General features: G+C 38.9%; 5 protein-coding genes and 7 non-coding genes across 12 annotated transcripts; 8 read left to right on the top strand and 4 right to left on the bottom strand.

The window, feature by feature from the left end:
• Nucleotides 1-21,156: 21,156 nt before the first annotated feature.
• On the bottom strand, nucleotides 21,157-21,321 carry LOC131994492 (U1 spliceosomal RNA). The gene has a single exon (XR_009396782.1). It is a non-coding gene; the product is annotated as a U1 spliceosomal RNA (small nuclear RNA).
• Nucleotides 21,322-23,725: 2,404 nt separating this feature from the next.
• LOC131994495 (U1 spliceosomal RNA) lies at nucleotides 23,726-23,890 on the bottom strand. Its single transcript, XR_009396785.1, has one exon. It is a non-coding gene; the product is annotated as a U1 spliceosomal RNA (small nuclear RNA).
• A 1,412-nt stretch (nucleotides 23,891-25,302) lies between these two features.
• On the bottom strand, nucleotides 25,303-25,467 carry LOC131994498 (U1 spliceosomal RNA). Its single transcript, XR_009396788.1, has one exon. It is a non-coding gene; the product is annotated as a U1 spliceosomal RNA (small nuclear RNA).
• Nucleotides 25,468-29,415: 3,948 nt separating this feature from the next.
• LOC131994493 (U1 spliceosomal RNA) lies at nucleotides 29,416-29,579 on the top strand. Its single transcript, XR_009396783.1, has one exon. It is a non-coding gene; the product is annotated as a U1 spliceosomal RNA (small nuclear RNA).
• A 4,553-nt stretch (nucleotides 29,580-34,132) lies between these two features.
• Nucleotides 34,133-34,297, top strand: LOC131994496 (U1 spliceosomal RNA). The gene has a single exon (XR_009396786.1). It is a non-coding gene; the product is annotated as a U1 spliceosomal RNA (small nuclear RNA).
• Nucleotides 34,298-57,175: 22,878 nt separating this feature from the next.
• LOC131994504 (U1 spliceosomal RNA) lies at nucleotides 57,176-57,340 on the top strand. The gene has a single exon (XR_009396794.1). It is a non-coding gene; the product is annotated as a U1 spliceosomal RNA (small nuclear RNA).
• Nucleotides 57,341-63,401: 6,061 nt separating this feature from the next.
• LOC131994499 (U1 spliceosomal RNA) lies at nucleotides 63,402-63,566 on the bottom strand. The gene has a single exon (XR_009396789.1). It is a non-coding gene; the product is annotated as a U1 spliceosomal RNA (small nuclear RNA).
• A 15,952-nt stretch (nucleotides 63,567-79,518) lies between these two features.
• Nucleotides 79,519-86,539, top strand: LOC106094269 (cuticle protein 8). Its single transcript, XM_013261471.2, has 4 exons — nucleotides 79,519-79,554; nucleotides 79,658-79,746; nucleotides 84,675-84,815; nucleotides 84,891-86,539. The coding sequence occupies exons 2-4, from the start codon at nucleotides 79,741-79,743 to the stop codon at nucleotides 85,170-85,172; spliced, it is 429 nt and encodes a 142-aa protein (XP_013116925.1). The 5' UTR covers nucleotides 79,519-79,554; nucleotides 79,658-79,740; the 3' UTR covers nucleotides 85,173-86,539.
• Nucleotides 86,540-91,446: 4,907 nt separating this feature from the next.
• On the top strand, nucleotides 91,447-98,113 carry LOC106094270 (cuticle protein 8). Its single transcript, XM_013261472.2, has 4 exons — nucleotides 91,447-91,494; nucleotides 91,606-91,668; nucleotides 96,926-97,051; nucleotides 97,110-98,113. Exons 2-4 carry the CDS (start codon nucleotides 91,663-91,665, stop codon nucleotides 97,395-97,397), a joined length of 420 nt encoding a protein of 139 aa, XP_013116926.1. The 5' UTR covers nucleotides 91,447-91,494; nucleotides 91,606-91,662; the 3' UTR covers nucleotides 97,398-98,113.
• A 10,643-nt stretch (nucleotides 98,114-108,756) lies between these two features.
• LOC106094273 (cuticle protein 8-like) lies at nucleotides 108,757-109,460 on the top strand. The gene is made up of 3 exons (XM_013261476.2): nucleotides 108,757-108,810; nucleotides 109,003-109,122; nucleotides 109,203-109,460. Exons 1-3 carry the CDS (start codon nucleotides 108,757-108,759, stop codon nucleotides 109,458-109,460), a joined length of 432 nt encoding a protein of 143 aa, XP_013116930.2.
• A 15,536-nt stretch (nucleotides 109,461-124,996) lies between these two features.
• LOC106094272 (cuticle protein 8) lies at nucleotides 124,997-128,515 on the top strand. Its single transcript, XM_013261475.2, has 3 exons — nucleotides 124,997-125,068; nucleotides 127,814-127,939; nucleotides 128,016-128,515. The coding sequence occupies exons 1-3, from the start codon at nucleotides 125,060-125,062 to the stop codon at nucleotides 128,298-128,300; spliced, it is 420 nt and encodes a 139-aa protein (XP_013116929.1). The 5' UTR covers nucleotides 124,997-125,059; the 3' UTR covers nucleotides 128,301-128,515.
• Nucleotides 128,516-131,512: 2,997 nt separating this feature from the next.
• Nucleotides 131,513-138,715, top strand: LOC106094271 (uncharacterized). The gene is made up of 3 exons (XM_013261473.2): nucleotides 131,513-131,626; nucleotides 137,574-137,718; nucleotides 137,798-138,715. The coding sequence occupies exons 1-3, from the start codon at nucleotides 131,591-131,593 to the stop codon at nucleotides 138,682-138,684; spliced, it is 1,068 nt and encodes a 355-aa protein (XP_013116927.2). The 5' UTR covers nucleotides 131,513-131,590; the 3' UTR covers nucleotides 138,685-138,715.
• The last annotated feature ends 5,464 nt before the right edge of the window (nucleotides 138,716-144,179 follow it).

The raw sequence follows: 144,179 nt of genomic DNA, 5'->3' as shown, positions 1-144,179 counted from the left end.
TTTATTTCATGATAGAATATTGTAATTTTTCCCTTTTATCACTAAAACTTAAATTTAAACTTATACCTAATTCGCTTAAATTGAAATGCAGCAATTCTTCTAGTAATACTCGTCACTTTCATTGCTTGCCGTATTATCTTTAACTGCATCTTCATAGTCTTCCAACTCTTCAGATTCATCATAGTCATCTTCATCGTCATCCCCATCATCATCGTCATAGTCCTTCTTCTTGTCCTTTTCAGTTTTATGAGTGTTATGCTCATATTCCTGTTGTTGATCATCAGTATCCTCATCATCATTATTGGCTACAGTAATTGGTTCTTCGGTTACTTCATATTGAGGCCGATATTCATCGAGGTTATTAAACTGCTGATTAGGAGCATGATAATTTCCGTGCTCTTCATAATTGTAGTTTGGGGAAGGACTTTTTTTATTGCTGTAATCCTGCATAGGGGAGGGAAAAGTCTGAGGATTACTTCCCGTTGGAGAGAAATGTGTTGGCTTATGATAGTTATTGGCTGACTCATAAATATTTGTTGGATTTTGATATCTGTTGTATCCATTGTTGATGCCATGATCCTGATGAGTTATGATGCTGGGAGTATCTTCTTGTAGTTGGCCATGAATTGATGAAATGCCATTTCTAATGACTTCCGCCTGAAAACCATTCAAATCATCAGCGGTGTATTTGACAACGCGTAATGTTCCATCTGGATCTACAGTGCTGTAAGGGCGGAAAATGGAATTTATATTCCGAACCAAAAATTCTTTGAAATATTAGAAAAGTATTATGGTGTTAAAAAAATATCACTAACAACGAGTAAAGAGGTATAAAGTTGGGCTGCGCTGAGTTTTATATTCCTTCCACCATGGAATTCAGTTGTCAACGAAAATCTCTATTTTATATACGGAAACTGAAACGTAACCAGAAGTTACATCAAATCATGGACGGATGTGAACCATACTTTTAGTGGATGTTGAATTTTTAATGAGATCTCATTATGCAAAACTTTAGTAAATAGGCCGAATTGAACACCTACGTCGGTTCAAGTCTTCAACTATAAGCCGTGAAAGCAAGACAATGGAATAGGAAATTCTTAATCTTCTTGTCGACTTCCCCTAATGCCCTACAAATGTTATCACTTACTGTACCTATTCATCATAACACTTATGTGTCCCGTAATGATGCCTTCTTAGTTCTTATCAGCACTCAACAAATTTGTTATTCAAAATAGCAAAAATGTTTGCTATAACAGCAGTTTTTTTCTGCTAAAAATGGCAAAACAGACAAACATTTCTGCTCTTTCAGCAACCATAGGGCTGCTGTATTTGCAAACATTTCAGTCAGCTAAATCAGTAAACAAAATCTGCTGAAGTACAACAAGTAAAAAGGCGTTAAGTTCGGCCGGGCCGAACTTTGGATATCCGCCACCTCGGGTATATATGTAAACCACCTTCAGTCACAATCCGAGACCAAGACCTTAAATCGAGGGATCGGTCTATATGGCAGCAATATCCAAATCTAAACCGATCTTGAAGAGGGATGTCGAAGGCCCTTACAAAACTTACTGTCCGAAATTTCAGCGAAATTTGACAGTAAATGCGCCTTTTATGGGTCCAAAACCTTATATCGAGAGATCCATCTATATGTCAGCCATATCCAATTCTGGACCGATCTGTGCCAAATTGCAGAAAGCCTTCGAAGAGCCTAACGCAACTCACTTTCCCAAATTTCGGCGAAATCGGACAATAAACGCGCCTTTTATGGCCCCAAAACCTTAAATCGAATAATCCGTCTATATGACAGCTATATCCAAATCTGAATCGATCTGGGCCAAATTGAAGAAGGATGTCCGTCTGTCTGTTGAAATCACCCTACAGTCTTTAAAAATAGAGATATTGAGCTGATATTTTGCACAGATTCTTTTTTTGTCCATGAGCAGGTTAAGTTCGAAGATGGGCTATATCGGACTATATCTTGATATAGCTCCCATATAGAGCGATCCGCCGATTTAGGTTCTTAGGCCCATAAAAGCCACATTTATTATTCGATTTTGCTGAAATTTGAGACAGAGAGTTGCGTTAGATCTTTCGATATCCTTCTTCACTTTTGCCCAGATCGGTTCAGATTTGAATATGGCTGTCATATAGACCGATCCGCCGATTTAGGGTCTTAGGCCCATAAATGCCACATTTGTTATCCGATTTTGCTGAAATATGGGACAGTGAGTTGTGTTAAACCCTTCGACATCTTTCTTCAATTTGGCCCAGATCGGTTCAGATTTGGATATAGCTGCCATATAGACCGATCTCTCGATGTAAGGTCTTGCGCCCATAAAAGCCACATTAATTGTCATACGTCGTCAAAATTTGGGACAGTGAGTTAAGTTAAGCCACTCGACATCCTTCTTCAATATAGCACTGATCGGTCCCGATCGGCCACTTTTGATTTTGGGTTGTGTTTTCGGCATAAGGGGGAGGGTCCGTCCCCCGTCCGATATCGAAAAATATCGAATATGCGAAAATATCGAAAAAATCTGTTCTGCCGTTTTTCAGTCTATACGGTACAAGCAAACCGAGTGCCATATATCCGTGGTTGGCTAATGTGCCCATTTTAGGCGTTTTTGTGGGGATAGGGTGATCCCCTATACTTTTGGGGCTAGGGCGGCCCCCCCGGGTACTTGGGCCCAACTTTTGTTATAAAATTCGTACTCTACTCTTGAATACCTTTGAAATTTTGCACAAATACTTTTTATCAGTGTAGGTTTTGATATAGCTGCTATAGAAACCGATCTTGGGTCTTGACTTCTTGAGCCAATAGAGGGCACAATTCTCATCCGATTTGACTGAAATTTTGCATGAGGTGTTTTAATATCACTTCAAACAACTGTGCTGAGTATGATTCAAATCGGTTCATAATCTGGTATAGCTGTCATATAAACCGATCTTGGATCTTGACTTTTTGAGCCTCTAGAGGGCGCAATTCTAATCTGATTTGGAAGAAATTTAGTACAACGGCTTCTCTCATGACCTTCAACATACGTGTCTAATATGGTCTGAATCGATCAATAGCTTGGTACAGCTCCCATATAAACCGATCTCCCGATTTTGCATCTTGAGCCCCTGCAAGGCGCAATTCTTATCCGAATGAACTGAAATATTACACAATGACTTCTACAATGTTCAGCATTCATTTATGGTCCGAATAGGACTATAACTTGATTTAGCTCCAATAGCATAACCGTTCTTATTCAATATTCTTTGTTTGGCTAAAAAGAGATACCGCGCATAGAACTCAACAAATGCGATCCATGGTGGAGGGTATATAAGTTTCGGCCGGGCTGAACTTAGCACGCTCTTACTTGTTATACTCGACGGTGGCCGTCCTGGTTGTAATTGCCCTAATAGCCAAATGTAAAACTTTACTTCGAAGGGATTTCGCTTAGCGGCAAGTTGTTCTAAGTCGGTTATTAAACGGAGGCTTATTTCCCATTCAGTTAAGGCTTGAATCGTATAGCAATCAATGCGGGAAAAATCTCCCCACTGATCTTTAATGCAATGTTCTTTAGCAGCGGTTATAAGCCCTCTGCACTGTACTCTTCAATTTCCTCACACTTTTGTTTTTCACATCTTTTTTAATAGTAATATCAGGTATCTTTTTTCCTATTTCCTTTTCCGCCAACACAAACTTGATCTTGCAAATGTTTGTGAATGAACTCGAAACCGCAATCCATGCGTACCCCAATTGTTACATATTTCCAACTTCCGTTTATGGGCGACTATCAGTTTCTGGTTTTTCATGGATGTTTCGGTTTTTTTTGTGTGTTACCATAACTCCCAACTCACCTATAAACCCCTTTTACAGCGTCGCCGTCACGCATCTCATTGCGATTGTGTAAAATTTGCGCTTGAGCATCTTCCACGCCGTATGCAAATTCATATTCCGGTTTGGCAACATAATCCAAGCGTGCCTCCTCATCGCGACGATTATGATGGGTGCTGGTGCCGTCATTGCCGTTCCCATTGCGTACATGGATGCGATATTCAGGACCGGAGACGGGACCCCTGAAACGGGTGTAGGAATAACCCACAGCATTGCAATGTGGTGGCAATGGCAGCAATATGACACCTAAGACCGTAGCTATTGCCGATGATAAATAGCATAGGCGACGCATGCGCAGTGGATGCGATGAAAAATGAGGCATATTAGCTAGGCTGTCGTCGCTGCCTCCTGCTATTGTTGCTGATCCTCCATCTGTTGCTGCTTGTCGTTTGCCATTGTTAGCCGTTGATGGCTGCGGTGTTATTGGTTGTTTACTTGAGACGATTTTTGCTTTGAATTTTTTAATTAACATTTTTGTATTGCGTATTCAAATTATGTTTTGAAAAGGAAATAAGTTTGCTCTTCTTTGGTTTTGAGCGAAATGCTATATCAATACGATAATAAATGACAACGCGTGATGATGATGGCCTGGGGGCCTATTATAAAACTAAATGAGATTTGTGACACTTCTTGTTTATTTATAAGATTTTTCTTGCCTTACTTTCTTAGCTATGCATTTGAGGAAACCACAATAAATGCCTAGGAAAATTGTTTTGGAAGTGTCTTGTATTTTTTTTTTGTTTCGGGAAAATGATGGTAACCGCATCCCTGATTTGGTTTGTCTTTGTCTCAAAGGCAAAAGTGTAACAGTGATAATTGAAAAACCGTTGCACTTCAATGGTGACCAAATATTCATTCTGTAAGAAAAGAAACAGTGGGACAAATGCTACAGCAAGGGCTCAAAATGCTGCCTTCAATGCTAATCACCCACAAAGCCTAGTTGATGATTATAAGAAAATCATCCCTGAAAGACTTCTGTTATTATATGGATCAGAAAAGAAAAGGTTTCATGGGTTAGGTTAGATAAAGTTTAAGTGGCAGCCTGCCAACCGACTCACTTCCGCCCATTGTCACATCTGTTAATTCACACAAATTCTCAAAGAGAGAAGAACCTAAAGTGGAACTTCTTCTGCACTCTTTCTGGACGTTCTCGCTGCTTCTGCAGAATTCGTTACTCGCAACCTTCAGTCTGTCAGCATGTTTACCGATCAGACAGTGACCTGTCATGACGGAAACAATGCCTGAGATGTGTGTTCTAGCAAGCGATGCCCACCACTATAGAAGACTTTTTCAAGTCTAGATTGGGCCACATATTGGGTTGCCCAAAAAGTAGTTGCAGATTTTTCATATAGTCGGCGTTGACAAATTTTTTCACAGCTTGTGACTCTGTAATTGCATTCTTTCTTCTGTCAGTTATCAGCTGTTACTTTTACCTTGCTTTAGAAAAAAACGTGTAAAAAAAGTATATTTGATTAAAGTTCACTCTAAGTTTTATTAAAAATGCATTTACTTTCTTTTAAAAAATCCGCAATTACTTTTTGGGCAACCATAGTGTGGAATGCTCACAAACCGCACTATGTACCTGAATGAGTAAGGAATGTGTCAGGAAGTTCTTAGTCTCACAAGATCGTCTGTTGCACAGATATATATGTTGCCCTGCATTCAGAACAGGTGAATTTTGAACCCTTCAGACACCTTGACAGTCGAGGGCGTTTTTATACCCAGCACCGTAGGATAGGGGGTATATTCATTTAGTCATTCCGTTGGCAACACATCGAAATATTGGGTATGTGAGTAATTGCGGATTTTTTAAAAGTAAGTAAATGCATTTTTAATAAAACTTAGAATGAACTTTAATCAAATATACTTTTTTTACACTTTTTTCTAAAGCAAGCTAAAAGTAACAGCTGATAACTGACAGAAGAAAGAATGCAATTACAGAGTCACAAGCTGTGAAAAAATTTGTCAACGCCGACTATATGAAAAATCCGCAATTACTTTTTGGGCAACCCAATATCAATTTCCGACCCTACAAAGTATCTGCATTTCGGAACATCGTAAAATTCTATGACGATTTAACGATGTCCGTGTGTCTGTTCGTCTGTCCGTCTATCCATCTGTCCGTCCGTCTGTTGTAATCACTCAACAGCCTTTAGAAATTGAGATATTGAGCTGAAATTTTGCACAGATATGTCTTTTTGATGTACGCTCGTTAAGTTCTTGAAGGGGCCAAATCGGACCATATTTGGATATAGCTGCTATATAGACCGATTTTCCGACAAAGGGTCTTATGCCCATAAAAACTTTATTTTGCATCCGATTTCGCTGAAATTTAAAACAGTGAGTAGGTTAGGGCTTCCCGACAACTAATCAAAATATGGTTCAGATCGAACTATATTTAGATATAGCTACCATATAGACCGATCTGCCGATAAGGGGACTGAAGCCCATAAAAGTTTTATTTATTACCCGATGTCGTTAAAATTTAAAACAGTGGGTTATTTTAAGCCTCTGGACAACTGACCCAAATATGGTTTAGATCGGTCCATATTTAGATATAGCTGCCATATAGACCGATCTGCCGATAAGGGGTCTTATGCCCATAAAAACTTTATTTTTCATCCGATTTCGCTAAAATTTGGAAAAGTGCGTAGTTTTAAGCCTCCCAATATTCGAATCAAATATGGTGCAGATCGGACTATATTTAGATATAGCTTTCATATAGACCGATCTCCAGATAAAGGATCTAAAGTCCATAAAATCTTTATTTTTCATCCGATTTTGCTGAAATTTGAAACAGTGAGTATGTTAAGGCTTCCCGACAACTTACCCAAATATGGTTTAGATCGGTCCATATTTAGATATAGCTACCATATAGACCGATCTCCCCATAAAGGGTCTGAAGACCATAAAAGCATTATTTTTTATCCGATTTCGCTAAAATTTGGAACAGTGGGTAGTTTTAGGCCACCCGCCATCCGACCCAAATATGGTAAAGATCGGACTATATTTTGACATAGCTGCCATATAGACCGATCTCCAGATAAAGGATATGAAGTCCATAAAAGCTTTATTTTTGAAGTTGAAATTTGAAACAATGAGTAGCTCTACGCCACCCAACATTTGGCCCAAATAGGGTTCATACCGGACTATATTTAGATATAACTGCCATATTGATCGATCTGCCGATAAAGGGTTTGAAGCCCATAAAAGCTCTATTTATTATCCGATTTCGTTAAAATTTGAAACAGTGGGTAGTTTTAGGTCTCCCGACGTCCGTCCCGAATATGGTTTGTATCAGACAATATTTAGGTATAGCTTCCATACGGAGCGATCTCCCGATAAAGGGCCTGGAGCCCATAAAATATGGTAAAGATCGGACTGTATTTAGATATAGCTGTCATATAGACCGATATACCAATTTTGTACAACAGTTTCTCCCATGACGTTCAACATACGTGTCAAATATGGTCTGAATCGGTATATAGTCTGAAACATCATCGGTCTATAGCCTGAAAGGGCACAACAGAGATACCGGGCTTTTACTTGTTTTATAATTAGAAGTGCTTTGCGACAGCTAAAAATTGTTCTTATGTTCTCGCCAGGATTCGAACCTTGCGCTACGGTGACCTACTGTAGTGGTACAGTATTTATTATCAAATAGCTGCTCAGGCATTGTGTAATCCATACTGCCTGAAACATAGGGTATTTGCGATCAAGTGTCTGGGTGTCAGCATCATATCTTCAAGCAATCGAAAGGGATAATCATTCTGACCAAATAAATCGGGACTGAAATAAAAACCATTTGTGTGGTAGAGTACGAACCTGGGCTTAGGTGCCTACATAGAACAAATTGCAAATTTTGCCCATGAACATTCCACTAAGGAACAGGGGCAAACTTCTCACATATCAATGAGCGCAGTCCGATTCATGTCTAAGCTCAATGATAAGGGGCCTCCTTTTTATAGCCGAGTCCGAACGGCGTGCCGCAGTGCGACACCTCTTTGGAGAGAAGTTTTACATGGCATAGTACCTCACAAATGTTGCCAGCATTAGGAGGGGTAAACCACCGCTGAAAATTTTTCTGATGGTCTCGCCAGGATTTGGACCCAGGCATTCAGCTTCATACGCGGACATTTTAATCTCATCGCTACGGTGGTGCCTAGAGGGAGCCGGCTAACTTTTAAAAGTCAACGACCGAATATGTGAAATATTAGAAAAATCTATTTTTTTATGATTTTTTTAAGAAAATCCAAATTTTTTGTATGCAAACAAATATTCCGCAAAATGCAAATTTTGTTCAAATGTTTGACGTAAATCAATTTTTTAAAATTTTTTTTTGAAAATGTTGGAAAATTTTGTGATTTGAAATAGTTCCATGAAAAAATTCCTATCGGTTGATTCTAATCATTTGAGTTTTAAAAGTGAATTTTGTTACATTATAAGCTTTACCACATCCCACTGTGCTCTATCAACGTCAATTTTTTCTTCGGCAAAATCGGCAAGCGAAAAAAATCCCATTCAAAATATGGTTATACAAAATGTAGGAAAATTGTGTAAATGATGACATTAACGTTCTTCAACCACAATAACTGACTGCAAAACCACAAAAAAAACACATTAACGCCATTCATTGGTATCATGGTTCCTGTTAATGATCATCAATGAATAACACATTTTGAGCTGTTGGCAGCAAAACCAGTCATTGATTACCACAAGGACTAGCATTGAAAAACTCCCACTCCACTTAGTGTTTTAAATGTCTATTAAATTAAATTTAAATTTTCATTAAAAAAGTGTATGTATATCAGGTATATGACCAAATCCAACCATAGGCTTATTCAAAATAATCTCTTCAAACGCTTGGGTGTTGTTACTGTTGTCATTGTAGTAATTGTATTGATTGCACTCTGCATCGCCCCGCTCTTAAAGATGATAAAATCGTTTGAAAATGATGACGATGTTGATAATGACGACGTTACAGGCCATCGAGATCAAACCCATCCATTATTTGAGGTACTTAACTCAAATCGTTGCTAACAGATGCATGCGAATAAAAATATTCGCATGGACTTACACACCTACACCATCTACTCGTAGAGTGTCTTAATGCAGCTGGCTAAAGTCACTTGCCCGAAACCATGGTAATTTTGTACAGTGGCTAGAAATTCAAATAATTTTTATACCCACCATCGAAGGATGGGGGTATATTCATTTTGCCATTCCGTTTGCAACACATCGAAATATCCATTTCCGATCCCATCTTATATATAACAAGTAAGAGCGTGCTAAATTCGGCCGGGACGAATCTTATATCCCCTCCACCATTGATCATAGATGTCGAGTTCTATGCACAGTATCTCTTTTTAGGCAAACAACGAATATTGAATAAGAGCTGTTATGCTATTGGAGCTATATCAAATTATAGTCCGATTCGGACCATAAATAAATGCTGAACATTGTAGAGGTCGTTGTGTAATATTTCAGTTCATTCAAACAAGAATTGCGCCTTGTAGGGGCTCAAGAAGCAAAATTGGGAGATAGGTTTATATGGGAGCTGTATCAAGCTATTGATCGATTCAGACCATATTAAGATCATGAGAGAAGCCGTTGTACTAAATTTCAGCCAAATCGGATGAGAATTGCGCCCTCTAGAGGCTCAAGAAGTCAAGATCCCATATCGGTTTATATGGCAGCTATATCAGGTTATTTATCGATTTACGCCATACTTAACACAGTTATTGGAAGTCATAATAAAACACCTCATGCAGAATTTCAGCAAAATCGTATGAGAATTGAGCGCTCTATTGGCTCAAGAAGTCAAGATCTAAGATCGGTTTATATGACAGCTATACCAGATTATAAACCGATTTGAATCGTACATGGCATAGTTGTTGGAAGTGATACAAAAACACCACGTGCAAAATTTCAGTCAAATCGGATGAGAATTGCGCCCTCTAGAGGCTCTAGATGTCAAGACCCCAGATCGGTTTATAAAGCAGCTATATAAAAACATGGACCGATTTGGCCCATTTACAAATCCAACCGACCTACACTAATAAGAAGTATTTGTGCAAAATTTCAAGCGGCTAGCTTCACTCCTTCGGAAGTTAGCGTGCTTTCGACAGACAGGCGGACAAACGGACGGACATGGCTAGATCGACATGAAATGTCGCGACCCCCAATACTTTATGGGGTCTTAGACTCATATTTCGAGGTGTTACAAACAGAATGACGAGATTAGTATGTCCCCATCCTATGGTGGACGGTATAAAAATATAGATACTGAGCTGAAACTTTGTACAGATTTTTTTTTACCCATAAGCAGGTTAAGTTCGAAGATGGGCTATATCGGACTATATCTTCATATAGCCCCCATATAGACCGATCCGCTGATTTAGGGTCCTAGGCCCATAAAAGCCACATTTATTATCCGATTTTGCTGAAATGTGGTACGGTGAGTATTTGATAGGTATTTGATAGCCTTCGACATCTTTCTTCAATTTGGCCCAGATCGGTCCAGAATTGGATATAGCTGCCATATAGACCAATCTCCCGATTTAATGTCTTGCGCCCATAAGAGGCGCATTTATTGTTCGATGTCGCCGAAATTTGGGACAGTGATTTGTTTTGGGCCCTTCGACATCCTTCTTCAATTTGGCTCAGGTCGGTCCACATTTGGATATAGCTGCCATGTAGACCGATCTCTCGATTTAGGGTTTTGGGTCCATAAAAAGCACATTTATTGTCCGATGTCGCCGAATTTTGGGACAGTGAGTTAAGTTAAGCCCCTCGACATATTTCAACAATCTGACCTAGATCGAACAAAATATGGATATAGCTGCCATATAGACCGATCTCTCGATTTAAGGGTTTTGAGCACATAAAAGTCGCATTTATTGTTTGATGTCGCCGAAATTTCGGACAGTGAGTTAAGTTAAGCCCCTCGACTTACTTCTGCAATCCGGCCTAGATGGAATAAAATATGGATATAGCTGCCATATAGACCGATCTCTCGATTTAAGGTTTTGGGCCCATAAAAGGCGCATTTATTGTCCGATGTCGCCGAAATTTCGGACAGTGAGTTTAGTTAAGCCCCTCGACATACTTCTGCAATCTGGCCTAGATGAGACAAGATTTGGATATAGCTGTCATATAGACCGATCTCTCGATTTAAGGTTTTGAGCACATAAAAGGCGCGTTTATTGTCCAATGTCGCCGAAATTTGGGAGAGTGATTTGTTTTGGGCCCTTCGGCATACTTCTTCAATTTGGCTCAGGTCGGTCCACATTTGGATATAGCTGCCATATAAACCGATGTCTCGATTTAATGTTTTGGGGCCATGAAAGGCGCACTTATTGTCCGATTTCGCCGAAATTTGGCCCAATTTTTGTTCGAATGGGCTGAGTACAAAGTGCTCCAAGTACGGTGCAAATCGATCTACATCGGTCTATAGTTTCCATATAAACCGATCTCCCGATTTGACTTCTTGAGCCCTGCTATAGCTCTTCTTGAGCCCCCTAATAGCTCCCCTGATATAGCTCCAATACAAACCGATCTCTCACTTCCCCTTATTCGGTTCCTAGAAGCTTTAAGTTTTGCCTTCCCAGTATTCGAACCGGCCGAACTTGACACATTTGTTCTTTGGTAAATGCATTTTTGTAGCGCAGGATGGTCGGTATAAAATTTTCAGAATTTGAAATTCAAAACTTGAATAAGGCCGTTAGATTTTTATTCAAAATACTTTGATTCAAGAAAAACACTGTCCCAACACTTTGAAATTACTTATAGCATTCCCACAAAGTGTGACTCAGAGTTTTTGGCAAGTTGGAAGACACAACAATCGGACATTGTGTCGATCGATGGCTCTATGAAGTTGTAGTCCACACTCAACTATGAAATGTACTTGAATGGGGAGTACTTCAGACATTAATGCTGGTTATTGTTATTGGCGCGATGTCACAGTTCTTGTTGCTCTTCGCTGATATGTGGTTGGTATTGGCCATTGGAGTCCGATGTTTGCCGGCTGCTGCCAGCTAGCAATGTTTGAATATGCATGCAATTGTCTGGTTTTTGCATTGATGCTTTAACCTTTAGCAGGGTCTTGGTAATGTTGTCGGTTGGTACAATTTGTTTGCAAGTTGTTGGGATTTTTCGGCAGTCTATTTGGGGTTGTGGCAAATACTGCCGCCATTAGTTAGGCGTTTTCGGGTCCCAAACATATTGTCGAAGCAATGCCTGTGGTGTGGTTGTTGATGTCCTCCTCTCTTTTGGTTGTTGTATACTTCATTAGATAGGCAGCCGCGGTGTAGCCTGAATGGCTGGTTGGTTGGTCATCTAAGTAGCTGCTAATGCGGAGTGTGATTCACTTGGTGCAACATAAGCGGAGCCCAATATTCATACATATTGTAAAACTTGTCTGGTAAATTTATTACCCATGTTATGCAACAGTAGCATTTTTAGCATTTCATGGGAAAATTTTTATTCAAAATGTCTACATAGATATGTGTAGTGGAGGGATGCCGTCTATAGCCGATGTGTACATTGAAATTATAAAATTAAGATATTAATCCATCTTTTGATTGATCAACCAAAGCCTTGGACGAGGTTTTAAAGACCTAAGACATTCAGTATGGAAAGTGATTCGCTTGGGAAATTTGGTTTTTTTTTCAACTTTTCCTAAGTGTAACAGAAAGGTTTCTTCTGGGTTCGTGCTTTAATAGATAACTCATAGGAAAACCTATTCTGCTTGTAATCAGTTTGCCAAATTTCGTACAAATGGTGAACTAAGTAGCGCCAATGTGGTCGCGCCAGTTGATCGACAGACGGGGGAGAATCCAGAGCTGACAGAATGCTGCTTTACGAACTTTCATTGGTCTTTCGCCTCCTTAGTTTTCAGGTAGTCTAGCTTCTCCAGGGGAAAACAGATTTTGGCAATCGGAAGACACGATCTAAGCAGTATTTACCGGGTTGCTAACACCACCGAGTTTCTAGATAAAAATTGCATGGCAACATTAGGTAAAATCTTCGTGATCTAAAGTTGAGTTGGCTTGTACACATACACTATCGCAAATAATGTGTACGCTACACACAGAGGAATTAGCCTGTTGATATCAGCAAACACTGTCTGCTGATATTAAATAAAAAATGTTTAACTTTTAAGTGAATCCAAATTTATACAAAACAAGCTGACCCGGGCCCGCTCCGCTGCGCCTTCTTTTACTTTATATGGAACAAAAGTTTCCTTAGAACATTTATTTTTTAACAATATAAGTGCCTTTATCTGAATCCCATATGATCTTTATTGGTCTACGAAATTATGTTTGGATGTAAGATGTGCTCTATTCTTAAAAAACTTTATTTCAGCCCGATATTTTCATGATATCTGATTAAGGAGTGTTTTCGGGGGTGAGGTGGTCCCCCAGACACTTGGCCCTGACAAAATATCAGCATCGTGCTCTTCTCTCAAATACCATTTATTTAAACCCCATATTGCCATTGCTTTTAAGAGAAGTTTACAGGATGAGGCGTCCCGCAAACACATGGCCCCAAAATTGTTTATCAAATACCTTTCATTTGAGCCACATATTGGCATTGGTCGAAAAAATTTTAACCTTTGGGGGTGTTTTGGGGAAGGGGTGATGCCTTAAATACATGGTCCTACATTTGGATCAAATTCGTATTCTACTCTTAAATACCTTTATTAGAGCCCCATATTGCTATGGTCAGTAAAAAATTGCTGTTTGTGGGGTATTTTGGGAAAAGGGTAGGACCCCCAGAAAATTGGTCCCGAAAGTGGGTATCAATTCTTGCTCCGCCCCCCAATACCTTTCATTTAAGCTCCACATTGACATGGTCAGTAAATATGCCCGATTTAGGGGTGTTTTGGGGATTGGGGTGGTCCCTCAAACACTAAGCCCGGAAATATATCATAAATATGTCATTTATTTGAATCCCATATTGCCATTGGCCTCAAAATTGGATATCAATTTCGTTTTCTAATCTCATTTAAACTCCTTATTGCAAAAGTCAGCAAATAACTCCGGTTTGGGGTATTGGCCCTAAAAACTATGAATATTTAGTTCCACTCTCTTTAAGACCCAAATTGTCTTGGTGAGAAAATACGTCCTGGGGGTTGTTATGGTTATGAGACGTCCCCTAGACAGTTGGTCGCTAATGTTGATATCAGATACGTGGTCTACTCCCAAATACCTTTAATTTGAGCCCCATATTTCCATAGTCGGCAAACATGGCCGGTTTGGGGGTGTTTTGGGGGATGGGCGGCCACTCAGTGATTTGGCCTTGAAAATATATATCGGAATTGTGTTGTACTCCAAAAACCCTCTTATTTGAGCCTCATATTGCAATAGTCAGTAAATACTTCCTATTTGGGTGGCGTTGTGGGGGTGGGGTGGCCCCATAGACACTTTTCCCGAATATTGATTCGTGCTTTATCCCCAAAGACCTTTCATTTGAGCCCCATATTGCTATGGTCGTAAATTTGTCTCCTTTGGGGGATGTTTTTGGTGAGAGCCGGCCCCCCAAACACTTGGTCCCATATTTGCATATCAGATTCGAATTCTACACTCAAATACCTTTTATTTAAGCCCCATATTCCCATGTTCAGTAAATAAGTCCTGTTTGGGGAAGGGTGGACCCCCAGAAACGTGGTCCCACATTTGGATATTGGATTCGTATTCTGCTCGCAAACACCTTTCATTTGAGTCCCACATTGCCATGGACGGTAAATATGTCCGATTTAGGGGTGTTTTGGGGGTTGGGGTGGTCCCCCTAGCACTTGGTCCGACAATTGGATATCAGATACGTTTTCTTATCCTAAATACCTTTCATTTGAGTCCCATATTGTCGTGATTGGTCGAAATATATGTTTGGTAGGTTTTAGGGTGGGGCGGCCCCCCTAGGTACCCCATCCAAAATTTGGATTTCTAGGTTGCTATACGGGAGTACATAAAATTTCGTTTAAATCTCACCACCCATCTCCGAGATCTGGCGTTTCTGCTCCCCGCTCCCTCTAAAAATCTAAGATGATCTAGACATGTCCGTCCGTCTGTCTGTTGAAATCACGCTACAGTCTTTAAAAATAGTGATATTGAGCTGAAATTTTGCACAGATTCTTTTTTTGTTCATAAACAGGTTAAGTTCGAAGATAGGCTATATCGGACTATATCTTGATATAGCCCCCATATAGACCGATCCGCCGATTTAGGGTCTTAGGCCCATAAAAGCCACATTTATTAACCGATTTTGTTGAAATTCGGGACAGTGAGTTGTGTTAGGCCCTTCAACATCCTTCTTCAATTTGGCTCAGATCGGTCAAGATTTGGATATAGCTGCCATATAAACTTAAAAGACGCATTTATTGTCCGATTTTTCTGAAATTTGGGACAGTGCTTTGTGTTAGGCTCTTCGACATTTTTGTGTAACTTGGCCCTAATCGGTCCAGATTTGGATATAGCTGCCATGTTGACCGATATCTCGATTTAAAGTCTTGGCCCCATAAAAAGCTCATTTATAATCCGATTTCACTGAATTTGATACAGTGACTTATGTTAGGCTTTTCGACATCCGTGTCGTATATGGTTCAGATCGGTTTATTTTTAGATATATTAGCTACTGTACTTATTAGTATTTGGTCCAAATCGGAACATATTTTGATATAACTGATATGCGACATAAGTTATGAAATTTTCACCGAATTTCGATGAAAGGTGGTTTACATATATACCCGAGGTGGTGGGTATCCAAAGTTCGGCCCGGCCGAACTTAACGCCTTTTTACTTGTTGCTGTTCTGACTAATAAATTTCTCTAAGTGATATACACCTAAGTCAGTAATCGGCTTGTTATGCGCTCTAAAAGCTATAAAGTAACCTCTAAAAAGAAAATTTTAAGTTAGGAATTCCGTGCTACTTATAAAATCCTTAATTGTTTTCAATACCACTCCCCTAAGTTGGTTCATGTTTGATATTGTGTCTCCACCCAAGTACCGGTATCTGTTGCCCTACACATGCTATCACTTGCCGCACCGATTTTACATAAGTGTGCTTGTAGTCCTATGTGTCCCGTTATGATACCAATAGCTAAACTGACCTCCTTCTTGCTTCCTTTCCGTAATAGCCTCGTCTTCTCACGATCTGGATCCCCCCATAGGATTTTCGCCGTCCTATCGACCATTTCCCTGTTCAACAAATAATGCATGCACATTCGTCGCCCACTCCCTTAACTCGGACTGCGTCGACCCGAAAGGCTTCGGGTTAACCAAGATTATTGACGGCAGTCCTCTGGCCTTCACCGCCAAATCATCTGCCCTTTCATTTCCCTTTATTCAGTTATGGCCCAAACGATGCGTATATTGCCATCCTCAGAGAAGGTGTTAATCTCCTTCTTACATTGCAAGACTGTTCGTGACCTTACCGTCCTGGTTGTTATTGCCCTTATGGCAATTTTACTGTCGGTAAGGATGTTCACACTCGACCTCCTCGCGTTAGCACCACATCACTTCAAGCATTTCGTGATCGCCCGGATCTCCGTCTGCAGGAACGTATTTTGGTCAGGCTGCCTCAAACAGATCTCAGTCCCTGGGTTCTCAATGTAAACCCCCAGGCCCACTCTGTCCTCTAGCTTTGATCCATCCGTGTAACATGATCTTCTAGATGGCAATACTAGGGTTCCGTCAATCCAAGACTGTGCCGATGGCAGCCTATTTTTGTTAAATTCTGCAAAAAATTTAACTTTGCCGATAGTATCGATGCGAAAAAATAAAATATCGATAGTGCCATCGATATTTTACCAGTTTTAGTGTACGCACCATAGCGAAACAATTAAAAGTGGTCTCATTTCTACAACAACCACAAATCATATGATGCAATCCCCCATTTTGCCATGAAGCTGATCGACGGTTTGTCAACACATAAAAAGAAATTTGTGTGCGTGTGTGCATACGTGGCGTACATGAGCAGAGAATATGAGAGAAAGAAGATGACAACAAAAATCTGACATTTTAATACCGTCAAACCTTGCCGGCTGTTCGCGTGAGACCACCTTGTTAACACTAAGAAAATAATCGCATGGGTTTGGAAAAATTTACATATGAGCTTGTGGGCACATCACTGATCTTAAATGATTCAGTAAATCATGCAGCGTATCATGCACATTTAAACATCATTTATAAGGTGAGTGCCATTTATGGAGATAATCCAATAAAGTTAACCCTCAAGGCAAACCCAACTAGTGTCGGGTCAACTACGCTCTTTCAGATGCAGAAACCTTGGTAGGATTGATACTAAAGTGCAAGAAGTGTTTCCCGTTTCTAATAAGGAAAAAGGTGACAGATCTGTTACCTGTTCATCGGCACTCGATGCACTGTTCCTTACCCTTTATTGGCTTCATGCTGTTGGTTGTGTGTACATAAACTCATTTTTAGCTATGGTTAAAAATTGAAAGTGTATCTCCTTGGCCAGGAATTCGCACAAAGTCCACTATGAAGTGAAACTATTTATTAATGCGATTAAAACGATAGATGCCCTAAAGCCATGTTGAACTTTTACTCCATTCCAGTTACCTATGCACAAAGTAGTCCCGTTCGGCGAAAGGATTGTGCAACACCCACCTAAAAGTGGAAACTTTGAGACAAACTTTGAGACTGCAACGTTTGTCGTGTATATGGTGGCCTATTTCGTTCAGGGGTTTAATAAAATTCAAAAAATTTGTGTTATCAAGATGTGGGCCAAATGACTATTTAAACAAATAATAAAAATTAAATTAGCTGTGGACAAAAATGCAGCCGGCATTAGCTACCATGGTAGATAGATATATATTTTAAAATAAATTGAATTTAAATTAAAGCATTCACGTAGTGAGACCTAGACAGCCCATATGAAAACCAGCAAAGGATACAAAAATTGGCCACACAGACAGCTGGTGGAATAAAAAGCATGAACCAACAGGCAACTGGTGAAATGTAGCAGAAACATTGGTCATACTGTATGTCACATTAAAAGTGAATGGAGCTGTAGCTTTTCATGGGAAAACTGTGGTATTCTATTCCCAACAATAACACAGGCTCCATGTGGCCCACCATCACACGGCTGACTCCGTGGTAGGTGGCATACCTCCAGTTAGAGATAGTGTGTAAGTGGCATGCAATACGAGTATTTCAAAGACCATTTCTTATTTAGGTCTAATACTCCGGGAGGAAAAGCGAACAAACTATGAATTGCTTCAATTACACTTTTTTGTGCAACATTCGGTAGTAAGAGGAGAAACGTACCCTGAGCTTACTGGTGTGCAGTGGGGTTGTTTTTGTTTAAAATTTATTGACCCATATTAAAAAATTACTTTGGCGTAAAATAATTTTTTTTTGAAAAAATATTGGCAGACATTCTCTACCTACAATGCCAGCAAAAGCTCAATGAGGTTTTTGCACAATGGAACAAAAAAGTTATTGTCCTAAGCAAGAAAGTCTTAAGAGGAAAAACTGAAAAATGTTTATCTTAATTTCAAGGATTCGAGTTAATCTTAATATTAAATTTTCCAACTTCTTAAGGAAAAATTCCCTTTGGTGAGAGAAATATTGTTCATATTAAGGATTTTTATTTTAAATGTTAGGTTAATGAATCCTTAACTTGGCGTCTTGTGATTAAAGACAAAAAATCTAAAATGAAGGTCAAGATATCGTTGAAAGTAAGACAATTGACCTTGGGAAAAGAAAACAGTGAACCGTAAAAAAAATTATCTTTATAAAAAATTAGCTGGACTGGGCCCGCTCCGCCGCGCCTTCTTTTACTTTTTATGGAACAAAAATTTCCTTGGAATATTTATTTTCGACAATTGAAAATCTTTTAGTGAAATATCGCTAGACTAACAGTTTAACAATTGAAGTGCCCTTATCTGAATCCCATATGATCTTTATTGGTCCACGAATTTAAGTTTGGATGTAAGGTGTACTTCATTCTTCAAATACTTTATTTCAGCCCGATATTCTCATGATGTCTCATTTTGGGGTGTTTTCGGGGGTGAGGTGGTCCCCCAGACACTTGGCCCTGAAAAAATATCAGCATCGTGCTCTTCTCGCAAACACCATTCATTTATACCCCATATTGCAATTGGTTTAAGGGGAGTTGGGCCAAACACATGTTTGGCCCTTTCATTTGAGCCATATATTGGTGTGGTCGAAAAATGTTTACCTTTTGGGGGGTGGTTTGGGGAAGGGGTGATGCCTACATTTGGATATCAAATTCGTATTCTACTCCCAAATACCTTTATTTGAGCACCATATTGCGATGACCAGTAAAAAATTGCTGTTTGTGGGGTCTTTTGGGAAAGGGGGTAGACCCCCAGAAAATTGGTCCCGAAAATGGGTATCAATTCTTGCTCTACCCCCCAATATCTCATTTAAGCCCCACATTGACATGGTCGGTAAATAAGCCGGATTTAGGGGCCCTGAAAATATATCAGCCATGTGCTCTATTCTCATGTATTTGAACCCCATATTGCCTCAAAATTGGATATCAAATTCATATCTTATCTCAAATACCATTCACTTAAACCCCTTATTGAAAAAGCCAGCACATATGTTCGGTTTGGGGTATAGGCCCTAAAAACTACGAATATCGAGCTCCACAGTCTGGAAGATCCAAATTGTCTTGGTGAGCAAATACCTCCTACTTGGGGGTTCTTATGGTGGTGGGACAAGCCCAGACAGTTGGTCCCTAATGTTGATATCAGATACATGGTCTACTCCCACATACCTTTAATTTGAGCCCCATATTTCCATAGTCGGCAAACATGACCGACTTGGAGGGTGTTTTGGGGGATGGGGCGGCCACTCAGTGACTTGGCTTTGAAAATATATATCAGATTCATGTTCTACTGTAAAACACCTCTTATTTGAGTCTCATATTGCAATGGTCAGCAAATACTTCCTATTTGGGTGGTGTTATGGGTGTGGGGCGGCCCCGTAGACACTTTTTCCGAACATTGATATCAGATTCGCGCTTCACTTCCAAAGTCCTTTCATTTGAGCCCCATATTGATATGGTCGTTAATTTGTGCCTTTTGGGGGAGGTTTTTTGGGAGAGGCGGCCCCCTCTAACACTTGGTTTCACATTTGGATATCAGATTCGTATTCTATACTCAAATACCTTTTATTTAAGTCCCATATTGTCATGGTCAGTAAATAAGTCCTGTTGGGGGGTTGTTTTGGGGAAGGGGTGGACTCCCAGAAACTTGGTCCCACATTTGGATATCAGATACGTATTTTACTCGCAAATACCTTTCATTTAAGTCCCATATTGCCATGGTCGGTAAATATGTCCGATTTAGGGGTGTCTTGGGGGTTGGGGTGGTCCCCCTGACACTTGGTCCGACAATTGGATATCATATACTTTTTCTACTCTTAAAAACCTTTCATTTAAATCCCATATTGTCGTGATTGGTGTATGTATATACATTTGGTAGGTTTTGGGGTGGGGCGCCTCCCCTAGATACCCCATCCTAAATTGGGATACCAAATTTTTGTTTGTTGGTTACTATAAAAAAGCACACAAATTTCCACCATGGATCGCATTTGTCGAGTTCTTTCCCGATATCTCTTTTTACATAAACAAAGGATAAAAGAAAAGAATTGCTTTGTTGGAGACCACAGTAGAAGTACATGTGTAAAATTTCAGCCAAATCGAATTAGAATTGGGCCTTTTAGAGGCTCAAGAAGTAAAATATCGGTTTATAGGCGAGCTGTATCAGGCTAAAGACCGATTCAGAACATATTTGACACGTATGTTGGAGGTCATGGAAGAAGTCGTTGTACCGAATTTCAGCCAAATCGGATAATAATTAGGCCTTCTTGAGGCTCAAGAAGTCAAATCGGTTTATATGGCAGTTATATCAGGTTATAGACCGATTTAAACTATACTTCGCACAGTTGTTGGAAGTCATAGCGAAACAACTCATGCAAAATTTCAGCCAAATCGAATAGGAATTGCGCCCTCTAGTGGGTAAATAAGTCCAGATTCACGATCGGTTTATATGGCAGCTACATCAGATTATGGACCGATTGAAACTATACTTGGCACAGTTGTTGGAAGTCATAGCGAAACACGTCATGCGAAATTTCAGCCAAATCGGATAGGAATTGCGTCCTCTAGAGGCTCAAGAAGTCAAGACCCCAGATCGGTCATAGACGAATATATCGAGAAGTTACAAACAGAATGACGAAATTGGTATACTAATAACTAAATTTCAATGTATTATTCGATTCGGGACGGCGCGAACGCCATTCCCGGCTATCAAAAATTGCACGCACGAGTTATTCACATTAGGAATAATCGCGGAGGTCAACTCAATCGTAAGTGCAATGATCGAGCCTCACTCCGGGGGAACCGCCTTCATGATCACGGTAACCCCTACGCCAGGTAAGTATGCTTTAGTCAGTATAACATGAAAGTCTTATCATCGACTAACCATGAAGTAAATGAGAATAAATGAAAATAAGTGAAGATTAACGAACATTCACTATCGTATTAGAATGAAATGAAAGCGAGACATTTTGGATAAAAAAAGTACTGTTGGTTTTCAATCTTGGTAGTTGTGCGCATGGCAACACATAAACCATAGAGAAAATAGGAAAAATTACGTTGTGTTGTTGTTGTGATGGTGAAAATTGCAACCACCATTTCTCAAATACATAAACACATGAAGATAATATAGGTACGATGCTACAAAAAGGCAAATTGAAAAATTACGGTTTTACATAGGCATAACAAAACCAGTAAGGAAAGGCAAAAGTCGAGCGGAGCCGACTATATTATACCCTACACCAGTAGACGTAATACTTTTAATAGATAGCACTTATATCCAAATTTAGTCAGACTTTAATTTTGCATACTTATTGAAATATCGAATAGAACCTTATACGATTTTCTAACGATGGTACGAAAATTGTGGCATCTACAGCCTTAAAAGTCGAAACGCATAAAAGATATATAGGGGAGTTTTATCTAAACCGGTTTTGATGAAATTTTGCACACGTATTGGGATCTCAATTAAAACATCTCGTGAAAAATTTTGTAGAGATCGGGCCGAATTGTGGCTTCTACATACTTAAAAGGCCATATCGGATGAAAAATATATATGGGAGCTATATGTAAATCTGGACCGATTTGGGGCAAGTTGCAGAAAAATGTCGAAAAGCCTAACACGACTCACTGTCCCAAATTTCGGCGAAATCGGCCAATAAATGCGCCTTTTATGGGCCCAAAGCCATAAATCGAGAGATCGTTCTATATGGCAGCTATATCCAAATCTTGTTCGATCTAGGCCAAATTGCAGAAATATATCGAGGGGCTTAACTTAACTCAGTGTCCCAAATTTTGGAGACATCGGACAATAAATGCGCCTTTTATGGACCCAAAGCCTAAAAGCGAGAGATCGGCAGCTATATCCAAATCTGGACCGATCTGAGTCAAATTGACGGGGGATGTCAAGGGGCCTAACACAACTCACTATCCCAAATTTTGGCAAAATCGGTCAATAAATGCGCCTTTAATATGGCAGCTATATGCAAATCTTGTTCGATCTAGGCCAAATTGCAGAAATATATCGAGGAGCTTAACTTAAATCACTGTCGCAAATTTCGGCGACATCGGACAATAAATGCGCCTTTTATAAGCCTATGACCCTAAATCAGAGAATCGGTCTATATGGCAGCTATATCCAAATCTGGACCGATCTGGGCTAAATTGAAGAAAGGTGGCGACTGGTCAAACCCAACTCATTGTCCCAAATTTCAGCAAAATCGGATAATCAATGTGGCTTTTATATAGGGACAAAAAAAGAATCTTTGCAAAATTTCAGCTCAATATCTCTATTTTGAAAGACTGTAGCGTGATTTCAGACGGACGGTCATGGCTAGAACGTCTAAGATTTTTAAGCTGATCAAGAATATATATACCTTATAGGGTCGGAAATGGATATTTCGATGTGTTGTAAACAGAATGACAAAATGGTGGTGAGTATAAAAATTAAAAATCATTTTGCTTGTTCTAGGTTCGAACTCAGAACCTTTGTATTGTAAATCTTCTGATGTACGCTCTGTGCCTCAAAACTACTAAAATCACTCCCATGTGGTAGAAAATTTTGTCTATAAGTAGAATATGTCAAACACAAACACAAAGGAGAAAATAATGTATTAATCAAACAACAGTAATGTGGTTGAAAGCGTGGAGCGTCTGCTTTGAAAACGGAAGGTTCTTGATCCAATCTTGGCTGCGATGAAGGTAAAGTTTTTTGAATTGAATTACTCATAGAAAATTTGTCTCTTCAAAGAAATTGAGCCTTGAGAACGTTGTGGTGGGGATAGGCGCGAACATGTTTGAGTGTAAGTGGCTATTTTTTAGCAACGTTCAACTAAGATAATATGTCATTATTTTTTGACAACTTGTATGCTAAGGCAAAAGTACCTATTCTTTAACTTTCCTTTCCTAGGACTTTCCTCCTAGGACTTCGCCATGTAAAAGTAATAAGAAACGATGCCTAAAAATAAGTAGTTATTTATTTATGAATGAGCTTACCTTTCTGGTTATTTGGTAATGAGAGTTCTTGCTGAGAGTTGAAATATCAACTTTAGAAGTCTGTATCACAGCTCATCCAGCATAAAACTTCACCAAATGTTTCTAAGTTAAAATCAATAGTAGCCTAGCATATCTCATGAGGAAAACCTTCCATGAAACTAAGCCATGATTTTCTTAAGGAAACATTAGCTAAAAGCTTTCTATTTTAATACCATCCTTTAGTTTAATATTTTGACTGTTCAAATTTATTATACGTTCGGGACGGCGCGTACGCCATTCCCGGCTATCAAAAATTACACGCACGAGTTATTCACATTAGGAATAATCGCGGAGGTCAACTCAATCGTAAGTGCAATGACCGAGCCTCACTCCGGGGGAACCGCCTTCATGATCACGGTAACCCCTACGCCAGGTAAGTATGCTTTTCTCAGCACAACATGAACGTCTTATCATCGACGAACCATGAACTGAATGAGATTAATAGCATATTTGAGCAATTTTACTAAACATTAGCTAACGTTTGAAGAGGACATTTGAAATGAAACATATTGTTGGCTAAATGATGGTGTTTTTTTTTGTCATGCGCACAGCAACCAAAAGGAAAAATAGGAAAATTGACTATGGCCATACGGCTTGACAATTGCAACCACCATTTCTCAGATGCACTTCTACATAGCTGCTGAAGATATCATATGGTGTTACAAAAGATGAAGAAAAAACATATTTTCACACAGGCATTGTTAACAGAAATGGACTAGAAATTCCATAGATATTTTGTATTATGTTTCGTAAAAGCAATAAATGTAAATAAAAAGTTTCGGAGGGGATTTGACATTAATGAGAAAAAGAGCAAAAAGAAAAGAGCGTGCTAAGTTCGGCCGGGCCGAATCTTATATTCCCTCCACCATGGATCGCATTTGTCGAGTTCTATGCGCGGATTCTCTTTTTAGGCAAACAAAGAATATTGAATAAGAACTGTTATGCTAATGGAACAATATCAAGTTATAGTCCGATTCGGGCCATAAATGAATGCTGAACATTGTAGAAGTCATTGTGTAATATTTCACTTCATTCGGATAAGAATTGCGCCTTGTAGGGGCTCAAGAAGCAAAATCGGGAGATATGTTTAAACGCGAGCTGCATCAAGCAAATCAGAAAATATTAGACACGTATGTTGTAGGTCATGAGAGAAGCCGTTGTACAAATTTTCTTACAAATCGGATAAGAATTGCGCTCTCTAGAGGCTCAAGAAATCAATACCCAAGATCGGTTTATATGGCAGCTATATCAAACATGGACCGATTTGGCCCATTTACAATCTCGACCTACACCAATAAGAAGTATGTGTGCAAAATTACAAGCGGCTAGCTCTTCTCCTTCAAAAATTAGCGTGCTTTCGATAGACAGACGGAAGAACATGGCTAGTTCGACTAAAAATGTCATGACGATCAAGAATATATGGGGTCTTAGACGAATATTTCGAGGAGTTACAAACAGAATGACGAAATTAGTATACCCCCATCCTATGGTGGAGGGTATAACAAATATTCTTTGTCTCTCTTCTTTTGTTGAATTTATTTATTCCCTTGCATTACAAGGTCATTTTCCGCAAAGCATGTTCATATTTTCACTATCAATCTTCAGAAGTCTCTTTCAGCATAAATACTTCGTCCCATAAGTTGTATAGTCACAATCGTTCTAGTTAGCCTTACATTTCCTTGAGGAAAAGCTATCTACGAGAAACTGGTGTTTTAGGATATGTTTTTCCTTATAGACATCAGAGTACATCAGTATTATCTTTTAGATTGTTATTGGTCAAATTTATTAATTTGTTCGGGACGGCGCGTACGCCATTCCCGGCTATCAAAAATTGCACGCACGAGTTATTCACATTAGGAATAATCGCGGAGGTCAACTCAATCGTAAGTGCAATGATCGAGCCTCACTCCGGGGGAACCGCCTTCATGATCACGGTAACCCCTACGCCAGGTAAGTATGCTTTTCTCAGCTCATGGCTGACTACATATCCAAAGTCTTTCACAAACGGAACGAGAATTATTGAATAAACAAGGACTGTTTTAGTCTCTAAAAACGTTGTGCAGTTATATTTCAAAGGACTACAAGCATTCTACTGTATCAAAAGTGGATTTTCTATATTCTTAAATACCAATTATGGTAGGTAGAAGAGGGTTGATTAGCCACCAGATAATTCAATCGCAAGTTTATCCCCTTTTGAAAGAACCCCAATTGCTTCCTTTGTATAGTCAGCAGGTAAGAGTGGTGTATAAGAAGGGCATGATGTGTATTAATATGGTTCTTTTGGAAGTAATTTTGAGAAGATAAAGTGAAAATAATAAAACAAGTAAAAAGGGGTTAAGTTCGGCCGGGCCGAACTTTGGATATATGTAAACCATATCAAAATATGTTCCGATTTGGACCAAATACTTATAAGTACAAGTCATTGATCAATTGTGCATAACAATATATTGGCCTTCTAAGTAGCTATACCTAAAATTAAACCGATCTGAACCATATACGACACGGATGTCGAAAAGCCAAACATAAATCACTGTGTCAAATTTCAGTGAAATCGGAAGTGCAGAAGTATGTCAAGGGGCTTAACTTAACCCACTGTCCCAAATTTCGGCGACATCGGACAATAAATGCGCCTTTTATGGACCCAAAGCCGTAAATCAAGATATCGGTCTATATGGCAGCTATATCCAAATATGGACCGATTTGGGCCAAATTTCAGAAAAAAATCGAAAAGCCTAACACAACTCACTGTCCCAAATTTTGCAGAAATCGGACAATAAATTGGCCTTTTATGGCCCCGGACTATATGGCAGCTATATCCAAATCTGGATCGATCTGAACCAAATTAAAGAAGAATGTCGGCGGGCTTTACTTACCTTACAGTACCAAATCTCGGCGACATCGGACAATAAATGCGCCTTTTATGGGCCAAAACCTCAAATCGAGAGAACGGTCTATATGACAGCTATATTCAAATCTGGACCGATCTGGCCCAAATCGAACAAGGATGTCGAAGAGCCTAACACAACTCACTGTCCCAAATTTCAGCAAAATAGGCAAATAAATGCGCCTTTTATGGGCCCAAAACCTCAAGTCGAGAGAACGGCCTATATGGCAGCTATATCCAAATCTGGACCGATATGTGTGATTTTGAAGAAGAACGTCAAGGGGGTTTACTTATCTCACTGTCCTAAATTTTGGCGACATTAGACAATAAATTCGCCTTTTATTGGCCCAAAACCTTAAATCGAGAGATCGGTCTATATGGCAGCTATATCCAAATCTGAACCGATCTGGGCCAAGTAGCAGAAAAATGTCGAAGAACCTAACAGAAAGCACTGTCCCAAATCTAAGCAAAATCGGATAATAAATGTCGCTTTTATGAGCCTAAGACCCTTAATCGGTGGATCGGTCTATATGGCAGCTATACCCAAATCTGAACCGATCTGTGCCAAATTAATGGAGAATGTCGAAGGGCCTAACACAACTCACTGTCCCAAATTTCAACAAAATCGGATAATAAATGTGGCTTTAATGGGCCTTAGACCCTAGTTCGGAGGATCGGTCTATATGGCAGCTATATCCAAATCTATACCGATTTGAGCCACATTGACCCAGTATGTCGAAGGGCCTTACACAACTCACTGTCCCAAATTTCAGCAAAATTGGCTAATAAATGTGGCTTTTATGGGCCAAAACCCCTAAATCGATGGATCGGTCTATATGGCAGCTATATCCAAATCTAGGCCGATCTGCGCCAAATTGACGAAGTATGTCGAGGGGTACAACACAACTCACTGCCGCAATTTTCAGCAAAATCGGATAAAAAATGTCGCTTTTATGGGCCTAAGACCATAAATCTGCGGATCGGCCTTTGGGGGGGCTATATCAAGTTATAGTCCGATATAACCCATCTTCGAACTTAATCTGCTTATGGACAAAAAAAGAATCTGTGCAATATTTCAGCTCCGACTGTCTGTCCGTCCGCCTGTCTGTCCGTCCGCCCGTCTTTCCGTCCGCCCGTCTGTCTGTCCGTCCTCCCGTCTGTCTATCCGTCCGTCTGTTGTAATCACTCCACAGCCTTCAAAAATTGAGATATTGAGCTGAAATTTGGCACAGATACGTCTTTTTAAACGGGCCAAATCGGACCATATTTGGATATAGCTGCTATATAGGCCGATCTGGTGATAAAGGGTCTGAGCCCATAAATCCTTTATTTTTAATCAGATTTCGCTAAAAGTTGAAACAGGGAGTAGTTTTAGGCATCCCTGCTTTGGACCCATGGTTCAGATCGCCCTATATTTCGATATAGCTGCCATATAGACCGATCTGCCGATTAAGGATCTAAAGCCCATAAAAGCTTTCTTTACTGTCCGATTTCGCTGAAAATTGAAACAGGGAGTAATCTTCAACCTCTCGACATTCGACCTAAATTTAGTTCAGATCGGACTATATATGGTTATGGCTGCCATATAGACCTCTCTCCCGATAAAGGGTGTGAAGCCCATAAAAGCTATATTTTTCATCCGATTTTGCTGAAATTTGAAAAAGTGGGTAGAGTAAAGCTTCTCAACAACTGGCCCAAATATGGTTCAAATCGGACTATATTTTGATATAGCTGCCATATAGACCGCTCTGTCGATAAAGGGTCTGAAGCCCATAAAAGGTTTATTTATTACCCGATTTTGCTGAAATTTGAAACAGTGAGTTGTTTTAAGCCTCCCGATAACCAACCTAAATTTGAAGCAGTGAGTTTTGTTGAAGCCTCGCGACTTCGGAGTTAAACATGGTTCAGATTGGACTATATTTAAATGTAGCTACCATATGGACCGATATGCTGATTAAGGGTCTGAAGCCCATGAAAGCTGTATTTATTGCCGGATTTCGTTGAAATTTGAAATAGTGAGCTATTTTAAGCCTCCCAACATCTGACCCAAATATGAATCACATTAGACTATGCAGATATAGCTGTCATATAGACTGAACTTCTAAATTGGGGTCTTAATGCCATAAAAAAGGAGATTTCTTGCCTAATTTTGCTGAAACTGTTTCTTGTATAAAAATTCTAGGGACCTGAGTAAAATATGATTGAGACCAGCCCTTATTTAGACATAACTATGGATATGGTAGTAAAATAGCATGATAATTATATCCTGGGTGGTGGGTATCCAAAGTTCGGTGTTAAGTTCACACCTTTTAACTTGTTTTATTTTATTTTGGTACTACAGTTATCGCAATAGCAATTGAAATGGATTTTTTCAAATGCATCAAAAAACCTCAGATGATTCGGGTCATCCTGAGTTTATGTTGATGGATTTTATGTACTAACAACCACTTGTTACGAAGATGGCCTTCTCTCACTTCCAAGGCATGCAGCCAAACATTTTTAGATTCCCGAAGAGTTTATCAACTGCAAAATAATTCATTTTATAAATTATACGCTCCATGTAATAAATTGTTAGTTTAATTGTTTAACCCCCTCTAATGTCCGTCCATGTTTGTTGATGCTGAATATATTTTCCCTCTATGGGTGTTCATCTCAACATTTAAACTTATGTCTTATAGGTAGTTAACCTTTTTTGTACAACACTTTGTGGTTGCTTTGGCTCGAGGTAGTGTAAATGCGGCATCACAAAACAGGGATGAAGCAATACACTTCAAAATAAAAGTAGGCAATATTCAATACCACATGCTTTCTACTTTCTGCCTGGCTATGCTATGCGCATGACTTTCCTTACCACCACCAAACGTGACCTTAAATTTCATCTGTAACATTAAGGGAAAAAATATGAACAACATGTATTCAAAATATTTCGCTTGGATGCTGAAAGGTTTCATGATGTGTTAATTTTTCTCATTCACCTCATGAATCATAGCGGTTAAGAGGTGAATGATGAGCTGAATAAAACATACTTACCTGGCGTAGGGGTTACCGTGATCATGAAGGCGGTTCCCCCGGAGTGAGGCTCGATCATTGCACTACGATTGAGTTGACCTCCGCGATTATTCCTAATGTGAATAACTCGTGCGTGCAATTTTTGATAGCCGGGAATGGCGTACGCGCCGTCCCGAACAAATTAATAAATTTGACCGATTACAATCTAAAAGATTATACTGATGTACTCTAATGTCTTTAAGGAAAAGCAAGCAATTTGCAGGTAGAGGTCTATGCGATAACACTAGGGCGGCAGTGATTGTGCTATCCAGAGGTTTTAGATCGATCTAACATCTGTATCTACAGCGATGTCAAGAAGCATTGAAGGCTTTAGCTGGTGCGAAAATAAGATCTAAAGTTTTGGGTCGCTGTCGAGAAAAATTATCTTCAGAGAAATCATAATCTGGTCTTAGGCTGGGTTCCCGGACATAAGGATATCATAGTAGATGAGAAGGCGGGCATGCTTGCGAGATCGCGTGCCCTTGCTCTTGTGTCAATAGTGGAACACTATCGAAAATTTTCCATGGAATTAAGGAGCGTTATAAGGATACATGGTTAAATCGCTGGAATTCAACAGCCGAACAAACAAAGCTTCTGTGGGACGAACGCTCGAAATCGAACATAGGCAATGGAAAAGGCACATCTGAGTATGGTTATTTGAATTATAACAGGACATAATAAGTGATGTTAACATAAGTCTTGTATTGACACCAGAAATGATGACATCTGTCGGTGGTGCCAAGAGATCGACGTCTCGGAGGACGTCATTTGTATCTGTATTTACCTGACATTTTGAAGGCAGGTGCATCCGGTATTTGTCTTCCAGAATACACAAAAAAACACCAATTTCGAAGATGTTGATTTGAGTCCTTTAACCATCGACTTTATAGGTTTTAAAATGTATATTTTGATGTGTTGACCAGGGAACAACAAAATGGTCAACTGTTCGTTGGTAGATATAAAACCATATACCACATTCTTGGCTTGTAGAAGATTTGGTTGGTTTGGATCGCGTCTGGTAGGATTTTTCTTAACTTTTGGTAGGAAATAATTTTCTTGAGTGGCAACACTGCTCTCAAATACCTTTCGCTAGAATCCCATATTGTCCAGATTGGCCTTAATGTCAGTTTGGGGGTGTTTTCTGCTTTTACAGCCTTAAAAGACCATATCGGATGAAAGTTATATATGGGAGCTATATATAAATCTAGGAGGCCACCGTAGCGCAGAGGTTAGCATGTCCGCCTATGACGCTGAACGCCTGGGTTCGAATTCTGGCGAGGCCATTAGAAAAAATTGGTTTTCCCCTCCTAATGCTGGCAACATTTGTGAGGTACTATGCCGTGTAAAACTTCTCTCCAAAGAGGTGTCGCACTGCGGCACGCCGATCGGACTCGGCTATAAAAAGGAGGCCCCTTATCATTGAGCTTAAACACGAATCGGAGTGCACTCATTGATATGTGAGAAGTTGGCCCCTGTTCCTTAGTGGAATGTTCATGGGCAAAACTTGCATTTGCATATATAAATCTGGTCCGATTCTGATAAAATTTTGCACACATATTGGGACGTCACAAAAAGCACTTCGTACGAAATTTGGTAAAGATCGGACCAAAATTGTGCCTTCTACAGCTTCAAAACGACATATCGGAAGAAAAATATATATGGGAGCTATATCTAAATCTGAACCAATTTAGATGAAATTTTGCACATGTATTAAGACGTCACACCAAATATCTCATGCTAAATTTGGTAAAGATCGGACCAAAATTGTGGCTCTCACAGCTTCAAAACGACATATCGGAAGAAAAATATATATGGGAGCTATATCTAAATCTGCACCGATTTCAATGAAATTTTGCACACATATTAAGACGTCCAAAAAAATACACTTTGTGTATATTTACACTCTAATACACTCTGCTATTAGAGCGATATCAAGATAAGGTCCGGTTTGGAGCGCAATCAAATTATATGTTGGAGATCTGTGTAAAATTTCAGCCAACTCGAATAAGAATTGCGCCCTTTGGGGGCTCAAGAAGTAAAATAGAGAGATCGATTAATATGGGAGCTGTATCGGGCTATAGACCGATTCAGACCATAATAAACACGTATGTTGATGGTCAAGAGAGGATCCGTCGTACAAAATTTCAGGCAAATCGGATAATAATTGCGACCTCTAGAGGCTCAAGAAGTCAAGATCACAGATCGGTTTATATGGCAGCTATATCAGATTATGAACCGATTTAAACCTTATTTGACACAGTTGTTGAAAGTAAAAATAAAATACGTCATGCAAAATTTCAGCCAAATCGGATAGGAATTGCGCCCTTTAGAAACTCAAGTAGTCAAGTCCCTAGATCTGTTTATATGACAGCTATATCAGTTATGAACTGATTTGAACCATACTTGGCATAGTTGTTGGACATCATAACAAAATACTTCGTGCAAAAATTCATTCAAATCGGATAAAAATTGCGCACACTAGAGGCTCAAGAAGTCAAGACCCAAGATCGGTTTATATGGCAGCTATATCAGGTTATGAACCGATTTGAACTATACTTCGCACACTTGTTGGACATCATAACAAAACACGTCGTGCAAAATTTCATTCCACTCGGATAAGAAATGCGACCTCTAGAGGCTCAAGAAGTCAAGATCCAAGATCGGTTTATATGACAGCTATATCAGGTTATCGACCGATTTGAACCATACTTGGCACAGTTTTTGGATATTGTAACAAAATATGTCGTGCAAAATTTCATTCAAATCGGATAAGAATTGCGCACTCTAGAGGCTCAAGAAGTCAAGACCCAAGATCGGTTTCTATGGCAGCTATATCAAAACATGAACCGATATGGCCCATTTACAATACCAACTGACCTACACTAATAGGAAGTATTTGTTCAAAATTTCAAGCGGCTAGCTTTACTCCTTCGGAAGTTAGCGTGCTTTCGACAAACAGACGGACGGGCAGACGGAAGGACATGGCTAGATCGACATAAAATGTCGCGACGAGCAAGAATATATATACTTTATGGGGTCTCAGACGAATATTTCGAGTAGTTACAAACAGAATGACGAAATTAGTATACCCCCATCCTGTGGTGGAGGGTATTAAAAGGCATTAAGTTCGGCCGAGCCGAACTTTGGATACCCACCACCTCGGGTATATATGTATGTAAACTCCCTGTTGTCACAATCCGGTGAAAATTGGATAACTTGACATTGAGTGGTCCAATATATATAAGTCACTATTCAATATTGTAGAATATATAAACCGATCTGAACCATATTAAGGTTGGATATTGGGAGGCTCAGAACAACTCACTGCTTCAAATTTCAGCGAAATCGGATAAAAAGTAAAGCTTTTATGGTCTTCAGACCCTTTATCGCGAGATCGGTCTATATGGTTGCTATACTTAAATATAGTCCGATTTGATCCATATTTAGGTCAGATATCAGGAGGCTTAAAATAACCCTATGTTTCAAATTTCAGCGAAATCGGGTTATAAATAAAGATTTATGGGCTTCAAACCCTTTATCGACAGATCGGTATATATGGTAGCTATATATGAATATAGTCCAACATCTCCCGACATCTGACACAAATATGGTCCATATTTGGGTCAAATGTCGGGAGGCCTAAAACTACTCACTGTTTCAAATCGGATCGAAGCGAAATCGGATGAAAAATAAAGCATTTATGGGCATTAGACCCTTTACCGAAAAATAGGTGTATATAGCAGCTATATCTAAATATGGTCGGATTTGGCCTGTTCAAGATCTTAACCAGCGTCCATCAAAAAGACGTATCTGTGCCAAATTTCAGCTCAATGTCTCAATTTTTGAAGGCTCTAGAGTGATTACAACAGACGGACGGACAGACGGATAGACGGACGGACAGACGGATAGACGGACGGACAGACGGATAGACGGACGGACAGACACACGGACACCTAAAATGTCCTTAGCGAATATGTAGAAAAATGTCCAGAAGGGGGAAAATTCCTCCTCTTGTTTGGTTATTTTTCTATATTTACTATCAAAATGGCGAGACAAGTGTTTTCTCCTTTTGCTTCTTCTTTCATAATCCCTGCATCTTTTCCTGTTATTTTCGTTAAAGTCGAATTTTGTTCCGCAATGTTATAGATCCAATTTTAAGTTGTTAATACATTTTACTACATAGATATTTATTTACAATTAAATGAATATTTTCGCGGTTTTAGGGCATTTTGCTTGGTCTTCATTTTGTTTCTCTGCTATTTACATATCTTTTCCTTCTTCTGTAAATATCATATCCTTCCAAAGAATGTTTATTCAGATGCATTGCTTATACGCACAGAACATAACTCTATGGATTTTTCCAACGAAATTGTGTTAGACATGTCAAAATAAAAAAAAATCTTGTTTCCCATTTTCCCTTTCGTACCATTATTTACTATCTTTAACAGTCCATGTGCTGGGGTATATGAGAATGTGGTGGTTGATGCCATTGCCAATTTTTCACATTTCCCTTTTGGTGGTTGAGCGCATGACCAAACAACCATCAAGGTTTAGAGCCAATGGTGTTTTCCATTTTCAAAGTCCTCTTTATGGCGATACTAAATGCTTTGTAATCTTCACTTATTTTCATTTATTCTCATTTACTTCATGGTTTGGCGATGTTAAGAGGTTCATGTTGTGCTGACGAAAGCATACTTACCTGGCGTAGGGGTTACCGTGATCATGAAGGCGGTTCCCCCGGAGTGAGGCTCGATCATTGCACTTACGATTGAGTTGACCTCCGCGATTATTCCTAATGTGAATAACTCGTGCGTGAAATTTTTGATAGCCGGGAATGGCGTACGCGCCGTCCCGATTGACAAATTAATTTGAGCAAGAATTAAAATATCACAAGGGCTAGAAATTTAAACTTTTAATGGCCTCAGGAAGTTAAATAGTGAATACCATAATATCTTTACTATATCTTTACTGATTTATGAATTCGCTCAACGGGTTTAGGGTCATTTCAGTTTGGATGTTAGATGTACTCCACTATAAAGAGACTTTATTTAAGCCCTATATTCTCATGGGGATTTTGGGAGTAAGAAGGCTCCCTGGGTGGCGGTTGGGGTGGGTTTAAGGGGGTGATGTGGACCCCCAGAAACGTGGTCCCGTAAGTGGGTATTAATTTCGTCATCAACTCCCAAATACCTTTCATTTGAGTCCAATATTGCCTTGACCCGTAAATATGTAAGTCTGATTTATAGGTGTTTTCGGGTGAGTTGGTCCCCGGACATTTGGCCCTATAAAAAAAAAATCCGCATCGTGCTCTTCTCTCATGTACCATTAATTTTAACCCCATACCTCACATACTTGGCCCCAAAATTGGTTATCATATTCGTTTTCTAATCTCAAACACCTTTCATTTGGTCACTATATTTGTATTCTTGGGGAAGGGGCAGATACATGGTCTCACATTTGGATATCAGATTCGTTTTCCACTCCTCACTACTTTTACTTGAGCCCCATATTAGGATGGTCAATGAATAATTGATGTTTGTGGGGGGAAGTGGTAGACCGTCAGAAAATTGGTCCCGAAAATGACTATCAATTTCATGGTCTACTCGCCAATACTTTTCATTTGAGCCCCACATTGACCTGGTCGGTAAATATGTCCGATTTAGGTGTGTTTTGGGGAGTGGGGTTGTTTCCCAAAAACATAGCCCTGAAAATAAATCAGCATCGTGCTTTACTCTCAATATCATTTTTTTGAACCCCATATAGCCATTGGTCTCAAAGTTGGACATCAAATTCGTTTTCTAGTCTCAAATACCTTTCATTTAAACCCCGTGTTTGGGGGTCAAACTAAGGGTTTTGCCTTTCGAAATAAAAAATCAGAGGGAGAATTAGGTTTAAAATTCAATGCTGTTGTAATGGTTTATTGTGTTTGTTGCTCATTTCATTATTTATAAGTAGTAAATCGAATTCAGTCTTTTGTTGTAGGTAAATTTAGATAGACAATTGTACGTGTAGCATTAAGTAGTTAATTTCTTTTAGGGTGAAGTAGCACAATTTATTCTTAGTTTAAGTAGCGAATTTTACTTTTAGTTTTGGATAGGAAATTTTAACTTTAGCTTTAAGTAGGAAAATTTAATTTTAGAGGGTAAGTAGGTTATTTCACATTTTGATTTTGGGTCTAAGGATATAGGAATTGGTTGATGGTGTGTAGAGTGGCCCGCACTTGTGTTTATTTTTGGTGTCCCGCACTTTGATGGTTTAACCATGTGTTGTGTTGATTTTGGGTCTTCTTGTGGGTTTATGTTGTATCTTAGTGTCTTCTTCACGTCTGAAAATTGAGTTTGTTAATTTTTGTTTCACTGTTTGTAATGTTCTTTTCTTTAACGATTGTTTATATGTATATATGTAAGATCACTTTTTTGCTTTTCACTTCACTTGGGTTCACTTTGAGGGGGAGAGAATACGATGCGCGGGTTTGAGATTTAAAAGCGAGACTGATCTTTTTTTGGTTGTTGCTTGTCACTTGGACCCCGCGAAAACGGTCAACTTTCCAAGCTACAAGCAACAATTCCAGGTAAACAAATATGAAGTCAAGGCGGAATCAGCGATTAAGAACTTACTTCAATGTACCGTTATGCACAGTGGGTCATGTGCATACGTGAACGCATGTCTGCACATGGGTGCACATGACTTCATGTTCAAACGTACTTTGAACATTCTCCCCCTCCAAGTGACGAAGTGACATCTTACCTTTTTAATTTTGGTTTCTTGCCTGTGAGGTGACTGGGCCGACGAACACGTATCCCCAATCTGTCTCCTGGGCGAAGACGGCTCCCAATCCGGGTTGTACAACACCACTCCTCCGGAGGTGGGCGTAGGCATCGGCCCCTACCTCTACATCGATTGGTTCGTTGCCCCTAGGGTCAGCATCTGCCAAAGAAAGGGATCTTAGGCTGCTTGTGGGGTCGGGAATGATGGGATCTGAATAGGGTCGTCGCGGCAAATCCCGGGTCACCACTGCCCGGATGGTATACATGGTCCTCCTCGACGCATGCCTTGACCGAAGTCTTATTGTTGCCAGACGGTGCCCTCTGCGCTCTCTCGTTGGTATCCCCAGGCGAGTTACTGTGGCTGCCGCGATTCGGGTGATGGTCGATGCCTGGCACAAAGGTACCCGTACCCCAGCCCAATCGTCCTGCTCCTCGGGTGCCAATTCCACCATCGCCGTGGGTACAAAAACAGTGGCCCGGCTGTAAGGTATCTCGACCGGGGGAGGGCCTTGGACGATGGGCATCTGGTTGGCTGGTTCGATTGCAAGTTGCCGTGGGTTGGCAATCTCCATTGGGGGCGGGCTGTAGCTGCCGTATGTCTCCCTAAGCTGTGGGGCCCCATGCAGCATTGTGTGATGGCGGTAGTCGCATGTTCGGCAGGCAGTGACCACGGGGCAGTCTGGGGCCAGATGGCTGCGCGCCAGACAGTTCCGACAGTAACTCCGTCTCTCAACTGTCTCGTATCTCTGATACGGTGTCATTTGCCGGAACCGCGGGCATGACCGTATGGCGTGGTCCTCCTGGCAGAGGCCACAGGCATACTGCCAAGATGCGGGGCGATACCTGGGTTCCCGTGGGTCGAAGCGAGGGCGTGTGGGTCTGGCGGGTCGTGGGGACTCTGGGCGAGGTAAATATCCGGCCATTATCTGTAACCAAAATCTCGTGAGTACCGTGTTTTGATGTGATTATGAATTGCTAGGGGTGTCTGAGAATAATTTGACAATCTTAGTTATGGGTCGACTGACTATGCCATTGGAAGTTCGAATATCTACAACTCGAGTGTTCTGATCAACACCGGGGTATGTTTTAAAAACTCGTCCTAACTTCCACTCGGTGGGATATCTCTCATCCCTGATGACAACTAAATCATTGACCTGTATGTTATCTTGCTGATACTTCCATTTGTATCTACGGTGAAGCTCATTTAAGTACTCTGACTTCCACCTCTGACAAAAGTTTTGGGATATAATCTTTAATCTCTTCCACCGATTTGCAAGCGTTATGTCCTCCTCTGAGATGTCGGGTTCTGCCGGGGTCAAAAGGGAAGAGCCTATAAGGAAGTGAGCTGGGGTCAAGGGTGCTAAATCGTTAGGGTCTTCAGAAGCTGGACTAAGGGGTCGTGAATTGAGGCAGGCCTCGATACGTGCCAATATGGTTGACAGTTCTTCGAACGTGAAGTTCATTTTGGGCATAGACTTCTTAAGGTGTATCTTGAATGATTTAACTCCTGCCTCCCACAATCCCCCCATATGGGGAGCTCCTGGAGGAATAAATTTCCACTCTAAATTCTGATGAGCATGTTGCTGAATGGCGCTGCTCTGTAAACTTTTCATAAACTCTTTCTGATCTTTCTTGAGCATTTCTGCTGCGCCTATAAAATTCTTTCCATTGTCGGAATATATCTTTTCTGGGCACCCTCTCCTTCCTATGAAACGAGCTAATGCCGCCAGAAATGATTGAGTCGATAAATCACTTGTTGCTTCTAAGTGGATGGCTTTTGTCGCAAAACAAACAAATATGCAGATATAACCCTTGGTTATTAAACACGCTCGTGCTGTTAAGCTTTTGATTCCGAAGGGTCCTGCAAAATCTACCCCTGTATTCGTAAAGGGTCTGGATAAAGTAGTACGCTCGGGTGGAAGAGATGACATAATTTGGGTCTGAGTCTTTAATCGATATAGGGTACAAACTCTGCAATTGTGTATAACTTTCTTGATCAACTGTTTCAATCTGAATATCCAAAACTCCGTACGGATGAGCCGGGTCATAAGTTGATTGCCTCCGTGCATTGAGACTTTATGAACAAATTCCACTAGAAGGAGTGCAAATCGCGAATCATATGGGATTAAGATTGGATGACGTTCGCTGTACGTCAAAGCTGGCGATTGAACTAAACGACCATTGGATCTAATTACTCCTTTTCTATCTATGAAGGGGTTGAATGGTAAAAGACTACTTCTAGGTGAAAGCCTTTTCTTTTGGGTCAAAGAACTGTATTCCTCAACGAAGTAATGTTTCTGAGTTGCCACTATAAGACGCATCTTTGTGTCTATGAGCTCTGGGCTGGTTATTTCTTGCGATGAAATTTTAAGTGAGGATCTAGTTGAACCTGTGTTACGCCAGAACCTAACTGCGTAAGACAAAACACGATATGCTCTAGCTAAAGACGAAAATCGAGTCAAAGGGTCATCAAAAGTGCCTGTTGCGAATACTTTAACTTGTTTTGCTTCAAGATTAGTGTCTGTATTAACTCGGTCTTGCGGCCACTGATCATGCGGCAATTTGAGCCACTGGGGTCCCGTCCACCATAAATTATGAGATATTAAGTCGTCAGGAGAACAGCCACGACTTGCCACATCTGCAGGATTATATTCTGAGTCAACATGTTTCCAATGCTCACCACCGACGTTCTCTAATATCTCTGAAACCCTGTTACCAACGAAAGCGCTCCATGAGCATGGTGGCTTTTGTAGCCAGGCTAGAACGATTGTAGAGTCGGTCCAGAAATGGGTCGTAAACTTTGATAATCGAAGCTTAGGCACAATGGCATTTGCTAACCTTGACAACATAACTGCACCGCATAATTCTAACCTTGGCAGAGAGATTTTCTTAACTGGGGCTACTCGGGTCTTGGCTGCTAGAAGAAAAGTGTCTACAGTTTTATCGATGTGTTCAACGCGTATATAAATTGTGGCTGCATATGCGCTTTCTGACGCGTCGCAGAATCCATGTATCTCCACAATACTAGCAGGTGTAAACCGAACCCATCTTGGTATCGATACAGTGTCTATAGAATGGCTGCCTCTCACAAAGTTATTCCAGTTCATTTGAGTCACTGGCTTCAACGAGTCATCCCATTCTACCTTATCTAGCCAAACCTGCTGCATGATTAACTTGGCTACAACAATTACTGGCGCTAACCATCCACATGGGTCGAAAAACCTTGCTATCGTTGATAATACTTCTCGCTTGGTGCTCATTTGCTTTTCTTCAACTGTAGGGGCCGTAAAAGTGAAATTATCACCTGATATATTCCAACGAATTCCTAGGGTCTTTGTCGAAGAAGCTTCGGAAATATTTAACCAATCTATTGGAAGAAGCATGTCTTCATTTAAATCCTTTAACAAACGTGTGTCATTTGACGCCCATTTTCTTAGCCTGAAACCAGCTGATTCTAATGCGGAGGCTAATTCTTTCCTAGCTGCTGTAGCTTCTTCTATGGAGTGTCCGCCCGCTAATACATCATCGACATATAAATTTTCTTTAATAATTCTTGATCCTAACGGATGAGAATCTTTCACGTCTTCTGCTAACTGGAGAAGGGTCCTAATCGCTAAAAATGGGGCGCAATTTATGCCGAAGGTAACAGTTAAGAGTTCGTAATCCTCAATTGGGTGGTTTTCTGATTTGCGAAAGAGGATCCTTTGAAATGCTGTTTGATTGGGGTCTACTAAGATCTGACGATACATCTTTGTCACGTCTGCATTGAAGACGTACTTAAAAAATCTCCAGTTCAACACTTGTACGACAAGGTCTTGCTGAAGTATGGGTCCTGTATGTAAGATATCATTAAGACTTTTCTTGTTTGATGTTGGGCTAGATGCGTTAAAAACCACTCTAAGTTTTGTGGTAACCCTATCTGGTTTGATAACTGCATGGTGAGGTAAGTAGTAGTGAGGGGTCTTGTATACGCTGTTTGGGTCTACCTTCCTCATGTGTCCTAATTCCAAATACTCTAATATGGCTGCATCATAATGTGCTTTAATATCTGGGGTCTTAGACAACTTTTTCTCCATTCTATGAAACTGTGCCAATGCGATGTTCCTAGATGAACCGATCTCTGAACAGCTTTTAAAAGGTAAAGTTACGATATATCTCCCCGCCTCATTACGTCGTGTTGTATTTTTGTAATTATTTTCGCAATAAATATCTTCTGCTGACCTCAAAACCTTTTTTGGGGTCTCTTCCACCTCCCAAAAGCGAGTGATTATCTTTTCCAATGATGATGCACTATAAAGTGTGATTTGTCTGTCGGATTTAGGGTCTTCCGTAATGGGTCCTCCTATGATCCACCCAAAAACGGTGTCCTGCGCTAAAAGTGATCCACAGGATTTCATAGTACCGCCTTTTGTGTATATAAGGGGTCCAATATCTAATCCGATTAACATGTCCACGGGTCGACTTTCAAAGAATCGAGGGTCCGCGAGACTAAGGTGTGCAAAATCTCCAAATTGATTTTGCCTTAAATCGTGTGTTGGTAAATGAGAAGGTAGGGTCTTTAAGACTGGTGCCCAAACCTCCAGCTCAAAACTAGGATTTACTCGTGAGCAAAGATTGAAGACGCAAGCTTTTGTCGATGTTTCAGAAACTGCGTCGCTTAAACCTGTGACGTGAATTAAATTCTTAACTGTTGGAAGTTGTAGTTTGTTTCTAATTTTCTCTGAAATGAAAGTTGATTGTGACCCAGGATCGATGATTGCCCTGGCATCATATCTATGTCCTCTAGATTTGATTTGAACTATTGCTGTGAACAAAAGTGTCTCTTTGGGTTGCGGAGTGGGTCTGATTTCCTGAAGTGTCAAAGTCGTTGAACAAGGTGCTTCTAAACAAGGTGTGGACTGTATATTTGGCGATACCGATGGTTGTACTAGGGTGGTTAAAGCGGCAGCACTGGTACTAGGGCGTGCGTATTCGCTAACCGGTTGAGCTAGGGTGGTAGGATCAGTAGCACTGGTGCTAGGTCGTGCTTCCTGTCTACCGGGTTGAACTAAAGTGTTGAGAGCGGCAGCACTTGTGCTGGGTCGTGCTCCGTCTCGTTGGAGTGTGCCTGTTGTAGGGTACTGGGTCTGGTTGCCTTTATGTATCAAACTGTGGTGTCGTTGACTACATTCCCTACAACTAAAACGACTTTTACACTCCCTGACTCCATGATCCGAAGAAAGGCAGTTATAGCAAAGATGACTGGTCTTAACAATGTTTATTCGATCGTTGATCGACCTTTCTAGAAATTGAGGACATTCTCGCAAAGAATGATTGGATTTACAAAGTTGACAAACCGGTTTGTTATTCTGAGCATTATAGTGTGATTGTGTGTTGTTGCTGGGTCTTGAGCCCGTGTTCTTGAAATTGGGATTTACATTTGTTTGAAAACTATTAACTCGCTTTTCCCGCTTATCGTACTCCGATCTGGGTTGATTATATCTCGAATATTGTGGCTTGATATTGCCGACTGATTCTAGGGTCTTGAATTTATGGGTCAAAAATACATCTAGTTGATTCCACGATGGAAGAGACGAACAATCTGCTAGGCTGCTTTCGAATTCTTCTAAAAATATTCTTGGTAGTTTGGTTGACACAAGATAAACTAAGATTGGGTCCCATCCCCCCGTTTCTACTTCAAGGGTCTGTAAAGTTTGGGTACAACTACCTATAGTGCGCTGTAATTTCTGGATTGTTGACGCGCTATCAACGGAAACCGAAGGTAAATTAAAAAGAGCTCGCAATTGCTCATTTACCTGCATGCGTTTATTTTCGTACCTATGAACGAGATTTCTCCACGCTATGTCGAAACCCTCATGGGTCAGTGGAACATTGGAAATTATTTCGCGGGCTTCTCCTGCTGTTTTCTGGGTTAAGTGAAACAACTTCTCGACTTTACTTAATTTTGAATTGTTAATGTAAATTGCTGAAAATAAATCCCTAAAGGTAGGCCATTCGCGATATCCCCCTTTAAAAACATCTGTGTCACAGGGCGGCAATCTTAGAGCTGGTGAAAAATCATTAGTGTCTCGCTGTTGGGTCATCGATATTCTCTCCTGTTTTTCTTGATCTTGTTGCTCGTTAAGGGCCAAAATTTCTCCGTTAAGAGAGCTTAAACACCGTTTATAAGTTTCTAGTGCCTGTTTGTAGCTATTTCGAAGCTTAGTTTTATCTATAGGTGTCTCATCCTTTTCCGGAATGCGATCCCTACAATCTAAGTATGCCTTCTTGATTTGATCCCATAAAGAATTGAGTTCTACCCGCGTGATTTCTAACGAATGTATATTATCATCCGACTTAGCCGCGGAGTAAACGGTCTCAAAATCCACTAAATCATCCACACAGTTTACAAATCTTTCGCGTAAATTCTTATCCATTTTGTAATTGGCTTGTATATGTTTTAAATAGGGTCAAAAAACTATAAAACCAAGGAAAATTTTACAACAAAATGTCCTAAAAAAAAAACTGGTTATTTGTAGAAATCAAATCTATTTCAAAAAAACCTAATGCGAGAAAAAAAAAATGTGTGTCTTGATGATGGGTCAAATATCTAAGGGTCAAACCTGAAACTTTTTACAAAATTCGTAATAAATGTTTTATCTGGGTCACTAGAAAAAAAACAGGTTAATATTTCTGATGATATCGATTATACAATAGCCGCAAAAAATTGTAAGAAAAATTTTCCTTTCAAATCGCAATACACCAGCAATTTAATTCCGCTCGAATTAAAGTTGCAAAAAAAATTTATTTTTCTCCAAAAAAAATTAAACTTTCACTTTTCAAAATTTGGCATACAGAACTAGATGATTCTTTACAATAATACTGCTTTGACTCGTTGGGTCAATTTGCTTTCTGTATAAAAAACAACAAAGGATTGCACAAACAACCACAGTCCTTTCCGACCGTTTCCACTTAAATTTGTGCAATAGAATGAAGTTTTAAAATTTCGAAGACAAATGAGGCCAGCACGCAATATTATTTTCGTTATTTCTCACACAAAAACAATTCTTGATAAAAAAACTTCTTCTTTTCTAAAAGCACTTCGATTTTTCTTAGACACTTTTCCTTTTCTTTATAGAAAATTTCAACAAAAAATCTCGTGGATGTCTGTCCCGAAAATCCTACACACTGCCTTGAAAGTAGGGTCTGCTATATTGGGTCAAATTCACTTGGATCAAATTAATTTGGGTCAAAATTAATTGGGTCAAAATTTATCAGACAACCGAATTAGCGATTCATAATCAGAAAACGATCAAAAACAATATTAAAGTACGCTGGGTAAATGTATGAACTTTTCCTTTTTTGAAAAAAAGGTTATGTATGACGTAATACCCAAGCGCACTTTAATAGAAAACCAAAATGGTACTCACTTTGAAGCTTCTTTTTTGATGTGTGTGTATGTGTGTGTGTGTGTAGGTGGGCGCTTGGCTTGGGTCCAGAATTGTGTGTTGGCGCCTTTTGCAATTTTTGTAGCTTTGTGTCGTTAGAGTCTTGGATTTTGTTGTTTTAGTGTTTTTGATTTGATGAAGTTTTGGGAATTTAACCGTTGTAGCGGGTTTTTCCGTTTTTATCCCAGAGCGTAGATTTTTTGTTTTTGTGTTTTTACACGGAACGCACGAATTTGATTTTGTTGGGGTTTTTTGAAAATGCACAATATTTTATGTGTGATAGAAAAAGAAAGAATTAGTTTGGGATAAAATTTACAAATTTATCGAGCAACCCATAATTCTGTTTTAACACTCTAATTTGTTTTTTAAGTTAAAATACTGAAAAATTTATGATTTTTAGAGAAAAAAAAATTTTTCAAAATATGTAGAAAAAATTAACATAAATTTTGGGTTGGACGATAAATTGTTAAATTTTTCAATTTTTTAGCTCTTTTTTTCCAATTTAACACAAAGAAACTTCTTTAAACAATTTAAAAATTTTTGATTTTTATAATTTTTTTGAAATTCCACTTTTTTCCACTTCTGTTCCACTGTGCGGGTCACTTTACGTTTTTTGGGTCTTTTGCACACTTCTTTTTTGATTTACCACAACTTCTAATGATTTTGGGGTCAATTTTTTGCACATTAAAATTTAATTAATTATTTTTATTTTTACACGGGTCACCCTGTTAATTTAATTAGTTTTTGTTTTATTTGAGTCTTTATGTACTTTAATTGTCACTTTGCAATTTGGTTATTATTTTCTTTTGTTATTTCGTTTTGATCTTCATTTGGTTGGAATATTTTATCAAATTTTCAATAAAATAAATGCCACAACCAAACGAAGAACACTGAGAGCCGCTATATATTTTTTAATTTGTGATTTGTGTATTATTTTGTTTTTAATAAATTGCCAAAACTGATCTTTTATGTGTTTTGATATTTTTGTGTTGGCCGTCCGTCCATACGTGTATGTATGTACGGTTGTGTGTAACCAACCCCTTTTTCGCACTTTTCTCTATTTCATTTGCTTTTAATTGTTGGGTCACTGCACTTTTGTTGTTGCGAATTTTTTTGTGTTTCGGTCACTGGGTCTTTTGAAATGAAAATGAATTATTTTTGGGCACAAAACAGAAAAATTTTTTGATTTTTGGTTTTTTAATTATTTAAAAAAACCACTTATCCGGTTCGAAGGACCAAATGTTTGGGGGTCAAACTAAGGGTTTTGCCTTTCGAAATAAAAAATCAGAGGGAGAATTAGGTTTAAAATTCAATGCTGTTGTAATGGTTTATTGTGTTTGTTGCTCATTTCATTATTTATAAGTAGTAAATCGAATTCAGTCTTTTGTTGTAGGTAAATTTAGATAGACAATTGTACGTGTAGCATTAAGTAGTTAATTTCTTTTAGGGTGAAGTAGCACAATTTATTCTTAGTTTAAGTAGCGAATTTTACTTTTAGTTTTGGATAGGAAATTTTAACTTTAGCTTTAAGTAGGAAAATTTAATTTTAGAGGGTAAGTAGGTTATTTCACATTTTGATTTTGGGTCTAAGGATATAGGAATTGGTTGATGGTGTGTAGAGTGGCCCGCACTTGTGTTTATTTTTGGTGTCCCGCACTTTGATGGTTTAACCATGTGTTGTGTTGATTTTGGGTCTTCTTGTGGGTTTATGTTGTATCTTAGTGTCTTCTTCACGTCTGAAAATTGAGTTTGTTAATTTTTGTTTCACTGTTTGTAATGTTCTTTTCTTTAACGATTGTTTATATGTATATATGTAAGATCACTTTTTTGCTTTTCACTTCACTTGGGTTCACTTTGAGGGGGAGAGAATACGATGCGCGGGTTTGAGATTTAAAAGCGAGACTGATCTTTTTTTGGTTGTTGCTTGTCACTTGGACCCCGCGAAAACGGTCAACTTTCCAAGCTACAAGCAACAATTCCAGGTAAACAAATATGAAGTCAAGGCGGAATCAGCGATTAAGAACTTACTTCAATGTACCGTTATGCACAGTGGGTCATGTGCATACGTGAACGCATGTCTGCACATGGGTGCACATGACTTCATGTTCAAACGTACTTTGAACACCCCGTTATTGCAAAAGTCCTATTTGGGGGTTTTTATGGGGGTGGAACGTCCCCTAGACAGTTGGTCGCGAGTGTTGATATCAGATTCATTTTTGCATAATCGGCAAATATATCCGGAAAATATATATCAGCTTTGTATTCTACTCCAAAGTACCTCTTATTTGAGCCCCATATTGCAATGGTCAGCAAATACTTCCTATTTGGGTGGTGGTTAGCCCCATAGAAACTTTTTCCCGCATATTGATATCAGATTCGTGGAGTACTTACAAAGATCTTTCATTTGACCCTCATATGGCTGTGCTCTTAAATTTGTGCTCCTTTTGGAAAGGGGCGGCCTTCAAAACACTTGGTTCCACATTTGGATATCATATTCGTATTATACACTCAAATACCTTCTATTTGAGCCCCAAATACCTTCTATTTGAGACCCAAATACCTTCGACTTGAGCCCCATACCTTCGACTTGAGCCCTATATCAAATACCTTCTATTTGAGCCCCATATTGCGATGGTCAGTATATAAGTTCTATTTGGGGGTGTTATTAGGGCGGAGGGGCGACCACCCCGATACTTGGTCGCACATTTTGATATCAGATTCGTATTCTACTCGTAAATACCTTTCAGTTGAGTCGTATATTGCCATGGTCGGCAAATATGTATATAGATCTATATATATATTTGGTTGTTTGTAAGGTGGGGCGTCCCCCCTAGGTACACCATCCGAAATTAGGATACCAAATTTTTGTTTTCAGGTTTTCACACCACCCATACCCGAGATCTGACGTTTCTGAAAATTAGGGCAAGGGGGAGGGTCCGCTCCCAGCGGAGTTGTGTTGAGCCCTTCGACATTCTTCCTCAATTTGGCCCAGATCGGTCCCGATTTGGATATAGCTGGCATATAGACCAATCTCTCGATTTAAGGTTTTGCGACCATTAAAGGCGCATTTAGTGCCCGATTTTGCCAAAATTTGGGACAGTGTGTTATGTTACGCCCCTGGCTATACTTCTGCAATATGGCACAGATCGGTCCAGATTTGGATATAGCTGCCATATAAACCGATTTATAGATTTAAGGTTTTGGGCCAATAAAAGGCGCATTTATTGTCCGATGTCGCCAAAATTTAGGACAGTGAGTTGTGTTGGGCCTTTCGAAGTTCTTCTTCAATTTGGCTTAGATCGGTCCAGATTTGGATATAGCTACCATTTAGACCGATCTCTCGATTTTAAGTTTCGGGGCCATAAAAGGTGCATTTATTGTCCGATTTCGCCGAAATTTGGGACAATGGGTTGTGTTAGGCTCTTTGACATTTTTCTGCAACTTAGCTCAAATCGGTGCAGATTTGGATATAGCTGCCATATAGACCGATTTCTAGATTTAAAGTTTTGGGCCAATAAAACGCGCATTTATTATCCGATGTCGCCAAAATTTGGGACAGTGAGTTGTGTTGGGCTTTTGAATGTTTTTCTTCAATTTGGCTTAGATCGGTCCAGATTTGGATATAGCTACCATATAGACTGATCTGCCGATTAAAGGCTTTGTTCCCATAAAAGGCGCATTTATTGTCCGATGTCGCCAAAGTTTGGGACAGTGAGTTGTGTTGGGCCCTTCGATGTTCTTCTTCAATTTGGCTTAGATCGGTCCAGATTAGGATATAGCTGCCATTTAGACCGATCTCTCGATTTTAAGTTTTGGGACCATAAAAGGTGCATTTATTGTCCGATTTCGCCGAAATTTGGGACAATGAGTTGTGTTAGGCTCTTCGACATTTTTCTGCAACTTGGCTCAATTCGAAGCATTTAGGAGTTGCAGTTTTATTTCGCGTGTGCGGCAAAACAATTGTGCAAACACACTCCTAGGAAAAAAGCATTGCCCATTTCTGTTTTAGGAAATGTTAAATAGACGATAAACTTGGTGTAAGCTAAAATGCCCCACAGTGCAATGAGGCCGGCATGGGCATGCATCCTTGCTGCTGGTCGTTAGTTTTTTAACTTCAACACTTGTTGTTACTCGAGGTAAGTGTTGTTGTGATTCATTTTGTTGTCATATTTATTGGCCTAAAATATACCACCAATCCCAAGTAATAACACCAACATATAATTCTCTCCAAAGCATTACTGCACTCGAGGAATAGAAATATGTTAGGGAGTAAAGTGTTGTATTTTTAGTGGGCTTCTTGGTTACATAAGCCTGATTTGGACACACATGTGGTAATGTTAAAAGACTGGTGCCTGCGGGCGTTAAGCATTTTTTGTCTGGCAGCTGAGAGTGATCACATATCGGTTAGTCAGACGAATGATTTTCTGGAAAAAACTCACAGAAATTGTTCCACATTCAGGGAATTAGTAAAAGAGTGAGACCTGTTTAACGATGTCCGTGTGTCTGTTCGTCTGTCTGTCTGACTGTTGTAATCACTATAGAGCCTTCAAAAATTTAAATATTGAGCTAAAATTTGGCACAGATACGTCTTTTTTAAGTACACTAGTTAAATTCTTGAACGGGCCAAATGGGACTATATTTGGATATAGCTGCTATATAGACCGATCTGCCGATAAAGGGTCTAATGTCCATAAAAACTTTATTTTTCATCCGATTTTGTTGAAATTTGAAACAGTGAGTAGGTTAAAGCTTCCCGACATCTGACCCAAGTATGGTTCAGATCGGACTTTATTTAGATATAGCTACCATATAGACCGATCTCTCGATAAAGGGTCTGAAGACCATAAAAAGTTTATTTATTACCCGATTTCGCTGAAATTTGTAACAGTGAATTATTTTAAACCTTCCTACATCTGATCCAAATATGGTTTAGATCGGTCCATATTTAGATATAGCTGCCATATAGACCTATCTCCCGGTAAAGTGTCTGAAGGCCATAAAAGCTTTATTTATTACCCGATTTCGCTGAAATTTGCAACAGTGAGTTATTTTAAGCCTCCCAATATCTCACCTACATATGGTTCAGATCGGACTATATTTAGATATAGTTGTCATATAGACCGATCTACCGATAAAGGGTCTGAAGCCCATAAAAGCTTTATTTTTTGACCGATTTCACTAAAATTTGAAACAGTGAGTTATTTTTGCCTCCTGACACCCAATCTGAATATGGTTCAGATCGGATTATATTTAAATATATCTGCCGATAAGGTTTTTGAAGCCCGTAAAAGCTTTTTTTTACTTGTTTAATTTCTCATTCCTTTTGTCTTGGCTTGATAAAATATAGCTAGCTCTTCTTAGGCATGCGAACATTGTTTTGATTTGTTTAATTTACTACCACCATTGATTCAATCGTTCGCACAACATAAAATATTTACTCGCTTATGAGTATGCCTGATAAATGCAAGTAAATAGACGAATGCCAGTTTTAGTTGAAAAAGCAATCTAGTTTTGCTGTATGTCATGCTAAGGATTAGTACGCAACAAATGCATAATTTATAGAATTGTTGCAACAAACAAACAAACACCAGCATTCAACATTTGCTTATCGTCATCTATAACAGCTGAGTTGATGTTGCATCATAGGCGCATTTAAAATGAAAAACGAAAGACTTAAGACACATACATGATTTAAGAAATATATTTTTTTTTTCACCAAGCCATTTAATTTATACTAAATGCGTATTGCAATGAAAACTTAAAAAACTAAAAAACAAATAACAAACAATAACGAAAACTTAAACTAAAACTAAAACTCCAAAAATCACCAGCTGAGATATTTTGCCCAATTTACACTAAGTCTATGTGTGGAGGAAACATTTTTCATAGCTGTTAGGATTTAAAATACAGGAGAGGGGGTTACTATGCAGCACCATTAACAGCTCTCGTTGTTAAAGTCATTATGAGCAGTACATGGTTTTCATGACAACGGCTGGGTTTTTGTTATTTCTGGTGTACCAAATTAGTTCAAGTAGCCAAACATCATTATTAATATACAATTAGATCTTGTTAAATGTACCATAATCTAGACATCATTTGTACAATAATTATCTGAATTAAAAAGTAAACGTGAATTAATTTGAAGTAAATGTTAATATATGCATGGCCTTTACAAGGTGGCACCAGAACAAAAAGACTTCAATATTATAAAACCTTAAAATAGGCACAACATTTTTTTTATTATTGCCTAAATGTTGAAAGTTAAAACAACTAACAAAATAATTTTGATAACTTAAATGCAGTTTAAAACCAGTAAGGAAGGGCAAAAGGCGGGCGGTGCCGGCCGTATAATACCCTACACCTACCCTTTAAGTACAATGTGGGAGGTATATTCAATTCCGAACCAATTTTGATGGACCTTGGCGAGCAAATATGTTCAAACTACGGTTGACAAATGACAACATTATGGCAAATTACCCAAAATCTGACGAACATATATATGGGAGCTATATCTGATTCCGAACCGATTTCGAGCAAACTTCTCAGATACAATGGCAGTTGTCGAGGAAATTTGTTGGCAAAATGGGTCAATAAATAAGCTTAAACAAGTAAAAGCGTGCTAAGTTCGGCCGGGCCAAATCTTATATACCCTCCACCATAGATCGCATTTGTCGAGTTCTTTTCCCGGCATCTCTTCTTAGGCAAAAAAGGATATAAGAAAAGATTTGCTCTGCTATTCGAGCGATATCAAGATATGGTCCGGTTTGGACCACAATTAAATTACATGTGGGAGACCTGTGTAAAATGTCAGCCAATTCGAATAAGAATTGCGCCCTTTATGGGCTCAAGAAGTAAAATAGAGAGATCAATTTATATGGGAGCTGTATCGGACTATAGACCGATTCAGACCATAATAAACACGTATGTTGAAGGTCATGAGAGAATCCGTCGTACAAAATTTCAGACAAATCGGATAATAATTGCGACCTCTACAGGCTCAAAAAGTCAAGACCCAAGATCTGTTTATATGACAGCTATATCAGGTAATGGACCGATTTGAACCATACTTGGCACAGTTGTTGGATATCATAACAAAACACGTCGTGCGAAATCTCATTCCAATCGTATGAGAATTGCTCTCTAGAGGCTCAATAAGTCAAGACCCAAGATCGGTTTATATGGCAGCTATATCAGGTTATAAACCGATTTGAACCATACTTGGCACAGTTGTTGAATATCATAACAAAATACGTCGTGCGAAATTTCATTCCAATCAGATAAGATTGGCAGCTATATCAGGTAATGGGCCGATTTGAACCATACTTGGCACAGTTGTTGGATATCATAACAAAACAAGTAGTGCCAAAATTCATTCAAATCGGATAAGAATTGCGCCCTCTAGAGGCTCAAGAAGTCAAGACCCAAGATCTGTTTATATGACAGCTATATCAGGTTATGGACCGATTTGAATTATACTTGACACAGTTGTTGGATATCATAACAAAACACGTAGTGCAAAATTTCATTCCAATCGGATAAGAATTGCGACCCAAGATCGGTTTATATGGCAGCTATATCAAAACATGAACCGATATGGCCCATTTACAATACCAACCGACCTACACTAATAAGAAGTATTTGTGCAAAATTTCAAGCGGTTAGCTTTACTCCTTCGGAAGTTTGCGTGCTTTCGACAGACAGACGGACGGACGGACGGACGGACGGACAGACGGACGGACGGACAGACGGACGGACGGACAGACGGACGGACGGACAGACGGACGGACATGGCTAGATCGACATAAAATGTCACGACGATCAAGAATATATATACTTTATGGGGTCTCAGACGAATATTTCGAGTAGTTACAAACAGAATGACGAAATTAGTATACCCACCATCCTATGGTGGAGGGTATAAAAAAGTTAAAATCGTGCGATATACATATATGACAGCTATATCTAAATCTGAACCGATTTCTATAAAATTCATCTACAATGCCGAGAAGCAAGAGAAAATCCTTCATCCCTTATTTCGACAAAATCGATTAACAAATGACCATTTGATTGCAATATTACTGAAAATCGGGCAAGAATATATATATGGGAGCTATGGAGCTAAATCTGAACCGATTTCGGCCAAACTTTATAGACATTGTGGAAGCCGTCGAGGAAAGCATTGTACAAAATTTTGCCAAGATTGGTCAATAAATGCGCTTGCAAAGGGTCTATGGCAATAGAATACGAAGATGTGCTTCACCCGAAAAAGTCCTCAGACAAAGAAATGTTTACCGATGAAGACGTTTCAGTATCGCAGTGAAAACCGGATGAATTCAAATTTCTTAGCGCTCGCCCCGGCCGAACTTAACACGCTCTTAGTTGTTTTTACTAACTTTTTTCGATTTTCTCCCACTGTGCGACCGATTTTCTCCCACAGCTATAAAAAATATTTGTTCTAAATTTCAAGCGCTTAGCTTTGCTCTTCCAAGAGTTGCGAACGGAATAACAAAATTAGTATACCCACATTCGTATAGTGGAGGGCATACAAATTATCCTTTGTATAGGAGCTTTATGTGGGGGCTATATCACTTTATAGAGCGATTCGATTCATACTCAGTACGGCTGTTGGAAGTTAGAACAAAAGTCTTTGTGCCAAGTTTCGGCCAAATCGGATAAAAATTGAGGCTTCTAGGGGCCCAAGAATTCAAATCCAGAAATGGATGTATATGGGGGCCATATCAGTTTATAGACCGATTCGGGCCATACTCAGCAAGGATATTAGAAGTCAGTCCTTGGGTTAAATTTCGGCCAAATAGGAAGAAAATTAAGGCCCTTATGGGCTCCAAAAGGCAAAACTGGAGATCGGTCTATGTGGGGGCTAAATCCAAATCTGAACCGATATGACCCATTTGCAATCCCCAATGACTTACATCAATAAGAAATCTCAATGCAAGCGGATATCTTCATATTATCCTCCGCTATCATGATTTCCACACACGGACGGACGCACGGACTAGATCGATTTAGAATATCAAGACGATTAGGAATATACACTACCAAAATTGAAAATTTTGCCCATGAACATTCCACTAAGGAACAGGGGCAAACTTTTCACATATCAATGAGTGCAGTCCGATTTAAGATTAAGGTCAATGATAAGGGGCCTGCTTTTTATAGCCGAGTCCGAACGGCGTGCTGCAGTGCGACGCCTTAAATCGGAAAGCACTCATTAATGTGTGAGAATTTGCCCCTTCTCGGTTCCCGGTGGTAATGTTCTTCCTTAGGGTAATGTTTTCATTGGGGAGGGATGGCACCGCAGACATTTCGACTCAAATATGGATATCAAATTCGTGCTGCACTTCCAAATCCCTTCAATTTGAGCCCCATATTGCCATGGCCGATAAAAGTGAACCGTTTGAGAAGGATGTTTTGGGGCTGGGGCGGCCACCGGCACTTTTCACTGGAAATAGTTATCAAATTAGTTTTTTTTTCCAACTGAAATGAAGTTCAGTTTAGTGGTTGCTTTAGGGCGTACCCCAAAACACTTGGCTCCAAAATTGGATATTAAATTCGTTTTATTCTCCCAAATACCATTCATTTAAGTTTCATATTGTAACAATGGGTCAAATAACCCATTTGACGTATCTTTAGGAGGAAAAGCGCCACCTAGACTTGAACGCAAAAGTTTATGTCATATTCGTAATCTACTCCCTAATACCTTTCATTTGAGTCTGAAATACCCATGGTCGGCTAATTTGCCCATTTGGGGGTATTTGGGGGGTGGGCGACCTCTCATTACTTGGACCTAATGCTATATGCCATATTTGTAATCTACTGCCTAATTCTTTTCATTTGAGTCCCATAGCGACATGAACTTCGAATATATCTGTTTAGAGGAGTTTTGGAGTTGGGGGGGGCCCGCTAGGTACTTGGGCCCAAATTCTGATACCATATTCGTTTTCTGGTCTCCAATACCTTTCATTTGATACCCTTATTGTGCCCATAGGACAACTTTTGGATATGGGTGGCGTCTTTAGGGTAAGGGAGAGGGTCCGCCCCCACCAAATATCTAAAAATTATATAGCCTATGTTTCCTTCCAGGAAAACGCACACAATCTATGAAAATTTTAAGAAAATCGGTTCAGCCATCATAAAGGGTCTAATGGCGTTTTTGAGAGGTGGCATGACCCCCTATACTTCGGTTTGATTTTGTATGCCGGATTCGAAATCTACTCCCGAATACCTATTATTTGAGCCCCATATTGAAATGAACGTCCAATATGTCGGTTTGGGGGAGTTTTGGGGTTGCGGCGGCCCGATGGGTACTTAGGCTCAAATTTTAATACCATGGGTCTAATAGCATTTTTGAGAGGTGGCATGACCCCCTATACTTCGGTTTGATTTTGTATGCCGGATTCAAAATCTACTCCCGAATACCTATCATTTGAGCCCCATATTGAAATGAACGTCCAATATGTCTGTTTGGGGGAGTTTTGGGGTTGCGGCAGTCCGATGGGTACAGACTCAAATTTTAATTTCATATTCGTATTCTTCTCTCCAATACCTTTCATTTGATACCTATATTGTCCCACTCGGTTCACTTTTGATTTTGGGTTGTGTTTTTCGCATAAGGGGAGGTTCCGTGCCCCTTCCTATACCGAAAAATTATATAGCCTATGTTTCCTTCCAGAGCAACCTACACAATATGCGAAAATTTCGAGAAAATCGGTTCTGCCGTTTTTCAGTCTATACGGAACAAACAAATCGAGTCCCGTATATCCGTAATTGGCTATTGTGCCCATTTTGGGTGTTTTTGTGTGGGTGGGGTGACCCCCTATACTTCGATATGAATTTGTATGTCAAATTCGTTATCTACTCCAGCATACTTTTCATTTGATACCCATATTGTCCTTATCGGTCCACTTTGGATTTTGGGTGGTGTTTTTGTGGTAACGGTGGAGGGTCCGCCCCTTTCCGTTATCCATAAATTATAAAGCCTATTCCTACATCCTGACCATATTCGTAATCTACTCCCGATTGCCTTTCATTTGAGTCCCATACTGTCATGATTGTCAAATAAACCTATTTTAAGGTGTTTTGGGGCTGGGGCGGCCCCCCCCCCCCCCAGGTATTTGGACCCTACTTTTATTATGAAATTCGTACTCTACTCTTGAATACCTTTCATTTGATACCCATATTGTCTCAATCGTTCCACTTTTATTTTTGGGTCCGCCCCCTCCTGATATCAAAAAAATTATATAGCCTATGTTTCCTTGCAGACCAACCTACGCAATTTGTGAAAATTTCAAGGTATTCGGTTCAGCCGTTTTTTGAGTCTATACGGAACAAACACAAATTGAATTTTATATATAAGATGGGGTCGCAGAACAATATATCGAGATGTTACAAACGGAATGACTATAATTATACTCCCATCCCAACCGTTAATGGTAAAAAATGGTTTGTGTCTTTGCTCAACTTTGCTTAGAAACATTTGTTGTTGCTTTGTTTTAGAGTTGTTGCGTTCATGATCATGCTGTGGTCACTTCCACAAAACGTAAATGTCTTGTTTGTGCTATCGGCAATGTGGAGTCAATCTATTTTCGTGCGTTACAGTTTCAAAACATTTGCCTCACCTACAAAATCGTATTGATCTCAATTCAAAACTAAAGCTCAAAAACAAGCCCATAACTAAATAGAAAAAAAAAAATTTTAAAAAAGAAAAAAAAATTAATTAAAATCCACAGAATTGTTATTGGACATAGCATGGTTGTTGGCCGGCATGTTGCACAAAATAATTGTCGCTTACGCATAGCCAGTTTTAGGAGACAACTTTTACAAATTCCAAATCGAAGTGTTACTGGCAAATGGATTTAATAAAAATAAAAACAAATAATGTAAAATATTGTGTATTATGAACAAAGAGACACATTGCTCCTAATATGGTGAGATTTAAATCAAAAGACTTAAGACAAGAACTTCAAAAAAAGAGAACAAACAGCTTAAATTTGAATCTAGACTTTGGAATTTTCTTCTCACACAAAAAAGAATTCTTTTTAATTGGTTAATTTACTTTGGATAATGCAGAGGCCTGCTCTGGATTTCTTTTGTATGTTTGCAGCGGTCAATGGTGTCTCTGTGTATAGACGACTTCCAGTGGCGAATGAATATCCGTTTCACTTGTCTATTGAAATGTCACAACAATCACGTTGCACCATGCATCATGCTGTTCTCTGCTCTGGTTACAGTTCAAAAGTGAAAAATGCCAATCAATAAATTTACGCACATTATAAGGCATATTCGAAATATGGGTCATTTCATAAAGAACGGAACCTAAACCTTGACTTCCATGATACTCTGCGAAACTTCTATTGTTTTGCGGTACGAATTTTCCCATACTCTTTATATACAAAGGAAACATTTTCCACATTGTTAGGCTAAATACTTCCTCTGACAAAGCCAGTGTCGCTCAGTTTGAATATTTTCAATGCCATCTTACAATGGAACTGCTCATAGCACAATTGCGGCCCACGTTCGTAAGTAGATCACTTGGATAAGCAAAAAATGCTTGAAATTTATTATTGGTCGCAACAAACAAAAGATATGGCGATAATGTCTGCTTCACAGTTATCTGGTAATCTCATGTGTGCATGTGTGTGTATGCGTGTGTGTGTGTGCATCGATATATGAGACTTTGCATTCAAATCTCCTGAGAATTGGAACTTTAAACTTTAATTAAACAATCATGAAAATCTAAAACTATAAATTTTAGCAGGGTTTTTTTTTTTGAGCAAAAACCAACACCAACTCCATTCCAACTCCACCATTATTATTCCTTTAGAACAAAATGAGTTTCCAATTAAACGCAAAATAAAGCCAAATGATTTATGAGTTCTTGGCCAAACAAACCTATGCGAAGAATTAACAGAAGTTCATTGGAGAAAAATGATTTATTGAATGATTTTATTGGGAAAATGACTTAAAAACTTGTATGGCATCCACCTATGTACGTGTGATATTGCCACATATACCATATGGTGTGCCCATTGTATCGGGATCATATTTTTTTTTGATTATGGATTACCTTAAGTAAACGCGGATTCAAAACCAACGATCAATCATAATTTATAACATGACAATAGAAGAACTACTGAGAAACCAGAACTACCAAGAAAGTAAAACTCCCAAAGGGCTTTAAAATTCGCCATTAGAGTAACAGCAAAATAACGCATTTTAAGCTGGTATTGAACATTAACCTCAATTAACTACTGTAAGCCATAAAGGAAATGCGTTGTGTACCTACCATGTAGGTAGGTGGTTAGTTTTCGAAAACTACCACCATTACCATCCACCTGGCCCTAACTGCTTCTGCTTTGTTTTCAACAAATCGCAATGAATACCTATGAAAATGTTTTTCTTTGCTAAACTGACTTTCTGTGTGCTACCAAAAAACATTTTCAAGATTGTGTGTTGTTTAACAAATTCTCATTTGATTCATGAATTACTTCTCATAAGAAGTCTGTGTTGTGCTGAGAAAAGCATACTTACCTGGCGTAGGGGTTACCGTGATCATGGAGGCGGTTCCCCCGGTGTGAGGCTCGATCATTGCACTTACGATTGAGTTGACCTCCGCGATTATTCCTAATGTGAATAACTCGTACGTGCAATTTTTGATAGCCGGGAATGGCGTACGCGCCGTCCCGAAACAATAAATAAATTTCAATTAACTAAAGGCCTGGCTATGTTCTCGTAAAACATAGCGTATGATATTATAAATGAAACAATTTTATGAATAAACAGGTAAAAGGGCTTAAAGTTCGGCCGGGCCGAACTTTGGATACCCACCACCTCGGGTATATATGTAAACCACCTTTCGTCAAAATCCAGTGAAAAATGCATACCTTTCGCCCTATAGCAGCTATATCGAACCAAAACCTTAAATCGAGAGATCGGTGGTCTATATGGCAGTTATAACCAAATCTGCACCGATCTGGGCCAAATTGAGAAAGGAGGATGTCGAAGGGCCTAACAAAACTCCCGTCCCAAAATTCAACAAAATAGGATAATAAATGTATCTTTTATGGCCCGTAAAACCTCAAATAGAACGGCAGCTATATCCAAATCTGGACCGATCTGGGCCAAATTGAGAAAGGATGTCGAACACAACTCACTGTCCCAAATTTTGGCAAAATCGGACAAAAAATGCTTTTTTTATGGGCCCAAAACCTTAAATCGAGAGATCGGTCTATATGGCAGCTATATACAAATCTGGACCGATCGGGGCCAAATTGACGATGGATGTCGAAGGGCCTAACACAACTCACTGTCCCAAATTTCAGCAAAATCGGATAATAAATGTGGCTTTTATTGGCCTAAGACCCTAAATCGAGGAATCGGTATATATGGCAGCTATATTCAAATCTGATCCGATCTGAGCCAAATTGAAGAAAAATGTCGAAGGGCCTAATACAACTTACTGTCCCAAATTTCAGCAAAATCGGATAATAAATGTGGCTTTTATTGACCTAAGACCCAAAATCGGAGGATCGGTCTATATGGCAGCTATATTCAAATCTGCACCGATTTGGGCCAAATCGAAGAAGGATGTGGAAGAGCCACGGGCAACGGACAATAAATGCGCCTTTTAAGCCCTCAAATCCTAAAACTGAGAGATTTGTCTATAAGGCAGCTATATCCAAATCTGGACCGATCTGTGCCATATTGCAGAAGTATGTCGAGGGGCTTAACACAACTCACTGTCCCAAGTTTCGGCGACATCGGACAATAAATGCGCCTTCTATGGGGTCAAAACCTTAAATCGAGAGATCGGTCAATATGGCAGCTATAGCCAAATCTGGACCGATCTGGGCCAAATTGACGAAGGATGTCATGTGTATGCGGCTTTTATGGGCCTTAGACCCTAAGTCGGAGGATCGGAATGGATATTTCGATGTGTTGCAAACGGAATGACAAAATGAATGTACCCCCATCCTTCGGTGGTGGGTATCAAAATGAACACATCATTATGGACGTTTTGGATTGGATCGGTTGGTTAGGCTTCCATATTCAGCACTAGCTTGTTTTCTCTGGAACGCCCGTGTACCAAATTTGTTTTGTTTAAAAAATTTTAAGAAAAATATCAACAAAATCGGTCAAAAGAATCGAGGGTCAGGTGTTAATAGGTTGAGATAAAGTTAAACAAATCTTATCTTCGAACTTTGACTTCTGGTGGTTAGTTCTCTACCAAAATTTCAGTATCAGTATCTGCACTTTTGGAGAATTTAGCTTGATAACAGGCAGACAAACAGACTATCAAAAAATGTGGATATGCTTTGTAGGTTTGAAAATTACTTTTTCGATGTGTTGAAAACGAAATCACAATGTACCTCTTCTGCTATATAGCGATGGGTAGCGGTTAGGTTCAATTTGCCTCAAAAGTTCCAAATAAATGAGAACACCTCATTTGACTAAATGTCATCGAGTACATTTTCTGATTTTTCTCAAAAGACCCCCCATATATGTACTCCTTGTTGCTCGCTGGTGTCCATCAAAGTCGCAAAGAATGAAGTTAACTTGTATTCTGAAACAATCAGCACTAAATCATTTGCAACAACACTAAATGTGTGGTGTTCTGCTATTTGGGGGGTTTCATGTTAATTCTTTCGTGAATTGTCACACAAGAAATGACAATAAACAGAACTAAAGCAGACTTCTGTGATCCGCTGAAAACGCTCTATAACAACATCACGAATTGAGATTTCTATGCTACGACTCCGTCTAGCCTGCTGATCTGTCCAGATTTTTTTTTGATTGGTTTGTGCTTTTGTCTGTATGTCACTGAGCTCTTTAACCGATTGTCCCAAAGCGTGTTGATGTCGTTTTTACTTTTCTTTCAAGAGGTGGCTTAGTCCGTCCTCCTGCTGGAGGTTTGAGTATGAACAGCTTGAGCCGCATGAAACATGCCGCTTATGGGTTTTGTTGCCTATTTTCTGAGCTGTCTGTGGGATTCATTGAATGTGGACGAACGACGGTGCAACTACAACGGCGACTTAATAAAATTTATTTTTCAGTCGTTTTTTGTTGCTTTTTTTTTCTTCCTTCGTGGTCTTTCTCGCTGGCTTCCATGAATGAATGAATGAATGTTATGCAATTGTTTGCTTTTGCCTTGTTGTTTTTGTGTCAGTTGTCGTTTTTTGTCGTTGTTGTAACAGAAAATGATTGGAAAATTATGTTTTGTTGTCGTTGTTGTTCTTAGCGTTGCTGTCTGTCTGTCTCAGGGGATTTTTTCCACCGCTTTGTATTGTACGAGTATTTAGGTTACAAATGCCAATGGTGTCGATACTTTTTATGGCCCTGACTGTTCAATTGCCGAGTGAAGTAGTGTGTGTGTGTGTGTGTGTGTGTGTGGGACATGCAAATTAAAAAGGTGCCTCTAATGCTGGTGTTAATTAAAATGCACTTTTCATGGCTGTTGTGTACCTAAAAATGATAAGGCTCTGCTGCATCCTCCTATTAAACAAAAGACTTAAGACACAAACGTTGGCATGTTGCAACAAAGGCGTTATGTTGCAAAAAAAACAAACTATTGCATTATGATCCCCATGAACTTAAAATGTAATTGAAATTTCCTTAAACATAGCCGGTCGCTAATAGAGGGTTATATAAAAACTCCAAAAATAATGTGATAATAGGATGTCGCCAAGTGGGGAGGTAAAATTTTTAAATATAAAACAAATTCGATATGCCATGACTTTTGAATAGCAATAAAATCAGCAAATTTTAGTGAAAATAATGACCTTTTTGCAATTCTTGGGGGAGTTATTGTGGGTGCACCACCACTCCCCCCTCCCCCCACAAAGACCTTTCTACGCTTATATATAAAATTCAATTTGTGTTTGTTTGTTAACATTTTCACAGATTGTGTAGGTTGGTCTGGAAGGACACATAGGCTATATAATTTTTTGATATCGGGAGGGGTGCGGACCCTCCCAATAACCCCAAAAGTACTACCCACAAATATAAGTGGAACGATCGGGACAATATGGGACTCAAATGAAAGGTATTCAGGAGTTGAATAGGAATTTCGCAATAAAAGCTGGGTCCAAGTACATGGGGGACCGCCCCAACCCCAAGACCCCTTAAAATAGGTTTATTTGATGATCATGACAATGTGGGACTTAAATGAAAGGTATTCGCGAGTAGATTACGAATATACTCAGAAAGTAGGAGTAGGCTTTATAATTCTTTGATAATGGAAAGGGACCGATAAGGACAATATGAATATGAAAGTATGCGGGAACTGATAACGAATCTGGCATACAAATTCATGTTGAAGTATAGGGGGTCACCCCAACCCCACAAAAACGCCCAAAATGGCCACATAAGCCAATCTCGAATATATGGGACTCGGTTTGTTTGTTCCGTATACAGTGAAAAACGGCAGAACCGCTCTGGTCTGAAAGGAAACATAGGCTATATAATTTTCGGTATCGGTATCGGAAGGGGGACGGACCCTCCCCTTTATGCCAAAAACACAACCCAAAACCAAAAGTGGACCGATCGGGACAGTATATATATCAAATGAAAGGTATTGGAGAGTAGAATACGAATATGGTATTAATATTTGAGTCTAAGTATCCATCGGGCCGCCGCAACCCCAAATACGCATATTGGACATTCATTTCAATATAGGGCTCAATAAAAGGTATTCGGGAGTAGCTTTCGAATCTGACACACAAAATCGAATCTGACACACCTCCCCTCAAAAACGCCATTAGACCCATTATGACTATATGATACTAGGCTGAACCGATTTTCCTAAAATTTTCATAGATTGTATACGTTTTTCTGGAAGGAAACATTGACCGAAGGTGGTCCGATGGAAACAATAAGGGTATCAAATGAATGGCATTGGAGACCAGAAAACGAATATGGTATTAGCATTTGGGTTCAAGTACCCAGCGGGGCCCCCTTCCTCCCCAACACCAAAACTCCTCTATACAGATATATCCGAAGTTCATGTCAATATGGGACTCAAATGAAAATTAATAGGCAGTAAATTACAAATATGCCATAAAACATTAGGTCCAAGTAATGGGAGGTCGCCCACCCCCAAATACCTCTAAATGAGCATATTAGCCGACCATGGCTATATGGGACTCAAATGAAAGGTATTAGGGAGTAGATTACGTATATGACTTTAAAATTTGCTTTCAAGTCTAAGTGGCGCCTTTCCTCCTATAGATACGTCAAATGGGATATTTGACCAATTATGACAATATGGGACTCTAATGAATGGTATTTGAGAGTAGAAAACGAATTTGATATCCAACTTTGGAGTCAAGTGTTTTGGGGTACGCCCATAAGCACCCCCTAAACTGAATTTCATTTCCGTTGGGAATAAAGAACGAATTTGATATCTTATTTCAGTGCAAAGTGCCGCCCCAAACCCTAAACACCCTCCAAACGGTTTATATTTACCGGCCATGGCAATATGGGGCTCAAATTAAAGCGATTTTGAAGTGCAGCACGAATTTGATATCCATATTTGTGTCGAAATGTCTGAGGGGCCATCCCTTCCCTAATGAGAACATTACCTTAAGGAAGAACTTTACCATCAGGAACCGAGAAGGGGCAAATTCTCACATAACAATGGGGGCTTTCCGATTCAAGTTTAAACTGAGTGATAAGGGACCTTTTTTAGAGCCGAATCCGAACGGCGTCTCGCAGTGCGACACCTCTTTGGAGAAATTTTTCGTAATGACCATTCATGGCATTGAACCTCGCAAATGTCGCCAACATTAAGAGTGGATAAACACCGCTTTGTTCGATGTTCTCGCCAGTGTTGCGCCTTCAGCGTCATAGGCTACAATGGCACGAATTCGATATCCGCATACAGGGCGAAGTGTCCCCACCCTAAATATGGGTTGCCCAAAAAGTAATTGCGGATTTTTCATATAGTCGGCGTTGACAAATTTTTTCACAGCTTGTGACTCTGTAATTGCATTCTTTCTTCTGTAAGTTATCAGCTGTTTCTTTTAGCTTGCTTTAGGAAAAAAGTGTAAAAAAAGTATATTTGATTAAAGTTCATTCTAAGCTTTATTAAAAATGCATTTACTTTCTTTTAAAAAATCCGCAATTACTTTTTGGGCAACCAATAGATATTAGAGAGTTAAATAAGGAGCAGCGGAGCGGGCCCGGTTCGGCTAGTTTTTAAATATAAAACAAATTCGAAATGCCTTACCTCATGTCTTTTGAATAGCAATACAATCAGCAAATTGTATCGAAAACAATGAACTTTTTGCAATTCTGGGGGAAGGGGCTAAAAATTTTCTTGGGGGTGCTTAGCCCACCCCCAGAGACCTTTCTACGCTTAAACCGATCTCTCAATTTTACTTCTTGAGCTCTATATGACGGGATTCTTGTCCGATAGAAAATGAACTTTTCCACAATGGTATCTACTATGGTCTCCAACATCCAAGCCAAGTATGGCCCAAATCGGTTCGTAAGCTGATACAACTCCAATAGCATAGCAATTCTTATTCATTATCCTTTATTTGCCTATAAAGGAGCTACCGGGCAAAAAACTTGTCAAATACGATCCATGGTGGAGTGAACATAAGATTCGGCCTGGCCGAATTTGGCACGCTTTTACTTATTTTAAACTCTTCAAATAAAAGACAATCCAATTACTAAACTAAAATAAATTGCTTAAACCCCTATACTTGCACACAGGCGATGAATTATATTCCAAATTTATTACTCTATTCGGGACGGCGCGTACGCCATTCCCGGCTATCAAAAATTGCACGCACGAGTTATTCACATTAGGAATAATCGCGGAGGTCAACTCAATCGTAAGTGCAATGATCGAGCCTCACTCCGGGGGAACCGCCTTCGTGATCACGGTAACCCCTACGCCAGGTAAGTATGCTTTTCCCAGCACATCATGAACATTTCATTCCAAATTTTCCTTAAGCTGAATGAGAAATGCAAAACGTTGAAAATTTATTTTTAGCACCGAAGCAAAAAAAAGGAGCTAAAAGAGTAGAACTCACAAAGAGTTTGCATAGAATTCAGACGTAGTTTATTATTAGGGTTGATGGTTGTTTTTATGGTCATGCGCTTAGGTAGCTACACTAAGACACAAAGGCAGTTTTCTTCGACCGTTCACCTCAATCTTTATTTATTTGAACATATGTACACACAAAAAAGTGTACATTAACACTAGCGGACTGGCATGCCACGTAGGGGCGGTTTTTTGATAAATATTGATAAATTTGTATTTTTTTCGAAGCATTCCATAGAATATGTGAGAGTTTCTATTGAACATTTGATGTTTTTATACCCTCCACCGTAGGATGCAGGTATACTGTCCGTCCGTCTTTCCGTCCGTCTGTCCGTCCGTCCGTCTGTCCGTCCGTCCGTCTGTCCCCGTCCGTGCGTCTGTCCGTCCGTCCGTCTGTCTGTCGAAAGCACGCTAACTTTCGAAGGAGTAACGCTAGCCGCTTGAAATTTTGCATAAATACTATTAGTGTATTAGTGTAGGTCGGTTGGGATTGCAAATGGGCCATATTGGTCCATGTTTTGATATACCTGCCATATAAACCGATCTTGGGTCTTGACTTCTTCAGTCTCTAGAGGGAGCAATTCTGGTCCGATGTGACTGAAATTTTGAACGACGTGTTTCGGTATCACTTTCAATAACTGTGCCAAATATGGTTCAAATCGGTCCATATTTTGATATAGCTGCCAAATAAACCGATCTTGGGTCTTGACTTCTTGAGCCTCTAGAGTGCGCAATTCTTGTCCGATTTGACTGAAATTTGGAACGACGTGTTTTGTTATGATATCCAACAACTGTGCCAAGTATGGTTCAAATCGGTTCATAACCTGATATAGCTGTCATGTAAACAGATCTGGGGACTTGACTTCTCGAGCTTCTAGAGGGCTCAATTCCTATCCGATTTGGCTGAAATTTTGCATGCCGTATTTTATTCTTACTTTCAACAATTGTGTCAAATAAGGTTCAAATCGGTTCATAACCTGATATAGCTGCCATATAAACCGATCTTGGATCTTGACTTCGTGAGTCTCTAGAGGTCGCAATTATTATCCGATTTGCATGAAATTTTGTACGACGGATCCTCTCAAGACCATCAACATACGTGTTTATTATGGTCTGAATCGGTCCATAGCCCGATACAGCTCCCATATAAATCGATCTCTCTATTTTACTTCTTGAGACCCCAAAGGGCGCAATTCTTATTCGAATTGGCTGACATTTTACACAGGTCTCCAACATATAATATAATTGTGGTCCAAACCGGACCATATCTTGATATCGCTCTAATAGCAGAGCAAATCTTTTCTTATATCCTGTTTTGCGTAAGAGAAGATGCCGGGAAAAGAACTCCACAAATGCGATCCATGGTGGAGGGTATATAAGATTCAGCCTGGCCGAACTTAGCACGCTTTTACTTGTTAAGCATTAATTTTGTCCTTCTAAGGTCATATATTTACCATGAAAGGCAAATACTTACCTGCCAATGTTACTCAATGTTAAAAAGTAAAAACATGGAATTCGGAAATCAGGCCTCAACTTAGGGTTATCCATTCATATTATATTACCAACAATACGAGGTGTTACGAACTCCCCATCCTCTTGTGGAAGATCTGAATTAACTGTATTCTGGCAATTTCAGTTACAAATGGGGCGGAGATGTTTAACTATTTAAAGAGTCGTTTTAATTTTTTATTAGCAATATAAACGACTTAATGTGAGATGATTGGTGAAATAATAGCTAATAGTTGAAAATGATCAAGCATTTACTCGAGACTCAATTTCAAACAAAAGGCGTGTATCTCATATAGTCAGTCATAAAGTCAATCAAATGTGTTGTGGTGGATGCCATCGCTAATGTGTTCGCTTGTAACTGACCGTTAGTTAAGAAAAAAAGATTAAGTTGCAAATTGAAAATTTAATATTGAAATGTTTAAATGATTTATAAACCATTATTTCTCCCAAAGAACAAAGATTTAATGATCACTGTGTTAAGCTGACTCTTTTCTCTCTTAGCTGAACAATTAATAAATGAACTTAATCACTTCTTCCTTCACACATTACTCAAAGGTACCAGTCTATGCAAATGTGCTTATAGGCCAATATATGCTTCCATTCGTGCGTTTATGTCCATAAACATTCAACAGTACCAATGCCATGCCATAGTTGTGGACTTGCATGAGCTTTAAAGATTTTCCATATTAACTGGAATTCTTCTGATTCGGATTTTTTTTTTCAATTGTATTCTCAGTTTTATGTAGTCTGTCTCAGCCGTTTTTGCCGTGTGGCTGCCATGTTTAAACCTTGCAACATTTGTTCATTTGGAGTCATTGACAATGCGATGATTTATACACCTGGAGATGGTGGTGTTATTGTTAACGAGCCACAACGAGCATTTGCACGTGGGCTCCGAAATATCGGCATTAAAATAGGAATAGCCATTAGTATTGGCGACATATGCAGCAATGCAATTGGCAAATTATGTTAAAAAAAGAGATCCGGAAACAATGCCAGACCGTAGAGAAACAAAAAATTACAGTATTTAATTTTAGTCAGATTTAGATCTATTACGGATGCTGACTGAGGTGGGATTTGAACCCGTCTACTACGCAGACGATGTTATAATACTTCTAAGGGCTTAGCATCCGAACGAGCTAAGCAGAAGGGCCGAAAGGGTCTTGCATATGGCATATGAATGGGCAAGACTCAGAGGTCTCAATGTTAACCCAGAGAAGATTGAAATATGCCTGTTCACGAGGAAGACGAAGGTGGGCCAATTTAACGCACCACGTTTCCTCGATAAGACGATTTCTATATCTGACGAGGTCAAATAGGTGTGATCTTGGACAGGAAACTGAATTGGAAGTGTCACATTCAGGAGCATACTGAGAAGGCTCACAAATGTTGGGTACTATGTAGACGGGCCGTAGGCTCAAAATAGGGCCTGAATCCGAGGATAGTCCACTGGCTTTACAGGAGCGTTATAAGACCAATACTTACTTACGCCTCAGTAGTTGGGTGGACTGCTATGGAGAAAAATAGGCAACATCGGGCCCATAAAAGGCTCGATTATTGTCCGATGTCGCCGAAATTTGGGACAGTGTTTTCTGTTAGGTCCTTCGATACTCATGTTCAATTTAGCCCAGATCGGTTCAGATTTCGATATAGCTGTCATATAGACCGATCCTCTAATTTAGGGTCTTAGGCCCATCAAAGCCACATTTATTGCCTGATTTTGTCGAAATTTGAGACAGTAAGTTGTATTAGGCCCTTCGACGTCCTTCTTCCCCTTGGCTCATATCGGCCCAAATTTGGATATAGCTGTCATATAGATGGGTCTCTCGATTTAAGGTCTAGGGCCCATAAAAGGCGCGATTATTGCCCGATGTCGCCGAAATTTGGGACAGTGTTTTCTGTTAGGCTCTTCGATACTCATGTTCAATTTGGCCCAGATCGGTTCAAGGCGGTCTTGCGGCCATAAAAGGCGCATTTATTATCGGATGTCGCCGAAATTTGCAACTGGAAGTTGTGTTAGGCCCTTCGACATACTTCTGCAATATGGCACAGATCGGTTCAGATTTGGACATAGCTGCCATTTAGACCGATCTCTCGATTTAAGGTTTTGGGCCCATAAAAGGCGCATTGATTGTCCGATGTCGCCGAAATTTGGGACAGTGTTTTCTGTTAGGCCCTTCAACACTCATGTCCAATTTGGCCCAGATCGGTCCAGATTTAGACATAGCTGCCATTTAGACCGATCTATCGATTTAAGGTTTTGGGCCTATAAAAGGCGCATTGATTGTCCGATGTCACCGATACAACAGGTTCAGAGAACTTATTGTCTTGGCATAGGCGGAGCGATGAGGACCACGTCCACTAGGGCACTGAAGACTATTCTAGATATCCGACCCATTAACATACAGATTAAGTGTGAGGCAGCCACTGCGGCTATGAGACTTAAGACGATGGGAGAATGGATTGAGGATGGGAGAAGCTTATGCCATCGCGGTATGATCGAGGCGAAGATAGAAAACCAGGAAGAAAGGGAAGAGGTTTCCGATCGGATACCTGAGATGAAACTTGAGGTCGAGTGCGAGCCACTACTGCCAACGGCATAGTCTTGGATTGACGGAACCCTAGTATTGCCATCTGGAAGATCATGTTACAAGGATGGATCAAAGCTAGAGGACAGAGTGGGCCTGGGGGTTTACTTTGAGAACCCTGAGACTGAGATCTGTTTTAGACTGCCTGACCATAATACGGTCCTGCAGTCGGAGATCCGGGCGATCACGGAATATATGAAGTGGTGTGGTGCTAACGCAAGGACGTCGAGTATGAACATCTTTACCGACAGTAAAATTGTCATAAGGGCTATAACAACCAGGACGGTAAGGTCTCGAACACTCTTGCAGTGTAAGAAGGAGAATAACGCCGTCTCTGACGATGGCAAAATCCGCATAGTTTGGGTGCCGGGCCATAAAGGAGTAAGGGGGAATGAAAGGGCAGACGACTTGGCGGTGAAGGCCAGAGGACTGCCGTCAATACACTTGGTTAACCCGAAGCCTTTCGGGTCGATGTAATCCGAGTTAAGGGAGTGGGCGACGAATGCGCATGCAACGTTGTGGAACAGATTTTCTCAGATCGTGAGAAGACGAGGCTATTACTGAAAGGAAGCAAGAAGGAGGTCAGTATATCTATTGGTATCATAACGGGACACATAGGACTACGAGCTCACTTATGAAAAATCGGTGCGACAAGTGATAGCATGTGTAGGGCATGCGGGGAAGATGATGAGACGTTGAAGCATTTCCTTTGTCATTGCCCGGCTTTGGCGTCCAACAGATACCGGTACTTAGGTGGAGACACAATATCAGACATGAACCAACTTAGGGGAGTGGTATTGAAAACAATTAAGGATTTTGTAAGTACCAAGGAATTCCTAACTTAGTGGCATGGGGCGGATTAATATCTGCACCCTATTTTAACTCTACCTAACCTAACCTAATTTTAGTCAAAAACTTTGACAATATGTAATTTGTATACCCTCCACCATAGAATGGGGGTATACTAATTTCGTCATTGTGTTTGTAAAACCTCGAAATATGCGTCTCAGACCCCAGAAAGTATATATTTTCTTGATCGTCGTGACATTTTTAATCGAACTAGCCATGTCGGTCCGTCCGTCCGACTGTCGAAAGCACGCAAACTTTTGAAGGAGTAAAGCTAGCCGCTTGTAATTTTGCACAAATACTTTTTATTGGTGTAGGTCGGTTGGGATTGTAAATGGGCCAAATCGGTCCATGTTTTGAAATAGGTGCCATATAAACCGGTCTTGGGTCTTGACTTCTTGAGCCTCTAGAGGGCGCAATTCTTATCCGATTTGAATAAATTTTTGCACGTATTTTGTTATGATATCCAACAACTCTGCTAAGTATGGTTCAAATCGGTTCATAACCTGATATAGCTGCTATATAAACCGATCCTGGGTTTTGACTTCTTGAGCTTTTAGAAGGCGCAATTCCTATCCGAGTTGGCTGTAATTTTGCACGTGGTGTTTTGGTATCACTTCCAACAACTGTGCGAAATCGGTCTGTGGTCCAAATCGGTCTATATTTTGATATAGCTGCCATTTAAACCGATCTTGGGTCTTGACTTCTTGAGCCTCTAGAGGGCGCAATTCTCATCCAATTTGACTGAAATTTTGCACATAGTGTTTTGATATCACTTCCAACAACTGTGATATGGTTTAAATCGGTCTATAACCTGGTATAGCTGCCATATAAACCCATCTTGGGTCTTGACATCTTGAGCTTGTAGAAAGCGGAATTTTTATCCGATTTGACTGAAATTTTGCACATAGTGTTTTGATATCACTTTCAACAACTGTGCGAAGTATGGTCCAAATCGGTCCATAATCTGATATAGCTGCTATATAAACCGGTCCTGGGTCTTGACTTCTTGAGCTTTTAGAAGGCGCAATACCTATCCGATTTGACTGAAATTTTGCACATAGTGTTTTCATATCATTTCCGACAACTGTGCGAAGTATGGTCCAAATCGGTCCATAACCTGGTATAGCTGCCATGTAAACCAATCCTGGGTCTTGACTTCTTGAGTTTTTAGAAGGAGCAATTCCTATCCGATTTGACTGAAATTTCGCACATAGTGTTTTCATATCACTTCCAACAACTGTGCGAAGTATGGACCAAATCGGTCCATGTTTTGATACAGCTGCCATATAAACCGATCTGGGATCTTGAATTCTTGAGCCTCTAGAGAGCGCAATTCTCATCCGATTTGGCACAGATTTTGTACAACGGCTTCTCCCATGGCCTGCAACATACGAGTGCAATATGGTCTGAATCGATCTATAGCTTGACACAGCTCCCATATAAACCGATCTCCCTATTTTACTTCTTGAGCCCCGAATCGGACTATAACTTCATGTAGCACATCCTCCTCCTTCGTCACTATTCATTATTCTTTGTTTGCCTAAAAAGAGATACTGCGCAAAGAACTCGACAGGTGCGATCCATAGTGGAGGGTATATAAGATTCGGCCCGGCCAAATCTGCTCTAAACACTTGTGATTTCTCAACCTCTTTTTTGGCAAATGCTTTTAAACCTTTCCCCAAGTTCTCCTCCTTTTACCAAATTTGTCATAGTTTTTGCTATCACCTTAGGGGGATCCTATATCAAAGAATTTTACAACACGATCCAATTTCCAAACCATTCATCAAAATTAAAACCACCACAATGATTCACATCTGCATAATATTCACATTTCGAATTGTCTTAACGATACTGCTGACATCAGAGTCGCCGCCACAAAATTAGATTCTCATGTCATAGTCACCTTCTGGTGGCGCATAGGTTTTGTTTGTCTGTCACTCGAACAATTTTAATTTATTTTCTTTATGAATTCACATGAGCGCGAGTGAGCCTGGAACATGTGTACCTTTCCTGGCCATGCATGCCACTGCGCATGTGTGGCGTTATACATATCTGTAATGTACAATGCGGCGTTAAAATATCAATTTCAATTACACATTTTTGTTCCAGCACTCGCACTTTCGGCATTGCGAAATATTCCGAGGAAAGGCACCACAAAAACGGTCTACTTTGAAATATAGACTGATTGGATACATATTTCATCGCAATGCCGAATATGAAGCGTGGCGCTGAATAGCTCTCCCGGCCTCCTTGTCGGTGGGCAATAAGAAAAATGTGGTGCTATTTTGTCATATCAAATCGCTGCAGAAATGTTTTTTGCTTTCCACACAGCGCTAATGTGAATGTGGAGAATGACGTAGTTTAGCTTGGGCCTCCGCTTAGTTTGTTGCATGCCACATATCAATGCAAATGATGAAATATGTTGCATGCTAAATTAGCATTTTGTGTAGCAGATGTAAATGTGCGAGTTGCTGAAACATAGTTTGCACATTTTTAATTGAGTTCATATGCATGAATTTAAATGGCAAAAGGATATAAATCACATGATAGAGGCTCTAAAATTTGGGGCAGTAGGTCAGATTTAAAACACACTCCTCCATGACGAAATTAGTACAACCCCATCCCATGGTAGAGGGTGTCAAAAAACCAAAAACAAGTAAAAGTTTGCTTAGTTCAGCCAGACCCTCCACCATGGATCGCATTTGTCAAGCTCTTTGTCCGGTAACTCTTTATAGGCAAACAAAGGATAACGGATAGGATCGGGAGATTGGGTGGTCAGTCTAAGGACAGCTATATCCAAATATAGTCCGATCTGAACCGCACTTCACTGAAATGAATAGGGGTATACAAGAACTCACTGTGCCAAATATCATCGAAATCGGATGCAAAATGACCAATTTATTGTCTCATGGCTTTAAGTCTGGGGAGTAGTCTATATAGCGTCTATATATAATTAAAATCCGATTTTATGAGGACAGTAGGTCAGGTTTATATACAAAGAATACGAAATCATCAAAAATTTTTTGAAAATTTTTTTATACCCCAGATATCTGCAAAATTATAAATATTCAGCTTTTGGGTATAAATTGGTAAATACCCGGGTATTTACCCAATTAACCGGGTAAATAACTTTTAGGTATTTACCCATCGCCCATCTCTAGCCATGGTTTTAAAGCTTTATCAGGTTATGGACCAATTCAGGCCATACATGGTTTGGATATCTTTAACATCAACATAAGTCGATCTAACCATTTCCGTCCGTCCGTCTGTCTGTCGAGAGCACGCTAACTCTCGAAGAAGTAAGGCTAGCCGCTTGAAATTTTGCACAACAACTTTTAAATAGTGTAGGTCGGTTGGTATTGTAAATGGGGCAAATCGGTCCATGTTTTGATGTAGCTGCCATATAAACCGATCTTGGGTCTTGACTTCTTGAGCCTCTAGAGCGCGCAATTCTCGTCCGATTTAACTAAAATTTTGCACGTGGTGTTTTGGTATCACTTTCAACAACTGTGCAAAGTATGTATCAAATCTAAGACGATCTAGCCATGGCCGTCCGTCTGTCTGTTAAAATCACGCTACAGTATTAAAAATAGAGATATTGAGCAGAAACTTTGCACAGATACTTATTTTATCCATAAGCAGGTTAAGTTCGAAGATGGGTTATATCGGATTATATCTCGATATATCCCCCATATAGACCGATCCGCCGATTTAGGGTCGTAGCCCCATTTACTGACAGATTTTACTGAAATTGGGGACAGTGAGTTGTGTTAGGCCCTTCGAAATTCTGCTTCAATTTGGCTCAGATCGGTCCAGATTTGGATATAGCTGTCACATAGACCGATCTCTCGATTTAAGGTTTTGGGCTCATAAAAGCCACATTTATTATCTGATGTTGCTGAAATTTGGGACAGTGAGTTGTGTTAGGCCCTTCGACATCTTTGTTTAATTTGACTCAGATCGGTCCAGATTTGGATATAGCTGCCATATAAACTGATCCGCCGATTTAGGGTCTTAGGACCATAAAAGCCACATTTATTATCCGTTTTTGCTGAAATTTGGGACAGTGTGTTGTGTTAGGATATTCGACATTTTTCTGCAACTTGGCCCAAATCGGTCCAGATTTGGATATAGCTGCCATATAGACCGATATCTCGATTCAAAGTCTTGGCCCCATAAAAGGCGTATTTATTATACGATTTCACTGAAATTTGACACAGTGACTTATGTTAGGCTTTTCGACATCCTTCTTCAATTTGGCTCAGATCGGTCAAGATTGGGATATAGCTGCCATATAGACCGATCTCTCGATTTAAGGTTATGAGTCCATAAAAAGCGCATTTATTGTCCGATTTTGCCGAAATTTTTGGCAGTGAGTTGTGTTAGGACCTTCGACATCATTCTTTAATTTGGTCTACATCGGTGCAGATTTGAATATAGCTGCCATATAGAGTGATCCGCCGATTTAGGGCCTTAGGCCCATAAAAGGCGCATTTATTATCCTATGTAGCCGAAATTTAGGACAGGGAGTTGTGTTGGGCCATTCGACATTCTTCTCCAATATGGCCGAGATCGGTCCAGATTTGGATATAGCTCCCATATAGACCGATCACTCGATTTAAGGTCTTGGGCCCATAAAACGCGCATTTATTGTCCGATTTCGCCGAAATTTGGGACAGTGATTTGTGTTAAGCCCTTCGATATCCTTCTTCAATTTGGCTCAGATCGGTCAAGATTGGGATATAGCTGCCATATAGACCGATCTCTCGATTTAAGGTTTTGGGGCCATTAAAGGCGCATTTATTGTCCGATTTCGGTGAAATTTGGGACAGTGAGTTAAATTTAGCCCTTTGACATGCTTCTCCAATTTGGCTTAGATCGATAAAGATTTGCATATAGCTGCCATATAGACCGATCTCTCGATTTAAGGTCTTGCGCCAATAAAAGGCGCATTTATTGTCCGATTTCGCTGAAATTTGGGACAGTGAGTTAAATTTAGCCCTTTGATATGCTTCTCCAATTTGGCTTAGATCGATAAAGATTTGCATATAGCTCCTATATAGACCGATCTATCGATTTAAGGTTTTGAGCCCATACAAGGCGCATTTATTATCCGATTTTGCTGAAATTGGGGACAGTGAGTTGTGTAAGGCCCTTCGACATTTTTCTTTAATTTTACTCAGATCGGTCCAGATTTAGATATAGTTCCCATAAAGACCGATCTTTCTATTTAAGGTCTCGGGCCCATAAAACGAGCATTTATTGTCCGATTTCGCCGAAATTTGGAACAGTGAGTTGTGTTGGGCTCTTCGACATTTGTCTGCAACTTGGCCCAAATCGGTCCAGATTTGGATATAGCTGCCATATAGACCGATATAGCAATTTAAAGTCTTGGCCCCATAAAAGGCGCATTTATAATCCGATTTCACTGAAATTTGATACAGTGACTTATGTTAGGCTTTTCGACATCCGTGTCGTATATGATTCAGATCGGTTTATTTTTAGATGTAGCTACTAAAAAGGACAATAGTTTGTTATGCACAATTGTATTGTACAATGACTTGTACTTATTAGTATTTGGTTCCAATCGGAACATATTTCTATGGGGCATAAGGTATGCAGTTTTCACCGGATTTTGATGAAAGGTGGTTTTCTTATATACCCGAGGTTGTGGGTATCCAATGTTCGGCCCGGCCGAACTTAACATCTTTTTCCTTGTTTATTCTATTTTATTTTAGTTCTGTTTTTCATACCCTATATCATTCAACTTGAATTTAGTTCCCATAGAGATATATAAGGACTAGTAATCGAATTTTGAAATATATTTATTTACTTTGAGAACCTCTAACTATTCTGACCATTATAATTGACATAATAAATGGTCTCTGCTCAACTTGATCCAGGCGGCAAGAAAGAAATAAAATGTTCACTCAACATTGGAATGTGTGTGGAACTAAGTGCAAATGATTGCAACAAACGAAGCATGTGTGGCATGACAATGATTTGTAGTTTTCTGTTTCGCAGTTTAATTGCAAGCCACAATGCCACAAAAAGAAACTGGCCATGTGCCAATATTTTTGGCTTTAATTAAATAACCTTTAGCCCTACACATAACAAGCCCTCATTCAGGCGAAACAGACAATGGCCAATGCATGCAAGTCTTTATAGAAGACAGACAGCCATCAGACAGACAGACGAACAGACATGGAGACAGATATTTATCATATCATTTACATTCACTTTAGTCTAATTTATAATACATGCCAAGTGTCAAAAAGTGGTCAAAAAGACTACAAACCAAAAAAGTGCACAAAATAAAGACAACCGTGGCAACAAAAAAAAACCCCTTTGACAAACTAAAAATAAATTTTAACACCAAAAAAAAAAAAAATTTTTTTTTTAAATATAATAACGGCCACAATATCATGTACCTCGGCTCACATGACTTCGGAGAGATATTGTTCGAGTTCGAGACTGTTGTGGCCAAAATGAAAACGAAAGTCATTGAACGCAATGTTCTGTTATAGTCGCCATGGTTGTGGTGCTGGTGCAGGCCAAAAGCTGGAGTGCTGCCGCCGAAGGTGGCTGGCTGGTTGGCGCTGCCAAACAAACGCCGGTTATGCATTACGTCCACGGGTATCACATAATGCCACGGATTAATAGATACCACTGACTATGCCGATGACGATGCCGCTGCTGATACCATTGCAAACACTTTAGACTCCACCTTTAGGCCTCGGTAACCTAATTTCGCTTTTGTCGGTTGTTTGTTTAATTCCAATGCAAAGAGTCACAAACATAAAAACACATAGAGGCAGCAATCATATATTCGCACAATCGGTATTACCGAAAACTTTGTGCAGCTTAGCGGAGAGGGGGTTTTTTTTTGAATTTTTGCCTCCACCTTCAAACTATGCGAAGAGTAAAAACAAAAACGCCTAAACGTAAAATGCATTATGGAACAGGCGCACCTAGCGACACATTGAAAAAGGTTTGTGGACTGTCCCGAGAATAAAGCTACATGGGCTAGTCAAAAAGTCAAGACCCCAGATCGGTTTATATGGCAGCTATATCAGGTTATGAACCGATTTGAACTATTCCTAGCACAGTTGTTGAATGTCATAACGAAACACCTCATGCAAAATTTCAGCTAAATCGGATAATAATTGCGTCCTCTAGTGACTCAAGAAGTCAAGACCCCAGATCGATTTATATGGCAGCTATACCAGGTTATGGACCGATTTGAACTATTATTAACACAGTTGTTGGAAGTCATAGCAAAACACGTCATGCAAAATTTCAGCCAAACCGGATAGGAATTGCGCACTCTAGACGAGCAGAAAGTCAAGACCCCAGAGAGGTTTATATGACAGCTATATCAGGTTATGAACCGATTTCAACCATACTCAAAACAGTTGTTGGAAGTCATAAAAAAACACTTGATGCTACATTTTAGCCAAATTTGGATAAGAATTGTACCCTCTAGCGGCTCAAGAAGTCAAGATCCAAGATCGGTTTATATGGCAGCTATATCAAAACGTGGACCGATATAGCCCATTTACAATCCCAACCGACTTACACTAATAAAAAGTATTTGTGCAAAATTTCAAGCGGCTACCTTTACTCCTTTCAAAGTTAGCGTGCTTTTGACAAACAGACGGACGGACAGACAGACAGACGGACGGACGGACATGGCTAGATCGACTTAAAATGACTTGACGATCAATAATATATGTGCTTTATGGGGTCTCAGACGCATATTTCGAGGTGTTATAAATAGAATGATGAAATTAGTATACCCCCATCCTATGGTGGAGGGTATAGAATGATGCTGTTGTTGTAGCAGTTTATTGTGTTCTATCTTTCGTCTGCTTGATTCTGTTGAATGTCAAGACCCAGGAACTCTGCGACTAAGATGGGGTGCGTCCACAGGGATCTGGGTCTGAGTCGAGTGGGTCTGGCCGGGCCTGTTTAACTGCCTGACGTGTATCGTGCTGTCCCTGGTTACAATTGGGACATACATCTTGCACGTCGGCATCAATCCTAGCTTTGTGGGAATTGAGGCGGCTGCATCTGCCGGAACGTATTTGCGCCAGAACTACTCTGGTTTGCCGGGGGAGGTCGATTTCTTCGGGTGCAATGGGTGGCGGTCGTTCTCCAAGGACTACATTCACCCGGTAGCCAATTAAAGCGTCTGCTACCGTGTCTGCATGAATGTTGTTCAGACCCGCTTGATATGCCGCTTGATCTAGAGGTTCTCTCTTGTAGCGCTGAACCTCACGCTCTAGATCATATAGATCTACCTTAAGGCTTCTGGGCGGTGGATATCTATCCACAAGATTTCTGCGATAACAGCCCAAAAGGTATTGCTTGGACAGCATGTAGTTATGTCTTCGCACTGGTAGGATCTTTGTCTCCTGATGGAGGTGGTCCACATGAGAACTGAGGAGACAGCTCGTCGTATTTCGGAGGGCGGCATTCTGACAGATCTGAATATTATTCCACTGCGTGTCACAAAGTTGACGAGACCACACTGGCGCTAACTTACCACGGACCGGCCAATTGCGTTGTACGTGGTCAACAAGGTTTCTTTGTCTGCACCCCAAGTGACTTGAGGACCTTGTTTCTACTTGTGACTTTATCGCAGATTGCTGTGGCATGTGGGGAGAATGTGTAAGAGCTGTCAAATGTGACGCCAAGTATTTTGGGACACTTGATGGTCGGAATCATTTCTCCATCGACCATCACTGTCAGCTCAGTATTCACCTCACGCGTGGCTGAAGATTTGGTGGCGGATATCTAAAGATTTCTTGCAGCGAAATATGAGACAAGCTCGTTGAGGTAGACGTTAAACCTATCGCAGATGTCATCAATGGGTGGGGGGCCTGATGCCATCGTCGTACAATCGTCCGCATATGATACGATCTCTATGCCGTCTGGAGGGGGTGGAATGGAGGATAGATAGAGGTTAAACAGTGCCGGAGATATCACCCCACCTTGGGGAACTCCCTGTTTCACTCTACGGTGTTTCGACTTTTTATCCCTAAATTCCACAAATGACTGGCGGCCACATAGATAATTCGCGACCCAACGTTTCAAGCCTGGCTGGAGGGACGTGTTGGCGATGTCCTCAAATAATTTGGCATGGCTGACCGTGTCAAATGCCTTTGATAGGTCCAGTGCCACGAGAACCGTCCTATGACATGGCCTGGGCTGATTGAAGCCACGGCAAATGTGTGCGGTGATGGCATCCAAAGCTGTTGTTGTGCTATGCAGTCTCCGATGCTCGGCGAATGGAAATTCTCCTATGAGGCTCGGGAGGAGTAATGCGTCAAGCGTCTGGTGAGAGAAGGGAGATCGGTCTTTACGATCAGTGTGTACAGTGTACATGTACTGAAAGATGCTGAAACAATATTGTGATCGGGTTTACCAAGAGGTTCAGGGTGTGAAGATTAAAAAAGGTCTGGAGTATTATTTTGGTGCCCTTGGACACATGCGATATGTGTGGGTTCGTTCACTAGTTGCGCCAAACCATTATGCGCAGCGAAAAACTCCAGGTATTGGCCCTCAGGAGTCGTATGACTCGAATGGGAAAACCAGGAGGAGTTGTGGACATTGAAATCCCCAGCGATACAACGATAGCGATTTCACTGCCCGGTTAATCCTCCAAAATATTTGTAATGGAATCAGATAGAGCGTCAAAGCCGTTCATGGAAGCCTCCCTTTCTGAGTTTGTACTTCTATATAGAAATTCGAAGTGCAGTACATGTGATCCAATCCCGAATTTAACCCAAAGGCAGTTCAATTCAGGATCCTGTGAGTCCAGGAGTTGTCGTCTTTGGAACACTACATCATTATGTACATATACCACGAGGCCTCTGTACGAAATAAAAAAAGACAGAGAGAGACAGAGGGAAAAGTTTTTACATGGCAAAGTACCTCACAAATGTCGCCAGCCTTAGGAGTGGATAACCATGGCTGAAAAATTTTCTGATGTTCCCACCAGGATTCGAACCCAGGCGTTCAGCGTCATAGGCGGACATGCTAACCTCCGCGCTACGGTGGCCTCCCCATCACTGTTGAATTTCATAGAAATCTTAGGAAATTTTTGTTCGCCTTATGACTTTCTTAGCCCAGCCGTATAGCTGTCCCAGTGCTGTGCGCATTCCTTTGTCCATAACTAATTTTTGGGACAGTCCAAAAATCACATTGCATTTTAGTAACGAAATGTATCATGTAAAAATAATAATAAGTTGGAGCATTCTTATGTGTATGAATTGGCTGCATACTGCGGCTGCTGCTGGTGTTGTGGAGCATGCGTGGTGGTTGCACACTGAGATATTTTTGTTGTTGCTATTTTTAGGCTTATTCGCACATAGTGTGTGCCTGCGTCTAATGGGAGATCTTTTTTCTTGCAGATAGCTTAACTAATATAACTTCATTTGAGTGGTTTGACGATAGAATCGAGTTCTTATTACTTACGTACATATGTACGCTTACAATTTGGTGGCACTTTACTAAGGTAACGTTAACGTGTCGCCGAGTTCAGCGCACATTGGTAAGAGAGTTTTTGGCTCAATTGTTGCTGTGGTGATTCGTTGTGATTTTTTTTGTTTTTTTTTTGTTTGCAGTTGTCTATTTTTCTAAAACATCGATCGTTTGTGTCTGCTTGGGCAGCAGCATGCAGAAAATTAGACTCACTTGAAGGTACCAAGCAGCGCCGGTAGATGCTGTGATGTTAAGTGAATTGCCTGCACCGCACCGCACCGCATCGTACCGCATGAAGTGCATGGTGCAGCCTTCTCTGAATGCTAGATAGATGCTGTGCAAAATGTACAATTGTAACGTATATAAAGAGTTTTGGTCATTTCGAATAGTCATCAGTTCAACGTTTTCTTGCAAACGGTTGGTATCACACTACCAAAAAGTTCTGAATGAAAAGAATTCATTTTTAGTTGAAATTTCAAATTGAAATCGTATTCTTGATCGCATTCTGTTTTGTTTTTAGATCTGTGGTGTTGCGTGAGTGCGTGTCCTTGTTGCTCGATTGTGATTTAAAAAGTAATAAAAACCCCATTTAACAGCCAAAAGATGAAGGTACGCCAATAACTTGGCCAACGAAAAAAAAAAAATTATTATATAAGAACTGTATATGCAGGATATGTGTGATATGTGAAATGTGTGTAGTGAGCCAAAAGCTAAATTTGTTGACTTAAACATATGAGACATTCTTTTAAGTTTTTCCCATGGTGATTAACAAGAATTATATTTACAAAGTTGACAAAAAATGAGTGAGGGGATGAGTGGCAACAAATGCTTCTGCGTACAACTTCCAATTTTTCAAATTGAACATTGCATTATTCCAGCTTATAATACCAATGTAATTTCTGATGCGGATGGCTCTGAATGTTTCATAGACCTCTAGACCTATAAAAACCAAGTCGAGTCACAGTTTTGTTTCTAAAATTGGTTTGAAAGTTTCGCACTCATAATGAAATTTTATGCTGAAATGATTGTGCATCCAAATTTTAAATTAAAAGCAGCCCTCAACTTTTTATTAGCTCATAGGGTACGACATAAATTGGAACAGCTACTTTATATGGAATAAAATATTTCTTGGAAAAATCTTTTAGTGAAATGCCATGTAACGAAAATATTGGGTTGCCCAAAAAGTAATTGCGGATTTTTTAAAAGAAAGTAAATGCATTTTTAATAAAACTTAGAATGAACTTGAATCAAATATACTTTTTTTACACTTTTTTTTCTAAAGCAAGCTAAAAGTAACAGCTGATAACTGACAGAAGAAAGAAAGCAATTACAGAGTCACAAGCTGTGAAAAAATTTGTTAACGCCGACTATATGAAAAATCCGCAATTACTTTTTGGGCAACTCAATAGTATATCGCTTGACAAACAGTTTAACAATATAAGTGCCTTTATCTGAATCGCTGAATTTATTGGACCATGAATTCGCTCGGAGGGTTTAATGTCATTCTAAGGACATTCATTCATTTCTACCCGATATTCTCATGATGTCTGATTTAGGGGTGTTTTTGGGGGTGGGGTGGTTCCCCATACACTTGGCCCTGATATTTGGATATCAAATTGGTATTCTACTCCCAAAAACCTTTATTTGAGCCGCATATTGCGATGGTCAGTAAAAAATTGCTGTTTGTGGCGTATTTTGGGAAAGGGGTGGACCCCCAGAAAATTGGTCCCGAATGTGGGTATCAATTCTTGCTCTCCCCCCCCCCCCCAATTCCTTTCACTAAAGCCCCACATTGACATTGTCGGTAAATATGGCCGATTTAGGGTCCCTGAAAATATATCAGCATCGTGTTCTTGGGTGGGGTGGCCCCATAGACACCTTTTCCCGAATATTGGTCTCAGATTTGTGCTTTACTTCCAAAGACCTTTCATTTGAGCCTCATATTGCAATGATCAGCAAATACTTCCTATTTGGGTGGTGTTATGGGGTTGGGGTGGCCCCATAGACACTTTTCCCCGAATATTGATATCAGATTCGTGCTTTACTTCCAAAGACCTTTCGTTTGAACCCCATATTGCTATGGCCGTAAATTTGTTCCCTTTGGGGTATGTTCTCGGAGATGGGCGGCCCCCCAAACACTTGATCCTACATCTGGTTATCAGATTCGGGTTATACTCTCAAATACCTTTTATCTAAGTCCCATATTGCCATGGTCAGTAAATAAGTCTTGTTTGGGGGTTGTTTTGGAAAAGAGGAGAGCCGCCAGAAATTTTGTCCCAAATTTAAATATCACATTCGTATTTTACTCGCAAATACCTTTCATTTGAGTCCCATATTGCTATGGTTGGTAAATATGTCCGATTTAGGGGTGTTTTGGGGGATGGGGTGGTCCCCCAAACACTTGGTCCGACAATTGGATATCAGATACGTTTTCTAATCTTAAATACCTTTCATTTGAGTCCCATATTGTCGTGATTGGTGTATATATATATTTGGTAGGTTTTGGGGTTGGGGCGGCCCCCTTAGGTATCCTATCCGAAATTGGGATACCAAATTTTTGTTTGTAGGTTACTATATGAGAGCACACAAATTTTCGCTTAAATCACACCACCCATCTTCGAGATCTGGCGTTTCTTAAAATTTGGGTAAGGGGGAGGGTCCGCTCCCCCTTCAGATACCAAGAAATTCAATACCCTTTTTTCATCGTTAAATAAATGCACGTTTCATGGGGCCAAGACCCTAAATGGGGATATCGGTATATGTGACAGCCATATCCAAATATAGTTCGATCTAGACCATAATTCGTACTCCCGTCCTATAAAAACGGACGTTTAGGCTTTTTGGCCAAGTTAGCACTCCAATAAAAGGCCTTTGGTAGTAGAGTTAAATGTTTGCACTAAAAGCTAGGGTGAAGCTGACACGGAAGGGACCTGTGGGTCTCTAAAAATGTTTTATTCTACGTGGTATGTACATATGTTTGAATGAAGATTTATGAGTTTGAATGAAGGTAACAAATACACCAACAAACAATTCAATTAATTTAGATCTGAGAAGGATACATTGCCCAAAAGAAAATAATCCCAAGCAAGCCCATTGGCTTGCACAAAATTGCTATTGTGTGCTCGGCACTGATATGGGCACATTCAAAGCACAAAGGACAGTCAGTACGTTAAGCAGCACGGTCGAATGCAGATGGTAAATCCGTTATATAAGGTCATGTTTTGGGTGAAAATTTCGAAAGTTGGCAATTTTTATACCCACCACCGTAGGATAGGGGTATATTCATTCAGTCTTTCCGTTTGCAACACATCGAAATATCAATATCCGACCCTACAAAGTATATATATTTTGGATCGTCGTAAAATTCTAAGACGATTTAACGATGTCCGTGTGTCTGTTCGTCTGTCTGTCTATCCGTCTGTCCGTCTATCTATCCGTCCGTCTCTTGTAAAACTCTGCAGGCTTCAAAATTGAACTATTCTTGATGCTCGCTGGTTAAGTTCTTGAGCGGGCAAAATCGGACCATATTTGGAAATAGCTGCTGTATAGACCGATTTTCCGAAAAAGGGTCTAATGCCCATAAATGCTTTATTTTTTATCCGATATCACAGAAATTTAAAACAGTGAGTAGTTTTGGCCTTCGAATTTTTGACCCAAATATGGTTCAGATCGGAATATAGTTAGATATAGCTGCTACATAGACCGATTTGCCGATAAAGGGTCTGAAGCATATAAAAGCTTTATTTATTATCCGATTTTGCTCAAACTTGCAGCAGTGGGTTATTTTAAGCCTCCCTATATCTGACCTTAATATGGATCAGATCGGTCCATATTTAGATATATCCGCTATATAGACTGATCTCCCTATAAAGGGTCTGAAGACCATAAAAGCTTTATTTTTTATCCGATTTCGCTAAAATTTGAAACAGTGAGTAGTTTAAGGTCTACTAACACAGGACCCAAATATGGCTCTGATCGGACTATATTTAGATATAGCCGCCATATAGACCGATCTCACGATAAGGGTCTGAAGTCCATAAAAGCTTTATTTTTAAACCTATTTCGCTGAAATTTGGAACAGTAGGTAGATTTAGGCCTCTAATTATCCGACCGAAATATTGTTCTGATCGGACCAGATTTAGATAAAGCTACCATATATACCGATCTGCCGATAAATGGTCTGTAGCCCATAAAAGCCACATTTATTATCCGATTTTGCTGAAATTTTGGACAGTGAGTTGTGTTAGGCCCTTCGAAATCCTTCGTCAATTTGGTCCAGGTTAGTTCAGATATGGATATAGCTGCCATATAGACCGATCCGCCGATTTAGGATCTTAGGCCCATAAAAGCCACATTTATTATCCGATTTTGCTGAAATTTGGGACAGTGAGTTGTGTTAGGCCCTTCGACATCCTTCGTCAATTTGGCCCAGATCGGTTCAGATTTGAATATAGCTGCCATACAGACCGATCCGCCGAATTAGGGTCTTAGGCCCATAAAAACCACATTTATTATCCGATTTTGAGGAAATTTGGGACAGTTAGTTGTGTTAGTCCCTTCGACATCCTAAGTCAATTTGGTCCAGATCGGTCTAGATTTGGATATAGCTACCATATAGACCGATCTCTCGATTTAGGGTCTTGGGCCCTTAAAAAGCGCATTTATTGTCCTATGTCGCTAAAATTTGAGACAGTGGGTTGAGTTAGGCTTTTCGACGTCCTTCTTCAAATTTGGCCCAGATCGGTCCAGATTTGAATATATCGGCCATATAGACCGATCTCTCGATTTAAGGTTTTGGGCCCATAAAAGGCGCATTTATTGTCAGATTTCGCCGAAATTTGGGACAGTGCTTTGTGTTAGGCTCTTCGACATTTTTCTGTAAATCGGTGCAGATTTTGATATAGCTGCCATATAGACCAATTTCTCGATTTAAGGTTTTGCGCCATAAAAGGCGCTTTTATTGTCCTATGTCGCTAAAATTTGAGACAGTGGGTTAAGTAAGGCTCTTCGACATTTTACTGCAACTTGGCCTAAATCGGTGCAGATTTGGATATAGCTGCCATGTAGACCGATATCTCAACTGAAAGCCGCATTTATAATCCGATTTCACTGAAATTTAACACAATGACTTATTTTAGGCTTTTCGACATCCGAGTCGTATATAATTCAGATCGGTTTATTTTTAGATATAGCTACTGTACTTATTAGTATTTGGTCCAAATCGGAACATATTTCGATATAACTGCTATTTGACATAAGGTATGACATTTTCACCGAATTTTGATGAAAGGTGTTTTACATATATACCCGAGGTGATGGATATCCAAAGTTCGGCCCGGCCGAACTTAACGCCTTTTTACTTGTTTTTTAAATAATTTTTTTTTCATCAAAATCGGACAAGGGAATCGAGGGTTAGTCTTAAATGAGTTAAGCATTTTTTCACAATTGTTTCGCTGTACTTAAAATAAAATTATACAAGAAACAAATCTTGCATTTGAGTTTTATAATTTTCTATTTAAACTCTGGCTTTTTTTTAGTACTTCATTGCTATTGCTTTACTGATTGCTGCCGCTCAAGCCATTCCAATTGAATTGGGACACTATGGCCATGGACCTCTGCTACATGCCGCCCCTGTGATTGCACACGCCCCCATTGCTGTACATGCACCTGAGCCAGTGGTATGTGGATGTCAACTAATTTAAGCAGAAGTAATCAACCAAGTAATTTTTTTTTATTGAATTTTGTTTCTTTAGGCCTACCCTAAATACTCGTTCAACTATGGCATCAAGGATCCCCACACTGGTGATATTAAATCTCAAACCGAAGAACGTGATGGTGATGTAGTCAAGGGCCAATACTCGTTGGTTGAAGCTGATGGCTCAGTGCGTACCGTAGACTATACCGCCGATGATCACAATGGCTTCAATGCCGTTGTCCACAAGACCGCACCCAAGATTGTTGCTGCTCCCGTTCATGCCATTCACGCTGCTCCCGTTTATGCACATGCTCCCGCTCCTTTGTTGCACCATTATTAAGGGGCATTGGCAGACGTGATGCCTACAGCAAACTAAGGATAGCGAGATAAGTTGTCAGGGACGAAGGGATAAACACGCCGAAGAAGATGAAGATGAAGATTTTTTCCACAAAAATCATGGTAGCAAGTAATGCGGTTAAGGTTAAGAAACAGAAGGCAAATGATATGATAATGAGCTGGATTACGGTATGGCCTAGAATTTATGAATCCTCTTTTTAAAAGATTTAATATAACAAAAAAGAAAATGAAAGAAAAATATGTATTTAAGTTTTAAGGAATTTTCTCAGCGAGAAAATTATCCGCCCGAAAGATCAAACATCAAGGCAAGCGAATTAGAAAATACACAGGTTTTCTGCGAAAAATCTACATTTTATAAGTTAACAGACAAGAATGAAACAAGCATCTTAGAAAGAACATCCCATTAAGTTAATCATTGCAACTCAAACACTTTTACGCTTTCTCTTTTCACTTTCAAACACCGACTTTGAGATGAAACCAGCCAAAATGGAGGGAGCCACTACGGGCAAAGGAATATGCGGGCATTTGGCCTAACGCCTTGTAGACTTTTTGTTGCCACCGCCGCTGAGTTGACAAAGAAAACCACCGTCTTTATTTTATTGTTCTCAATACTCATAGTCTATCGTTACTTTAATTTTATTTCACTTTTGTAAATAATTTATTTATTATCTCTCATACTATCTAGTGAACTTTGTTGCTTGGTTGGTGGCCCAACAAAATCTTTGCAAGGCATTGAGGCTAAACATTTTAAAATTCCGCATGGAGTAAAGCGAAACAATATTTCGAGACAGTCATTGAAATTTGTTGTGTTTAAGGCTTTGCATAATATTTATGCAGAAGCCGAAAGAATCTCGAAGTGCCATTTTGACAATGAAGAATTATGAAGCGAGTGCTCCTCCAGTTCCTTCCATTTTGTGAACAACTGTGCTGGTCTTAAGAATTACTCTGTGCTTAGCTGCTACTCTCTCTCTCTCTATCTCTCGCCCAGCTAGCTACTGTTGATCTATCATTTTACCTATAGAAATTCTCAAAACTCATTGTAATTTAGAATTTATTTGTATCACTCTGACAAGTTGAACTCAGTCTTAAATGCTTTCTTTAGCTCTCTCCCAACTCGATTTCATCATGTCATCTGTTTTCCTGCTGTAATCTCCTGTGTGATTTTACGCTTCCCTTTCATGGGTCTCTAGTGATCTACCTTTTGACTCTCTTTTTGAACAATTGCTGGTATTTCAATGCATTAGAGAGTCTACTTTAACTCCATTACATGTCTCCTGCTCGCCCCCTATTTATCATTCTCTCATTTTTTTTATGTATGTAAATATTTTTAATGATTAATCTCCACAAATCGTTTGCAACAAAACAAAATGTTAATGTAAATACAAAAAATCGAAAAAAAACATAAAAATAAAAATGAAATGAAAAATTAATGAAAGGTTTGGATTTAATTTTGTAAAAGGTTAAAATAGGTAAGTTGTGTAAAATTTAAGTTGACGATGTTAAAGCTTGAAACGAAAGACTTAAGACACAAACACGGGAGAGGCATATTAACATTTTGACCAATCAGTGTCACTGTTTATACCCCACACCACCACTGTGGTACAGGGTATTAAAGACTTGTGCATTTGTTTGCAACACTAAGAAGGAGAAGAGCTAGACCCATTGATAAGTATACCGATGGGCTCAGAATCACCTTCTGATTCGATTGAGCCGTGTCCGTCTGTCCGTCTGTCCGTCTGTCCGCATGTCCATCTGTGAGTCCATGTATTTTTATAATCAAAGTGCAGGTCGTATTTGTTATACGATTGTCACGAAATTTTGCACAAGTCACTTTTTTGGCCCAAGGACAAGCGCTATTGATTTTGAAAAGAATCGATTCAAATTTAGATATAGCTCCCATATATATCATTCATCCGATATGGACTTTTAAGGCTGTAGAAGCCACAATTTTCGTCGGATCTTTACAAAAATTGGCACTGGGTATTTTATTTGAGGTTTGCAGGTGTATGCAAAATCTCATAAAAATCGGTTCAGATTTAGATATAGCTCCCATATATATCTTTCATCCGATTTCGCATTTTAAGGCTTTAGAGGTCACAGTTTTGGTCCGATTTTTAAAATATTTTGCGCGAGGTGTTTTATTTGATGTCCTAATATGTGTGGAAAATTTCATAAAAATCGGTTCAGATTTAGATATAGCTGCCATATATATCATTCATACGATATGGACTTTTAAGGCTGTAGAAACCACAGTTTTGGTCCAATCTTTAAAATATTTTGCGCGAGGTGTTTTATTTGATGTCCTAATATACGTGGAAAATTTCATCAAAATCGGTTTCGATTAAGATGTAGTTCCCATATATATCTTTCATCCGATATGGACTTTTAAGGCTGTAGAGGCCACAGTTCTGTTCCGATCTTTAAAATATTTTGCGCGAGGTGTTTTATTTGATGTCCTAATATGTGTGGAAAATTTCATGAAAATCGGTCTAGGTTTAGATATAGCTGCCATATATATGTATCGCCCGATTTGCACTTAAATGGCCGTAGTTGCTATAATTTTCAACCGATCTGCACAAAATTTGGCACGAACTGTTTTGTTACTGATCTAAACGTATCTGGCAAATTTCATCAAAATCGGTTCAGATGTAGATATAGCTCCCATATATATCTTTCATCCGATTTGAACTACTAAGGCTGTAGAAGCCACAATTTTTGTTCGATCTTCTCCAAATTTGGCGTGGAGTCATTTTTGTGAAGTTTCAATGTATGTGCAAAATTTAATTGAAATCGGATCAGATTTAAATATAGTTGCCTTATATATTTTGCCACAATTTTGGTCTTTACAAAATTTAGCATGGGGTGTTTTATTTAACATCCTCATATGCGAGCAAAATTTCATAAAAATCGGTTTAGATTTAGATACAGCTCCCATATATAGCGTTCATTCGATTTGGCCTTTCAAGGCTATAGAATCCACAATTTTCGTCCGATTTTGCATGAGATGTTTAAATTGACGTTCCAATACGAGCGCAAAATTTCATAAAAATCGGTGCTAATTTAGATATAGCTCCAATGTGTATATTTCATCCGATATGGACTTTTAAGGCAATAAAATCCACAATTTTGGTCACATCTCAACAATATAGGAGGTGAGATGTTCTATTTCATGTCCCAGTATGTGTCAATAAAATTGGCACAGGTTTCCATATATCTGCCATATAATCTTTTATACGATGTGACCTTTAAAAGATGTGGAAAACGAAATCTTTTGCCATACGGTAGGAAAATCTTTCAAGGTTCTAAAAAGCTATGGCAATTGGTATCCAAATAAAAGTCTGACTAGATTTCGAGATAAGTTTACATATAAAAAGTACTACATACACTAGATGGGGTAGGGTATTATATAGTCGGCACTGCCGAACTTTTGTCTTTTCTTTTTGATTTTACAAACTAAAATGTGAGAATTAATTTATCGAATCTTAAATACCCACCACCTAAGGTATATATGTAAACCACCTTTCGTCAAAATACGGTGAAGAATGCATACCTTATGCCCCATAGTAGCTATATCGAAACATGTTCCGATTTTTGGACCACATACTTATAAATACAAGTCATTGTTCAATTCAATAGCTATATCTAAAAATAAACCGATCTACCATATACGACACGGATATCGAAAAACCTAACATAAGTCACTGTGTCAAATTTCAGTGAAATCGGATCATAAATGCGCCTTTTATGGGGCCAAGACTTTAAATCGAGATAACGGTCTACATGGCATCTATATCCAAATCTGGACCGATTTGGGCCAAATTGAAGAAAAATGTCGAAGAGCCCAACACAATTCACTGCCAAAAATTTCGGCAACATTGGACAATAAATGTGCCTTTTATGGCGCAAACCTTAACATTAAATAAAGAGATGGGTCTTTAAGGCAGCTATATCCAAATCTGAACCGATCATGTCCAAACTGAAAAAATATATCGAAGGGCCTAACACAAATCGGATAATAAATGTGGCTTATATGGGTCTAAGATCCTAAATCGGAGGATCGGTCTATATGGCAGCTATATCCAAATCTATACCGATCTGGGCCAAATTGACGAATGATGTTGAAGGGCCTAACACAACTGTCACACTGTCTCAAATTTGAGCAAAATCGCATGATAAATGTGGCTTTTATGTGCCTAAGACCCTAAATCGGAGGATCGGTCTATATGGCAGCTATATCCAAATCTGGACCAGTCTGGGCCGAATTGAAGATGGATGTAGAAGAGCCTAAGACAACTCACTGTTCCAAATTTCAGCAAAATCGGACTGTTTGCTGATTTAGCCAACCGAAATGTTTGCTGAAACAGCAGTAAGGTCTGCATTCCCATTTTTAGCAGGCAATAACAGCTGTTTTAGCAAACATTTATGCTATGTTGAATGAAAAATTAGGTTGAGTGTAATATAAGAAGATCCAAATTTAGAAATACTTACACACTATCTTGTCAAGAATAGCCCATCTAGCGGTTGTGCTTTGAATTATTAATGACGAACCATTAAGGATCTATGCTAACATCAAGAATCGATTCAACACTTCAAATGCCATCGCAGCAATAAATGTTTCACAATAACATATAAGAAATGAGTATATTGTATAGAATTCATTGTCATTTCAGAGAAATTTTCGCTGTTTTTATACCCTCCACCATATGATGGGGGTATACTAATTTCGTCATTCTGCTTGTAACAACTCGAAATATTCGTCTGAGACCCCATAATGTGTATATATTCTTAATGGTCGTGATATTTTATGTCAATCTAGTCATGTCCGTCCGTATGTCTGTCCGTCCGTCTGTCTGGGCTATATCGGTCCATGTTTTGACATAGTTGCCATATAAACCGATCGTCTGTCTTGACTTCTTGAGACTCTAGAGGGCGCAGTTCTTTTCCGATTGGAATGAAATTTTGCATGACGCGTTTTGTTATGATATCTAACAACTGTGCCAACTATGGTTCAAATCGGTCCATATCCTGATATAGCTGCCATATAAACCGATCTTGGGTCTTGACTTCTTGAGCCACTAATGGGCGCAATTCTAATCCGATTTAGCTGAAATTTTGCACGATGTGTTTTGCTGTGACTTCTAACAACTGTGCTAAATTAGGTTCAAATCGGTTCATAACCTGATATAGCTCCAATATAAACCGATCATGGGTCTTGACTTCTTGAGCCTCTAGAGGGCGCAATTCTTATCGGATTGGAATGAGATTTTGCACGACGTATTTTGTTATGATTTCCAACAACTGTGCAAAGTATGGTTCAAATCGGTTCATAAGCTGATATAGCTGCCATATAAACCGATCTTGGGTCTTGACTTCTTGAGCCTCTAGAGGGCGCAATTGTTGTCCGATTTGCCTGAAATTTTGTACGACGGATCCTCCCATGACCATCAACTTATGTGTTTATTATGGTCTGCATCGGTCTATAGCCTGATACAGCTCTCAGTTTTGCCTAAGAAGAGATGCCGGAAAAAGAACTCCACAAATGCGATCCATGGTGGAGGGTATATAAGATTCGGCCCGGCCGAACTTTGCACGCTTTCACTTGTAGAAACTTTTAAATTTTAAATCAAATTTATACCATGAAGTTATATTTAAGTACCATGTACCATTCAAAGTTTATTAAAATGTACCACTGCTAAGGCTTTTCATTTCAAAGTGAATTTACACTCAACTTGAGAAAAATGTCATTAGTTTTAAAAATGTTTAAAATGTATTTTAAAACTAAAATACTTTATTTCCATTGCATATTTTTTATCAACATTGTAAAATCTTTGCATTTCTGCAGCACTTGCCAAAAAACAAAATATTCCATTAGAAGAAATAAGTTTGTAAATTGTGGCGTGCGATTCCACACAACACTCAAATGCTGCTCAGCTGGCTTGGAGTCGGTCGCCTGTAGAGATGCAAACATGGATGCATTGATATGTAAGCACTGCGATGCATTACACGAGTACATACCCACAGATATGTGAGCATAGAATTTGATAGTCTCTGGCTTCGGTGCCTGATGCTGGGCTTCTGGGGCTGTGTGGGGCTTTTGCATCTTTTGAGCTGTGTCTGCGAAAATGCGCAGTCTGCAGAAATTCAAACACACTTCAAAGGTTTGGGGCAGATTCAGATGCCGCAATTGTTGCCGCCGACGCTGTAAAATCGCAGCAACCGTTGCATTGTGTTTTAAGCAATTGCAACGTATATAAAGAGTTTTGGTCATTGGGAATAGGCATCAGTTTAACATTTTCTTGCAAACGGTTGGTGCCACTGTCAAAAAAATAAAAGAAAACAGATTTAACCACAACAACGTGTTGAAATAAGAAAAAAATAACCAAAAATATAAAAATTTTCTGTTGTGTCATTTACAGATCGCAGTGCGGGTCCTTTTCGTTATATTGTGATACCAAGAGGAATAAAATTACAATATGAAGGTATTACATGAATCTGTAAATACAAAAAACCGTATGAACTGTTTTGATCTGCAAAGAAATAGAGATCCTTTTAAGGAATTTAGTGTTAAAACAAAAAGGACACATATGGAAATATGATAAAAATCTATTTAAAATTGGAAGTTATGTTGGAATTGTGACTAAAGTGTGTTTTATATATTGTGAACTTCAAATCAGAGCATAAACAAAACCAAAGTCCAATGAGAGTTATACCACAACAATGATACTTTTCTTCGGTCTTATCCAGCTACTGAATATAAAACAAGTAGGCGTTAAGTTCGGCCGGGCCGAACTTTGGATACCCACTACCTCGGGTATATATGAAAACCACCTTTTATTAAAATTCGGTGAAAATTGCATACCTTATGTCCAATAGCAGTTATATCGAAATAGGATCCGGTTTAGATCAAATACTAATAAGTACAAGCCATTGTTCAACTGTGTGTAACAAAATATTGGTCTTTATATATGTATATAGCTATAAGCTATAGCTACTTAGCTATATCTAAAAATAAACCGATATGAACCATATACAACATGGATGTCGAAAAGCCTACCATATGTCAATGTGTCAAATTTCAGTTAAATCGAATTATAAATGCGCCTTTTTTTGGGGTCAAGACTTCAAATCGACATATCGGTCTATATGGCAGCTATATGCAAATCTTGATCGATCTAGACCAAGTTGCAGAAATATGTGTAGGGGTTTAACTTAACTGTCTGTCCCAAATTTCGGCAACATCGGACAATAAATGCGTTTTTAACGGCCCCAAAACCTCTAAAACCGAGAGATCGGTCTATATGGCAGCTACATCCAAATCTGGACCGATCTGACTGAAATTGAAGAAGGATGTCGAAGGGCCTAACACAACTCACTGTCCCAAATTTCGGCAACATCGGACAATAAATGCGCTTTTTATGGCCCCAAAACCTAAAACCGAGAGATCGCTCTATATGGCAGCTATATCCAAATCTGAACCGATCTGTGCCATAATGCAGAAGTATGTCAAGGGCCTTAATTTAACGCTCTGTTCCAAATTTCAGCAAAATCGGATATACAATGTGGCTTTTAGGGGCCTAAGACCCTAAATCGGAGGATCGGTCTATATGACAGCTATATCCAAACCTGGACCGATCTGAGCTAAATTGACGAAGGATATTGAAGAACCAAAGACAACTCACTGTTCCAAATTTCAGGAAAATCGGATAATAACTGTGGCTTTTATGGGCCTAAGACCCTAAATCGGAGGATCGGTCTATATGGCAGCTATATCCAAATCTGGACCGATTTGGGCCAAATTGACGAAGAATGTGGAAGGGCCTTACACAACTCATTGTCCCAAATTTCAGCAAAATCGGATAATAACTGTGTCTTTTATGGGCCTAAGACCCAAAATCGGAGGATCGGTCTATATGGCAGCTATATCCAAGCCTGGACCGATCTGAGCCAAATTGACGAAGGATATCGAAGGGCCTAGCACAACTCACTGTCCCAAATATCAGCAAAATCGGATAATAAAAGTATCTTTTATGATTCTAAGACCCTATGTCTGAGGATCGGTCTATATGGTAGCTATATCCAAATCAGGACCGATCTGAGCCAAATTGACAAGGGATATCGAAGGGCCTAACGCAATTCACTGTCTTAAATTTCAGCAAAATCTGATAATAAAGGTGGCTTTTATGGGCCTGAGACCCCAAATCAGCCGATCGGTCTATATGGGTGCTATATCCAGATATATACCGATATAGCCAATCTTCGAACTTAACCTGCTTGTGGACAAAGAACGAATCTGTGCAAAATTTCAGCTCAACATCTCAATTTTTAAAGACTGTAGCGTGATTTCAACAGACAGACGGACATGTCTAGATCTAGATCTAGATCTACTCTCTAGGGTCGGAAATGGACATTTTGATGTGTTGCAAACGGAATGACTAATTTAATATAACCCCATCCTTCGGTGGTTTGGTTTGTTTGTATATTCTTTATAGACTCAGAAACGGCTGAACCTATTTTCTTGAAATTCACAGATGGTGCATAATGATCCCGTGGTGAAAATAGGGTACTACATTTTTTGATATCTGAAGGGGGGCGGACCCTCCCCCTTACCTTAATTTTCAGAAACGCCAGATCTTCGAGATGCGTAGTGCGATTTAAGCAAAATTTTCTGTGCACTCATATAGTACCCTAAAAGTAAAAATTTGGTAGCCAAATTTCGGATGTGGTACCTAGGGGGGCTGCCCCACCCCAAAGCCTACCAAACATATATTTAGAACAGTCACGACAATATTGGACTCAAATGAAAGGTATTTAGGACAAGAAAACGTATTTAATATTCAATTGTCGGACCAAGTGTTTGGGGGACTACCCCAAACCCCATAACACCCCTAAATTGGACATATTTACCGACCATGACAATATGGGACTCAAAAGAAAGGTATTTGCGAGTAGAATATGAATCTTATATCCAAATGTGGGGCCACGTTTCTGGGGGTCTGCCCCTTTGCAAAAACACTCCCCAAAGAAGACTTATTTACTGACCATAAGAATATGGGGCTTAAAAAAAGTTATTTGAGTGCAGAATTCGAATCTGACATCCAAATATGGGACCAAGTATTTTTGTGGGGCCCCCTCCCCCCAAAAAACATCCCCAAAATGGAACAAATTTACGACTATAGCAATATGGGGCTCAAATGAAAAGGTCTTTGGGAGTAAAGCACCAATCTGATATCAATGTTCGGGAAAAGTGTCTATTGGGGCACCCCACCCCCATAACACCACCCAAATAGGAAGTATTTGCTGACTATTGCAATATTAGGCTCAAATAAGAGAGTTTTTAGAGTAGAACACGAATCCGATATATATTTTCAAGGCTAACTCATTGAGTGGCCCCCCAAGCCATACGAGTCTGCTAGTCATTCAATAAACTTTTATAATAGCCATACATACCGATCTCCACATTTCACACTTTGACCATCTGTCTAGTGGAGTTCCTCTTTGATTTGGCTAAATTTGTATGTTGACGTGTGTTGTGACCGTGTTTTGGTGTGAAATCGTAGATACGATCTTACCCCCATTTTCATTTGTTTAAATTACTACTGCAGCTACATTTTTAGCCATATGTATTAAAACAGTATTGTCTATGCCAATTTTTATACCCTCCACCATAGGATGGGGGTATACTAATTTCGTCATTCTGTTTGTAACTACTCGTAATATTCGTCTGAGACCCCATAAAGTATATATATTCTTGATCGTTGCGACATTTTTGGTCGATCAAGCCATGTCCGTCCGTCTGCACGTCCGTCTGTCCGTTCGTCCGTCTGTCTGTCTGTCGAAAGCACGCTAACTTTCGAAGGAGTAAAGCTAGCCGCTTGAAATTTTGCACAAATACTTCTTATTAGTGTAGGTCGGTTGGGATTATAAATGGGCCATATCGGTCCATGTTTTGATATAGCTGCCATATAAACCGATCTTCCGCCTTGACTTCTTGAGTCTCTAGAGTGCGCAATTCTCATCCGATTGGAATGAAATTTTGCACGACGTATTTTGTTAGGATATCCAACAACTGTGCGAAGTATGGTTCAAATCGGTCTGTAACTGATATAGCTGCCATATAAACCGATCTTCGGTCTTGACTTCTTGAGCCTCTAGAGGGCGCAATTCTCATCCGATTGGATTGAATTTTTGCACAACGTATTTTGTTATGATATCCAACATCTTTGCCACGTATGATTCAAATAGGTCCATAACCTGATATAGCTGCCATATAAACCAATCTTGGGTCTTGACTTCTTGAGCCTCTAAAGGGCGCAATTCTCATACGATTGGAATGAATTTTTGCACGGCGTATTTTGTTATGATATCCAACATCTTTGCCACGTATGGTTCAAATCGGTCCATAACCTGATATAGCTGCCATATAAGCCGATCTTGGGTCTTGACTTCTTGAGTCTCTAGAGTGCTCAATTCTCATCCGAATGGACTGAAATTTTGCACGACGTGTTTTGTTAGGATATCCAACAACTATTCCAGGTATGTTTCAAATCGGTCCATGTTTTGATATAGCTGCCATATATACCGATCTTGGGTCTTGACTTCTTGAGCCTCTAGAGTGCACAATTCTTATCCGATTGGAATGAATTGTTGCACGACGTGTTTCTCTATGACTTCCAACAACTGTGCCAAGTATGGTTGAAATCGGTGTATAACCTGATATAGCTGCCATATAAACCAATTCTTATCCGATTGGAATGAATTTTTGCACGACGTGTTTCTCTATGACTTCCAACAACTGTGCTTAGTATAGTTCAAATCGATCCATAACCTGATATAGCTGCCATATACACCGATCTTAGGTCTTGACTTCTTGAGTCTCTAGAAGGCGCAATTCTTAACCGATTGAAATGAATTTTTGCACAAAATATTCTGACATAATATCCAACATCTGTGCCAAGTATGGCTCAAATCGCTTCATAACCTGATATAGCTGTCATATATATTGATCTGGGGACTTGACTTCTTGAGCTTCTAGAAGGCGCAATTCCTATCCGATTTGGCTTCTTCATTTCAACAACTGTGTCAAGTGAAGGTCAAATCGGTTCATAATCTGATATAGCTGCCATATAAACCGATCCGGGGTCTTGACTTCTTGAGCCTCTAGAGTGCGAAATTCTTATCCGATTGGAATGATATTTTGCACGACGTGTTTTGTTATGATATCCAACAACTGTGCTAAGTATTATTTAATTCGGTTCATAACCTGATATAGCTGCCATATAAACCGATCTGGGATCTTGACTTCTTGAGCCTGTAGAGGTCACAATTATTATTCGATTTGCCTGAAATTTATTACGACGGATCCTCTCATGTCCATTAGCATACGTGTTTATTATGGTCTGAATCGGTCTATAGCCTGATACAGCTCTCATATAAATCGATCTCTCTATTTTACTCTTGAGCCCCCAAAGGGGGCAATTCTTATTCGAATTGGCTGACAGATTTTACACAGGTCTCCATCATATAATTTAGTTGTGGTCCAAACTGGACCATATCTTGATATCGCTCTAATAGCAGAGCAAATCTTTTCTTTTATCCTTTTTTTTGCCTAAGAAGAGATTCCGGGAAAAGAACTCGACAAATGCGATCCATGGTGGAGGGTATATAAGATTCGACCCGACCGAATTTAGCACGCTTTTACTTGTTAATAATAATTAATTTTTTTTTCTTTTTCATTAGCTCTTAATTGCCTTTACCATGTTATTGGCTGCAGCTTATGCTTCCCCCATTGAATTAGAACACTATGGTCATGGAGCGATTTATGCACATGCTCCTGTGGCGGTACATGCTCATGCTGAGCCAGTGGTATGTTTTCGATTTCGCATTAAATTTTGATCATTAAATATCTGTACTTCCTATCTAGGCTTATCCCAAATATTCCTTCAATTATGGCATAAAGGATCCTCACACTGGTGACATAAAATCTCAAGCTGAGGAACGCGATGGTGATGTGGTGAAGGGACAATACTCGTTGGTGGAACCCGATGGCTCTGTACGTACGGTCAACTATAGTGCTGATGATCATAGCGGTTTTAATGCTGTTGTCCATAAGACAGCACCAGCTGTGCATGCGGCACCAGTGCATGCCATTCATGCTGCACCTGTGTATGCTCATGCCCCAGCTCCGGCTCATTTGTTGCACCACTACTAAAGGGATAATCGCGAACAATGATTTGTAATATGATGTGACTAATTAGCTTATGTAGTTTTTTTTTATTATTATTATTTTTGTTGAGTACAAGAAACAAGGGCCACAGAAATTGTTGATGGACTGGAATATGGTATGAACTAGTATTGATTTTAATGATAATATTTTTTTATGAAACCCGAATGCATTGCTTATATATATAAAGTTTGTAGGCTTAAGTTCAACCCCATAGGTTTATTTGCACCATTTTTGTTTTTTTAATATTTCATTGTATTTCATTTAAATTAGTGGTAGAATACTTTTTTAATTTTTCTCACTAAAATCTGTCACTTCTAACTGTTTTGGGCTCAGCGAACTGAGTAAATGTAATGTCGCCAAACTTTAACGAATTGATGGTTCATTGGGCCAAATGAGTAGCAAACAACCACCGTCCTAATCTCATTACTTTTCAAACTTAAAGCCTATCTTAACTTTAACCTGTTGTAAATAATTTATGTTTTTCATCTCTATTTTCTGCTATCTAGTGAGCCTAGCTACTCCTTTCAGCAAATGAATCATTTTTAAAAATTCAAAAAACAATACAAAATGATTGGTGTTTCATTATAAAGATCCAGTTTAACATCATTTGGAATTTTGCATAACATTTATGTCAAAAATTTGTAATTTCGTGGTGCCATTTATCCAATCAGCTATGACATCTCTTGCGGTTTTCTGAGCTTAGTCTTTGTTTTGCTTACTAACTCCATTTAATTCTTCTTCTTTCTTTAAACCTTTGTTTCAACATGAGCCGGTCACTGTGCATTATTAAGCTTACTCTTACCAAAAGTTAGCCATAACCTAAACATTTTCCTCTTTATCTGACTGTGAATTTAGTTAATTTTGCATTTATTTTTATAAAATGATTAGAATATTAAGAACTATTTAAGTTTCAATTCTCAAGCCTTCACTATATTTTAAATAATTTTAAAAATATCTTTGTATTATTTTTCTGACTTTTAAAAATGTTTACTCTCTTCCTATCTTCTAACGTTTCCCAGACTTGTTCTGCATTTTTACTATTTTTCCATTTTTTTGTACATATATTAGAAATTATTTTTTAAGCAATTTACAACAAAATATTTTTGTTAAGTTAAATGAGTTATGATGAATTTGTAAAAATCAATAAAATGAATACACAAGATGAAAGCACCGCCTTCAAATGATCAAGTAGCCAAATCAGAAGAATAATTTAACGAATCCCTTGAGAATTCCAACTCATACAAAATTTCCCACAAACATTCCATTACAGAACAGGGGATACTTCTCTCATATCAGTGAGTGCAGTCCGACTATAGTTTAAGCTAATTGATAAGGGGCCTCCTTTTTTATGCCGAGTTCGTATGGCCTGCCGCATGATGCCACCACTTGCTAGAGAAGTTTTAACATGGTAGGATACCTCACAAATGTAAAATAAAAATTTTGCCCATGAACATTCCTCTACGGAACAGGGGCAAAATTATCACATATCAATGAGTGCAGTCCGATTCAAGTTTAAGCTCAATGATAAGGGCTTAAACTCCTCCCTTTTATAGTCGAGTCTGAACGGCGCCTCCCTTTTATAGTCGAGTCCGAACGGCGTGTCGCAGTGTGTCACCTCTTTGAAGAGAAGTTTTAACATGGCAGGATGCCTCACAAATGTAGCCAGCATTAATAAGGGGATAACCACCGGTGAAAATTTCTTCAATGTTCACGCCAACCGAAGTTACAGAAAGTACAATATTTGTGAAAATTTTTGAAATGCTGTAGTCTTATGCAAAGTGGCATGATATACAGGCTGGAGCTGGCATAATATCGATGACACTATCGATATTTTAGTTTTTTGACTGAATATCGATTGATATTTTTCCGACGGATACTACAGCAAAAGTTTTTTTTTTTTTGCAAAATTAAACAAAAACAAGTCAAAAGGCGTTAAGTTTTGGATATTTGGATATCCACCACCTCGGGTATACATGTAAAATCCATTTCGTCAAAATTCGGTGAAAATTCGATAACTCAAACACCCAAATTCGGCACGGACATTGATATCGATACTAGCGATATTTTAATTTTTGGACTGAATATCGATTAATATTTTTCTGATGGATACTATAGCAAAAGTTCATTTTTTTGCAAAATTAAACAAAAACAAGTAAAAGCGTGCTAAGTTCGGCCGGGCCGAATCTTATATACCCTCCACCATGGATCGCATTTGTCGAGTTCTTTTCCCGGCATCACTTCTTAGGCAAAAAAGGATATAAGAAAAGAGTTGCCCTGCTATTAAAACGATATCAAGATATGGTCCGGTTCGGACCACAATTAAATTATATGTTGGAGACCTGTGTAAAATTTCAGTCAATTCGTATAAGAATTGCGCCCATTGGGGCTCACGAAGTAAAATAGAGAGAACGATTTATATGGGATCTGTATCCGGCTATAGACCGATTCAGACCATAATAAACACGTTTGTTGATGGTCATGAGAGGATCCGCCGTACAAAATTTCAGGCATATCGGATAATAACTGCGACCTCTAGGAGTCAAGAAGTCAAGATCCCAGATCGGTTTATATGGCAGCTATATCAGGTTATGAACCGATTTGAACCTTATTTGACACAGTTGTTGAAAGTAAAAATAAAATGCGTCATGCAAAATTTCAGCCAAATCGGATAGGAATTGCGCCCTCTAGAAGCTCAAGAAGTCAAATCCCCAGATCTGTTTATATGACAGCTATATCAGGTTATGAACCGATTTGAACCATACTTGGCACAGTTGTTGGGAATTATAACAAAACACGTCGTGCGAAATTCCATTTCAATCGGATAAGAATTGCGCCCTCTAGAGGCTCAAGAAGTCAAGACCCAAGATCGGTTTATATGGCAGCTATATCAGGTTATGAACCGATTTGAACCATACTTGGCACAGTTGTTGGATATAATAACAAAACACGTCGTGCAAAATTTCATTTCAATCGGATAAGAATTGCGCACTCTAGAGGCTCAAGAAGTCAAGACCCAAGATCGGTTTATATGGCAGCTATATAAGGTTATGGACCGATTTAAACCATACTTGACACAATTGTCGGATATCATAAGAAAACACGTCGTGCAAAATTTCATCCCAATCGGATAAGAATTGCGCACTCTAGAGGCTCAAGAAGTCAAGACCCAAGATCGGTTTATATGGCAGCTATATCAGGTTATGAACCGATTTGAACCATACTTAGCACAGTTGTTGGATATCATAACAAAACACGTCGTGCGTAATTCCATTTCAATCGGATAAGAATTGCGCCCTCTAGAGGCTCAAGAAGTCAAGACCCAAGATCGGTTTATATGGCAGCTATATCAGGTTATGGACCGATTTCAACCATACTTGGCACAGTTGTTGGATATCATAAAAAAACACGCCGTACAAAATTTCATTCGAATCGGATAAGAATTGCGCACTCTAGAGGCTCAAGAAGTCAAGACCCAAGATCGGTTTATATGGCAGCTATATCAAAACATGGACCGATATGGCCCATTTACAATACCAACCGACCTACACTAATAAGAAGTATTTGTGCAAAATTTCAAGCGGCTAGCTTTACTCCTTCGGAAGTTAGCGTGCTTTCGACAGACAGACGGACGGACGGACGGACGGACGGACGGACGGACGGACGGACGGACGGACAGACGGACGGACATGGCTAGATCGACATAAAATGTCACGACGATCAAGAATATATATACTTTATGGGGTCTCAGACGAATATTTCGAGTAGTTACAAACAGAATGACGAAATTAGTATACCCCCCATCTTATGGTGGAGGGTATAACAAATAAAAAGGCATTAAGTTCGGCCGAGCCGAACTTTGGATACTCACCAACTCGGGAATATATGTAAACTCCATTTCATCAGAATCTGGTGAAAATTCGATAACTCAAACACCCAAATTCGGCACGGACATTGAGTGGTCTACAATATAAGTCACAATTCAATTTTGTGGAACAAACTATTGAACTTTTTGGCAGATATATCCAATTATAAACCAATCTGAACCATATTAAGGTCGGATATCATGAGGCTCAGATAAACTCACTGTTTCAAATTTCAGCGAAATCGGGCAATAAATAAAGCTTTTACAGGCTTCAGACCCCTTATCGGTAGATCGGAATGTGAGGCTTAAAACTGCGCACTATTCCAAAATTCAGCGAAATCGGATAAAAAATAAAGCTTTTATGGCCTTCAGACCATTATCGGGAGATGCGTCTTTATGGCAGCTATATCTAAATATAGTTCGATCTGACCCATATTTGGGTAAGTTATCGGGAAGCCCTAAACTACTCACCGTTTCAAATTTCAGCAAAATCGGATGAAAAATAAAGCTTTTATGGGTCACAGACCCTTTATCGGGAGATCGGTCAATATGACAGCTATATCTAAATATAGTCCGATTTGACCCATATTAAAGTCAGATGTCGGGAGGGTTAAAATAATCCACTGTTGCGAATTTCAGCGAAATCGGGTAATAAATAATGCTTTTATGGGCTTCAGACCCTTTATCGGGAGATCGGTCTATATGGTAGCTATATCTAAATGTAGAACCATATATGGGTAGGTTATCGGGAAGCCTTAAACTACTCACCGTTTCAAATTTCAACAAAATCGAATGAAAAATAAAGTTTTTATGGCGCTCTGCCCTTTATCGGCAGATCGGTCTATATGGCATCGATATCTAAATATAAGCCGATCTGAGCCATATTTAGTTTCGAAGTTAAAGGCATGAAAATACTCACTTTTTCAAATTTGAGCGAAATCGGCAAAAAAATAAAGCTTTTATTGGTTTTAGGCCCTTTATCGGCAGATCGGTCTATATGACAGCTATATCTAAATATAGTCCGATCTGAACCATATTTGGGTCAGTTGTTGGGAAGCTTTAAACTACTCACTGTTTCAAATTCAGTGTAATCGGGCAATAAATAAAGCTTTTATGGGCTTTAGACCCTTTAACGGCAGATCGTTCAATATGGCAGCTATATCTAAATATAGTACGATCTGAACCATATTTGGGTCAGATGTCGGAAAGCCTAAAACTACTCACTGTTTCAAATTTCAGCAAAATCGAATGAAAAATAAAGTTTTATGGGCTTCAGACCCTTTATCGGCAGATCGGTCTATATAGCAGTTATATCCAAATATGGTCCGATTTTGCCGTTCAAGAACTTAACCAGCCTGCACCAAAAAGACGCATCTGTGCCAAATTTCAGCTCAATATCTCAACTTTTTAAGGATCTAGAGTGATTACAACAGACGGACGGACAGACACACGAACATCGTTAAATCGTCTTAGAGTTTTACTACGATCCGAAATATATATGCTTCGTAGGGTCAGAAATTGATATTTCGATGTGTTGCAAACGGAATGACAAAATGAATATACCCCAATACTACGGTGGTGGGTATAATAAACCGAACTGGACCATATACGACAAAGATGTCGAAAAGCTTAACAGAATCGGTCTACATGACAGCTATATCCAAATCTGGACCGATTTGGGCCAAGTTGCAGAAAAATTTCGAAGAGCATAAAACAAAGCACTGTCCCAAATTTCAGCGAAGTCGGACAATATTTGAACATTTTGTGGGCCCAAGCCCTTAAATCGAGAAATCGGTCTATATGGCAGCTATCTTCAAATCTGAACCGATCTAAGCCAAATTGAAGAAGGACTTCGAAGAGCCTAACTTAACTCACTGTCCCAAATTTCAACAAAATTCCAAATTTCAACAAACAATAAATGCGCCTTTTATGTTCCCAAAACCTAAAACCGAGAGAACGGTCTATATGGTAGCTATATCCAAATCTTTACCGATCTGTGCCATATTGCAGAAGTATATCAAGGGGCTTAACTTAACTCCTTGTCCCAAATTTCGGCGACATCGGACAATAAAGGCACCTTTTATGGGCCCAAAACCTTAAATCGAGAAATCGGTGTATGTGGCAGCTATAACCAAATCTGGACCCATCAGGGCGTAATTAATAAATGTGGCTTTTATGGCCCTAAGACCCTAAATCGGAGGATCGGTATATATGGGGGCTATATCAAGATATAGTCCGAAAAAAGAATCTTTGCATAATTTCAGCTCAATATCTCTATTTTTAAAGACTGTAATGTGATTTCAACAGACAGACGGACGGACATGGCTAGATCGTCTTAGATTTTTACGCTGATCAAGAATATATGTTCTTTATAGGGTCTGAAATGGATATTTCGATGTGTTGCAAACGGAATGACAAAATGAATATACCCCATCCTTCGGTGGTGGGTTTAATGACAGAGATAACTGTCATCCGCAAATAAGTAGATCGGATTCGATGTCTGACCCAACAGATCGTTGATGAAAATAAGAAAAAGAGAAGGAGAAAGAGAAAGAACAGAGCCTTGGGGTACACCTGCGGTCAATTTATGCTCATTGGATGAGAACCCATCTATAACGACTCGAATAGTGCGATCTCTGAGAAAGCTCGAAATAAATCGAACGAAGCCATTACCGACACCAAATGCGACAAGCTTTGATAGTAGTGCACCGTGCCAGACCCTATTAAATGCCTTGGAGATATCCAGGGCATTTCTCTGACCAAACTGGTGGATTGAGCGACTCCAACGTTTCGACAGAAGTGCCATGAGGTCGCCCGTAGAACGATTTCTGCGGAACCGATACTGTTGGTCGCTTAGAAGGCCATTTGACTCTAAATACCTCACAAGATGGTGATTGACCATGCTCTCATGACATGATGATTAGAGCGGAGCACATCGCAATTGGCCGATAACTCGCAGGGTTGTTTACCTCACCCTTCTTGGGTATTGGCTGAACGTTTGAAACCTTCCAATCCGCCGGGAAGACTCCCGCACGGTAGGCAAGGTTGATAAGGTTGCGTAATGGACAAGCGAGCGTCGAAGAACACCTGCGTTGTCGTCTGATTTAGCCGTTATAGTCTTAACTGGAATAAATGTCCTCATTCCATTTAAAATGATCTTCTTAATCATTTCAGAAATAGCATTTATATCGTCATTTAGAAAACATAGCTTCCAATTAAAATGCTGAAAGAATCCATTGAGCTCAGCCCAACTTTCTTTTTCGTATAAAAATATTGAACGCTTCGGGGTTGGGGAGGAAGCAGTACGAAGAGCAGAATACGAACAAGTAAGAGCGCGCTTAGTTCGCCGGGCCGAATCCCTCCACCATGGATCGCATTTGTCGAATTCTATGCGCGATATCTCTTTTTAGGCAAACAAAGAATATTGAATAGAAACTGTTATGCCATTGGAGCTATATCAAGTTATAGTCCGATTTGGATTTTAAATAAATGCTGAACATTGTTGAAGTCATTGTGTAACATTTCAGTTCATTCGGATAAGAATTGCGCCTTGTAGGGGCTCAAGAAGCAAAATTGGGAGATCGGTTTATATGGGAGCTGTATCAAGCTATTGATCGATTCAAACCGTATTAGACACGTATGTTGAAGGTCATGAGAGAAGCCGTTATACAAAATTTCTTCCAAATCGTATGAGAATAGCGCCCTCTAGATGCTCAAGAAGTCAAGATCCCAGATCGGTTTATATGACAGCTATATCAGGTCATGAACCGATTTGCGCCATACTTAGCACATTTATTGGAAGTCATACCAAAACACTTCACGCAAAATTTCAGCCAAATTGGATAAGAATTGCGTGCTCTATTGGCTCAAGAAGTCAAGATCCCAGATCGGTTTATATGACAGCTATACCAGATCATGAACCAAATCGGATACAGCCAAATCGGATAAAAATTGCGCCCCCTAAATCTGAAGAAGTCAAGACCCCAGATCGGTTTATATGACAGCTATATCAGGTTACAAACTGATGTCAACCATACTTAGCACAGTTGTTGGAAGTGATACCAAAACACTACGTGCAAAATTTCAGCCAAATCGGATGAGAATAGTGCCCTCTAGAGTTTCAAGAAATCAAGACCCAAGATCGGTTTATATGGCAGCTATATCAAAACATGAACCGATTTGGCTCATTTACAATCCCAACCGACTTACACTAATAAAAAGTATTTGTGGAAAATTTGAAGCGGCTAGCTTAACTTCCTTCGAAAGTTGGCGTGCTTTCGACTGACAGGCGGACGGACGAAGAGTCGGACGGACATGGCTAGATCGACTTAAAATGACATGACGATCATGAATATATATACTTTATGGGGTCTTAGTCGAATATTTCGAGGAGTTACAAACAGAATGACGAAATTAGTATACCCCCATTCTATGGTGGAGGGTATAAAAAGATGCTGAAACAATGCAGTGATCGGAGTTACGAAGAGGTGCATACTTCATGCTTTTCAGGGTGTGAAGTTAAAAAAAGGTCAGGATTATTATTTTGGTGCCCTTGGACACATGCGATATGTGTCGGTTAGTTCACTAGTTGCGGCAAACCGTTATGCGCAGCGAGAACTTCAACGTATTGGCCCTCAGGAGTCGTATGACTCGAATGGGAAAGCCAGGACGAGTTATGGACATTGAAATCCTCAGCGACAAGGATTTCACTGTCCTGAAAATCCTCCAAAATATTTGTAATGGAATCAGGAAGGGCGTTCATGGAAGCCTCGATTCCATGTTATTTTATTTTACAAGGTTGCGTGTGGATATTTCGAGGTGTTTCGTCCTATCCTATGGTGGTGAAATATACAAATATGAAACCCTTATTCCTTTTATCAAATTTTCTAGCTTGAGAATCCTTTCGCCTTCAAAAAATGACTTCTTAATCGTTGAAAACGTTTTAACTTTCATTCTTAGGGTTCTTCCAGGTTTGTTAAAATTTTGTCATTCAACAGGTTTTTCATTTAGACAAATTACCAACATTTGTTGAAGTCTTTTTTTTTATTTGTCATCGTGCGTTATTTCACTTTTAAATTATATCTGTGTTTCAAGATGCGAGTATTGTTGTTTGAGCATAGATTTGGTCCGGGGCGTATAACTTGTTGCGAAATTGTGCAAAGCACAGTGATGAATTAGAAATGCTGGAGATATTTCTTTGAATGGGACAACTTTCAACGGCCATCATTAAAAAAGTTTGATGCTGTAATTGGAGGATGCAGTAATAAGTTGCTGTAGCGAATATTTGCTTATTTGGTATGTTTATATAAAAGCCGTTTCAAATGTATATATAAAGTATTGACACATTTCCAACATGTCATAGTTTTACAATAGCCGGCAAGTGATACGAATCGTTGGTAGTTTTAAGGAGCCATTAAACGATAAAAAAGAAAAAAATTAAAAAATGAAGGTAAAAAATTAATGCTTTCAGTTTTAAAGAACCATATAAAAGTGATTAAATTGGAAAAAAAAAGTTTATAAATATTCCTAGAGGGCAATAAATTATTTTTTTTGTGTTTTTTAAATATGTGAAAAAAAAAAATCATTAAAAAAGTTTTTGCTTAAAAATCGCAATAAATGCAAAAAAAATGATCAACTACAATTTATAGAAATAAAACGATCCATTAGCAATAATACAGTTATTAAATACATCGAATAAAATATCTTATTGAGAATACAAGTGTTCGTTCAATACACAAAAGCATCTGAGTAGCCAAAACCGCCACACAGTGTCTAGAACATCACAATTTCTACAGCGCAAAACAACCGCGTCAATACAAAACTTATACATTTATTTTCAAAAAATTTATAAGACAACATATTTACAATACAAGGATAAAAATGACGTAGTTGCTACACAGAGGATAATGAATAGTTGTGATGCTATCCTGATGATATGTAACAGGAACTCCTTTACCCTATCCATTTAACTGGCCAACCCTTGATGACAAATAATTAGATTTTTGGACTGTAAAAGTTTTTTTTTCTGAACGCTTTATAGTCCCCCTTAAGCCTTTATGTTCGCTTTCGGTGAGAGCTGCTTGACTGTTGACAAAAATCTGGTTTGAAGTCATTCTTTGCAAAGTGATTCAAACTTGTAATTCTGCTCTGCAGCATTTCAGCTATCCTAGACTTGAAGAAAAAATTGCACGCAAAAAAAAAAGCGCCTTTTATGGCCCAAAACATTAAATCGAGAGATCGGTCTATATAGCAGCTATATCCTAATCTGGACCGATCTGAGTGAAATGGAAGAAGGATGTCGAAGGGCCCAACATAACTCACTGTCCCAAATTGCGGCGACATCGGACAATATATACGCTTTTAATGGGCCAAAAACCTAAAACCTAGAGATCGGTCTATATAGCTGCTTTATCCAAATCTGAACCGATCTGAGCCAATTTGACGAAGAATGTCGGAGGGCCTAACACAACTCACTGTCCAAATTTCGGCGACATCGGACAATAAATGCGATTTTTATGGGCCTAAGACCCTAAATCGGAGGATCGGTCTGTATGGCAGCTATATCCAAATCTGGACCGATTTCTGCCATATTACATAAGTATGTCGAAGGGCCTAACACAACTCACTGCCCCAAATTTCAGCAAAATCGGATAATGAATGTGACTTTTATGGGCTTAAGACTCTAAATCGGAGGTTAGGTCTGTATGACAGCTATATCCAAATTTGGACCGATCTGTGCCAAATTGACGTAGGATGTTGAAGGGCCTAACACAACTCACTGTCCCAAAGTTCAGCAAAATCGGACAATAAATGCGCATTTTATGGGCCTAAGACCATAAATCGGAGGATCGATCTATATGGCAGCTATATCCAAATCTGGACCGATCTGGTCCAAATTAACGAAGGATATCGAAGGGTCCAACACAACTCCCTGTCCAAGCCTGCCGTAATGCATCTTTTAGTAAGTTCTTTCTTACGGTAGAGTTGATGCCTAGAAACTCAAACTCCTTCATGATTGACATCGGTTTTACATTATTGAGAGGACTTTCAACGTCAATAAATGCTACCATTCCTTGACAGCGAGAGAACCCTTTATGTAGCCAACTAGCTCGTGAAGGGATGTTTCAGTGGACTGCTGCCGCGACAGGCGATCTCCAGGGATCTTTGCCCTAAGATATGTTTCTATCAACCTCTCAAGAGTCTTCAGCATAAAAGATGACAGACAGAATAGGAGGAAAATCTTTTGCCTTCGTGTGGTAGGGTTTTCCTGCTTTCGGAATGAAAATCAGCTTCGTATCCCTCCATCTCACAGGTGTTTATGATATTCTGATACAAGCAAAGAATATCTCCCTAAGCCAGGGAACCAGTCTATCAGACACAGCTTGTAATTCAACCGGTGATACATCATCAGGGCCTGGCGACTTAAAGAAGTCGTAACTTCTTATCGCTCAAAGGATTTTCGGCTCAGACACAATTTCTCAAATGGCCTCCGATGAATGCATATCAGTGACAACCTCTTCTGGCACCACATTTCCCGTTAGAGAATTTCCCTAGACATTGTCCATACATTCTCTTCTGACTTCTGGATATACCACACCTTTCTTAGCCTAGAGCCCTCAGATGCATGGTATACTCGTAGATGTATTCACTTTAGTGTTAATCGATGTTATGAAAATTTTTAATATTTCAATTAATATGATGTGCGATGTGTTTCTGTTCTCTTTTAAGTTCCTTATTCTTGCAGCCTTTTGTGTTACTTTTTCTCAAAGCATACCAATTGAAGGGGACCACTATGAACATGCAGCAATATTGGATGCAGCACCTATTGCAGCTCATGTAGAACAACCAGTATGTCCAAAATTTTATCCGCTATAAATTCTTTTTGTAAGTCAAATACGATATTTTTTTTTTATTTCCATCAATCATAGGCATATCCCAAATACGCCTTTCACTATGGTGTTAAAGATCACCAAACGGGAGATATCAAGTCGCAGGCTGAAGAACGTGATGGTGATGTAGTTAGAGGTCAATACTCTCTGGTGGAACCTGATGGGTCAGTACGTACTGTGAACTATCACGCGGACGATATACACGGATTCAATGCTGTTGTTCATAAGTCGGATCCTGCTGGTCACTCAGGTGACGCGGCTCCTTTATATAACCATGCTTTACTGGATCATTACTGAAAAGGAAGTAGAGCGTTAAAACTTAATTCCCATTATTTTTGAGTTTACCAAATCTTTGTATATAAAATTTCATAACATTTTAAGTTTTTTTTTTATAAATAATTGCTAAATAAAGTAAATTTAATTTAATAATGCCAAAAGCTGCTACTACAAAATTAAAATAAAACTTCTTTGTGAGGTTGTTAAAATATCTGTATTTTGAAAGAATTACAAGGGTTTCTTTCATGGGATACCATGTAAAACCAACTGATAAACCAACTAAGGGGCGAGATATGAAATACAATTAGAGACTATGTAAGGAGCACGGAATTTCTGAAATTTTTCTTTTCTTTTTCGAGGTTACTTTTTATACCCTCCACCATAGAAAGGGGGTATACTTATTTTGTCATTCTGTTTGGAACACCTCGAAATATGCGTCTAAGACCCCATAACGTATATATATTCCTGATCGTCATGTCATTTTAAGTCGATCTAGCCATGTCCGTCCGTCTGTCCGTCCGTCCGTCTGTCTGTCGAAAGCGCACTAACTTTCGAAGAAGTAAAGCTAGTCGCTTAAAATTTTGCACAAATACTTTTTATTAGTGTAGGACGGTTGGGATTGTAAATGGGCCAAATCGGTCCATGTTTTAATATAACTGTCATATAAACCGATCTTGGGTCTTGACTTCTTCAGCCTCTAGAGGGAGCAATTCTCGTTCGATTTGACTGAAACTTTGCATGTGGTATTTTAGTATCACTTCCAACAACTACGCTATGTATGGTTCAAATCGGTCCATGTTTTGATATAGCTGTCATATAAACCGATCTAGGATCTTGACTTCTAAAATTTCAAGCGCCTAGCTTTACTCCTTCGATAGTTAGCGAGCTTTCGACAGACAGACGGACGGACGGACAAGCCTAGATCGACTTAAAATTTGTTTTTTCCAATCCTTGAAACACTTCTGAAACGCATTTTTTTATCCACTACCCTAGGGTGGGCGTATACTAATCTAGTCACACCCCATAGAGTTTATGTATTCTTGTTCGTCCGACATTCTGAGTCGATCTAGCCATCTCCATCCGTTCGTCTGTCGAAATCACGATGGCGGTCGAAAGTGCAAAGCTAGTCGGTTCAAATTTTGCACAGATATTTAATATGGACGCAGGTCGTTGGGGATTGCAATCGGTTTACATTTGGATATAACTCCCATATAAACCGATCTCCCGATTTGACCTATTGAGCTCTACAAGCCGCAATTTTTGTCCGATTTGGCTAACATTTTGCACATAGTTTTCTGTGATGATTTCCAACAAGTACGGTCTAAATTGGTCTATAACCTGATATTGCTCCCGATCTTCGAATTTGACTTCTTGAGCCCCTGGAAGCAGCAATTTTTGTCCGATCTGGATGAAATTGCATGCGATGTTTTATTACGACTTCCAACATCTGTGCCAAATATCTTCAAAATCAGTCTCATATGGCTCCCATAAAAACCGGTCTCTCCATTATCCTTGTTCGGTTCCACGATGCTTTCATTTTTGCTGGTTCGACAGAAGTTTGGTATGTAGAACAACCTAATGCCCATCAACTCAATTTAGTTTGTATAAATTGTTAGCAGAATCCATGGTGGTGGCTTCCCAAGATTCGGGCCGGCCGAACTTAGCACCGTTTTACTTGTTTAGTATAGCCCACAGATCCTGTTTCGAATTTTCTTTTATTCCTTAGTCGTAGACAAATGGTTTCCTTTCATTGGTGTCTTCCCTTTTGGGAAAAGGCAAAAGTCAACGAGGGCCATGTCCGGTGAATACGGTGGTGTTTTTGGTCAAGCTGGTGTGTGAGCTGGTGCGTTACCATGTGAAGAATCCATGATTGGGTTATCCAAAATTCTGTGCGTTTCTGACGAATTGCTAAACGCAAACGGCGCAAACTTCAGGGTAGTATTCCTTATTGACTGTATGACCTTGTGACAAGAATTCATGATGCACCACGCCATTGCAGTCGACGAAAACAGGGAGCAAAGCCTTCCCATTTGAACGAATTTGACATGCTTTTCCGGTCTTGGCTCATCTGGACGTTTCCATTCGTCACCAGTTATGACCTTTTTGAAATATTTATTTTTTCTTTCGTACTAAAACATCTCCTTTGGCGGACTAGCATTAAAACATTTATGCTTAATAATTTCCGTCGTAGTGCAGATAGCTGACTAAAAAAATCCCACAAAATCTTCTGAAAGTTTTCTGTTTCAAAAGGTGTTAAATTTACCTAAAAAATAGAAAAAATAACAGCATTCCCACTAGTAAGTGGGGAATATATTCGATTCGGTTTTACAGAAATTTACCTTTTTAGAGAAATTATGCAATTTTTTCAATAAAAGCTACTTTTTGTGGTTCTTTTTGAAAATTTCCAACGTTAACGCTGGTCACAACACAAATACTTAGTGCTGAAATTCAGCCAAATCGGAGATATGCTCCCTCTAGATACTCAACAAGTATAATCGGTTGATCTGTTCATTTGGGGGCTATATCTAAACATTCACCGACTTTACATTCCCATCCGACCTGCGTCGATAAAGAGTACTTCTGAGAAATTTCACAAGAAAGTTAGTTTGTTTTGGACTTTTAGTTTTAGTATCGGAAAGATCAAGAATAAATAGACTTAATGGGGTATTAGCCTAATATTTCGAGGTGTTACAAATAGAGCTTGACAAAAGAGACTATCCGCAAAATCCAAGTGTTTAAAATACGCTGCTCAATCCGAATTTCAAATGAAGAATTGCAACTAAGAACGAACACTACCCTCGTAGTGGGGTCATCTACTATGCCGACCGCGATGATATAGCGTTAAATGTAATGGAACCCGCAAGAACAGCGAAGTAGGGGACGCCCGAATTAGATAACCTGATTAATTATGTTTATTAAAAAAAAAACAATTGTTTTTTTTTTTTTCTTTTATTTATTTATTCGTCGACTTGCGACTAAGAGGATGGAACTAAGACTGACTTTTACATTTTTAATTTACTTATTCTACAGGTATTATTTGTTAATTAATTATTGCAGTGTTAGCATAAGTTTATTTTAAATGAAATTTGATTAACACACTTTTGTAAATAATTGTATACTCAGCTCCAGACAGTTTTAACTGGAAAAATAAAATAAAGTCAAACTAAAGAATGTCAAATTCACTTATGCTTACAGTGCAATAATTGTACACGTTTTATTGGCTAATTGTTTCCAAGAACTTATCAATTTTATCAGGGGTAGTATGATTATACGTAACTACTCCCCCCTTTAGACTAGAATTCTCCTGAATTCTTTTATTTAATTTTACAGTTATATATTTATGTTTTGTTATGATTATGAAAATTAAAATAATTATTACAATTACTATAGAAATATTACATACATATGTTATTTTAGTGTGGTATTTTAATTTTCCGATATTTCTTACATTGTATTGATGTTCTTTTTCAATTTGTTCGAACGATATCTTATGTTTAAAATTTTGAGTTTTGTTTGTATTTTCAATTATTTGTCTTTCTTTTGTAATTTCTGCAATATTTGAAAAATAATAATCTTTTATCCTAACTGAACAATTATTAAAATTAATTAAATAATTTCCATTTAACAAAATTTTTTCAAAGTTACAAGTTTGATTTACAGTCGTGTTTATTGCATTTTTAATTATAATTGTGTCTATATCTAACTGTATAATTTCAAAGTCTTTATTTTTTATCAATTGACAATTATTCTTTATTAAACAATGATGACTTAACTTTAAATCTTTTAAATGTTTATTCTCTTCAAATTTATAAGTTTTATTTTGAAATTCAAAAAATCTTTCCATATTAGATTCTATTTCATTATTTTCATTATCTGGTATTGGTACAATAAATCTTAATTTTACTGTTATAAATTGTTTAGGTATTTTTATTCCAAACACAAGATAAGAGTTGTTAAGAAATGTTGTTCCAAACTGAATATATTTAAGTTTGTTATAATCTATTTCATATTTTCTTATTTCTCTACTTGTTAAAATACTTGGGTGTACAATCCCGTATTTTGCAGAAATTACATTGTCTTGCAAATGCTCTATCTTATTCTTAATTAATTGTATATTAGTCAATTGTTCTAAGTATAAACTTTTATTATTTTCTTCCTCTAAAAATTTGTTTATAGAGTTTAATTCTTGTTCTATTTTCTTTCTATCATTCTTAATTACCATCTTTAAATGACTTAAAGTTATATTGAAATAATCATTAATTACAATCTGTTGATTATTATTTTCCTTAATTTCATTAATATTAAGAAGATGTTCTTGTATGTTCCGTCTGTCTTCATCGTCCATCGTCCCAAATAACCATTTGGTCATACTTCCTATACCGTTAATTAGTCCACGTCTTTTTCTATTTTGTTTGGGTATCAACGTCATTAATTTATTTCTGGCATCTAATAGTTCTAACTCAAGTAATTCTTTGTTTTCGATTTTCATTAGAATAATGTTATCTGTTATGTCATCTAAAATTGTTTCAATTTCGTGAAGATTGATTATATGTAAAATTATGTCCGATTCATTAACAATTTTCTGATTTCCCATGCAAATGTCCATATATCCTCTTTGTTCTGTCAGAAATTTTGTAGTAATTATCCCTCTAGTCTGTGGTATCCATATTAGTATCATCAGTATTGTCCAAATCTGCAAATTTCAAAGGTCTTTTAATATTGCACGGATGTATTCGCTCCAGTTTTGTCTTTTTATATTTCGGTTGTTCCTTATGTCGGACGGCCTTATAATTTTTTATAAACCCTTCTTTTCTATTTTCCTTATAATCTTCTCTAGAGTTATTTATTTTATCTATTATTTTTCTTTTACTGTCCTCTAAATACTTTCTAACTTTATTTTCATCCATTTTTCCTTGTTGAACCTCTTTAGGAGTACATTTAATAGTTGAGTGATATCGTTCGTTGTAATTTCTAATTGATCTCTGAATTAATTGTTTCACCGGTATTTCCTTATTTGCTTTATACATTATCCTAAACTTTTCCGCAATTGTGTTGTGAAATCGTTCTATGTCGGCGTTTCCCGTGTGACTATTAGGTTTGGTCAGATGCAATTCTATATTTTCATTGTCTAAGAATTCCTTTAGTCTAGTGGCTTTAAATTCATTATCGGCTATTATTTTCCTTGGCTTCCCTACCTTTGTAAAATGATCATCTAATTGCTCCATTATTGTTAAATGATTTCTATCATTCAATGGATACGCTGCACCGAATTTAGAAAATTTATCAATTATTGTCAAAAAATGAAATCTTTTAATCACATATGTGTCAATATGTATTATTTCGTTTTTCGTCGACGGTGTTTCTGTGTATGAGAATTTCAATTTAATTGGATTTCTATCATATTTTATCTCCTGACAAACTTCACATTGATTTATAACTAATTGAATTAGTTCCATTAATCTTGGGTAATAAATTTTATTTTTTATTTGGTTATAGGTTTCCTGTATGCCCGAGTGCATACTTTCTTTTACATGATATAATGATATCTGTTTCACCGCCTCCACTTCTGTTTCTATATCTTGAGCCCTGATAGTGCATTTAATAAATTCCACTTGTTTCTCATTAGAGTACATTTCTATTAGTTTTTCCTGAACAGTATTATAGCTTCTCTCCGATACTTCCGAAAATATACCTATTTTTCCTTTGGTAATATACTTTCTAAATATTTCCCCCATTTCGTGAAAATCACTTTCCGCTATGAAAATTATCCTTTTATTATGTAAATGTTTTATTTCCTGAACTTTATCATTTGTAAGTATAATCTGTGTCCTGTACTTATTCACTATTTCTTCTTTTATAAAGAAATGATCTTGTAAATTTTCATCAGCTGAATGAATTGTAATCATTGATACATCATCATCATCCTCAATATTATTTATTATTCTCAATTCTGAATTATTCTCCGAATTTTGTACCTTATCTGAAATGGTATCATCTTCATTATCTTTCTCAATTCTACTTAGAAAATCTGCCACCTTGTTTTCCTTGCCTTTTATGTATTCTATATTAAAATCGTATTCTCCTAATTTCAAAAGCCATCGCTGGTGCCTGGGTGACATGTCTTTCCCTCTATATTTTGTGTGTAAAAATCTGATGGGTTGGTGATCCGTAAATATTTTAAATTTTCGACCATAGAGGTATGGTCTCAAATAATTAACGCTCCATAATATTGCTAGAAATTCTTTGTCCGTTGCCGAATAATTTCTTTCGTGATTGTTAAGCGTTCTTGATGCAAAACAAATTGGATGTCCCTCCTGTGACAGGACAGCACCGATTGCGTAATTCGACGCATCTGTAGTTAATGTAAATTGTCTTTCATAATTTGGGTATCTTAAAATTGGATGAGAGCTAATTAAAGATTTTAATTTTTCAAAAGCTTCTATGTATGTAGGGTCCCTTAAATTTATTTTTACACCTTTCTTTAAGTATTTTGTTATTGGCTGTGCGACTTTAGCATAATCTCTCACAAATTTTCTATAATATCCCGTTAATCCCAGGAAACTTTTGATTTGTTTTTCTGTTTTAGGTAAATCTAATTCTTGAATAACCTTAATTTTATTGGGGTTTGGTTTTAGTCCTTCCTTTGTCAGAATATGCCCCAAAAATTCCGTCTCTCTTTTCATGAAATTACATTTGTCGATTTGTATTTTTAAATTTGCCCGTTCCAATACCGTGAAAATGTCCGTTATGGCTTTAACGTGTTCCTTAAGAGAAGTACTAAAAATAAGTATATCGTCCAGATAAACTACACATGTTTTATTAATGAAATCTCTTAGTGTTTCATTCATTAATCGTTGGAATGTCGCTGGGGCATTTTTTAACCCAAACGGCATTCTTATGAATTCATATAATCCGTGAGGTGTCACAAAAGCTGTTTTCTCTCTGTCCTGTTCTCTTATTAGAATTTGATGGTATCCCTTGGCTAGATCCAAGGTAGTAAAATATTGTGCTCGTCCTAGTTTATCTAAAATTGAATCTATGTTCGGTAGTGGATATTTATCATCGATCGTCACTTCATTAAGCTTCCTATAATCTATCACTAATCTATATTTACGCTCTCCAGAATTATCTATTTTCTTGGGTACTACTATTAATGGGCTTGAATATCTTGAACAACTTTTCCTAATTATGCCCTGTTCCTCCATTTCCCTGATCTGTCGTCGTACTTCTTCTTCATGTTGTGGCGGATATCTGTATAATTTGGAATTTATCTGTTCATTTGTTGTCGTTCTTATTTCATGTTTTATTGTCATTGTACTTGTCAATTGGTCCCCTTCTTTAAAAAATATTTTGTCGAATCTTCTTAAAATTCTCGTAACTTCTAAATGCTCCTCTGCATTTAAATGATTCAACTGAATTCTGTCCAAGTCAACTTCCAGTTTTTCCAATGAACATATTTCCAAATCCCTATATGGATTAATTAAAAATTTTGTAATCTCGTTATTAAATGTTATGTGTCCGTCTATTAAATTTATCATCGTGTTAAAATGGTTTAGTAAATCAACTCCTATAATAAAATTGTACTTTCTTCCTTTTAACTCTTGCATTTTCCACTTAATTTTTGTATAATTTGGTAAGTTAAATTCCATAGGTGCGTCAGTTATAACTTCAAATTTAATTATGTCCTTCCTAGTTATGGTGCTAAATTCTATAGGTTGTTTTAGTAAAACTCGTTCAAAATCTTTTACCTTACTGTCAATCAGGCTTAAGTTTGCGCCTGTATCAATCAAAGCTTTATATTTCCTTTTATTAATCGTAATGGTTATGGTAGGTAAACAATCGGAGGTTGTTTCCGAAAAAAATTATTTTGTCTTTGGTCTTGTCCGTTATCCTGATGTAAATTTGGTTCAGAGTTTCCTACTACTCGATAATTATCTACTTCTATATTGTCTATTTCCATAGGTTCCTGCTGGTCTTGCCTAGGTTGATTCAAGCGATTTTGGCTGAAATTTGGTCTAGGGTTTCCTACCTGTTGCTGAAACCTTCTGAAATTTCCCGACATATTATTATAGTTACTTTGTTGGACTCTATACTGTCCTGAATGATTAAAATTTCCATTTTGATTCCTATTATTATAGTTATTATTATAACTGTTATTTTGTTGGACTCTATACTGTCCTGAATGATTAAAGTTTCTATTCCTATTATAGTTATCGTTATTATTATTATTATAGGTTTTATTATTATCATTATTATTTCGTTCTTGTCTAATATCCGACCTAAAATTATTTTGTCCTAACCAATTCCGTTGATTATATCCCTGGTTATTACTGTTAATCTGCGGATTAAAATTATTCCTATTTTGCGACCGATTTTGTCTAAATGTTACGTCGTCTTTAGTCCTAAACTTCCTATATTCTGGCCTAATGCATGTGTCTTCAAATCTCCTTCTTGTCAATATTTTTAATATATCATTAATGTTTCTTTCTTCGTAAATTTTGTCTAACAGTGTACCTTGTGTCATTTCCTTAACTGTATTTACTAAAAGACTGTCCACGTTTGATAAGTCAATATAGTGGTCATTTCGGTAATAAACTATTAACTCATCTGCCTTATATTTTAGATTCTGCAACTCTATTATTAATTCACTTACCGAATTTACTTTTAAGTTGGCTATCATCCTATATATATTGTGTGGTTCCACGTTCGGTCTATACCTTAGTTTTAAAGTCTCCTTGATTAGTTGCCAGTTGTCCGGTGTGGGTATGTTTATTATGACGTTTTTAGCTTGTCCCTGGATTATTTTATAGAATATTGTTCTTATGGCCTCTTTCTTAATATTTTCATCTTGTATAGTTGACAGCAAGTACTCAGTGCTACTAAAAAAGCTGTTCACCGTTACTTCTCCGGTGCCGGTGAAAATGGGTAGATGATTTATCGTTTTTAAAATGTTGTCTTTTGCATTATTTGATTGTGTATCATATAACACCGGGTTACGCTGTTGTTGTTGTAGTTCTTGTGTTTGCTGTTGCAATTCTAGATATGCTTGGCGTAACCGTTCCAATTGTTGATCCTTTCTGGCTAGTTCTTCTGCCACATTTACGGATGCGATGTGAGCTTGTTCCTCCATTCTTCTTCGTTTGTCGAAGACTTTTTGCCTTTGCGAATACACTTTTAAAAGAAAAAAAAAAAAGGATTGACTTCCTTTATCTAGTGGTGTCCACTTAACTTAAATGTTCACTGCACTATTGTTTATTTTAGTGGTGTTCAATTTTTTGAATTATTCACTGCACTATTGTTTATTTTAGTGGTGTTCAATTTTTTGAATTATTCACTGCACTATTGTTTATTTTATAATCCTGGAGGGTCCCGTAGGATTCGCAGAATTTATTTAATTATTTATAATTTAGGTACGTTTCACTGGATCCTTTTTAATTCCTAAAGGATCCTACCGACTGCGCCAATTAGATAACCTGATTAATTATGTTTATTAAAAAAAAAACAATTGTTTTTTTTTTTTTCTTTTATTTATTTATTCGTCGACTTGCGACTAAGAGGATGGAACTAAGACTGACTTTTACATTTTTAATTTACTTATTCTACAGGTATTATTTGTTAATTAATTATTGCAGTGTTAGCATAAGTTTATTTTAAATGAAATTTGATTAACACACTTTTGTAAATAATTGTATACTCAGCTCCAGACAGTTTTAACTGGAAAAATAAAATAAAGTCAAACTAAAGAATGTCAAATTCACTTATGCTTACAGTGCAATAATTGTACACGTTTTATTGGCTAATTGTTTCCAAGAACTTATCAATTTTATCAGGGGTAGTATGATTATACGTAACTCCCGAGAAGCACATGGATCCGCTCCACCCAAAGAGAATTGAATTCAATCCATATATGTTGGCTTTGGTCAACGAAAGAGCAAGATTGAGAGAGCTTGTTGATGCCCACACTGAACTTTGGAAAGACTACGTTAGTTTACATCCTTCCTATGGTGGAGGGCGTATACATAGCTTCAGAGTGAACCCAATTCATTGGTGTCCTATCGACAAAAAATTTATTTTCAATGATGATAATTTTCTTTTCAGCAACTTGTAGAAGGTTTTCTACTTGAAGGAGTTGCTGATAGTATCATTATCTAGCTTACCATAATATGTTAGTAAAATTTTCAATTATATGTTTATTGTTTATCTGCAAAGCTTTTTACAAATATGAAAAATTGCTTTGACACAAACTGCTTGGCATATGTCTCTCTCCCCTGTGTATGAGACATTTAATCATTTTTTCCTTTGACTCTTGGTTGCACCGGGTCTGCAAGTTTTGGAATAAAAAATTGTTTACACTCCTCCCAATCAAAGTTGTGTCCAGGCTCGGCGATAATGTTGTGTTTGCAAATGTTTCACAATTAGGAGCAGGTTAGTGAGTCACATGGTTTGCGCTTGATTAGGCCGCAAAGAAGGTGAGGCCTGGCAATGCGTGAGAGATTTTCGCACGTTGCAAGTGGGTAGGTTTGAATTTACTGGTCTAAGAATGGTGCAATACACAGTGGGGTAGTTGAAAATTACAAAAAAAAAAACCTTAAAGGAATAATTCATCAAACAAAAGAACATTTATAAATGTTGGTATTATTAAACCCACCACCTCAATCCGTTTGCAACACAACGAAAAATACATTTCCAACCATAACTGCTAAATTTCCGATTAAAACTTCATTAAGGAACAGGCGCCACTTCTCTCATATCAATGAGTGCAGTCCGATTAATGTTTAAGCTCAACGAAAGTTGCCTTTTATATTGCCGAGTTCGAACGGCGAGCCATATCACTTGGTGGAGAAGTTTCAACATGGCAGGGTACCTCACAAATATAGCCACACCCAGATAAATAAGTCTGCTGATATCAGCAAACACTGTCTGTTGATATTACGCGGATGTCGAAAAACCTAACACAACTCACTGTCTCAAATTTCGGCGAATACGCACAATAAATGGGCCTTGGGGTCATAAACCTTAACTCGAGAGATCGGTCTATATGTCTGCTATATCCAAAACTGGACCGATCTGAGCCAAATTGAAGAAGGATGTCGAAGGGCCCAACACAACTCACTGTCCCAAATTTCGGCGACATCGGACAATTAATGCGCCTTTTATGGGTCCAAAATCTTAAATCGTGAGATCGGTCTATATGGTAGCTATATTCAAATCTGGACCGATCTAAGCCAAATTGAGAAGGATGTCGAAGATTCTAACACAATTCACTGTCCCAAGTTTCGGCGACATCGGACAATAAATTCGCCTTTTATGGGCTCAAAACCTAAAATCGAGAGATCGGTCTATATGGTAGCTTTATTCAAAACTGAACCGATCTAAGCCAAATTGAAGAAGGATGTCGAAGGTTCTAACATAACTCACTGTCCCAAATTTCGGCGATATCGGACAATAAATGCGTCTTTTATGGGCCCAAAACCTTAAATCGGCGGATCGGTCTATATGGCAGCTATATCCAAATCTGAACCGATCTGTGCCATATTACAGAAGAATGTCGAGGGGCCTAACACAACTCACTGTCCCAAATTTCGGCGATATCGGACAATTAATGAGCCTTTTATGGGTCCAAAACCTTAAATCGTGAGATCGGTGTATATGGTAGCTATATTCAAATCTGGACCGATCTAAGCCAAATTGAAGAAGGATGTCGAAGGTCCTAACACAACTCACTGTCCCAAATTTCGGTGACATCGGACAATAAATGCGTCTTTTATGGGCCCAAAACCCTAAATCAAGTGATCGGTCTATATGGCAGCTGTATTCAAATCTGAACCGATCTGGGCCATATTGCAGAAGTATGTCGAGGGGCCTAACACAACTCACTGTCCCAAATTTCGGCGACATCGGACAATAAATGCGTCTTTTATGGGCCCAAAACCTTAAACAAGTTATCGGTCTATATGATAGCTATATCCAAATCTGAACCGATCTCTGCCATATTGCACAAGTATATCGAGGCGCTTAATTTAACTAACTGTTCCACATTTTGGCAAAATCGGATAATAAATACGCCTTTTATGGGCGCAAGACCTTAAATCGAAAGGTCGGTCTATATGACAGCTATATCCAAATCTGGAGCGATCTGGGACAAATTGCAGAATGATGTTGAAGGGCCTAACACAACTCACTCTCCCAAATGTTAGCAAAATTGTAATTGTAAATGGGCCAAATCAGCCCAGGTTTCGATATAGCTGCCATATAAACCGATATTGGGTCTTGACTTCTTGAGCCTCTAGAGGGCGCAATTCCTATTCGATTTGGCTGTGGTGTTTTGGTATCACTTCCAACGTCTATGCAAAGTATGGCCTAAATCAGTCCATAACCTGATATGGCCGCCATATAAACCGATCTCCCGATTAGACTTCTTGAGCTTCTATAGGGCGCAATTCTTATGCGATTTGGCTGAAATTTTTACATATGTCCGTATGGCTTCCAACAACTGTGCCAAGTATGATATTAATCTTTTAATAACCTGATATGGCTGCCATATAAACCGGTCTCCCAATTTGCCACTCTGAGCCACTGGATGGCACAATTTTTACTCGATTTCCCTGAAATTTTCGAGGTGGCATTTTTCTATGACTTCTAACAGCCATGACAAGTACGGTCTATATCGGTCGATAACTTTATGTAGATCATATATATATTGAAAAAGTCATTCAAAGAACTTGACAAATGCGATCCATGGTGGCGGGTATAAAGGGTGATTTTTTTGAGGTTAGGATTTTCATGCATTAGTATTTGACAGATCACGTGGGATTTCAGACATGGTGTCAAAGAGAAAGATGCTCAGTATGCTTTGACATTTCATCATGAATAGACTTACTAACGAGCAACGCTTGCAAATCATTGAATTTTATTACCAAAATCAGTATTCGGTTCGAAATGTGTTCATTCATGTGTTCAGCGATGAGGCTCATTTCTGGTTGAATGGCTACGTAAATAAGCAAAATTGCCGCATTTGGAGTGAAGAGCAACCAGAAGCCGTTCAAGAACTGCCCATGCATCCCGAAAAATGCACTGTTTGGTGTGGTTTGTACGCTGGTGGAATCATTGGACCGTATTTTTTCAAAGATGCTGTTGGACGCAACGTTACGGTGAATGAACACATTTCGAACCGAACACTGATTTTGGTAATAAAATTCAATGATTTGCAAGCGTTGCTCGTTAGTAAGTCTATTCATGATGAAATGTCAAAGCATACTGAGCATCTTTCTCTTTGACACCATGTCTGAAATCCCACGTGATCTGTCAAATACTAATGCATGAAAATCCTAACCTCAAAAAAATCACCCTTTATAAGATTTGGCCCGGCCGAACTTAGCACGAACTTTGAAATATTTATGGTATTTTTGTGCTTTTTTTACCTTTTACCATTTGCAAACAGCAGGAGTGTTTGCTCTTTTTGTAAAAAGTTACTGCTGTCCCATTTTCAGCAGACTTTCTGCTGTAATAGCAAACATTTTTGCTGGTTTTACGAAAAATGTCTCTGAGTGCAGCATTTGTAAGGAGAAAACCACCACTGAAAAACTTTCTGATGATCACGAATGGATTTGAACCCAGGCTTTCGGCGTCATAGACAGACATGCTAACCTTTGCGTTACGGTGGCCTCCATCGATAGAACCAAATCAATTGGAAGTCACGAGAGAAAACATTGTAAAAAAGTTTTGCACAATTGGATGAAAATTGCGCCCTCTATAGGCGCAGTAAAAATTGGTGAAAATTTCGCCCTCTATAGGCGCAATGTATCTTATAGGATGCATATAGTGTCAGATTGTTTATTACAGGGTATTATAACTTAGTGAATTTGTTTGTAACACCCAAAAGGAAGAGAGATAGACCCATTGATAAGTATACCGATCGACGCAGAATCACTTTCTGATTCGATTTAGCTATGTCCGTCTGTCTGTCCGTCCGTCTGTCTGTCCGTCCGTCTATCCATGTTAATTTGTGTACAAAGTACAGGTCGCAGTTTTCATCCGATCGTCTTCAAATTTGGTACAGGCATGTTTTTCGGCCCAGAGACGAAGCCTATTGAAATTGGAAAAAGTCGGTTCAGATCTGGATATAGCTCCCATATATATGTTCGTCCGATTTGCAGTAATATTGCAACAATATGGTCATTTGTTAACCGATTCTCTCGAAATTTGGTAGAAAGGATTTTTTTACGAATCTGGACATTACAGGTGAATTTCATGGAAATCGGTTCAGATTTAGATATAGCTCTGTTATATATATATATCGCCCGATTTTTACTCCTAGAACCACTGCAAGCACATTTATAGACCAATCTTGCCAAAATATTGCACAACGCTTTCCTCGACGACTACCACAATATACATAGAGTTTGGTCAAAACCGGTTCAGATTTAGATATAGCTTCCATATATATGTTCGTCCGATTTGCAGTAATATTGCAATAAAATGGTCTTTTGTTAGCCGATTTTTTCGAAATTCGTCAGTTGGGATTTTCTCTTGACTCTCAATATTATTGGTGTATTTCATGGAAATCGGTTCGGATTTAGATATAGCTCTCATATATATATACCGTCCGATTTTAACTTCTAGAGTCATAGCAAGTGCATTTATTGATCCATCTTGCCAAAATTTTGCAAAACGCTTTCCTCGACGACTGCCACAGTAACTGAGGAGTTTGCTTGAAATCGGTTCAGATTTAGATATAGCTCTCATAGATATGTTCGTCCGATTTTGAGAAATATTGCAAAAAAGTGATCATTAGTTATTCGATTTTCTCGAAATTCGCCATGAGGGATTTTCTTATAACTCTCAATATTAATGGTGAAATTCATAGAAATCGTCCGAGATTTAGATATAGCAGCCATATATGTATATCGCCAGATTTTCACCCCAAGAGCCACTGCAAGCGCATTGTTTGACCAATCTTGGGAAAATTTTTAACAACGCTTTCCTCAATGACTGCCACATTATCTGAGAAGTTTGCTTGGAATCGGCTCAGAATTAGATATAGCTCGTATATCCATGTTCGTCAGATTTTGGGTAATTTGCCATAATGTTGTCATTTGTCAACCGTAGTTTTTATAGTTTGAACATATTTGCGCGCCGAAGTCCATCAAAATTGGTTCAGAATTGGATATAGGTCACACATTGTACTTAAAGGGTAGGTGTAGGGTATAATACAGTCAGCACCGCCCGACATTTGCCCTTCCCTACTGTTTTTTCTTCAATTTTTCAAAAACCGTATCTTTGCCGATAGTAGACATAGACATGTTTTTACTTGTTTTTAATTAATTTTTACTGTTTTAAGGCCCAATTTAATTTAACAAATTTTTTTTCATATCTTCCACTGTGCTGCGTATCGCAAGAGTTCGACTCAATTTAAAGGTTTCAGACAGATTGAGATGCTGTTGCAAGCATAGCTGAAATATGCTTTTGGGTGTTTGCATTATAACTGTAACTGGAAAGTATATAAGGAGTTTTGGTCATTTGAAATATGCATCAGTAAAGTGTTCTTCGGCAAACGGTGGATATCACTAACTCGGAGCGGTATTTGCAAAACTAAGGAAACAATTTGAGTCGAATTCATAATGATGAAGGTATAAAAGAACATTCGTTTTTTTTTTTTGCAAAAAGACCAAAAGACAAGAAGGATATAGCATCAAAGTTATAATTAACAAGAAAAAATTGTGTTGGAGATTGAAAATAATAAACCCAAAAAAAAAATTATTAAAAAATTATAATAAATATTTCAAAGTGACAAAAAAGTGAACAACTGGAAATGCTTTCAACATAAAAAGAATGATAACTTTAAGGAAAACTTTATTAATAAAACAAGTAAAAAGGCGCTAAGTTCGGCCGGGCCGAACTTTGGATACCCACCACCTCGGATATATATGTAAAACACCTTTCATCAAAATCCGGTGAAAATTGCATACCTTAGCAGTTATATCGAAATATGATCCGATTTGGACCAAATACTAATAAGTTCAAGTCATTGTTCAATTAGGTATAACAAAATATTGGTCTTTTTAGTAGCCATATCTAAAAATAAACCGATCTGAAACATATATAACATGGATGTCGAAGAGCCTAACATAAGTCACTGTGTCGAATTTCAGTTATATCGGCTTATACATGCGTCTTTTTGGGGCCGAGATTTCAAATCGAGATATCAGTCTATATAAGCAATATGCAAATCTTGATCGATCCAGACCAAATTGCAGAAATATGTGGAGGAGCTGAACTTTACTCTCTGCCCCAAATTTAGGCAACATCGGACAATAAATTCGCTTTTTATGGCCCCAAACCCTAAAACCATACGGCAGCTATATCCAAATCTGGACCGATCTGTCCCATAATACATTAGTCTGTCAAGGGGCTTTACTTAACTCACTGTCCCAAATTTCAGCAAAATCGGAAAATAAATACGGCTTTTATGGTCCTAAGGCCCTAAATCGGAGGATCGGTCTATATGGCAGCTATATCCAAATCTGGACCGATCTGAGCCAAATTGACGAAGGATGTCGAAGGGCCTAACACAACTCACTGTCCCGAATTTCATCAAAATCGGATAAATAAATGTGGCTTTTGTGGGCCTAAGACCCTAAATCGGAGGGTCGGTTTATATGGCACCTATATCTAAATCTGGACTGATCTGGGCCAAATTGAAGAAGGATGTCAAGGGACTTCACTTAACTCACTGTCCCAAATTTCGGCGACATCGGACAATAAATGCGCCTTTTATGGCCCCAAAACCTAAAACCGAGAGACCGGTCTATATGGCAGCTGTATCCAAATCTGGACCGATCTGTCCCATAATGCAGAAGTATGTCAAGGGGTTTAACCTAACTCACTGTACCGAATTTCAGCAAAATTGGATAAGTAAATGTGACTTTTATGGGACTAAGACCCTAATCGGAGGATCGGTCTTTATGGCAGCTTTATCCAAATCTGGACCGCTCTGGGTCAAATTGACGGAGGATTTCGAAGGGTCTAACACAACTCACTGTCCCGAATTTCAGCAAAATCGGATTATAAATGTGGCTTTTATGGGCCTAAGACCCTAAATAGGAGGATCGGTCTATATGGCAGCTATATCCAAATCTGAACCGATCTGGGCGAAATTGAAAACGAAGTCGAAGGGCCCAACACAAACCACTGTCCCAAATTTCAGCAAAATCGGATAATAAATGTGGCTTTTACGCCACAAAACCTGAAACCGAGAGATCGGTCTATATGACAGCTATATTCAAATCTGGACTGATCTCTCCCATAATGCAGAAGTATGTCAAGGGGCTTAACCTAACTCACTTTACCAAATTTCAGCAAAATCGTATAAATAAATGTGGCTTTTATGGGCCTAAGGCCCTAAATCGGCGGATCGGTCTATATGGCAGCTATATCCAAATCTGGACCGATCTGTCCCATAATGCAGAAGTCTGTCAAGGGGCTTTACTTAACTCACTGTTCCAAATTTCATTAAAATCGGATAATAAATGTGGCTTTTATGGGCCTAAGGCCCTAAATCGGCGGATCGGTCTATATGGCAGCTATATCCAAATCTGGACCGATCTGTCCCATAATGCAGAAGTCTGTCAAGGGGCTATACTTAACTCACTGTTCCAAATTTCAGCAAAATCGGATAATAAATGTGGTTTTTATGGGACTAAGACCCTAAATCGGAGGGTCGGTTTGTATGGCAGCTATATCCGAATCTGAACCGATCTGTCCCATAATGCAGAAGTATGTCAAAAGGCTTAACCTAACTCACTGTTCCAAATTTCAGCAAAATTGGATAATAAATGTGGCTTTTATAGGCCTTAGACCCTAATTAGGAGGATCGGTCTATATGGCAGCTATATCCAAATCTGGACCGATCTGGGCCAAATTGGCGAAGAATTTCGAAGGGTCTAACACAACTCACTGTCCCAAATTTCATCAAAATCGGCTAATAAATGTGGCTTTTATAGGCCTAAGATCCTAAAACGGCGGATCGGTCTATATGGGGGCTATATCAAGATATAGTCCGATATAGCCTATCTTCGAATTTAACGTGCTTATGGACAAAAAAAAAAATCTGTGCAAAGTTTCAGCTCAATATCTCTATTTTTAAAGGCTGTAGCGTGATTTCAACAGACAGAAGGACAGACGGACGGACATGTCTAGATGGTCTTAGATTTTTACGCTGATCAAGAATATATACTTAAAAGGGTGGGAAATGGATATTTCGATGTGTTGCAAACGGAATGACAAAATGAATATACCCCCATCCTTCGATGGTGGGTATAAAAATTAATTTACAACCTTATATTCAAAAATACCTTATCTTATGTTCTTTCAAGTATATCGTTGCCATTGCATTCATTGCAACTGCTGTCCAATCCTTACCAATTGAATTGGGTCACTATGGTCATGGACAACTTATCCATGCTGCTCCCGTCCTAGCTCATGCCCATGCCGAACCTGTGGTTTGTAAAAAATGGACTTTCAATTGTAATTTATCGAAAAGAAATAAATCACCTGTAAACTGTATTACTTCCGCAGGCATATCCCAAATACTCCTTCAATTATGGCATTAAGGATCCTCACACCGGTGATATTAAGTCACAAACTGAAGAACGTGATGGTGATGCTGTCAAAGGTCAATATTCATTGGTCGAAGCTGATGGTTCAGTCCGAACTGTGGACTACAGTGCCGATGATCACAATGGATTCAATGCCGTCGTTCATAAGACTGCACCAGCAGCACATGCAGCTCCTATTCATGCAATTCATGCGGCTCCAATTTATGCGCATGCTCCCGCTCCAGCTCTGTTACATCATTATTAGAGAGAAAATAAAAACAACACTAAAGGAGATTAAAATACATCTTGGCTAGATGTAAGATCAAACGAATTTGAAGAAGACTTGTAATATCTTGAGTGTGGTTTGTAGATTAGCTGGTTAAGTTTTAAGAAGAATTGTCTATTTTATAGATTACTTTCATTTCATTTTATTAGCCTTACAATTGAATAGCTCAACCACATTTATGAGTGTAGAATGTTTAACAATTTGCAGTTTGTTTTTTATTAATTTCATTATTTCGATATTAATTTGCAACAAAATTTTAGTGACTAAAACTTCACTAAATAACTTTTCTTTCAACAACTAGTCTTCTAAAAATATTTTCTTTTTATTTGTGATAAAACTATTTTTTTTTTCGTTTTATGTACCTGTTTTAACAGTTTTACCTTATTTCCTAACATACAATTTGCAGTTTCTACTATTGCTTATGTTTTATATTATAAATACAGAATACACCACGAATGATTTGCAACAAAACAGCAAAGCTTATAGATACAAATAAAAGCGAAAAAAAATTATGAAGTGAAAACACCTTTCTCACACCTAAGAAGTAGCTCAAAACTTTATGATTGCAACTCTTTAATCTTCACTGACAGACTGAACGCCCTTTCATTTCCTTTTAAGCCATTATTAGAGTTGGGCGATTGGTAAATGCCCAAAAGGTATTCACCCGGAAAAATAGGTTACTTACTTACTTTACTTTAATTGGATATGACAGAATATTTGTTCCACTACCCGAACGTAGAATAGCGTTCCAAGCGCCTCGATTTTCTGCGCTCATTCCAAAATCTCTGACACCAAGTTTCGAGGTGTCTCCCACCACTTGATCTTTTCATCGGGCTTTTGGTCATCCTGGTTTGCGTGTACCACCGTGTTTGCCTTCAAAAAACTTCTTTGCTGGAGCTTCTTCATTCATTCAGACAACATAACCTAAGCAACGCAGCCGTTATGTTTTGATGCATGTACTATTCTATCGTCGTCATACAGCTCGGGGTTCATACGACGCCTATATTCTCCATTACGAAGAATCTTCCTCTCAAATACTCCAAGAACTGCCTCATCTACTTTCACAAGTACCCATGCTTCAGAATCATATAGCAGCACGGGTAGTATCAGTGTCTTGTATAGTGTAATCTTCGTCTATCGAGAGGTGGCCTAGTTTCTAAACTGCTTACTTGGTTCAAAGTAGCATCTGTTTGCCAGTATTATTCTCAAAACTGGTGTCATTCGTTTCGGTTACGGCAGTGCCGAGGTAGACAAAGTTACTGACTGTCTCAAAGTTGTGGTTGCCAACTTTCTCCATTTTCTTTATCTGCTCGGTTGTGCAAGGCCTTTTGGGAGTTCAAACCATCCATTTCGTCTAATCTCCATTTACTGCGCCAGACCTCTTTTCACTGACTCTCTTTCGATTCATTCAAAGACTGCAGTTACTACTTCCGATGAACGAATAATGATATCGACGTCGTCGGCATTGGCGAGTAGCATGTGTTCTCTTGTGATAAGTGTGCCATATCTTTTCACATCTGCATCTCGTATAATCAACTCCAGCAGGATATTAAAGAGATCACACGAAAAGCTGTCTCCTTGTCTGAAACCTCGTTTGATATTAAATGGTTCGAAGACACTCCTTCCTATTCTTACTGAAGAACGCGTATCAGCGTAAGTGTCATCCTGCAGAGTCTTATTAATTTTCCAGGGATACCAAACTCAAACATGGCTTGAAATACCTTTGAACGCAGAGGAGTATCGAAGGCGGCTTTGTAGTCAACAAAGAGATGGTAGGTGTTGTTTTTTCCTTCTCGGGTCTTTTTCAGGATTTGGCGCAGTGTGAATATCTGGTCTAGGGTGGATTTACCAGGTCTAAAGGTGGCATTGATAGGGCCCAGTTATCTCATTGACTTTAGGTTTTAATCTTTCCCACAGTATGCTCGAGAGTATCTTGTATGCAATGGAAAGGAGACTTATTCCTCTGTAGTTGGCATATTCCGTCTTGCCTCCTTTCTTGTGTGCGGGACATAGTATGCTGAGGTTTCAATCATCGGGTATGCGTTCTTCTAGCCACATTGCGCAGATAAGCTGATGCATACGCCTTATCAGCGTGTCGCCACCGGTCTTCAATAGTTCAGCGGGTAACCCATCGGCTCCTGCTGCCTTGTTGTTCTTTAGTCGGGTCACTGTTACTTGGACCTCATTCTGACTAGGAGGTAAACATTCTATACCATCATCAGGGATTGGTTCTGCGGTATCCTCTTCGACGCCAACGTCGGACACTAGCAGTTGGGTAAAATGTTCTTTCCATATCCTCAGAATGTTATCTGTGTCAGTTACCAGATTTCCTTATTTGTCTCTGCAGGAGGATGTGCCTGCACCAAAGCCATCGGTTTGATGTTTAATTCTTTGGTAGAATTTGCGGACTTCATTCTGACTCCTGTACATCTCAATTCGCTCACTCTCACGTCTTTCCATTTCCTTTTTCTTTCTGCGAAATATACGTTTCTTCTATTAGACTTTTAAATCATAATCCTATTCCAAGTTGCTTTTCCTCTCATAGTAACCTAACCTTAATCAACTTTTATTGCTTATTAATTGAAGCTCTTTTAGGAACTGCATTATTTTATGCATTTGTAATGATTAGCTTTCTAACGTTTTTGTTTTTCATATAGAAGTTACCGCCATAATGCATTCTCAAAATACCATCTGAAGTATTACGACATACCATAAAATTCCTAATTATCGGCTAAAGCTGCTATGTTGTTGTTGCCAACACAGTTGCTAGAGCCGACCAGAAACAAAAGACTTTGGCAACAAACCCATAACTGTCAAAGAACCAACAACGTTGCTTTTTTCCTTCGCTAATAGCTTTTACAATTTTTGTGGGACCATCGTTAATTTACATTTAAATCAAATTACCATTGGGCGGCAATTTGAACAGAATACCTAATTAATTTTTGTACCTTTCCTCAGTTTTTTTTCGATTGCTTTTAACCTGCTCTTCTCTAAGCAAAAAATGTGCGAAAAGCTGATGACTATTTTTGCGTCGGCACAATTCTATAGTCATTCAATTACCATTGAGACTGAACTAACCAAAAACAAATGAAAGAAATGTTTGAGCAATTGAAAACTTTCTTGTTGGCAAACGAGTAAAATTCTATTAACTCAATTGAGCTGGATTCAGTACTATTTGAAACTTTGTCGTGTTGATAAGTCGAAGAAGAAAATTGAAAAAAAAAGCTCAGATTCGGTCATAAGAAATATTTGTTGTTATAATTTTAATAATGTCTCATAACGAGCGTTTAGTGTTTATTGTTCGAGTAAGTTGGCTATTGGGATGTACACCTGTTGTATGAGGTCATATTACCATGTTGAACAAGTGAACATGAAAGTGAAATGAAATCAATGCTAAATGTAAGCATTATAAAGTATATACCTCAATAAAAAGTGAGCCTTCTAAAAACAAATTGTTTTAAAGAGAAAATAAAAGTAAAATGAAGCCTAACAATATGACTCTGAACATATTGGACAAAACTTTCAGGCGACATTTGTGATGTCTTCAGCCATATATTGGGTTGCCCAAGAAGTAATTGCGGATTTTTCATATAGTCGGCGTTGACAAATTTTTTCACAGCTTGTGACTCGGTAATTGCATTCTTTCTTCTGTCAGTTATCAGCTGTTACTTTTAGCTTGCTTTAGAAAAAAAGTGTAAAAAAAGTATATTTGATTAAAGTTCATTCTAAGTTTTATTAATAATGCATTTACTTTCTTTTAAAAATCCGCAATTACTTTTTGGGCAACCCGATATATGGCTTAAGACATCACAAATGTCGACTACTAAGTAGTGTTTAGATACCCTCCCTCTTGGCTTGGTAAAAATACATCTTTTGGGAACTCAAAAAGTTCAATCAGAAGAAAGAATTTTTCGTCCTTTGATTTGATTTATGGTTCAAGTATAGATTTCAATGAAATCTAATAGAAACAGTTAAAAACATGGTAGGTTTGTCCAGGCCGAATTTTGTGAAGCCATCACAATGGATTCTAAACCAAGTAAAAAGGCGTTAAGTTAGGCCGGGCCGAACTTTGGATACCCACCACCTCAAGTATATATGTAAACCACTTATCGGCAAAATCCGGTGAAAAAAGCATAAATTATGCCTAATAGCAGTTATATCGACATATGTTCCGATTTGGACCAAATACTAATACGTGCAAGTCATTGTTCAATTGTTTATAACAAAATATTGGTCTTTTTATTGAGTTGCCCAAAAAGTAATTAAGGATTTTTCATATAGTCAATGTTGACAAATTTTTTCACAGCTTGTGACTTTGTAATTGCATTCTTTCTTCTGTCAGTTATCAGCTGTTACTTTTAGCTTGCTTTAGAAAAAAAAGTGTAAAAAAAGTATATTTCATTAAAGTTCATTCTAAGTTTTATTAAAAATGCATTTACTTTCTTTTAAAAAATCCGCAATTACTTTTTGGGCAACCATAGTACACGGATGTCGAAAAGCCTAACATAAGTCACTGTGTCAAATTTCATTGAAATCGGATTTTAAAGGCGCCTTTTATGGGGCCAAGACTTTAAATCGAGATATCGGTCTATATGGCAGCTATATCCTAATCTCGACCGATTTGGGTCAAATTGAAGATGAACGTCGAAGAGCTTAAGACAACTCACTGTCTCAAATTTCGGCAAAATCGGATAATAAATGCCAAATTGACGAAGGATATTGGATGGCCTAACTCAACTCACTGTCCCAAATTTCAGCAAAATCGGATAATAAATGTGGCTGAAGCCCTAAATCGGCGGATCCGTCTATATGACAGCTACATCCAAATCTGGACCGATCTGAGCCAAATTTAAGATTTATGTCAAAGGGCCTAACACAACTCACTGTCCCAAATTTTGGCTAAATCGGACAATAAATGTGCCTTTTATGGCCCCAAAACCTTAAATCGAGCGATCGATCTATATGGCAGATATATCCAAATCTGGGCCGATCTGTGCCATATTGAAGAAGGATATTGGAGGGTCTAACACAACTCACTGTTCCAAATTTCAGCAAAATCGGACAATAAATGCGCCTTTTTTGGGCCCAAAACCTTAAATCGAGAGATCGGTCTATATGGCAGCTATATCCAAATCAAGGCCGATCAGGGCCAAATTGAAGAAGAATATTGGAGGGCCTAACACAACTCACTGTTCCAAATTTCATCAAAATCGGATAATAAATGCGCCTTTTATAGGCCCAAAACCTTAAATTGAGAGATCAGTCTATACGGAACCTATATTCAAATCTGGACCGATCTGGGCCAAATTGAATAAGGACGTCGAAGAGCTTGACACAACTCACTGTCCCAAATTTTGGCGACATCATACAATAAATGCGCCTCTTTTGGGCCCAAAACCTTAAATCGAGAGATCGGTCTATATGGCAGCTATATCCAAATCAAGGCCGATCTGGGCCAAATTGAAGAAGAATATTGGAGGGCCTAACACAACTCACTGTTTCAAATTTCATCAAAATCGGATAATAAATGTGGCTTTTATGGGCCTAAGACCCTTAATCGGAGGATCGGTCTATATGGCAGCTATATCCAAATCTGGACCGATCTGGGCCAAATTTAGGAAGGATGTCGAAGAGCTTGACATAACTCACGGTCCCAAATTTTGGCGACATCGGACAATAAACGCGCCTTTTATGGGCTCAAAACCTTATATCGAGAGATCGGTCTATATGGCAACTATATCCAAATCTGAACCTATCTGGGCCCAATTGAAGAAGGATGTAGATGGGCCTAAGACAACTCACTGTCCCACATTTCAGCCCAATCGGATAATAAATGTGGCTTTTAGGGCCTAAGACCTTAAATCGGCGGATCGGTCTATATGGCACCTATATTAAAATCTGGACCGATCTGGGACATATTTTATAGAAGGACGTTGAAGAGCCTAACACATCTCACAGTCCCAAATTTCGGCAAAATCGGATTGTGTAGGTTGGTCTGGAAGGAAACATAGACTATATAATTTTTTGATATCGGGAGGGGGGCAGACCCTCCCCTTTACCCCAATAGTTTTACCCAAAAATAAAAGTGGACCGATCGGGACAATGTGGGATTCAAATGAAAGGTATTCAAGAGTACAACACGAATTATATATAATAAAAGTTGGGTCCAAGTACCTGGGGGCCGCCCTAGGCCCCCAAAACCTTCAAATAAGTTTATTTGACGATCATGACAATATGGGACTCAAATGAAAACTATTCGGCAGTAGATTACGAATATGGTCAGGAAGTAGGAATAGGCTTTATAATTTATTTAAAACGGAAGGGGCGAACCCTCCACCGTTACCCCAAAAACACCACCCAAAATCAAAAGTGGACCAATATGGACAATATGTGTATCAAATGAAAAGTATGCGGAAGTAGATAACGAATCTGGCATACAAATTTATGTCGAAGTATAGGGGGTCACCCCACCCCCACAAAAAGGCCCAAAATGGGCACATTTGCCAATCACGAATATATGGGACTCTGTTTGTTTGTTCCGTATAGACTGAAGAACTGCAGAACCGATTTTCTCGAAATTTTAGCATATTGTGTAGGTTGGTCTGGAAGGAAATATAGGCTATTTAATATTTCGGTATCGGAAGGGGGACGTACCCTCCCCCTTATGCCAAAAACACAACACAATATAGATATTAAATGAAAGGTATTGTAGAGTAGAATACGAATATGGTATTAAAATTTAAGTCGAAGTACCTTTCGGGCAGCCCCAATCCCTAACTCCCCCCAAACAGACATATTGGACGTTCATTTTAATATGGGGCTCAAATGAAAGGTATTCGGGAGTAGATTTCGAATCTGGCATACAAAATCATTTCGAAGTTTAGGGGGTCACGCCACCTCCCAAAAACGCCTATTATGACTATAGGATACTTGGCTGAACCGCTTTCTTAAAATTTTCATAGATTGTGTTCGTTTGTCTGGAAAGAAATATAGGCTTTAGCATCTTTAGATATCTGGTAAAGGCGGACCCTCCCCCTTACCCCAAAAACACCACGCATATCCGAAAGTGGTCCGATGGGCACAATAAGGGTATTAAATGAAAGGTATTGGAGACCAGAAAACGAATATGGTATTAAAATTTGGGTCCAAGTACCCAGCGGGCCCCCCCAAACCCAAAACTCCTCTAAACAGACATATTCGAAGTTCATTTTAATAAGGGACTCAAATGAAAAGCATTAGGCAGTTGATTACAAATATGGCATAAAACATTAGGTCCAAGTAATGGGAGGTCACCCACCCCCAGATACCCCCTAATAGGCATATTAGCCGACCATGGCTAAATGGGACTCAAATGAAAGGTATTAGGGAGTAGATTGCGAATATGACATTAAAATTTCCGTTCAAGTCTAGGTGGCACTTTTTCTCCTAAAGTTACGTCAAATGGGTTATTTGGCCCATTATGACAATATGGGACTCAAATGAAAGGTATTTGAGAGTAGAAAACGAATTTGATATAAAATTTTGGAGCCAAGGATTTTGGGGTAAAGCACCCCCTAAACTGAACTTCATTTCCGTTGGGAATAAAGAACGAATTTGATATTTATTGTCAGTGCAATGTGCCGGTGGCCGCCCCAGCCCCAAAATACCCGAATTTACGAATTTAATATTCATATTTGAGTCGAAATGTCTGAGGTCCCATCCCTCCCCTAATGAGAACATTACCCAAAGGAAGAACATTACCACCATGAACCGAGAAGGGGCAAAGTCTTACACATCAATGAGTGTTTTCCGATTCAAGTTTAAACTCATGTTTTTTTCATAGCCTGGTCCGAATGGCGACACGTCTTTGGGGAACATTTTTTAAATGACCATGAATGGCACTGTACCTCACAAATGTCGCCAACATTAAGAGGGAATAAACACCGCTTTGCCCGATGTTCTCGCCAGGATTCGAACGCGTTTAGCGTCATAGGCTACAATGGCATAAATTCGATATCCGCATTCAGGGCGATGTGTCCACACCCTAAAAAGATATAAGAGTGTTAAAGAAGGCGCAGCGGGCCAGGTTCGGCTAGTATCATGATATTGTCCGATATATCATGACCTGTCATGACGGACACAATGACTGAGACGTCTGTTCTAGCCAATGACAGCAAAGCAGTAGACCTCCTCAGAGCATTCAGACTTTGGAATGCTCACAGCCCCCTCTTTGTGACCATCTATCATTCGTTGTCCTTAGGGGTCTGGTCCTGAAAACTTAGCTTACATGTCGCTAGAGGCATACCCACAGATTTCAGTATCCCTGGAATATGTAGAGTAGTTCGTAGTCTCGCAAGCTCATCCGCTTTACAATTCCCTGGGATATTTCTGTGGCCCGGCACCCAGAACAGATGAATTTTGAACTGTTCTGATCTCGTCGCAGATCTCGTTTAGTTTGGAACCATCCGTATAGAAGTCTAGGTAACTTCTGTTACCAGGGCTATCGTAGTTCCAATCGGTTCTATCAGGAATGGTGGTAGAGTAATTTTTAATTTCAACACTGCCTGGAACATCGGATATTGTATTAGTGCCCGTAGCCGCCACATGACCAATGAGAAAGCTCCCTTAACCTCACGGAAGGGGTTGCTGCAATTTGGGTAGCCACAATGTCCAGAGACATAAGATGTAGCATTAAATTCAGTGCATCAGATGGTGTCGTCCTCAGTGCGGCCGTGATGCACAAACAAGGCAGGATCCGGTTAAGTATTGAGCAGTAGGTGAATTTTTGAAGCGCCGTCCTCCAGATCACAACACCATATAGCATAATAAGTCTGACAACTGCAGTATATACCTAAGGCATGACACGCAGTCTAAACCCCCAACTTTTGCCAATGGCTCTCTTGCAGGTGTATAGGGCAAGAGTGGCCTTTCTTGTCCTTTCCAAAATGTTGGGTTTGAAATACAATTTCCTGTCCAGCAAAACACCCAGGTATTTTGCGCTTTCTGTAAATGGAACATTCTCTCCACCCAAGGAGACAGGTTCCACTGTAGGCAATTTGTATCTCCTGCAGAAAAGAACTACTTCTATTTTTCAGGGATTTATACCCAGACCACTTTCGGTAGCCCGACGAAAATTTTCACAAATATTTTTGCTAACACACAATTCTTAAAAATAGTCATGAATTTTAGATATCCATGAAATTTACTATTAAAATTAAATTTTTGATTCCTCTTTTTAATTTTCTATCTTTATTATCTTTATTTTTTTTCTAGTGCATTTTCTTCACTTTAAGCCTAAATGTATGCCATATTACTGCGCAAAATCTGCTCGCAACAAATGAAGACAATTTTCAGGCTGAAAAAAATGGCAATAACCACGGTAATCCGGTCACCTCCTATTATCGACACAATATCTATGGTAGGTTGGTTACGACTAATAGAAGCTTAAATCCAAAGCTTTTTAATCTCTCCAACTTGACATTTAACATCCACAATAGGTCCCAACACATATGCTTTTGGTTTTGAGGTGAATGACAAGGCCACTGGCAACATTCAGTTTAGAGATGAACAACGATATGCCAATGGCAGCATAAAAGGCTCCTATGGCTATGTCCGGCCGGATGGAAGTGTTAGTATAACACATTTTATGGCTGACCGCGAGCGGGGTTATTTGAGCCAAACACAAAATTTCGAACCTGGTGATCAAGCCAAATGGGCTGCAATTTGGCCTACGAAAAAACCCAACATTTTAATGGATAAGCCACCAGAGCCCCTACAGCCAGAAGTGAAATACGATGAAGAGGAGAAAATGAATTTAACTTCGATATTGTTGCCTTTGGAACCTATTAAGGCAGAGCATGGCATAGATTTGAATCCCACAGATTTGGAAAAAGAGTTGGTGAATCCTGCCGTCCTAGAGGTGATCAATGGCGATGTTCCTTTACTGGCCAACAACAAGAAGAAGGCTGATGAAATAGGCTTTTCCACATTTAATGAGCTCATTCATCCCAACTTCCCCATAATACCATTTGAGTTGCCCCATCCTGAGGCTGTCAGCAAAGAAGCGCCAGTTGCTGAAAATCAACTAAAAGACATGGCCCAATCAAAATCCAATAAGTATGATGAGCAGAAAATAAATAATGCTGAAAAGATTTTAGCTGCACCAAATTTGCAGGCTAGTCCTGCCGAGAAGTATGTAAAATCTAAAGAAAATAATGCCGAGAAATCTTTGCCCACTGAAACTTTAAAAATGGCAACAGCCCATAGCTCTGAAGGCGATGTAAGAACTCAAACTAAAGCGAAATCACTGCCTTTGGATAGCAAGGGCTGGGATGATCGAGTTATAGGGGCAGCTCGACAGGAATATCAACAGGATAAAAATTAAATTACGAATTATTAGATTATAGGAATCATAATAGAGTGTAGAAGTTAGCTTTTAAATAAAAATCAAAATGTTGTGTCAATATTTATTTTAAACATATAGCGCATGGTACAATAATATAATGCAAATTTTGCCCATGGTCATTCAACGACATCAAACCTTTTTATGGCCGAGTCCAAACGGCGTGCCGCAGTGCGACACCTTTTTGGAGAAAAGTTTTACATGGCATAGTACCTCACAAATGTTGCCAGGATTAGGGGGGGAAAACCACCGTTGAAAATTTTTTTCTGATGGTCTCGCCAGGATTCGAACCTGTTCAGCGTCATAGGCGGATATGCTCAACTCTGAGCTACGGTGGCGTCAATAATAAAATAATAAGATTTATTCTACCATGTGATTGTGGGTGAGCTCTCATAAGCGTAGGGAAGTTTTTTTTTATGCCAACGCATTAATTAAAACAAGTAAACAGGCATTAAGTTTGGCCGGGCCGAACTTTGGATACCCACCAAAGTTCGGCCCGGCCACCTTTCGTCATAATCCGGTGAAAAATGCATAATTTATGCCGCCATAGCAGCTACATTGAAATATGGTCTGATTTCGACCAAATTCGACACGGACATTGAATGGTCTAATTGGCTAATTGTGGAACAAAATATTGGTCTTTTTGATAGCCATATACAAATCTGTTCCAATAACTATGTTAAGTATGGTAAAAATCGGTCCATGTTTTGATATAGCTGCCATATAAACCGATCTGGGATCTTGACTTCTTGAGCCTCTAGAGGGCGCAATTCTCATCCGATTTGGCAGAAATTTTGAACAACGGCTTCTCTCATGACTCTCAACATATGTGTCTAATATGGTCTGAATCGATCAATAGCTTGATACAGCTCCCATATAAACCGATCTCCCGATTTTGCTTCTTGAGCCCCTACAAGGCGCAATTCTTATCCGAATGGACTGAAATATTGCACAATCACTTCTACAAAGTTCAGCATTCATTTATGATCCGAATCGGACTATAACGTGATATAGCTCAAATAGCATAACAGTTCTTATTCAATATTTTTTATTTGCCTTAAAAGAGATACCGCGCATATAAGATTCGACCCGGCCGAACTTAGCACGCTCTTACTTGTTATATTAAGCCATCGATACACGTATGTATATACAATATGTTATGTTACCTTTCGAACGTGCAAAGCTCGGTCAATTGAATATGGGTTAAGGATTAATTGGGTAATGTAAGAAATTGCAGCAGGCTTTAGCGGTCTAATTGGCTAATTGTGGAACAAAATATTGGTCTTTTTGATAGCCATATACAAATATAGACCAATTTGAACCATATACAACACGGATGTCGAAAAGCCTAACATAAGTCAATGTGGCCAAAACTTTAAATCGAGAGATCAGTCTATATGGCAGCTATGTCCAAATCTGAACCGATCTGGCCCAAATTGAAGAGGGATGTCGAAGGGCCTAACACAACTCACTGTCCCAAATTTCGGCGACATCGGACAATAAATGCTCCTTTTATGGGCCCAAATCCTTAAATCGAGAGACCTGTCTATATGGCAGCTATATCCAATTCTGAACCGATCTGGGCCATATTGCAGAAAGATGTCGAGTGGCTTAACACAACTCACTGTCCCAAATTTCGGGGACAACGGACAATAAATGCGCTTTTTATAGGTCCGAAACCAAAAACCGAAAGATCGGTCTATATGGCAGCTATATCCAAATCTGAACCGATCTGTGCCATAATGCAGATGTATGTCAAGCAGTTTAACTTAACTCACTGTCTCAAATTTCGGCGAAATCGGACAATAAATGTGCTTTTTATGGGCCCAAAACCTTAAATCCAGAGATCGGTCTATATGGCAGCTATGTCAAAATCTGAATCGATCTGTCCCAAATTGAAGAACAATGTCGAAAGGCCTAACACAACTCACTGTCTCAAATTTCGGTGAAATCGGACAATAAATGCGCCTTTTATGGTCCCTAAACCTTAAACCGAGAGATCGGTCTATATGGCAGGTATATCGAAATCTTGACCGATCTGTGCCATAATGCAGAAGTATGTCAAGTGGTTTAACTTAACTCACTGTCACAAATTTCGGCGAAATCGGACAATAAATGCGCCTTTTATGGGCCCAAAACCTTAAATCGAGAGATCGGTCTATATGGCAGCTATATCCAAATCTGAACCGATCTGAGCAAAATTGCCGAAGAATGTCGACTGGCCTAACACAACTTACTGTTTGCAAAAATCGGACAATAAATGCGCCTTTTATGGGACTAAGACCTTAAATCGAGAGATCGGTCTATATGGCAGCTATACCCAACTCTATACCGATCTGGGCCAAATTAACGAAGGATGTCGAAGGGGCCTAACACTACTCAGTGTCCCAAATTTTGGCGAAATAGGACAATAAATGTGCCTTTAATGGGCTCACAACCCTAAATCGGCGGATCGGTTTATATAGCAGCTTTATCCAAATCTAGACCGATCAGGGCCAAATTGAAGAAGGATGTCAAAGGGCCAAACACCACTCACTGTCCCAAATTTTTGCAAAATCGAACAATAAATGCGCCTTTTATGGACCAAGACCTCAAAATCGGAGGATCGGTCTATATGACAGCTATATCCAAATCTAGACCGATCAGAGCCAAATTGACGAAGGATGTCGAATGGCCTAACACAACTCACTGTCAAAAATTTCAGCAAAATCAGATAATAAATGTAACTTTTATGGGCCCAAGACCTTAAATCGAGGGATCCGTCTACATGGCAGCTATACCCGTATCTGCACGGATCTGAGACAAATTGAAGTTAGATGTCGAAGAGTCTAGCACAACATCCTGTCCCAAATTTCAGCAAAACCGGATAATAAATATGGCTTTTATGGGCCTAAGCCCCTTAATCGGGGTATCGGTTTATATAGCAGCTTTATCCAAATCTAGACCGATCTGGGCCAAATTGAAGAAGGATGTCGAAGGGTCTAATACAACTCACTGTACCAAGTCTCACCACAATCTGTTAATAAATGTGGATTTTATGGGCCTAACACCCTAAATCGGCGGATCGGTTCATATGGGGGCTATATCAAGAAATAGTCCGATATAGCCAATCTTCAAACTAAACCTGCTTATGGACAAAAAAAAGAGTCTGTGCAAAGTTTCAGCCCAATATCTCTATTTTTAAAGACTGTGGCGTGATTGTAACAGACAGATGGACGGACGGACGGTAAGGGCTAGATCGTTTTAGATTTTTACGCTGATCAAGAATATATATACCTTATAGGGTCGGAAATTGGTATTTCGATGTGTTGCAAACGGAATGACATAATTAATATACCCCCATTCTTCGGCGGTGGGTATAAAAATTGAATTAAGCCCTTTTTATATCCTCCACCATAGGATAAGGGTATACTAATTTCGTCATTCTGTTGGTAACACCTCGAAATATGCGTCTGAGGCGCCATAAAGTACATATATTCTTGATCTTCATGTCATTTTAAGTCGATCTAGCCATTTCCGCCTGTCTGTCCGTCCGTCCATCCATCCGTCCGTCAGTCTGTCGAAAGCACTTTAACCTTCGAAGGTATAAAGCTAGCCGCTTGAAATTTTTCACAAATACTTTTTGTTAGTGTAGGTCGGTTGCAATTGTAAATGAGCCAAATCGGTCCATGTTTTGATATAGCCGCCATATGAACCGATCTTGCGTCTTGACTTCTTGAGTCTCTAGAGGGCGCAATTCTCATCCGATTTGACTGAAATTTTGCAAGTGGTGTTTTGGTATCACTTACAAGCACTGCTCTAAGAATGGTTCAAATCGGTCCATGTTTTGATATAGCCAAAACGGTCCATGTTTTGATATAGCTGCCATATAAACCGATCTTGGGTTTTGACTTATGGAACCTCTAGAGGGCGCAATTCTCGTTCGATTTGACTGAAATTTTGTTTTGGTATCACTTACAACCACTGCGCTAAGTATAGTTCAAAACGGTCCATGTTTTGATATATCTGCCATGTAAACCGATCTTGGGTCTTGACTTCTAGAGCCTCTAGAGGGCGCAATTCTCTTCCGATTTGACTGAAATTTTGCACATAGTGTTTTGACATCATTTCCAATATTTGTTTTAACTACGATTCAAATCGGTTCATAATCTGATATAGCTGTCATACAAACCGATCTTGGGTCTTGACTTCTTGAGCCTCTAGAGGGCGCAATTCTCGTCCGATTTGACTGAAATTTTGCACGTAGTGTTTTGGTATCACTTCCAACATTTGTGTTAAGTACGATTCAGATCGGTTCATAATCTGATATAGCTGTCATATAAACCGATATTGGATCTCGACTTCGTGAGCCAATAGTGCGCGCAATTCTCATCGGATTTGGCAGAAATTTTGCATGAGGTGTTCTGTTCCAATAACTATGTTAAGTATGGTAAAAATCGGTCCATGTTTTGATATAGCTGCCATATAAACCGATCTGGGATCTTGACTTCTTGAGCCTCTAGAGGGCGCAATTCTCATCCGATTTGGCAGAAATTTTGAACAACGGCTTCTCTCATGACTCTCAACATATGTGTCTAATATGGTCTGAATCGATCAATAGCTTGATACAGCTCCCATATAAACCGATCTCCCGATTTTGCTTCTTGAGCCCCTACAAGGCGCAATTCTTATCCGAATGGACTGAAATATTGCACAATCACTTCTACAAAGTTCAGCATTCATTTATGATCCGAATCGGACTATAACGTGATATAGCTCAAATAGCATAACAGTTCTTATTCAATATTTTTTATTTGCCTTAAAAGAGATACCGCGCATATAAGATTCGACCCGGCCGAACTTAGCACGCTCTTACTTGTTATATTAAGCCATCGATACACGTATGTATATACAATATGTTATGTTACCTTTCGAACGTGCAAAGCTCGGTCAATTGAATATGGGTTAAGGATTAATTGGGTAATGTAAGAAATTGCAGCAGGCTTTAGCGTTTAGACTGTTTTAAAACAATGTTCTCTGTTCGCTCCGAAGATTCCATAAGAAATCACTGGGAGACAATTTCGTTACAATATTTAAATTGAATAGGACTCTCTGCGCATATTAAAATGTTCCCTCTTCCTTAGTGGAATGTTCATGGGCAAAATTTGCATTTGCTTATAAATGTAATCTTATATAACAGACATTACTTAATGTTCAAAAATCTGTATTCCATAAAATAAATGTAGCAATCTACTTTGTTCATATTATTTTGTGGTTTTTTGTTTTATTGTCAATTAAACCTCTCAAGGCTCTTATGGGGCATGAACGCCTTTATGCAAAGAGGGAAAGAAGAAAAAAAAAAGAGCAACAGTGCTGCACAGCTTTACATCAGTTGCATATTATTGTATAAAAAATTAAGCTTTCAAATAATAAATATTCATTGCGCTGGAGGTGATCCATGGCACTACTGCCTTGCTGCACCACATTGTGGAGGATCA

The sequence above is a fragment of the Stomoxys calcitrans genome, chromosome 1, assembly GCF_963082655.1.
Source record: "Stomoxys calcitrans chromosome 1, idStoCalc2.1, whole genome shotgun sequence".
NCBI lineage: Eukaryota > Metazoa > Arthropoda > Insecta > Diptera > Muscidae > Stomoxys > Stomoxys calcitrans.
The sequence above is the reverse complement of the archived record's forward strand: the minus strand, read 5'-3'. Positions and strand labels throughout refer to the sequence as shown.

Coding starts and splice junctions, on each gene's coding strand:
- LOC106094269 (XM_013261471.2), top strand. Junction 84,816..84,890: donor TACATGCACCTGAGCCAGTG/GTATGTGGATGT, acceptor TTGTTTCTTTAG/GCCTACCCTAAATACTCGTT.
- LOC106094270 (XM_013261472.2), top strand. Junction 97,052..97,109: donor ATGCTCATGCTGAGCCAGTG/GTATGTTTTCGA, acceptor CTTCCTATCTAG/GCTTATCCCAAATATTCCTT.
- LOC106094272 (XM_013261475.2), top strand. Junction 127,940..128,015: donor ATGCCCATGCCGAACCTGTG/GTTTGTAAAAAA, acceptor TTACTTCCGCAG/GCATATCCCAAATACTCCTT.
- LOC106094271 (XM_013261473.2), top strand. CDS start 131,591: ATGTCTCATAACGAGCGTTTAGTGTTTATTGTTCGA. Junction 131,627..137,573: donor GTTTAGTGTTTATTGTTCGA/GTAAGTTGGCTA, acceptor TTTTTTTTCTAG/TGCATTTTCTTCACTTTAAG. Junction 137,719..137,797: donor TTATCGACACAATATCTATG/GTAGGTTGGTTA, acceptor CATCCACAATAG/GTCCCAACACATATGCTTTT.
- LOC106094273 (XM_013261476.2), top strand. CDS start 108,757: ATGGCCTCCGATGAATGCATATCAGTGACAACCTCTTCTGGCACCACA. Junction 108,811..109,002: donor CTTCTGGCACCACATTTCCC/GTTAGAGAATTT, acceptor TTCTCTTTTAAG/TTCCTTATTCTTGCAGCCTT. Junction 109,123..109,202: donor CAGCTCATGTAGAACAACCA/GTATGTCCAAAA, acceptor CATCAATCATAG/GCATATCCCAAATACGCCTT.